The sequence below is a fragment of the Carassius gibelio genome, chromosome A9, assembly GCF_023724105.1.
Source record: "Carassius gibelio isolate Cgi1373 ecotype wild population from Czech Republic chromosome A9, carGib1.2-hapl.c, whole genome shotgun sequence".
NCBI lineage: Eukaryota > Metazoa > Chordata > Actinopteri > Cypriniformes > Cyprinidae > Carassius > Carassius gibelio.
The window spans coordinates 13,500,445-13,644,623 of NC_068379.1; the positions used below are offsets into that span (position 1 = coordinate 13,500,445).

Below are 144,179 nucleotides of genomic sequence, written 5' to 3' on the forward strand. Positions count from 1 at the left end.
GCCTTCCTAAGGACAAAAGTGTGAGGTCTGATGCTGAAGGACTAGTCCAGAGATGAAAGAGGCTTGTCCTGTGAAGTAAGTTTCTGAGGAGATTCAGCACCCCTGAATAATACACGTCCAAGAAGCGCATCATCAGGTGAGGACGAGCGCAAAATCCGCTTGGAAAGTGGTCAGCATCTTCATTCTTACTTCTTGGAGATCTTCATCCAGCAAAATAAGATGAGGGGAAAAAATCAGGCAGAAGTGCGCTTATTAGATCTTGAGCTTGATGGAATGCAGTCAAACCTCACGAACTACTAAAATGCCAGAACTTTAAAAAGAGATTGGGGTTGGAATGTAAATAATTCAGTCGTTCTTTTGAAGCGCAAACCTGTAGACCTGAGCGCCATGTGCTGAATCTGTGCGCGCGCGCCCTTCGGTGAGTGCTGCAGATCTCATCCCGATCCAAACAGGTAGACGTCTAGAAGGCATTTCGTCCTCTCGTGACGCTTTTTTCTGCCTTCAGCTGGGGACCTTTTTCTCGTGGTGTAAGAAACTCAGAGCTCATCACCCACTCAGTGACGTCGCCCGGAGCTTGAGTCAGGAACCTTGTCACACAGGAGAAAACGGTTCGGATCTACAGTTTCTAAAGGATCAATACCGGGTAACATTATGAATGTCCAGTGCTGCTAAACTTTATAGAACAGGCTGATAGATAGATAGCTAGATAGCTAGATAGCTAGATAGATAGATAGATAGATAGATAGATAGATAGATAGATAGATAGATAGATATATTCATTTACTACTGTAGCATAAAGATCTTAAGTGAAAAAAAAAATATTTCTTGACATAAATGTCCTGCCAATATCGATTAAAGAATTATTTATTGATTATAAACAGCTACAACAACAAAATGAAAGAAATTTGGAATATATGCTTGATTTATGACAATATGACCATCTCTGAGAAATTCTACAAACATGTTTAATTCAGTTATACAGCCCAGACAGAGTGAGTAATGGTGACACACTTTATTAAAGTATTAGGTTACTCGTGCTCAGGTACCTAGTATCTTCCCCAACTTACTCCTTAAGGGACTTAGTCTTGCTTCTTCAGAATTCAATATTTCATTAAATAGTTCAGGATTTATTTAGTTGTACAAAGACAATCCAAAAATTCTCAAATTCAGCTTGTGCTTTTGCATTCCAGCACCCCATTGTTTAAATAATGATTCCTGAGCATATCAAATCATCAAAACACAGTCACATTCAGCCTGCAGTGTGTTTAAAACAAAGCCATGAATCTCACACATTTGGCATGTAATAGCGTTCCTCTCATCTATCATCTGCAAAGATCTGCATTATCACCCTCATTAACTGTCCTCCCAATGTTATTTGTGGCTCTCAAGACAGTTCTTCATTGTGATGTTGTCTTCATTCGCCGTACACGCTCTACCTCATCTATCCGATGGCCAGGGGGTCCCGGATTAAAATCCAAGACCTCCCTGCTCTTTTGAAGTCATTCAGGATTCAGGATTCAGACACAGTGATGTACTGCATCACATACAGGTACAATCAAAGATAGAAGCTCTGAATCTGTATTCATATCTCATTTGAGATAGCCGGGATCAGAAAGAGGATGTGATAGGCTGTTTATCTGTTATCTCAGGGTCAGGTCTTTTTGATTTTCACTCTTGTTTTCCCTCCAGCTTCAAAGCGGCAAATATGGAACACTTTTGTCTGAACTGCAGGTGTTTTGAAGTTCCATTTATCATTACATAAAAGAGGGAAGAAAACCTGCCTGTCTTGTGAGATAGTTTAATTGCAAGAAACAGCAACCAATTCTGGTCTGAAGGCAAATCAATTTACTGAAAGCATATGGCAGTCTGTAAAAAATAATAATAATTAGTTTATCAAATAAAATCAGCATCTAATCACACTAAGACAGGTTTGTTCTTGTTGTTCCCGTAGTAGTTACAGTATATGAAATGAAGAGGCTTCTTTATATTAAAGAAAGTTATCTATAAGAAAAGAAAGTAAATCTATGTATATCTACTGCATATTTGGAAACATGGCTTTGACGAAACAGACTGCCCTCTTTCTCCCTTTCTCTTTTTATGTGTGTGCGTGTTTTGTTTGGGAGGAGCGATTCTTCATACTTGGCTTAAACTTTATGGACAATAAAGATCCCATTTCAAAGTACAGCAGGGTGTTGAGCCTGGGGTCTTGGCTGAGCGTTCCTGGGAACAGCCCTCTGAAGACCAGGAGAATATCTTCAGCTGACACACAGCACGGAAAAATACCCATGCAGAAACCGTCCACCATACAGAGAGTGTGATAATACCATCTCTCATTTATTCAGGGCTAAATTTATATTTGATCAGGTAAAACCGAGCCATCACTTTTCCTACTAATATGGAGATCCATTATTTAGAAAACACTGTTAATTATGATCTCCCCCCTTTTCCCTATTGTTTAACATTCTGACGTCAAACAGGGAGTGAGACAACTCCCTGTTACGTTAGCATCCACTGCGATTAGAAATCCCATTTGCACACAATATTTTTTAAGCATAGTTAAAAATGACGTCCAAATCAAAACCACATGACACATATGTGCCATAACCTTTATAAACAGGCCACAGTCAATTCTGGAATCCCCATGAGAAGTCAAGTTCATGAAATTCCTTCACCACTGGCAGTAGATTGTGTGTTATAAAATGTCAATATTGCCACACGCTTCTGTGTGTCTGTGAACAGGCTTTTCAGTATGAAGAAAGGACAGTGTCAAGTCATGCGATGATCTAAACAACAGAGGATGGGAGGGGATTCAGCAGATGTGCTGTTTCCTGGAACTCGTATCAGATGAGTAAGTTTTTGTCTCTTCAGAACATGAGGGCAGAATAAAACATGTATAATCACAACGCACCGTATAATAATCTGTTTTGTGCATTCTAATTTATTCCAATAAAAAAAAAACTGTTGCTCACCACAAGATTTGAGCCATCATTGAATCAGTGCTTGCTCTGTAAGACTTTTTGCAGACTTTGCAGTAATTCATTCCAGAAGGAGTTGCAACTTCCAAATGGGTCACTTTTAATACTCTGTAATGGCATGAACTTTGGCCCAATGGAGGGTGTTAGTTTTAGGGAAGATGTCTTCAGCTCTACTGGGCGCCATTTAGCATATGAGTACAGTTTGGACAGTCGCATTGGCCAGGTTAATTTAACAATTTCTCAAGTACACTGATGATTAATTTAATATTGCTTCACCAGACAACATGGACGATTTACGATTTTGTGGGATTTTCTGCATTGAAATTATATGATAGATTTATATTAAAACATCTGGAGGAACAAAACATAATGCTGGATGAAAAAAAAAAATGTAGTTGTTGCATGGTCAAAAGCCATGTTTTCTATTGAGATACACATTTGCAAGGAGACGAGCCACAGAGGTAATGGGCCACACACTGATTACTGGTGTGATAAACTCTCTGTAAGTCAGAATCGTCAACTTTTTCTGTCATGCTGCATAAATGGCTTTACATCCAGTTTTCTTTCCTTATGTTTACATCTTATATACGGGAGAAGGAAAAGGAAAATCAGCAATAAGAGAAGCTATTTATAAACTATTTTAACAATTTGAACTTCTCACTAGTGATAGATAGTATTGTGCTGAAACACATTTATTGAATAGGCACATGGTTTTATGAAGCAAAAATCGTACAGCTGGAAATGATTTTCATTAAGCCATTAATTTTAGGGGGAGACTTTTGGACTCTAAATGTGTGAGCATATAGCACCCCCAAGTGTTTAGATTTTGTTTTGTAGGCAGATAGTATGGACGTATGGCTACAGTTTCAGAGACTAAATGGGTGTGCTAAAGAATGAATTATGCTAATTTAGTAAAGTTCAATTCAAGTGGATTTTGACATGATACTATCAAAAAAAATAAAAAAAAAAATAAAAAAAACCATTTGCATGCCAACTGTTAAATACTTCCAGGAGCAATAATAATCAAATTTAACCAAGGAACACCTGTTGAAAGAAAATGTCAACTCTCATACACATGCCTTTATCCTAGCAGCTTGACATTAATATGTCTGATGACAGATCATGACTGTCAGATGGCTTCTGCAAAGTCGTTCTCCTGTCTGCAGTACAAAATCCAAAGCAGAAATTAAAGTGTCTTTAATGACAAAATCTCTTCCTCTGTAGAAAATGGCAAACGCAATACTTATATCAAGCAAATTCAGTTTAACATGCCCTGTCAAAGTTCCACAGAAAACCCAAGAGTAGAAAAGCCAACATGTCCTGACAGAGACTTGATAGGTTTAATCTGGGACTAGGCTGATCATGTTTTCCACTCAAATCAGCGGAACTAGGTTCTGTGATTTCCAAAGGAAAGGGCTTCCACTGTGATGTGAGGTAATCATGCAAATATGCTTGATAACATCTAACCACACCCTTGATCTAGAACAAAGAGCTTAGAGAGGGAAACGTTCCCTTTGGGGCTTTTGCGGCCCATAAAGAAATTGTTTCCACTCAGTGTGTTTGTGTCTGATGTGTCAGAGAGATTTTGATGGGTCTTCTACAATTTCATTCACGTTAAGTTACTGCAGAGTTCACGCGTCAAATCATATATATTTGAAGGAGAATTATTTATTGGAATGACTGATTCTGTATAGAAATTTATTTAATATTTCCTATCTATCTATCTATCTATCTATCTATCTATCTATCTATCTATCTATCTATCTATCTATCTATCTATCTATCTATCTATAAATAACTAAGCCTACAAATAAATAAATAAAAATACACTGATGTACAGACAATCAATGAACTACAGAGGTCAGTGATTATTTAAAAAATTAGAAAAGCACAAGCAAAGATTCAACAAACAAACAAATAAATAAATTCCCAGGAAATACAAATAAATCCATAATTCTATTACACAATTACTGTGTGTCTTATGAAAATAAGTAAAATAAGTAAACATTATCGATTCCGAGCTCATGACAGAATGTATATAAAAAGATTCTGTTTAAGTTAACTTACCAGTTTTAATTTTCATTGGCTTTTTCAAAGTGACCGCTTAACTCCAAGGATCAAACGTTATAACGAAGAGACATCAGGTTTAAATGGCATTAGATGGCATAGCTACAGCAAAAACTACTGGGCATACGCACCTCAATGAAGCGTAGCCTACTTTTTCTTACACTGTAGCCTACTTCAGTAATTACTATTTTTGCATTATTGTAAGGGGTAGGTTTATGGATGGTAGGTGTAGACGTTAATAAAATGCAATCTAATAGGTACAAAATTCTATTAATTGTTAGCTTCCCTTTTTTGCTGTATTGCTTCTAGCCACAACCACATTGGATTTCAAACTGAAAGGGATGCCCCGACTGTTTGTAATGACGTTTGATTTTGTGGGCGGGGCACTCGAGTCTTCTGGGAGGAGTGACAGCCACCGACACGTACGAGTGCCTCAATATTTTAGAGGAAGGTGATACTGTTACAGGTTAAGGAATACGTCCAATTCATTTCCGCTAGCTATCGAAACGCTTTCTTAATGTGCGCTACTCTGTTCAGAAGGTCGCGCTTAAAAGAGGTGTGCACAGCACTAGTCGGAGTACAATGAGGTTTCCTATGTTGATCAGCCTGTTAAGGCCGATCGGCCCGGTTATTATCGGGATCTCGCTGGGATTTACTCTGAGTTTGCTGAGTGTGAGCTGGGTAGAGGAGAGCTGTGATATTAATTCTATAACAGATGAAGGAATCATTTTATCCCAGGATGGAAGTTTGAAAGGAGCCCGGAGACCCAACTCTATTTCCACTGGGAATGATGATGGTGAGGAGGAGGAGGATTTCCAGCCGAGAATAATCCCATATAAACCAGTTGAACAGTCACAGCCAAAGAAAATTTTCAGGTAGACAAACCAAGAAGACTGCTTCTTCTGTCTTTTATTATGTGGTTCCCGTCAAAAAAAAAAAAAACCTTTTCTGATTTTATACTAGGGTATATCTAGTCGAGTTGATTCCATGACTGTATATGTATTTGCTTGTAATAGTTTTGGCCTTCCTGTGTTTATTTATTTATTTTATTTAAAAAAAAAAAAAGTTTTGTGCGTATATACCAGACAAGACAAAAAGACAATCAAAACCTCCTTTGGTAAAATATTCTTAAATTCTAAATAAAATCTAAAATATCCCATATTTACAGAATGGAATATGGATTGAGTTAAACTTATAATTACAGTTATTATTTTTATGAATTATAGCCGTGTATAGGAAGTCATGAATAACAGCTTGTCTGTCTGTGCGACTAGGCTACATTCCCAACGATTAACTAAAAAACACAAAACAACCACACAAAAACTCACCTGGTCTTATTGTTGTTTACCTTTACTGAAATTGGTTGTTTTCCTGAATTTCAAGGTTAATACAAGGTTGTATACAGCCATGCCTATGATGTTGGTTTAATCAAAATCGAAGCACATTGCATTTTGCAACTGCCCTAAAATGTTACATTATTATTTTTCTTTCTTAATGACATTTTGACAAGATAAGTGACTTAAGTAGTTGAAGATCAGTATTTTTCAGCAAATGGAAATATAAACCTTACTTTACTTGCTTCTCATAGTGAAGACAAAACAAAAAATACTACTGGAGCTTTGAGTTTAATTTTTACTTTTAGTAACATGACTGCATATTTGCCTTTCCTATTCAAAGATTTTTTCAACAAGGTTTTCAGTATGGGAGGCCGTTTCAGCAAAAAAACGTTCCAGCGTTACTCGTCCTAATTATATTTTTACTAGTAACAATTCAATTAAAGAGCTCTATAATTTAATTTTTACTAGTGACAATTACAATTATAGAGCTCTATAATTCAATTTTTACTAGTAACAATTATGATTGTAGAGCTCTCTAATTGAATTATAGAGCTCTGCAATTGTATTCTTACTAGTAACAACTGAATTAAAGAGCTCTATAATTCAATTTTTACTAGTAACAATTCCAATTAGAGAGCTCTACAATTCATTTATTACTAGTAAGAATACAATTGCAGAGCTCTGTAATTCAGTTGTTACTAGTAATAATCCAATTGCAGAGCTCTGCAATTCCACTAGAGAGCTCTCTAATTCAATTGTTACTAGTAAAAACTGAATTATAGAGCTCTCTAATTGTAATTGTTACTAGTAAAAACTGAATTAGAGATCTCTTTAATTCAATTCTTACTAGTAACAATTCCAATTACAGAGCTCTATAATTGTATTATTACTAGTAGAAACTCCTATTCATGAGATGCAAAACAGATTGCAGATATCCCGCCTACAACAGTGCGTTTCAAAATAAAAGCCCTGTAGCGTGGTTCTAAAGTATCCTGAAATATTTTACAGACTTAGGTAACATTAATCATGTTCACATTAAAGCAAAATTAAGATGATGCCTGAGATGAATATTTACAGTGTTTAGAATTGATATGCAATAATAGAATGATTGTGTTTGTTGTTAAGTAAAATAGAAAACATTAGGCCAAATAGTCTTAAACTTTTTTATAAATTGTGACTCGGGGTTAAATCTAGCCTAAAGTTTTTTTCAAGTTTTTTTTTTTTTCTTCTTCTTTTTTTCTCCAGGTTTGCAATATTGTTTTATATTTTGCCTTCAAATAAGCTTATGCCTGTTGTGGTTGCATGTGTTTGTTGTTAAGTAAAATGAACAAGAGAACACTGAGGAATTCTGACTGTGCATTTAACTCTTTTGTATATATAAATATATATATATTATCGTTAGTCTCATATCATAATTGATAAAAGTTATATTTCAATGTTTTTGGTAAACAAGAAACATTTTTTTTTTAGAAATCACATTGTTATTTTTTATTGATATTATAACAGTACATTCAACCAGATGTGTGAACAAGTATGCAAAAAGAAAAAGATCCATCATCAATTGCCTAACCAATAAAAGTGACTTAGGCAGAATATGCCATGACTTTCTCTTACATATAAAATGCAAACATAACAAAACTTGTTTTACTCTCCTAAATGTAACCAAGATGTGTAACTTGTGAACCCTAACCAAGTTGTTTCTTATTAATGTCTAACCTTAACCACTGTTTTCCTTTTCTACCCTTAATCAAAGTTCCACTTAGGTGCTGTGCAAACATAACCAAAGTTTTTTTATTCTCCTAAATATAACCAAGATGTGTAATTTGTCCTGACGGCAGTAATGGAATGGGACTGTAGGCAGTCCAGAGAGCCATTCTTTCAGGAAGGTCTGGTCAACATCTGATATGGGCACACATGGGCCAGTCTTGTTGATCTCGGGTTTACACGGATCAGTTTTGGATTTTAACCATGATCCGATGGTTCTGGGGGCAAAGCAAAGTGTTGAACAGAAAAGATTCTTACACACAGGTAGTTTACGTCTATCTGCCAGTTGCAGGTGGTATAATAGGGATGTTGTTCTCCAAGATGCAACAACACCTTTCTTCTGTTTTATGGGCACGTTTTGGACTAGAGTCTGGATATACAGCTTGTGTGTCTCCCAGAAAGGCATGGACCAGAAATTGTTGAAGATATCTGTTCCATGCTCTTCAGTCAGTTTCTCTGACTTTAAGCAGTGATGTGATGTGCAGGGTGGGCCCATGGTCTTTGGTGGTCTCTCCTGTCCCATTGGATTCTTCTAATTCTCCCCCTTAAGACGCTTCTCCTTTATCAGCTCTCTCGTCCACATATCTGGCCTTGGGTGCCTATGACGTTGAACAGCAGAAGTTTCAAGTACATCTCCTGCATCTCCTTCACTGACAGCTCCTTGAGCTGTGTCTGTATCACTACCATTATCTGGGCTGTCATCTTTCTCAGGTGTATAGTCCTCATCCAAGACAGTGTCATCGATTTCACTATTTGACGATAAATCAGGATCTGATTCTGCTCTGGAGGCTTTACTGGCCGTTTCCTCTTATATCTGTTGCCCCATGTCTACGCCATTACCTTCTTTCTCAGATCTGCTCTCATCTAAATCCTCCAACTCCACTACATGGGTATCAACTTTATTTCCTGACATTAAAACAGAAAATGGAGTGCTGTTGAGTATTTTAACTCAGTAAATCATGTTAAATTCATAGGTCCACTGCAAAAAAAAAAAAAAAAAAAAAAAAAAATCTTACCAAATACTTCTTATGTCTAGTCAAAATGTCTAATTTATATATATATAAAAAAAACTATTTTACTTTTTTTATTTTACTATTTTTACTTTTATTTGCATTTAAAATAAAAAGTAAATGCTTGAAAAATTACTTCACTTTATTTTTTACAGCATCTTTGCATATCTGAACCCATTCCAGCAGTGACTGTATGATTTTGAGATACATCCTTTCAGACTGAGGACATTTGAGGGACTCAAACCCAAATATTTAAAAATTAAACAAAATTTTAAAAGATTCCAACATTCACTGATGCTTCAGAAGGAAACAAGATGCATTAAGAGCTGGGGGGTGAAAACTTTTGGAATTTGAAGATCAAGGTAAATTGTACTTAATTTGTGTACCGGGAAACATACAAGTATCTTCTGTTGCTTACGAAGGGCAGAACTAAATGGAAAACAATTATATTTCAACAAAATAAGAAAAATTTGGCCATCTTCATTGTGTTCAAAAGTTTTCACCCCCCAGCTCTTAATGCATCTTGTTTCCTTCTGGAGCATCAGTGAATGTTTGAATCTTTTTAAATAGTTGTGTTCGAGTCCCTCAAATGTCCTCAGTGTGATAAGGTGTATCTCAGAATCATACAGTCACTGCTGGAAAGGGTTAAAATATGAAAAGATGCTGGAAAACTGAAGAATCTGCAGGACTTTAAAGATTTTTCTGAAGAACGCTGCTCAGTTTAACTGTTCAGAACAAACAAGGGACTCATGCACAACCATCACAAAACAGAAACACAGCCGAGGATCATCAGGTAACAGAACACAGTATTAAAAACCAAGGGTTCCCAAACTTTTGAGTGGGAAAAGTTTTTTTAACAATTTCAGCAATTCTTTTGTCTTGTGGACTAAATGTTAATATCTTTTATGTACAATATCTTACTCAGGACAGTACTAAATAAAAAATAACATGCATTTAGTATGATCTCTCTTATTTTTTGAAAATTACTCATATTTTCACAGATTCTGCAAGGGGGGCCCAAACTTTCGATCCCCACTGTAAATGCATAAAAACTATCATATTGTATTATTTGTCTGATGATGTTCAATTATCAATCAATCCATCCATAACCAAGAGAATTACTAGACGATTTTCATTATCATTATTATTACTATCATCATTATCATAGATTTTGGCCTTTATCATAGACCTTTCAGTGTCCCACATCAAAAAAAATTAAATGTTGGGTTTAATTAAAAATATTATGTCACCAGGTTCAACACAATTTGTTTAACTAATCTCAAAAAACAATAATTCAGTTCATTTTACAAAAGATGTTAAAGTTAACTTAAATTAACAAACCTTAGTAGAATCAACAAACAACAATTCAGTTCATTGTACATGAAAATTGTGATTAATGATGACAAAGAAAAATTACTGATTCCACTTCAGAAACACCACCCCCTGCAATAAGGATTTAGTAAGACTTTAACACCGAATCAGTAAACTAGAGTGCAGTCGCCCAATACAATTCAACACCAACATTGCTTCTTAATTAAGGTTCGTCAAACAGACCACAAACACACGTTTGAAATGCAATGTTACATCTCCAACAACTTATTTGTGTGATTTGTTCTAAATTACATTAGAACAAGTTCATTAACTCAACTGTTATCTGTTATTACTCAGGTACCTATCTAATGGTGCTACACTTCTGCAAGAGGGTGACAGAACAACAATTACCCATAATACACTGCAAAATCCTCAGCCAATGAGATTCAAGTCTGTATTGGTTTTATTAATCTGTTTCTTTTATGCAACAGTTATGTTGGCTGAACAAATAATTTTTAAGTAAAGCTGACAATACACACTTTTTTGTTGAATGAACTAGACTAAATTAAGTTCACATTGTTAAAGTAAATTGGCAAAAGTGAAAGTAATTTTTTTTGAGTGTAGGAAGCACCAGATTGTTTTTAGACAACTTGCACTAAGAGCACTAATATGTCTATAATTTCTTTTATGAATGTGTTATCTGCATTTTCTCTTTTTATTTTGTTAGGAGACGTCCTGGGGATTTAAAATGGTATTGTGTTTGAATTTAATGTTTTGGCTACAAATCGCAGATATTGCAGACTGCTCAGCCCTGCCTCTCCACCGTGTACTTCGTCCATGTCAGCTGGGGGCGCCAAAATTTCCCGCCTGCCTGTTTATATACCCCAGTTGAATATGCATAAGGCACGATTAGCATAATGATATGTCACCGATTACAGAGCTCTGTAATGCAATTGTTACTAGTAAGAATTGCTATTGTAGAGCTCTGTAATTCAATTTGAACTAGTAAGATTGCAATTACAGAGCTCTCTAATTCTAATTGTTACTAGTAAGAACTGAATTATGGAGCTCTGTAACTTAATTCTTACTAGTAACAATTCAATTAGAGAGCTCTGTAATTTAATTATAGAGCTCTATAATCAAATTGTTACTAGTAACAATGGAATTAGAGAGCTCTATAATTAAATTATTACTAGTAAGAATTGCAATTAGAGAGCTCTGCAATTGAATTCTTACTAGTAATAATTTGATTATAGAGCTCTATAAATGAATTACAGAGCTCTCTAATTGAATTGTTACTAGTAACAATTATGATTAGAGAGCTCTGTAATTCAATTGTTACTAGTAACAATTACGATTAGAGAGCTCTCTAATTCAATTGTTACTAGTAACAATTCAATTAGAGAGCTCTGTAATTCAATTATAGAGCTCTGCAATTACACATATCTTTAATGTGTATTTTTACTAGTAATAAATCAATTGAAGAGCTCTGTAATTCAATTGTTACTAGTAAGAATTCAATTAGAGAGCTCTATAATGGTAATTGTTACTAGTAAGAATTCAATTAGAGAGCTCTATAATTGTAATTGTTACTAGTAAGAATTCAATTAGAGAGCTCTATAATTGTAATTGTTACTAGTAAGAATCCAATTAGAGAGCTCTATAATCATAATTGTTACTAGTAACAATTGAATTACAGAGCTCTATAATTGTAATTGTTACTAGTAACAATTCAATTAGAGAGCTCTATAATCCGAATTGTTACTAGTAACAATTGAATTGCAGAGCTCTATAATTAAAAATGAATGGAAGTCAATGGAGACATATGACTAGTAATAAATGAATTGTAGAGCTCTCTAAATGGAATTGTTACTAGTAACAATTGAATTAGAGAGCTCTATAATCATAATTGTTACTAGTAAAAATTCAATTAGAGAGCTCTATAATTGTAATTGTTACTAGTAAGAATTCAATTAGAGAGCTCTATAATTGTAATTGTTACTAGTAAGAATTCAATTAGAGAGCTCTATAATCATAATTGTTACTAGTAACAATTGAATTATAGAGCTCTATAATTTTAATTGTTACTAGTAGAAATTAAATTATAGAGCTCTTTAATTGAATTGTTACTAGTAAAAATATAATTACGACGAGTAACGCTGGGACGTTTTTATGCTGAAAGGGCCTCCCATATTTTCAGTGACTATTTGTATTTCAACATTGTTTCATAGATGAAACAGGCCTGTGGAAGGCTTATACTTTTTTCTTTCCCACAATCTCCTTCTTTTAATATGTCCCATTGGGAACTCTTTAATCATTCAGTGTCAAGTCAAGTCTAATTTATTGTCAATGCTTCCACCACATGTACAGCACATACAAACAGAGAATTGAAATTACATTACTCTCAGCCCCTTTGTGCATACAGATGACACTAACAGTAGAGCATACACATATATATAATAAATATAATATAAATATAAAATAAAACTATACAAATAAGAGCATGTATATTTTTTAAAAATTAAAATAAAGTTAAGTAAAGCAGCACAGGGCACATGGCAGATAGAGTGCAAACCAGCGAAGTAAACAAACAGTTCAAATAAAATGATTGTAGTGCAAAAGAGCTTATTCAGTCTGATTAAAGTGACAAAGAGCTCAGAGAGCAGTTCTTTATTTAAACTGACTGAAGAGGTAGTTGAATAAGGTAATGAGCAGTCCAATGCTGCACAAAGTGTCTGGTGCAGGTCACAGTTTGTTAGTGGGAGGGGGGGTGGAAGGACCTGGGGATGTGGGAGCTGTTATGACACCATTGTAGATGACCTAATGGTGTCAAGTCTATCAAACATTCAAATATGTAAAGTCAGTAATCATAACTTCAGTTTCACTAGTCAGCTAAAAACCTCATAATCATGAAAAGTTTTCAATTAAGTTTTTGCAACAGCACACCCAAATACAGTAACAGCAATAATGTGCATATGAGGATTTAAATCTTGAAAATATAAAGTAAATAAATTAGGTGTCATCAGCGCAGATACCACGATCCACTTACTATACATAATCCATTGCGATTTTTTTGCTATTAAATAAACTTACGTTTCGCCAGATTGCCCTTCATTCAAGATTTTACCCATTTGCCCGCGCTCATAACATTAGTTATTTTATCACACTTTCTGATATTTAACAAAATATTTCAATATGCATTTTGTCCTCTTGAAAAATTACACGCATGCGCAGTATCATCAGCTCCTTGGTTCCCAAATCAGATGCGTTAGACAGAAATGGTTCACGGTTCAGTGTACTGGTGATCCGAAAACCAATGCAACCGGTTCTTGACTGGAGAACGAGAACCGCTCCAGCAGTAGGCGCGTACGTTCGTTATCTGGCTCTGCTCTGTGTTCATCTTTAGTTCTCTCTTCACAGCAGTTCAGTCAGTGTACTGTTTGAGTAAATTAATTACTCTGGGATATTGGTTTATTTGGCTCCAAGGGAGTGTCAGCCACGTTAAAAAAGTTTAAAGTTTAAAGGGGGGGGGGGGGGGTGAAATGCTGCTTCATGCATACTGAGTTTTTTACACTGTTAAAGAGTTGGATTCCCATGCTAAACATGGACAAAGTTTCAAAAATTAAGTTGTACGTTTGAAGGAGTATTTTTGTTCCAAAAGAGAGCGGAATTTCCTTATATGGGTCCTAAGGGCACTTCTCCCGGAAGAGCACGCGTGCGCCCGTAGAACAGAGCAGAGACGTTCACTGACCAGAGCGATAGAGCGCAATGTCACAAAAGAAGTGTGTTTTTGGTTGCCAGGGCAAGACAACCCTGCACAGATTACCAAAAAAAAAAAAAAAAAACGCATTAAGGGACCAGTGGATGGAGTTTATTTTTACAGAGCATCAACGGAGTTGTGCAAGTGTTTGTGTTTGTTCCCTGCATTTCGAAGATGCTTGTTTTACAAACAAGGCCCAGTTTGACGCCAGATTTGCATATTGTTTATTTCTTAAGGATGATGCAGTCCCAATGAAAAAGGGTCACGATCTTGTGTTAAAACCACAGGCGGTGAGTAAAACTGCTTGTTGTTAACTTAGCTATCGGCGCGTACATCAAGTAAATGCGATGTTGGCATCAAACTGCACTTCCCACATGTACACCTTTAAAGAAAAAAAAAAAGACGACATAAAGTGGAACTTAGTCATTTTCCAAAACCGCTAAGCAAATATATACAGTTTCAAGACATACTACATAGAGACGTCCTGCTGTAGTCGTTACTGCTGCTGCTCTTGTTCAATTTCAGCCTCAGGATCTGATTCTGGATAGTAAATATACAGCTGAATCTGACTGTTACCCATGGTTTGTTTCGGATGATGTTTTTTTCCTCACGGTAATGTCTTAGCTTCCAGACGCTCTCAACGCAAAAGCCTACTTGCTCTCGTGATTCTTTAGCTCCGCCCACACGTTGCGCCTCCAGCCGCTCGTGTTTTTCCGAAAAAAAAAAAAAAAAAAGTACAGACTGTCTTTCTCTTATAAATATAATAAAACTAAAGACTTTTTGGTTGCACTTTATTTTACAGTACGTGTACTAACATGTACTTATAGTGTACTTACAGTGTATTTATCTAAGAAAGTTCTGGTAACACAAGGTAACTACATGGGGTAGGGTTAGGTTTAGGGGTAGGTTCAGGGTTAGTACCTAGTTATTACATAGTTATTGAAATTACTATAATAAGTACATAGTATGTACATGAGGAACAGGACAGTAAAATAAAGTGCTTCCGACTTTTTGGAGATATGAAGGATGCAGTACTAATCTATAGGTACTCAAGATTAACAGGAGATTGAGTGAAAATTAGCATTTCACCCCCCCCCCCCCCCCCCCCCCCAGTAAGTCATTTGTGGATTAATGCTTATTGGAGATACAAACCATTTCAAATGATTCATTTCAATTTGGTGAACTGGTTCAACTGGTTCAACCGGACATCAGTACTGGAGACTCCACAGTCTCATCCCTGATGGCATTGCCTGTGATGCAGAGGGCTTTAAGGTGTCCTGGAGGGAGGGGAGAAAGACACCAATGATCTTCTCAGCTGCTCTTACTATGTTTTGAAGAGTCTTCCGGCAGGACGCATTGCAAGCACCATACCACACAGTGATGCAGCTCTACGGTTCCTCTGTAGAAAATGCTGCGCTTTCTTGGCCAGTGCTACTGTGTTATCAGTCCAGGAGAGGTCCTCTGTTATTTGCACACTCACAAACTGCTCACTCTCTCCACAGTCACAGCATTGATGGTCAGAGGAACATGTTGATTGTGTACTCTCCTGAAGTCAACAACAATCTCTCAACACACATCCTTGGGGGGCCCAGTGTGATGATGCTGGATGTGTGGCTGCCGACCCGTACTGCCTGAGATCTTCTAGTCAGAAAGTCCAACAACTAGTTGCACAGCAATGTGTTGAGCCCCAGCTGGACCAGTTTATGAATGACCTGTTGAGGGATGAATATGTTGAATGCTGAACTGAAGTCTATGAGAGGCATTCTGATGTATGAGTCATTTTTTTTGTCTAGATGTGTGAGTGCTAAGTGGACGGCAGTGGCGATGGCATCATCAGTCAAGTGGTTGGACCGATGTAAACTGGAAGGGGTCCAGGGAGGTGGGGAGGGCAGACTTGATATGGTGCATGACTAACCGTTCAAAGCACTTCATGAAAATAGGAGTAAGTGCAACTGGACGGTAGTCATTGAATCAGCATGTGGAGACAACAGCGAGTTGATTAAAAAAGCCTGTGAAGACATCAGTACATTCCACTGCATAGTCTCTCAGTACACGCTCCGGAAAGGATGTCAGGACCTGGAGAAAGCAAAGAAGGCATTCAACTCGTTCAGCAGGGAGATGACCGTTACTGTCTTTTAGCCTCTCTGATGCAATGGGATAGGTTGGCTCTAGCTGTCCTCAGGTCCACCTCATCTCCAGCTTTGAAGGCATTGTTCCGAGCCTTAAGGTGTCTGTAGACCTCCCCTGTCATCCACAGATTATGGTTGGCCCGGACAGTGATGGTCTTTGTGGCTGTTACATCATCAATACATTTGAGTACTCTGAGTACTCTTGGAGGTCTGTGGTGTTAGTGTATGTGGCAGCCTGCTTAAACATATTCCAATCAGTGGTCTTGAAAAGCCTCTGATGACCCTTCCGGCAACACTTGTATCTGTTTGTGAACTGGTTTGGCGACTTTAACGAGCGGTAGGTATGCAGGCATTAGCATGACAGTGATGTGGTCTGAGGCATCTATGTGGGGGAGGGGGAGGTCCTTGTAAGCTCCTCTCTGGGTGGTGTAAACAAAGTCCAGAGTGTTGTAACCATGTCTTGGAAAGTTAATGTGTTGGTATATTTTTGGGAACACACTCTTTATGTCAGCGTGGTTGAAATCCCCAGCTAAGATAAGAAAAGTATCAGGGCGGCCTGTCCGCTGCTCACTGATGTGCTGGTACAGTTCATTTAGTGCCTCGTTCCTCGTTCCTATTCCTGTTATTGTGCACCCAACACTTACAATGCCCAGATGTAAATTAGGAAGGTTACAGACTACAGTTAACTAATCCCATAACTTGAAATGGCCAGTTGTCTTTAATTACTTACTTAACTTTATTGTCCTTAAAAGGCAATTCTTTATGTAGACAGCAGTATACATGCACTTACAGCAGCACCACTACACACATAAAACACACATTTATAATAAGTCATTGAAAACCTAATTGCAGTAGGTACAAAGGAATATTTATATCTGTTTGATTTGCACAAATCGAGTTTAAATCTTTGGCCAGAAGGAAGCAGTTGAAATTCATTACACAATGGATGGGTGACATCAGAAAGGACTAACTGGCCCTTCTTAGTCACCTTAAATTCAGGGCCTCTGCTGGCCAAATGGGTGCCCTAAGCAGGATTGTATTTTTGTGCCTCCCTTCCGCAAATTTGACGATGAAAAAAAAAACAAAACACCTACTATAGGGGTGAAAATAGAACTTTAAATATATAAAAAAGTAAAAGAATAAATTGTATTACAATTGTAGCTCTCTCGTTTCAAGCATTCAGAAATCATGCAAAAAGAAATCAAGCAGTTTTACTATGATAAAACCATGGTTTATTTTTGTAAGGCTTGTGATATGCAAATTTTTTTGTTGAAGAAATTATAAAGGCTGTGTCATCTATAGCAAAAAGGTGGCCAAAAATGAAAGATTAAATGTATATTTGAATTAAATGTTTGGTCAGTAGCCTTAACAAGGATTTGATTGTCCTGTAAGTGTAACAGCAGCAATTACATGGCATTTGGCTCCCTTTGCAGGCATTTGTAATAACATGTACATCAGTTGTTTATTTTGTATTTGCCTACATGATGCATTTTAACAGTTATTATTAACCAATCATTATTGCCTCATAGTTTTTTTTTTATATAATTGAAGTCATTTTAAATACTGTTGATGGCTTAGGTCTGTTTTTATAGCAACAACAACAACAACAACAAAACATTACAGTATATTATTTGAAGTAACAAAACCATGGTTAATTTGCAGTTACCATGGCTACAAGAATTATGATTTGTGGGTCTATTGTTAAAACCATGGGAAATTTTCGTAAGGAAACCTGAAAATAACAATAAAAAATAAATAAAAACTTTCACAGGAATGTGCCTGAAAGTGATAAACGGGCCTCGTTTTTACCTAAATGATTTATAATTTATTTTAATATATATTAAGGTGTGCATTGTAGCTGACACCTAAATTAACACATTACAATTGTTTTATGACTGCAAGTCTTTCTCCTCAAATGCTATTGAGCTTCAAATTTTCGTTTGAGCCCATGTGAAAAGACAGTCCCTAAATTTGATACTCTCGAACGTCCAACGTCAAGCCAACTTTATGCCTGTCCTTTACCCGGGCATAGATGTCCATCCATCAATTATGAACATTCAGCCACAAACACGAGGTGCGAGCGTAGACAGTAAAAGAAATGTACACAGTGACATCATTGGATTCAACAGAGACATATGAAGTCAATTAGAAGCACGCACTTCCTGGGGGTCGAGCGAACTGCGCAAACTCAAACTGAGCTTGATGACGTAGATGTCATGTGAGCAACCTGTCTTGTAAGTCTTCTAATCGCTGTGCCAAGAGAAATCTGAATCACCCACCAAATCTTGCAGACGTTGTTGAATAATTTTGTCCCATTGCTTTTATGCACTCTCTATGGGCTTCTCCCTTTACTTCATGCCTCCACGTTCCCCCGATGGCCTCGTAGACAGTAAAAGATTGCCTGCGAGCTTCTCTTCATGTCCATACGGTATTTTTTCTACTGTTTGACAGAGAGTCGCAGGTTATGACGCAAACTTTAGCCAATTTTTACAAAAACTGCTTCTAGGGGGCCACAACGTAAGATACAAGATAATGGGGCCTTTTATACATTTTCGTGTTTCTTTAGAAATAATGAATGGACAAATGGAGCCATTAAACGCCTCCGATGTATGAAGTTATTTTCTGTCAAAGTGACGCCAAAATGAATGGGAGTCAATGGAATGCTAACAGCAGGTGGGGGTCTGCTAGCCAATGGCGGCACCCAATAAAATATGAAACCCTGCCCCCCTGGGTGCGAGCGGTGTCAGTTTGTGTTTTTTTTTTTTTTTGATCAACTGGGATGGTGCCCCCTCTTGGAGTTGGTGCCCTACGCAGACTGCGTACTCTGCGTATATGGAGCGGTTGTACTGCTTATATTCATAAATTTGTGTGATCAGTTAGGCTCACATTGACCTCATACTAAACTCCTTTTCCAGGCACTGGTTCACAAAGCTGTATCCTGATTGTATCCTGATTGTTGTTTTCGGGCTCATACCCAGAATTTCTGCCTACAAAAAACTTAAATTATATAATAATAGTTATTTCTTGTTTCTTATAATTGCAAATGCATACTGTATCTCAAAATTGCATCTCTATATCTCACATAATTATTGCTTATTTATTGTAATGGCAACTTTGTGTTCAATTTGTTTTTTAATATTATGTATTAACTTTTTATAGTTTTTTATTGTCATTTTAATTGAGCATTTATTTTTTTATTAGATTACATTTTTTTAGTAATTTTGTTATATGCCTTTGTTATTTCTTTATCAATATTTCTATAGATTTAATGTCAGGTTTAATTTTAACAGTTACAGCAACATTTCTAATTTTTTAGTTTTTCCATCAAATATATATTTATTTTTTAATTAATATAATTGTAAGATTTTTTGTTTTAGTTTTAGATATAATAAAATCTTTACAAATATACATTGTGGCTTTTTTTTTTTTTTTTTAATCCGAGAATTCATTTATTTTTTTTGTGTGGTTAAACATTGCATTGAATTACAACCTGAATTGCACAATCATGAGTTGTAAATTGTGATGTAAGTTGTAAAATGTATCTGTTTGTTTTCTCAGGGCGAAATACATCAGCACAGAGCTGGGAATCCGAGAGCGGCTTTTTGTGGGAATAATTACCTCCAAAAACACCATCAACACTCTAGGTGTGGCTGTCAACCGCACCATCAGCCATCATCTGGACAACGTTGTGTTCTTCACCGGTACGCGAAGCCGCAAGATACCCCACGGGATGGTTGTGGTCACCCACGGTGATGAACGCCTCATCTGGAACATGTTCCAGACCATCAAGTACATTCTAGAACATTATATCACAGAGTACGACTGGTTCTACCTCGCCCAGGATGACACGTACACTCAGGCGAATCGAATCAAGGCTCTGGTGGAACACTTGAGTATAGACCGGGTGCTGTACATGGGCAGTCCAGAAGTGTTCATCGGAGGTGAGATGCAGGGGCGGTATTGCTACGGGGGTTTTGGATTCCTGCTGTCCCGAAGTCTTCTGCTAAGGCTCCAGCCCTTCCTGGAGAACTGCAGGAATGACATCTTCAGTGCGAGACATGACGAGTGGCTCGGGCGATGCATCATTGACTATGCTGATACCAGCTGCGTGGAAGCATTTGAGGTGAGAAGTTTTGCATTCAGTAGACTTTTACAAATATGTAAATCATTTCTCTCAGCCTTGGGAAAACCCTTTATATTTCATGAAATCTATATCTGGCCAAAAACGGACACATGATACAATAAGATTTTTGTTTATGTTTTTGAAAGAAGTCTCTTATCCTCCCCCAAAATCCCTTTTTTAGATAAAAAAATACAGTAAAAACGTAATGTTGTCAGATATTGTTATGAATTAAAACAACTGGTTTCTAATTAAAAATATTAAAAACAAACAAAACAATGTATTCCTGTGATGCCAAAGGTGAATTTTCAGCAGCCATTACTCCAGTCTTCAGTGTTACTTGATCCTTCAGAGATCATTCTCATATGCTCTTGGTGCTCAAGAAGCATTTCTTTTTATTATTGATGTTGAATATTCTTCGTGCTGCTTAATATTCTTCAATGAATAAAAAGTTGAAAAGAACAGCATTTATTTGAAATAGAAAACTTTTGGTAACATTATAAATGTCTTTAATGTCAGTTTGATAAATAAAAATATATATATATATTTTTTTTTTATTTTTTTTTTTATTTTTTTTACATGCTAGAGTAGCTCCAGACCTGTTACCCTCTCTTAATCATCCTGACACTGTGTAAAATGCTGTGTTACGCTTCAGACCCAGTGACTGATGGTTAAAATACTTCAACATCTTTAGCTCATGTGGGCAATATAAGGTCAAGGTCATCCTGCATAATTTTTGACCCTTTCCCCTTCCTTTCCATCATTTCTTGTTGTTTTAAATTTCCAATCTATAAAAGTTTGACAGCTTGAATGTTTACATGTGCAATTATAATCAAGGTACCGCTGTTGATCTCCAAAAATACATGACGATGCGTAATCAAAAATATTAAAAATAATAAATACACACCACGCATCACCTCTGTTTTTCAGAGCGAGTATGCATCACTGAGGGCAATTGTAGTGCGATTAAAATGTTTACATGCTGGAAGCTGAGCTACAGTTGCATTATCCAGCTCTGTTGGTCACACTTCATTAAAACCTGCCTGGTACAATTTCCCTCTGACTAAAGCATTTAGATGACATTATAAAAACACTTTTTTTGTGTGTCACTATGATCAACATTTAAAGGGCATTTAAACTCAATGACATATTTATTGCCACATCATACTGCAATAATTAAGAGAGGGGGTAATGATGCTTTTTTATGAGGAGTCTAATTCTATCATGAGTATTATCAGTTTTAGTTGCACACATAATCATAAATATGGATGGTAGATAAATGTCTGCGTTTGTGAGATGCTAGAACTTGGTGTTGTTGGAAATTTCTTTTGTGTAGAAAAAAAAAATACTTGGGATATTTTCAACTTCACATTATTTGAATGAGCTGTCGTGTCTGTTTTCCATCTCTGTGGCCTTGACTGAAAGAAAGTCAGAATCCCTGTGGTAAACCTGCGGTGTTTGATGACAGACAGCTTTATATGAGGTATTATTCTTGATGAAACTAAATCTCACTGTTTTTCAGCTCCCCAGCATGCATATACAACAAACAAAACAAGAGTCAGGTGTCTAATATGCTGCCGTTCTCAGCAATTAAAGGGAAGATCTCCAGTCTGCTGCTTTAGTCTGTCAGTCAGCACTCTATTCTTTCAAGTTTCACCTCTGTTCAGCTCTTTACGCTCACTGCCAGTAACTGCTGGAATTAAATTCAAGACACATTCTAGTTCCTCTTCCCACCATCTTGAAGTACAGAACCAGTTTAGAATGTTTTTTCAATGGCCTTTCTCACCTGAAATACCTTTTACATTTTGCAGTCTGTCTCTTTTGACTCCAGCAGACAGAGGTTGGATCTCAAAGCTTTCAGTTCTCCTGTCTTTCTCTCTCTGGGTTAGAGGTGATGTAAGTCAGCAGCTTTGTTTGTGCATCCACCGGTCCCTGTTTGCCCAGATCCTGTCTGGGAATTCAGCAGTGCGTACTGCATAACCAAGAAAAAGTCTAAAATATACAGCTTTTTTTTTTTTAAGGCAAGAATTCATAGTCCATAATTTTTTTATTAGACAAGTATAGACTTCCCTAAGCATCTCTCACTCTAGCTTTGTCCTTTCCACTTGACCAGACAATTTAAAAATAATCATTAAATGCCAGACAAGTAGGCCTACTACTTATTTTCGATGTATGCTATCTTTTTTTATATCTATATGCTGACATTCACTTGTACATTTTATGCATCCTTTTTTTTCGGGCTTGTTTATGTGACTGAGATTTTAGTTTAGAATGTTTATTTTACAAGAATTATAAAGGACTACAGGGAATGTGAAGCATGACATAGATTGTTTTTTTTTTTTTCATGTGCTTTTGGGAATCATCTATTCTCATATTTTTAGGTATTTTGTAATACAGTTTTAATTACATCTATGGGAATATTTATGGTTTCTAAATGCAGCAAATTTAGGCATTATTGTTGTTGATGTTATCTTAGAGAAAACATTTCTGTATGAGTGGTTCATTTTAGTTTTCCTTCCAATATTTACAACGAATACCTTAAATTATAGGTACTAAGATATTGTTATGTATGCAAGATATTGATGCATAGTTTTTTATTTTATTTTAAATCCTCCACAAAAATATCAATATAGATTTTTAATGCAGGAAATTATTTGGTGTATTCAGTTCAAGTCTGGTTTAACTGTACAAATATAGTGCTGACATTTGCCCAGGAATGGACTAAATGCCTTTAATACAGTCCTTAGACCGCACACTTTCTCTCTCTCCCTTCTTTTTTTTTTTGTGGTTTAAGTAGTCTTTCATTTAGCTCGTATAAACACCTGCTAAAAGTTGTACCGGCCTATGGAAACTAGAATGTTTAGAAGAGAACTTGACCAAAGTTACTGACTCATACCAACTTATACAATGTTTTTAATTAATTATTCACAAATAAGCATAAGAATTTAAGACAATAATTTAACAATAAAACTTTAGTGTTTGTCTGCTTTGTGACCATGCTATTGAGCTTCGTCGCCTATGGTCCAGACAGAATCACAGCTCAAAATTTAGTCATATGTCACACTTTTGTTTGGATGTCCACCGGTTAATCTCTTATTGAAACGGATACTGAGACCTCTATTAATACATCAGAAGAGCATTAGATGTCTAGATGACAGTGTGGAGCTACTTGGGGGATGGAGTCAGCGGATCAGACACACTAAAAATAATGTACTGTCTCCATTTTGTCATTGCATCCAGTTATAAATCCATCTCTGCCTTTGTCATTAAAGCATCTCCCGTCTCTCAACACATCATTGAAGTGTGTCCTATATTATATTTAATGGCGCAGTACATAGCATTTACTTTGCTTGAACATCACTTGTTGCAACCTGGAGCCAGCATTGAGAAGAGATCAAAAATCTCAGTTAAACATTCATTTCCAAAGGAATGCTGATGCAGATAAGCCAGCACTTATTTTTGTGCTATGAATGATAATTGATCAATTCTATACTGTTTTGTCTGAATAAATAAAAAAAAGAATCATCATCATCATCATTTTAAATGGTACAAGTGAATTTAGGCAGAGTTGTCGAAAATTACATTTAAAGCTGCAGTAGGGAACTTTTGACGCTCTAGCGGTTAATAAACAGAACTGCTTGCGTCTTGCGGAAGAACATTGTAGCCGGATCTACTTCTCTCTGTTTATGTCTATGAAGAATCACAAAGGTACTGGGTTACTCCGCCGCGGAACCCCCGAAGCAATCTAAAATAGTCCGAATATAAACACTTATTATAGGTGCACCCTAGTGATTCAGGACAAGCTAAAAACACAGTTTGGAAAATGGATTCATGGTGTACTCGCTTATTATGTTCATTTTTCTACATTTTGAACACAAACAAAGTTACGGACCGCAGCTCTGATTGGTTGTTTCTTACCGGGAGCGGATGGATTTCTGCAAATGGCAATAGGACCACTGGGAGGAGCCAGAGGAGCTTGATTTGTTTCACAGATTATCTGTCTCATATTCTACTGTCAGGACATAACGACAGGTTTAACAAATATGTAAAAAATATATTTTTACAAAAGTTCCCTACTGCAGCTTTAATAGTGTTTTTAAATCATTAGTGTTTTTAAATTGGACTCCACCTAAAAATGAAAATTCTGTCATTTACTCACCCTCAAGCTGTTCCAAACCTGTATGTTTGTCAGTGGTTCCTGTCAACAGTTTGGTTACCAACATTCTTCAAAATAGCTGCCTTTGTGTTCAATATAATAAGGACAAAAAAAAAAAAGGGTTTGGAACACCTTGAAAATGAGTAAATGATTTAAATGATTTTTGGGTTCACCTTAAGTGAGCATTTTATCCCATACAGTGAGCACATTATGACTGCAAAGGTCATCCGAATGTAAAAAATAGTGGCAATGAGCATGTTCAAACAAATTAAATGAAGACATTTCACTTCACTAACATTTTTTTTTTCTTTCCTCAGGGGCAGAAGTATTATTATTATGAAATGGGAAAAAATCCTGACCCCAGTAAGGAAGATAATGTGCAGTTTAACAATGCATTGACCGTCCACCCAGTGTCTGATCCTGAGCAGATGTACAGACTTCACAAACACTTTACTGAGATCCAGCTGCAGAAGACATATGAGGAGATCGAAAAACTGCAGGTACCCTTATACTCAACCTGTTCTGATTAACACCCATGCCAAACTGAGAAGAAATAGTTATTTCCCTTGACCTTTTGAGTACAGTGATTCATTATGGGCTTTTTGTAAAGGGTGTGTAAAATTGCTAGCACTTTCCTTTCTGCTTTTTCAAAGTGGTCCGTTAATGTGCAGCATAACAAATTTTCAAATGGCGGTAATAACCTGCTCATCAATTATCTTAAAATGCTTAATCGTATCCCACGCCTTGCTCTACTTCTTTAACAGGCGGAAATAAAAAATGTGAGTGTGGTGGCTTTCGAGGGCAACCGTAGTGCATTGTGGCCAGTTGGAATCAATCCACCCTTTGAGCCAAAGACACGTTTCGAGGTCCTACGGTGGGATTACTTCACCGAGGATCAGGTGTACTCCTGCATCGATGGTTCTCCGAAATGCGAGCTCCATGGAATCGATAAGCTGGACGTAGCTGATGTCATTGAGACGGCGATGGGAGAGCTGAACAAGAAGTACAAGCCTGTTCTGCACCTGAAGAAGCAGAAGTTTATTAATGGATACCGACGCTTTGACCCCACTAGAGGGATGGAGTACACCCTGGACCTCCAGCTGGAGGTGGTTAACCAGAAAGGACACAGTCGCTCTATCACCAAGAGGGTCCACCTGGTGAGGCCTCTCAGTCGTATTGAGATCATCCCCATGCCTTATGTTACAGAAGCAACTCGAGTCCATATCATCCTCCCCGTCACTCTTCAAGACCGAGAGCGCGTTCGCCGGTTTTTGGACGTGTATGCCACAAACGCTTTTGAAACCAGTGAGAATGCCATCTTGACCTTTCTCTTTATCTACACTCCATTTGAGGCCCAACAAGTCAACCAGAATGACATCTTCGCCAGCGTCAAAGCGCAGATCAGTGCTTATGAGCACCGGTATCCTACGGTCAAAGTCCCCTGGATCAGCGTTAAAAGCGGAAGTCCCTCACAAATCAAATTTATGGACCTCATCTCCAAGAAGCACCCGGTTGACACGTTGTTCTTCATCGCCACTGTGGAAACCAGCATCAACTCCGAGTTCCTCAATCGCTGTCGGATGAACTCCATCAACAACTGGCAGGTGTTTTTTCCCATCCATTTCCAATTCTACAATCCCCACATTTCTTATCATAACCAGTCTCTTCCCAATACGATGGATTTGGTCAAAGAGTCCGGCCACTTTGATCGCAGTTCCTTCACAGAAGCATGTTTCTACAACTCGGACTACATGATGACCCGGACCCGCATGTCTTCAGATGTCCAGGAGAATGAGGAGATCCTAGAGAACCTGGATATATATGATATATTCGTCAGATACTCTGGCCTCCATGTTTTCCGAGCAGTCGAGCCGGCCCTGAATCAGAAATACAGTTACCAGCCATGTAATCCTCATCTTAGTGAAGATATCTACCAGAGGTGTGTGCAGAGCACCCTGGACAGCCTTGGGTCACGCTCTCAGCTCGCCATGTTGCTGTTTGAACAGGAACAGGGCAACAGTACTTAAAACCAAACCCTGAAGATTGAGAAAGGACTGAGAGGACATAAATTACTTTTGTACTGTACTTTGGGCTGATGCTTTACTAATAGTCGTTCTGTGGCGTCACAGTGCTAAACAATCAAAAATGCTGTCGGAAAGAAAGAGTAAAAACTTAAGTCTGTTTAAAAATGACATGAGGGGATTTATCATTTACTGTCATTCTCTTTGGAGCAGATTGGTTTTATGTTGGCTCTTAAACCATGCAGCTGTTAGCTGTTGAAATGATCACTACCGTAACATATCTAGATCGCCGTGGCTTCAAAAATATGCTGTCCTTTTCGTAACACTTTTGTCTTGTCATCACAGACACTTTTGCTCAAGCTGATTTTTTTTAAAGGAGTTTTAATGATTGTTTAATGTAAAATGGTTTTTTTTTTTTTTGTAGAATGAAGAAACCGTATCTAGATTCTAACAATAATGGTAGAGGGTTTATTTTTGTTGAAATGTTTTTAAATGCTTCAGTCAGTTCAATTCTTCAGTCGAATCCTATGCTGATTTTAAGAAGGTAAAATCAATGTCTTATTGACCATTAGTGCCATAAAACAAAGAAATGTCAAGACAGTTTTTTGAAAGTTTCAAACACTATTTTGCCCAAAGCATTTTAGCCAGCATGTCTCCATACTCTATGTAATTCATGCTTAAATTCTAACAAGAGAACACGGATGCAAATATCTGCATTTTAATGCATATAAATATTTGTACCATTGAAACCACCTCAAAAAGATTTTTCTGATGATTCAAAGTAAACTTGCACTAATACTTTCATTGCTAGACTGTCTTGTATATCATAATGCTGCACAATACGCCATTTACAGCATTTCATTCTGTTCAAGAAAGATTGTAGGGTGCACTGCACGGTTATAGTTAGTTCCTGTGCTGTCTACCAGAGGTGAGTGCAATACTGTTCAGATGGTGCAGTGTATTGAGTCTTGTGAAAAATGTGTTTTCATGACAATATGTTGTGTCATAAAATTCAGATTTGTTCTTGCAAAGGGAGTGTATTAAGCCTTGTTCTATTTTTGTGGGTCTCCTTTTTATCCCTATTTCTTGGTACATGTGTTTACTGTATTGACTTAGTGTTGTGTTGAAATTTTCTTGTTATTTTATATTTAAGCAATCATAGACTTTATGCAGTACACTGACAACATTTTACACAAGTGACTTGTGTTACACAATATCATGATGCTGGATGTCAAATTATTTTGCGTACAAAGGCTGTGAAATAGGTTTTACAATGTACGTTTTAAAATGACACATGCACAACATGAATTGATGCATCAGAAAATGAGCACAGATTGAAGCCGCTACTGGCCTTTAGGGGTCAGCAAAGGAGCGTGGGATTCCCTGCTTCTCAGATAATGTAGACTTTCACAAGACTATTTTTTCTTTCAACCTTTGTTGTTGTTTTTTCACTATATATTTCTTTATAAATCTATTGTATTTTGTTTTAATATTATTGTACAAAATGTTTAATAAATATTTTATTTTAGGGCTCAGATAAACATGACAACTGTCTCTTTTCTCTAATACTTTCATGAGGCCATTTCTTAATAATGTGTGTATTTCATTTGATATTTACTTTTAGGTCATATTTTGACCAAAAGCAACCGTTAAATGCATATATTTTTCTGTGACCTTTACTGCAGCCTAAATCAAGGTTACAAACCCAATCGAATAGGTTCCAGATTTCAGCATCAGTCTTAATGAGATGCTGTAAAATTTCACCTCTATTTATATGTCCTCTCTTTTAGAGCCCTTAACCACATATGCTGCCTTTGGGCACACGGTGAACCCATATAAGCACCAGGCAGCTGATGTCAGCAGTATATAATTATATATGACTCATTTTTACATCACAGGTTTTATTCCGTTCAAATTTTTCCCCAGCAGCTCACTTTTTAAAAATGTACATCCAACAATCACTAGCATTTTTGTCACTCCAGACACTGTGATACATCATGATCAATGGGATGCTGGTCTTCAGCACAAAATTAGACTAAAATATATGAAACCCATCAGCAGTAAAAGATTTGATGTCTAACAGGAACAGTTTTTTTTTCTTTTTTCTATAGGTGGCAGACATAATACCACGTTTCATTAGTATGTACAGTAATGTGTCTTTTTAGTTACCATATACGGATACTGTAAGGATGTGTCTGTTTATACCCACTTGTCCCAAAGTACTACATATTTACCATGTGTATATATATTAGTAAGTACAGTAAAGTATGTAATTAGTGACCGTTCTTACCCACACTTGTCTGTATGTACAAACAATTTACCATGCATGTACGACTGTTAAGTACAGCCATGTTTCTTATTTGCTACCATGTACATACATTTCAGGTAAGTACCGTAAAACATAGTGCTACCAAAATGTCTGTTGTTTAAACTGTAAAGGTGTCTCCAGTATCCCTTTAGCCTTATGGTTAATTATTACAGAAGTTATTTTAACAACATTTCACATTTTTGCTTGTTTTTATAAACTAAGGGACGTGTCAACATAATTGTATATGGTAAATGACTGATACTGTCAAAAGAGTAACTTGTATTGAACCCAGCACATTCCTTTAAGATGTCCAGCATCCTCAGTGGAATAATAAGGCATCAAAAAGAACACCGTCTTATGTGCTTATATCTCAGTGAACCGAACCAAAGTGATTCATTTATCAAGATTTTATTATTGGACTGCAGTACGTGCCATTGTTACAGTTATAAAAACAGAAACCACGGTCATAACAGCAGACCTTTGTACAAACTGTATTATGTGTTCTCTGAGGTCTGGTATACAGTCCATTAGGTTCTGGGGCATAATGGGTAATTAGTCTGATTAGTCTTGATGCCTTTAATCGTGTGGAAATCTCAACAGTCTGTTTGCGCTATATGCTGCTTCAGTGCCTTGTTTTATGGCCCCCTCTTGGAGCTAAATGGTGGTCTGGCTGGCGAAAGCGGGTGGAAAAGAACAGCATTTCAAAGTTAAAGCAGCGTGGCACAGCTTTAAAAACGCACACATAGAGCTTAACGCTGCCACAAATGGACCTGAATGGAATTGATGTCTGAAGAATTCAAAGTAATTTAACACAGGTGATGCATTGAAAGTTATTGATCCAAGAAAAGAAAAGTGTAAATGTTAAATCTTTACTTAACTGAATTTAAAAATAGAATGCTTTCTGGAAGAAACACTTTAAGAAAATGTGAGTGATTCTGAATCCACTCACGCACAAGCGCTACATGGAGGAAATGGACGTTGTCCCAAACAAGAAGTTTCTCCGGTTGTTCCTGCTGTGCTTCCACTGTTCCTCTCTTTCCCCTTTCCACTTCCTACAGTCTCTTCTATTTCTCTCTCCATAATTTTTCACCTGTATTACTCCAAGAAGATGATGTAATTTGCATGAAATCATGAATAGATACAATCTATTTAGGAGAACAGAACAGAACAGTGTTAATTGCTAAAAACAGAACAGTTTTTTTAACACCTGTTTGGATAAATGTCTAATTGGTGTGGAAGCCTTTACATCCTCTTTCTGATGCAGATCTGCCTGCTGGATTGTAAAAAATCGTTGCTATTTGCTAAGTGGCAAGGACTATGAAATAAGTCTTTTTTTTTAAAAGACCTGTGAGTCGTGCACACGCAATTGCATTTCAACATTTGGAGCAATTCCTTCTGCACAGGTAAGATAGGCCATAAATGCATGAATATACAACTGTACAAGTGCATGAGGTTGACAGATAATGCCAAATAAAATCTGAGTGATTTGTTCCAGTGCAATTCTTGGACATGCACTGACATGTCAGCTCTTCTGCTTTGACTGCTGACAGCACAGTTATGACAGTAAACTGCATTATTATGCATAACCGGCTCAGTGTGCCATCAAGACCCGGACTGGAAACTTTTAAAAATGCCACTTTGATACAATTTTATAAATATTAAAACCTATATCAGCCATGATTACTTTTATATGGAATTTCTATATGCTGCATGTTTTTGACACCCAAATATGAGATCCATTCCGGAAAATATGAAAATAACAATGCAAAATCTCCTTTGCAAATTGGATCTAATCTATAGAGGATACACAGCTCTGTCATTTATAAGAAAATCATGTAGTTTGTGAATGTAGAAAAACAAAATAAGCCCAGAAAATGTGTAAAAATGCTGCTGCAATTAATTATAAACAACCTAAAATTGGCTGTTTTTAACTGAACTTTAAGTCAAGAACAAACACATACTTTGTTGAAACAACACATTATTACTTATTCTGACGTAAAAGTTTAAGAGTTGCGATAAATAATCACAGCAGCCGTTTGTTAAAGTGTACTAAATGTGCAGGAGAAAATTATGATGACCGTGATTTTACCAAGTACAGCATGTTCCTGGATCAACATCCTTGTTGATCGTGGAACAACATTCCAATTAACCTGAATCTGAATTGAGGGATAACTTTTTAGGAAATATCAGTTTTAGGCTTACGATCAGGGTTAGGAGCTTCTACTCCCTTGTTAATCAGGTATCATTTCGCACTGATTTTAGGGATAAATTATGGGTAGGGATAGGTTTATGGGTAGGGATTGGATTTAGTCTATATTTTTGGACAATAATGTTGATCCAGATTCATCAAAAGATGTTGATCCAGGAACATGTCTTACTCGGCAAAATCACAGCGACCGAAAATTACACAGCACATTTAGCACAATAACTATGATTAAATATATATGTGTTTTATGTAATATAACAATAAAATCTTACATGATATTAAATTACAACACCCAACCTAATAAAAAAGAAAATCAGACAATTATACAGGAACTGCACAATTTAAAAAAAAAAAAAAAAGAAAAAAGAATATATAATAAAAAATAAATAAGTAGAAAATTTAGAGGTGCTACACTGTTGACTTACAGTACTATTAGCCATATTTGTAACCGCAATTCAATTCCAGCATAATAGGACTGTAGCTAAAAAGGAAAACATTTTCGTCTTTGAATTGTCATTGAATGTCAGTTCCTGCTGAATTTCACGCACAAAGAAGCCGGTTGTTTCTGATTGAAATGCTTTGCACATCTGGCCTTTTGTCAAAGAAACCGCTAGACATTTCACAGCTAAGAACCCTGAGAAAATCTCATCGACCGACTTTTAAACATGTAGCCATACGCCGCGGTGCATCAGATTACTCATACTTTGCGAGTGTGCTGAGCAAACCTAGTTTATCATTCTCTCTGGGACCGGTGCACTCGGTCTCATTCAAAAGTGAAACTTGGAACATAAGGTCTGTTTTATTAAACACTTTTGGGAGGTCTGGGAGACTGGATCCATCAGCTGATGGATGGATGAAACAAACCTTTTCCATATGGCTACCGCAATGGCTTCTTCTGGCGCTGGTGGGCTTTACTGTACACATCATTTGGCTCTCCGTTGGGAAATAACCTCACAAGAAGATGATGTTGTTACTGCTAATGACACCCATTACCACTCACACATTACATCTCTATAAATAACATTACAAAATTTGTGGATTATTTAATATACTTTAAGTTAAATTAATCATAAACCATCTGAGAGGAAAACATTTACCAGACATATCCAGAAGAGATGGATATATATTACTTTTCTGAAACACAAACTATTCTACACCATCCCCATGATTTCAGTGAAAGAGTATACCAGAGTAAAGTTATTTCTCTTACGCTCTGGATCCTTAAGGGCTGATAAGCCACGATTCAAATACATCATTTACATTTGTAGGTTAATCTGAATTATAATATTTCACAAGATGAGAACTGACCGAATAAAATTCTAACAGCTGACAAAATATAAAGAATGCAATGCTTCAAAAAGGACCTGGAGTATGAGGCAGCTCTAGATATCATGCAGTCTATGCCTTGATATTGTAGAGGCCCAGTACCAACGTATCCAGTGTAGAATCGTAGAGTTGCCACTGATGTCACTTCCTGAAAGGGGTGGGGGGTGGGTAATGAGGAAAAGATTTCATATAGTCTCCTGCTGGACCGCAATGTCCGATCCATGCCAGCGTTCGGTTAGAAGCGAGGGTTTAGAGTTCGGCTTTGGCTGTAGCTTTAACTGGTGACAGCGAGAGAGGTTAGCGCTGAGATTTGAGGGCCTTTCATTGAGCCCACCTTCAGCACTGAGAGAACTCTTTCTGTAGATGTCAATAGCAATTGACCCACCTGACGGGTCTTCCTAGCAGGCAAAGTCCTCGAAGACTCGGTGATGGGTATGGTGGTGGTGATTTGGGAGGATGGTGTTAGCATAAGCTCCCTCCGAGTGGCTCCGGCTCATCTCGCCAGAATCCTGACAGGAACAGAGAATGTCAGACAGGATTCTGCAAGAATACTTCGACTCCTACATCGTACACACTGTTAGGTTGTGAATAAAATCCCTAATGCTGTGACTCATTGTTTAATCTGTGTTGTCATAAAATGAAAATCTACTCGAGGCTGAGTGTTACAGTGGTTTATCATGGTTAAACTCCTTTAACCATGGTAAACTCACTGGTATGCACCACCTTGAATGGCTTATTGTATCTATAAAATGGTGGCAACAGTACCATGATTAAAGACACCACATTTTGAACCAATAGTGGCATAATATAAAGTCTTCCTCCATGTAGTATTTTAGTTTGTAGTTTTCTAACTAGGTCTGTGAATCTACGGGGTGTGCAAGGAACATTTCAGGAAAAAAAAAAAGTATATACACTACTGTTCTAAATTTGGGGCCAGAAACAGTTTTTTGTAAAGAAATTAATACTTTTAGATTGCTACAAAACTGTCAAATAAATGCTTTTCTTTATACTTTCTTTTAATTTATCAAAAGATCCTGGAAAAAGTCTTAAAAATATTAAGCTGTTTTCAACATTGTCAACAATTAGATATGTTTCTTAAGCACCAAACCAGCATATTAGAATGATTTCTTAAGGATCGTGTGACATGAACAAATATTCTTATTTGTTCTCTAACAATGAATTATTATTTTATTCAGAAAAAAAAATGTATTTAGTACTGTAACATACAGTATATTGGCTACTTTACACTGGCTTCAGCATGATTCAGATTTTAAAGCTGTAACACGCAACTTAATAATGACTGAACAATCTTGGGTCAAGACCCACTGGCCATGCGTTCAATCAAATTAGTTTTGAGCACACTACGTTTCTCATGAATAAAGTGTGCTCTGCCAACATCTATGTTCTTCTTCCATGAACAGAAGATCGGATTGCATTAAGAACAAGGGATGTTTGATTCAATCCCAGACTAAGCAGACAGCCTGGCATCCCAGTCATGACTCAATATCCTGCTGCTGATGTTATATTTCCCTCCGGGCTTTGTTCCTATTCACAGAGTTGATCTGTGCTGCATCCTAACAGTAATGCTCCAGAGATTAGCATGTGGCTTACCTTAGCTTTCATTTCATCCATCTTTACTGTGGCGACTGTGCTGGCCTGTTGCTGCTGCTGGGTTTGCTTTTTGTCATCTCTTTGTGACCCAAGCAAACGCTCCAACCTGTGTTTGATCACCTAGGAAAGAGAGGGGGAGTCAGGGTGAAGAGGGAAGCGGGGAAAGTAGGACAAATGAGGGCTATAAACAGTTTAGCAGCATCAGCATTTCTGCTGCTCAGCTCAGAGGTCCAGTCTTATTTGCTCTTTTGGGAAATACTGCTCACAATGTAAAAACATTGCAGGAGAAGAGCTATTGGTTAAAATGACTGGAGGTGGAATGGGAAAACGGGGCCAAAACAATACATGCTTCGCTTACCTCATATACATAATCCAAAATCTCCAAGATGGTCAGAACACTGGCTCCTATAAAAAGACCCATCTGCCCACCAATGTCCCCTGAAATTAAAAAGTAAGAACGAGTAAGCACAATTTGCTATATTTTTTTTTCAACATTAATTGTCATTTGCGACACATATTCTTTAATATGCCATATTTTTGACTCAAATGTAAAAAAAAAAAAAAAATTTTTTTTGTTAACTGAAATAAAGCTTAAATATTAGATGAAAAAAACATAAAGTTTATGCATTACAATTATTAAAGCTAAAGACAAAAAAAACTAATAAAAATTATAAAAGCACTTGATAAAATTCTATAATAAAATCAAAATGAGAACGTAAAAATATACAATAAAAGCTTATAACTTTTCTTATTTCTTATTTAAATGGTATGTAAATAGTACTAAAATAACAAGGGACTGAAACAAGATTTTGGGTGATCCAATAGCTTTTAGATAGTTTGGCTATTGTGTTTTGAAGTCAGAAGAAAAAGTTGTTATAATTTTATGAAATTATACAAAATTACACAAACATGTTTCTTCTTTGGAAAAATGTGCTCTAATGAATTGTTCACAATAACACCAAATGCATAAAGAAAGTAAAGAGAGTTAAATTTTATCTTGGTTTTAACTCAGAAATGCTCAAGTTTGGGTGTACTGAAAATTACCTGAAGATAAAATGAAGTGGTAAAATGAGGCTTATGAGACCCACCTAATAAACCTGCAACGTCATATGCTTTTTTCTGTTCTATTGTTTCATAATTTAGAGCTTCAAAGAAAATGTCCAAAACAAGGAAGTTGTCCCTAAAACAAAAGGACAATAAAACATGTATGGGTAAATCCTACAGAATCAGTACAGTATTACATCTGTTCCAAACTATATTGAATGTGGAAAGGTTGCCACACCTGATGTAGTCTTCAGACTTGTCATATTTTCTAGATAGGTAGCGTGCCGAGCCTTTGCTGGGGATTTTAACCATGGACAGCTCTTTACCATAACGCGTCAGGTTACAGGGAGTTTCACAGGAGCATGTGTCACCTGAACTTGTCTGTAGCAGTGCTGTGAAGAGGACACACACACACACGCTAGTTAAGAGTAGCAGACAGATGTATGTGTGTGTGAGAGAGAGAGCAGGTGCTCCAGCCCACACCTGCACATCCATTCTTCATTCATCAAACTAATGTGGAGAGATAACATCAGTGCTAAATGATCATCCATAAGATGTTTGAAACACACTCAGCATGATGTTCAGATTGAATTTGATTTCTGAAGGGCATTCAGAGAGCACACACACTCTCACATGCAAACACTCATGCTTATAAATCTGGCCGAGTGTACACAGAATACACCACATATTTAACATCAATTCCCACTTTTTAGAACAAAATTTTGTAAACATGCGACAACACTACTTACTGTCTTTGATATACATTATTACATGCAGATGATGCAGCTCTTTGGGAAGCTACTTTGAAATTTATCAGGCCTCTCATAATTTCAAGTTTTTAAACAAGTCTCGCACACTACATACTACTAGCATCTAACTACACTGAAGTTATTTGGGTGAGAAATAGCTTGTTAAATAGCCTATATATTTATATTTAGAAATGAAGCTGTATGTCTCTATAATCATATTTCATACAGTATATATAGAGTATGTTATAACTACCATTCAAATGTTTGTGGTCTGAAATATATTTTAATGTTTCTGAAATAATCTCTTATGCTCACCAAAACACCAAATAAAAAATATAACTACTACTACTACTAATAATAATATCAACACTGTGATATATAATTGCAAATAATATTTTCTATTTTAATATATTTTAAGAAGAAATGTATTCCTGTGATGGCAAAACTAAACTTTCAGCAGCTATCTCTCCAGTCTTGCTGATTTAGTGCTCAAGAAACATCTCTTATTATTATGAATGCTGAAAACAGATGTGCTGCATAATATATTTTTTAATAATCCTTTTTTTTTTCTCCCAGCAGTGAATCTGTGAATTGTTTTTAAGTTATATGTGAATCTCAATGCTTTTAGATTAAATTTTAAGCGAACATGTTTGTTGTTGTTGTTATGTGTGTGATCGAGAAACTAGCCTATCATAGTAGAGATTTCAGTTTGAATATTTGAATAAGTCAATCCAGTGAATGCTAGTACAGTCCATTCTTTCAAGATATATCTGGATTTAGTTCAACCACCCATTAAATGGGGTCGGGTTCCTTTTGACTGCGGAGGTAATTAAATTTCTGGCTTATTAGATAAGGACTATCACAATTGTACCAATACATCTCTCATCATCAACTTTTCATGAGCCGCTCCATTTAGGAGTGTCATAAAATCAGTGAAACAAGACAGCAGGTGATAACACCTTGAGGGTATCAGAGGGTAATGCACTGCAGGGATCTGCAGTTTAATACTGCTATGTAAAGGATGTCAAAGCGGCTGGAGAACATTATATTTCATGGACTGACTGAGTAATCCTGTGTCTCCCACCCCAGACCACACACAGAATCATCTGTTTATCTGGGATTAAGCTATTTGTGCCCACTACCTCCAGAGATATTACACTCCAGGATGTTAGCAAAAATGAAAAACGCTTGCTTACCAAGTGCTTTGTCCACACATTTGATATTGCTGGGAGTACAGATATCGGCATCTCCTGAGAAACAAAATACATAATGACTCTGATCAATCATGAGCAAAATGATTGCTGTTATTTCACCACCAGCCAAGGAAGAAAAAGTGTGAGCGGCAGAGAAAAAGACAGCGTTTCTCTTTTTTTGTCATTCATCCTAAAATGATGGAAGGCAGTGTGTGACTGAGGGAGATGGGTTCGCTTTCACCACGCCTCCCTCATGATCATCAGTCTAAGCCTAATTGCACCCAAAATGGAATGATCCAAACCCTCCCCAAAGGCACATTTATGAAGTCTTAAAAACCCAACACCCATTGACACACAATACCTCAGGAGGTCCAACTCGCCACCCGAATCCATCAAAAGAGCAACCAGTTCGAGGAAATACATATGGCACCTAAGAGAAAATGGCCTTTGAGTTAATGCATTTGGAACAGTCTCTCTTTACAATTTTCATTATGGGAGATTGATTAAGGAACATTAAAGGAGAAAAGCAGAGAAGCAGAGCTTCCATTAGAGCCCGGCCACCAACAGTCACACGCTCTCTGAAAAGCCACACTGATAACAACTCAGGTGTGGTGGAGTTAATTAGAAAAGAGGCTTCTGGGGACAGAGAAAGTCCCTCAGTCTCTACGTCGTTGGTTTTCTAAAGAGGAAATAGTTTATCAGGTGCTTCAAGTGGAATGTAACATCCGTATTCATCATTGCTGGCGGATTGCGATCATCTAAATTTTCCCTCCAATCGCCAAATGAACCACCCGAGCTCCTGGTATTGTGTGACTAGACAGTAAGTTAATTTAGAGCCTTGCATTAAGCTTTCGGCTCCACTGCCTGGAGCAAATTACATGAGAAGAGTTTATTCATTTAGTATTTTAGCAATTAGCAGAATACATTAGCGTGCTGATTACGTTGAGTGGGAAATGAATGCATCGGTGTAGCGTTACCCGGCATGTGCACCATCCTGCATTTGCACACACGCTGAACCTCAAGAGTCTCGCAGCGCAGGCGGCAGGCGCTGATACTGTAGGTATCATAACCCGGGATCATCTGCTCACTGGTGGAGCGGCAGTTCCCCCAAGGCTGGGGCAGGTAGGTCAACTACACACAGAGTGGGAGAACAGTGAAGAGAACAAGGGAGATAAAGTGAGAGGGAAACAGACAGAGACAGATTGTAAGAGCAGAAGAGACAGAAATAAAGAGAGAATTCATACATGCAAATTAAGTATGCAAATAAGCAGCGTTCTCAAGCTACGCCATAATTTTAAAGAGCATAAAGCTGAGGTGACTGATTAAAGAGCAAAATTTGAGTTGTGTGTGGCTTGATTTTCAGAAAGAAAGCTTAATGAGTGGCCTGCCTTTGAAACAAAAATATTGCATTCATCGCTCATTTTTAAGCATGAGACTGTTTGTGAAACCATAGACAGATCTGAATTTTAAGAATATGTTACCCTACTTTTAAATATATTGTAGTCAACATTTGAAGTGGATCAAATGTTGACTACATCAAAGTTGTCCTAAAATCTAAAACCAAAATGAGTTCTTCTCTTAGGACAACTCTGATTGACTTTTTTGATCCACTTCAAATGCTGACTACTGTATATAGACAACAATATTTTGCATTTGTAGTTCATAAGTATTTTCCAATGTACTTTCCTATAGTCAACTATAGGCTTGCATTCAGATCTGCCTCCATCCTCCAACTAATGGAAAGGTCCAAGTCTCCACCATATATTCCTTGTTTTATGATAATCTGTTTCACAAAAAAAATATATCTTTCAACGCAACTAAGTAGAACATTTTTGTTATGTTTCAGGACTATAGGTATAGTATAGCAATTCAATATGCTCCATTCTCCTGCTCAAAAAGCAAAAAAAAAAAAAAAAAAAAAAAAAAACTAACTTGATGTCATATAGCAAAGATATAGTGTTTAGATTACTAGCCAGCAGATGGATGTAGAAATACTGTAATATACACATTTATATTATAACTTCACAAGCATTGTGACCCTTCACCTGCCAGTCACTTTCTAAACTCTGAATATGTTTCACACATAAAATCCTTTTCCACTAATTGCTTTCTAACTGGCCCCTATTTTTTATTTTAATTTTTTCACTTCAGTATAACAAGGCACAGCGAGTTTTCTCTGGGATTCTGTAAGGCAAGAACTGTCTAAAACAAAAAATCTACTTTTGTTGGAACAACATGACGGTAAGTAAATGACAGAACACTAGGCCATTATATAAAAAGTTAGGATGGTAGTTGGATGGTCTGGTTTTACTGTAGGTGGTACTTAAACTGAAAAGTTTGAGAATGATTCAAGGGAAGGGTTATACCCTTTGTTCTTGACAGGATACAAATGTCTGAAATCCCGGAGAGACTCCAAAGCCCAGCTGATGGATGTAGGGCGGCTCGTCCTGACTGTGGATCTGCACACGGATTCCAGCCTCTAAAGATGTTTCATCTGCAAAAAAAGATGAGCAAGGCAGAGAGAGGGTAAGCAGAAAGAGCAATTTCAATGATAATACAAAGACGAGCCTCATATATCCCTCCATCAATACAAATGGGAAAAAAAACATCACAAATTAACCTTGGATTTAAATGTTTATCTTAACAGATTGTGCAGACACACATCTGAGAACCAGACAATATAGAATGACTTTGCTACTTTCAGACCATAAATCATCTCTGTGTTGCATTATAACTCACTTGTCTCTTTCCAGATAGGTAGATATTCATCCTGCTGGATATCCAACATGATCTCCAGCCCGTTTCCCATCCCTCCTTGCTTCGTCTTCCTGGAGGTTGTTTTGTTCCCGTTGAAAGTATAGCATTTCCCATATCTTGTGTAGACCTGTGAAAAAAACACCCATGACTAATTAAAGAAGTAATATTCTGGTATCGAGGAGGCCATAACAACAAACAAGCTACAATCTTTGAAAACCATAAAGTGAAGTGACATTCAGCCAAGTATGGTGACCCATACTCAGAATTTGTGCTCTGCATTTAACCCATCCGAAATGCACACACACAGAGCAGTGAACACACACACACTGTGAGCACACACCCGGAGCAGTGGGCAGCCATTTATGCTGCGGCGCCCGGGGAGCAGTTAGGGGTTCGATGCCTTGCTCAAGGGCACCTAAGTCGTGGTATTGAAGGTGGAGAGAGAACTGTACATGCACTACCCCCACCCACAATTCCATCCGGCCCGAGACTAGAACCCACAACCCTTCGATTGGGAGTCCGACTCTCTAACCATTAGGCCACGACTTCCCCACAAAATAACCTTTGTTCGTCGTGGTATTGAAGGTGGAGAGAGAACTGTACATGCACTACCCCCACCCACAATTCCATCCGGCCCGAGACTAGAACCCACAACCCTTCGATTGGGAGTCCGACTCTCTAACCATTAGGCCACGACTTCCCCACAAAATAACCTTTGTTCGTCGTGGTATTGAAGGTGGAGAGAGAACTGTACATGCACTACCCCCACCCACAATTCCATCCGGCCCGAGACTAGAACCCACAACCCTTCGATTGGGAGTCCGACTCTCTAACCATTAGGCCACGACTTCCCCACAAAATAACCTTTGTTTTTTAAAGATTTAATACTTTAATGAACCTTTGGATCTCTCAAAGGGATGCCTTTTAAGACGCTTATGATTAATCGGGGAAAAGGTCACTTTAAACTTCAAAAGTTCTGAGGCATTAAAATCTTCACAGAAGATAGTTTTTCAACTCACATGAAAAACCAAAAGAGACGCTGATTAAAAATGGTACAATTTATCATTCTGTCAGTGGGCATTTGCATTTGGTGGCATAACAAACAATGTTTTCTCTGTCTCATTCCTGTCATATTCATTTTGCATTATCATGCAATGCGTTTATTCCTCAAACAAGAGGAAAATGAATACTCCACATCCCCAGAAACATATCCACTTCTACAATTAAGTCATCCCATCATATTAATTGATCCATATGGGTAATATTGATAAGAGAAGATGAAATCAAAGGCAATAGCTTCTGGAACGGGATTTAATATCCTTACCACAGCCACTTAAAATAAATAAAATAAAATAATATAAAAAAGTCCCTGTCTTTCTTAAAGCAAAAGTGATAAAATACTATTATTCAGGAACACTGCAGCCTGACTCAGCAATGACATAAAAAAATGACATAAAAAAAATGAAGACAAAACCACTGACAAATAAATGTCAGGAGGGAATGTATCAACAAAACACAGATGGATGAAAAAGAACTCTAAATTGGTGTCAAGTGACTCAAAACACAGAAGAGGAAACATATTCTTGAAAGATGTATAAATTGATGCTTTCACTTCAGTCTGGGGTGCTCAACTCTTTCTGACCTTTTGTTCACAACATTTTTGGTTCCAGTCTTTCGCTAACATGCCAAATCAAATCACTACCACAAATAAAAACAAAGCTCGATTTGTTGGATCGCCTGAAAACACAGACAAAAATAAATGTAAGAAAGACATTGGCAATTCTGAAAAGCCCAGAATATAGCTGGGCTCCAGCACATGTTGTGTTTTGGATGCTGGTCCCAATAACTGTCTCCATCAGTCTGGTTAAAGAGATAATTCCTTCCAAATATGACAATTTTGTCGTCATTTATTAAGCCTCATATCATTCCAGACCTCTATGTCTTTCTTTCATGAAATGTTTAGCAGAATGGCTGAGCTGTACTTGTTTAGACAGTAAAGGTCGGTGGTGACCAGTGACCACTGCTGTCAAGCTCCAAACAATGTTGTTATTGTTATATAAAACTCAAACTATAAAAAAGATGTTTAGTTAATTAAATAGAGCTGAATTAAAGATGTGTATTTAACTTAACTCAGTAGATTTAAGCTTAAGTACTGAAATTGCAGGAGTAAAAATAAAACTTAATAGAAGTATAAAAAAAAAAATTAAAAAGCATAACAAAATTTCCAAAAAGTATGAAAATATAACAATAAAAGCTAATTGAAAATATTAATAAATACTGTAATAGTATATAAAAAACATACAATAGCTTTGTGAAAAAAACAGGTTTAATTTAAGTTGTTCACTAAAAGTCTTGCTTGGTAGCACCAATCACTTTCACTGTATTGAAAAGAGCAGCTTAGAGATTCTGCTAAACCAATAAGTTTCCCTTGTAAACACTAAACACCATATTTATCATGACCCGCCACCTTCTAGAAACTCCCTTGTAAAAACCAGTCGACAAATAAACCCATGCTGGAATAAGATGATCTTTTCCTCAGGCAGACTGACATTAAAATTTGTTATAAATCAACCAAATTTCTCCAGCAGCGAGGCTTGTTCTGATGAGAAGGGACCTTTAGGGGCCACACTTGTATGTAACACGTCTGTTCATTTAGCAGACTGTGTATGGAGTCTGATCCGTACTGAATCAAAGCAGGGCTCTCTGAGCAATACGGGCATGCAATAATTGCCAGCTGCAGCTGTGGACGCTGCACACTGTACAGCTGTAATTAAGGCTGGAGACAGCCAGTGTTTTCACAAGCAGACGCTGGTCAAACAGGATAAAGGAACACAGATATAAACATCATTTTATATAATCAGAGTGCAATCAGACAGTGCACAAACATTACCTCCACTCTACTGTATTGTACATATAAAACACACACAAAAATGTGCATGCGTCAAATGCAACATGGCAAAGTAATAATCAATTCCAATATCTTGTATAAACATATGAGAGAATATGTAAAAAAGGTCATATTAGTTACTCATATTAGTCAGCATCAAAGCCAATTTTTCAGCAAGATGGTGTGTAAACGGCCTTTTTTAACCTACAAAAGCTAACCTGAATTTAATGAATTTGCTGAAATTGTAGAGGAGAGGATCATATTTTAACACAATATGTGCTTACCTTTGAAACCCCTTCACAGTGGACCACTACCACACAAGCTTTCAGCCACAAATATTGTTGGAGAAACACCTGACTGCAAAACATTTGCATAATTCTTCCCTTTCCACTAACACCACAACTTAATTGGATTTAATGTCTGGCTATTTACTGTCCTCTGTTTCTTTACCCTTTCCACTCAGTTGGATGTGTCTTTACTGTCTTTTCTCTTTTCAGCAAGAAGATGAAATAAAACCTAAAGCCTCTCACATTTGTGGCAGGCATCAGGCAGATTCAACTGCTCCCTGTTCTTGATTTATCCAGGGAAGCTACATGAGAACTTCAGTTTTTTTAACATGCAGGATGCGAGTTGGTGAGTATAAAAGTGAGTTTAAATTCAGCACTGGTTTATGAAGGATTTGAGCTAACTGCCTCATAAGAAATTTGTAAGGATCAGAGTGGCCAGAGTGTAAAATTGATCAGTAATTCCCTGGTCCTAGTACATTGTGGTGCTGTCAAATATGGCGCTTTGACTAACAGGATCGTGACTCAAGCATCAGCCCAAGATATATATCTGAAAGGTAGCTATTGCTGACTCAATTACACTGTTAAATTAGCAAAATTTGAACCCTAGTGTGTTTCCCAAAAGCATGGTTAGCCAACTATGGTCACAATTTCTGTCATTATCAACATAGAAGTTCAACGATTTGGTGTTCCCTAAATTCATAGTTCCATCGAACCGCAAACAGCATCTCAAATTTGTGTGGTTGGAATTTCAGCTCTTGACCTGTGGTTAAAAGCATTGTTTCTTATTAGTTCAGCATGGAATGAAACAGATCATGCTCTAGAGCAAAAGCAAGTGAACATGTAATACAGCCTTTACACGATTTTAATGTAAGTGTACTGTATCTCTTTTAATTTGCCAACAGAATAAAACTGAATGTCCATGTCTGAAAGTGCTCTAGTATCCTGGAGAATGACATGAATGAATTATACAGATTATTGCTCCACACCCTGTAACTATATTGTGTATTATTACTCTGTACTATGGTAGATAAACAGAGAGTTACATTGCTGTATATTAACAGCACCTGTTAATTTATTTAATAGTTACACTGACACACACATAAATATGTTTTTTCCAACATATAAATAGAAAAAGAAAGCAGAAGTGACGTCTCTCATATTTACCAAAACATAACAAAATGAGCACCAAAAATATGCAACTTCCAAAAGCCAATGGTTTTATTTGAATACAAGTGCAATGTATTCTCCGATTGCTACAACAGATCATATAAGGCTGCTTTAAAAATTAGGTGTCTTAGTGAGCAGTCACATTAATAATGCAGAAAACTGGACTCACAACTGATTTTGACATTAACATGTAGCTGAGTTAATAATCAATCAAGCTTAAAAATACGTAACAAACACAAACGTTGCATGAAATAGTCTTATTACTGAAAATTATATCTTAAAATACTGCCTCTTAATGCAGCTTGCTAGGATTTTAGAACAGCACTACATTTTCTGTACCTAACACAGCAAAATCTTCAGAGTAAATGGTGGAGACTTTTAAACAGTCAGACTAAACAGTTGAGCCAGAAAGTGCCATGCAGCGTTACGCTCCATTAGTTCCGCTCTCGTGGGCAGCCGCTCAACTCTGCATCTATGATGTCTCTTTGGCAGGCTATCAAGCACTTTACATTTATTGTATCAATTCTTAACTTCATTAAACAACTGACTGACAGTGTCTTTTCCTAAGCAGCTTATCCCTCATGCACACTATGCAGAAAAAATGGGCCACGTCTCGAGGACTCATCGACACCGCTTTACACGTGTTCCGAGAGGATTATCACAGTTCTTCATCTTTAGGCATCAATCTGAGCTAGAAATGCTCAGAGATCCGACACAATCTGACACTCGCATGGGACGTATCAGCACAAAAGCATGTCCCTCTCCTGTGAGAAGAGCCCCTCTATTGTGACTGTTCATAAACTGAAAAAAAACATCAAGTAATCACAGTAAAGAGGACTATCAGGAAGCATGGGAGTGTGATAAGAATATAATGGGGAAATCCCTTCAAGATAGCATCAAAGCTTTCCATTACAGTGCTATGAACTGAGGATATTGGCAGAAACATTGTACAGCATATCCTTACATGGATATTTCAGGTTTCAAACAAGTTAAGCTCTGTCCATCACCCGAGGCAATCATTTTCACTGTTCTCTTAATTTGTCACTGAAATGTACCATGTGTTAGGCTGATGTTTTTAATTTATGGCAAAAAACCTTACACAAGGCGGAAATTCAAAAACTGAATTTGAAAAAATGGTCTCAGTCGCCCATAATTTAACCATTGAATATTATACTGTTAACACATATGTCCTCTGTTTCTGTGTACTCAGTGCTGCTGCAAGTATTTTGAGACCTGATGATCAACTCTCTGCCTGAGGCTGGTCAGATAAACCCTGACTATTTTACTTGAACTTTGATAACCTGGACTGGAGCTCAGCTGAGCGGGGAAATTTGCAGCTGTGCAGCATTTTTTTATTTTTATTAACCATGCGCCATGAGGACCACTTTTGGATTAATTTGTCCCCTTTTCTTTACAAATAAGCAAACACCTTGCCAGTACAATTAGTCTAACTGTCCCCCGTGTTTTTGAGAGACACTTTGTTTCCTTCAGCTTTAATTAAGGTACCTTTCTTATTATGAGCCTCCATTTCCCCTGTCTTCAGTTTCTCTTCACTAAGAAGCAGCATCTCACCAAGATTCAGTCAAACACTGTGATCAGCTGAAAAGGTAAGCAAAACAACTTCCTTGAGTTCTATCAGCATGACACAATCTCCTCATTAAAAGGGTAAAAAAAAACACTTGTGGATTTATGTGTTTTTACAGCCTCTGGAATCAGGCTGCATGGGAAATACTATACAAAGAGGTCTATGCTGTTTTAAAAGTGCTTTGAGTACAACACGCGTGTCACAGAAGAATGAATGTAGCACTGCTCATGTAAATAAGACATGCAACATTTATTAATAAATTAAAACACAAAAAGGTATTTGGAATCTTAAAGGTACAAATCAAAACAGGCTGAACACAACAGCCATGTTATCAAATGAAATGTAAATCTTGAAAGTCTGACTTGATGTGACAAAGTTTGAAAACCTCATAAAATAAGAATAGCAGCCTGTCCATCCAGAGCTTTCACAAGTCCACTATGGGAAGAACGCCTGCATTTCTCTCTCTCCTCTAAATGGAGAGATGTATCTAGAACTGCTGGTGTGCTATTAGGGATGTGGAGCGGGGCCATCCTCGCAGATGTTCAGCATGTGGACTCCACGCTTGCCAAATTGGGATCACGAGACGGCAAGGTTCTCCAGCGAGGCCAGTCTGTCTCCCCAGCATCAAGAACAAGTAGATGGTCAATATTCTTCCTCCATAAAGAGCAACTAATAAGCTTAGCTCTCTCAAATACACGACTGCAAAAGTTTCACACTGCTGACTTGCAGCTGCTTGATTTGCAAGTTTTTCTGGCAAACATGCCTTTAATAGTGTTTTTTTTTTTTTCTCCCCCATCCCCTGCTGAAAGAGTGACAGATGTTGTTTGGATGCATTGTATGGTAAAAATACAGGATTTTACATCAGAGCTGTAGCAGACAAAATGGAAGCAGAACAGACATCTAAAATATGTTTTTTTCTGCCTTAGAGTGATTAATTACTCCATTTCTGGGTTAGGTATTTATGTATTTTTTTGCTTTGAATTAAATTATTTTGATTTTTTATTAAGCTAGCATGCATTAAATTGATCAAAAGGGACAGTCAAGACATTTATAACATTACAAAATATTTTTATTTCAATTTCTTTTTAACTTTCTTTTCATCAGAGAATCAAAAAAAAAAAAAAAAAAAAATCCATTAAAGTATTAAGCTGCACAACTGTTTCCGACATTGATGATAATAAATGTTACTTTAGCAGCGAATCAGCATATTGGAATGATTTCTGAAGGATCACGTGACACTGAAGACTACAGTAATGATGGTAAAAATTCAGCTTTACCATCACTAAAAATATTTATTAAAATAGAAAACAGTTATTTTAAATTATATTATTTTCCAGTATTACTGTTTTTTGCTGTACATTTAATTAAATAAATGCAGCCTTGGTAAGAATATGTGTATGTTAGTTTGTTAGGTACAGCCTTTCTTTACTGGGACAATAGACTATAACTATTGATGGCTTGGCTTACACACTTTTTGTCCGATCAAATGCTGTCATGATTGTTGAGAAAACCTGTTTAATAAAAAAGTAAATTGTGAGATGAATGTACAATGAGAAATAACAATTACATAAATAAAGATATAAAGACATCATTGTGAGATGTAAAGTCACAAATACAAGCTGTTGGTTATTTTAAAATGTTTTTATAAAAAAGTAGTGTGTTTTGGTGTCGACAAAAATGAAGGTAAATACCAATCTCCTCTCTTTTACCAGTGTAAAGACTGTCTATGTGTTATTAACATGCGTCAAGAGCGCTGAACTATTTCTAGATGAGAGGGTGTCAAATAACGTGTATCTGAAAAAAAAAAATTGCCTGTTGCTTGGCATTTGCATTCGGCGCAAACATCATTTGAATTTTTCATTTTCTAAAGGTTCTTTATAATTTTGCATATGCAGTTGCAATGACACATTCATTTCTTGCTGGTTAGTGCTGGTTAGTGCTGGTGCTGGTACAAGTGACGCAGTTTCCCTCTCTTATGACCTAAACAACTCCATCTTTGGAATATTTATTTCTTTATTTATTCAAAGACGGACATGAGAGGGAAGTTAATTGATTGATTCACCTTATGAGGCCCAGATGACACCGAGCAACATGCTTCAGTATCTGCCCTTTCATCTGGACTGAATGAAATTAAGATTTATTTTTAATTCATCTGATGCACCACTCAAATACAAAATGTTAATGAAGATGTGAACTCCGAGCAGGGTGAGAGCCAGAGTCATGTGTCATGCTGGATTCCAGAGTTTGATGTTGTTTTGATTATTTTTTCAATCAAATCTCAAGGTCGTGAAACAGGGGACCAGAGAAATGGAAATGTATTCGCTGCTATCCACCACAGCAGCTGACAGATTTTCACTCTACCTAGTTGCACAGCTGAACCTAATCACAGCAGAATACAAAATATTGCGTTTCATCACTGAATGCATTAACAATTGCCGATTGCACACATCATATATGTAAACAGTGAGGTGGTGCTGGTGGTGAGATGAGAAAAATACTGTGAATTAATGCTTTGAGATTGCAATCTTGATACACAGGGCCATTACATGTAAATAACAAGGGCATACATTTGTAAGTCGGGGATTTTGCAATTTTAAATAGTAAATTTAAACTGTATCAATTAGTCCTTGCTGATTTTTGAATACCATTAATCTATTTTGACTGGCCAATAAACAAAGGACAGAGGTCCAGATATCCATAAAAAATTGATTTAGAATGGGAGACAAAATAAATTACCAAGCTGTCATACAGATGCGAGCTCATCTCTCTCTCAGTGTCTGTCTCTATCTCTTGATGTGGACATACTGTCCTGTAAAAAGGAAGCTGTCAAAATTTTATGTGACTGCTTGTTGCCTGAGATGAAAGAACAGAATTGATCATGGTCTAAAGGTCTAGTATAGCATTAAATCCAGGATGTGTCCTTAAAGGTATAGTTCAACCAAAAATGAAAATTCGATGTTTATCTGCTTACCCCCAGGACATCCAAGATGTAGATGACTTTGTTTTATCAGTAGAAGACAAACAAAGAATTTTAACTTAAACCGTTTTAGTCTGCTAGTCTTAAAATGTAAGGGAATAGGAATCACGGCAAAAAAAATGAATAAATTAATAAATAAATTAATTAAATTAAATAAAAAAAAGCAGATCACAGACTTATAAGCGCATTACCACCACCTGTCTCTCAAATGGACCATTGACACTCTATCTACAATCTCAATTGGGAGTGTAAATGGTCCAACGCTTCAGACAAGTTCAGGCATTGAAGTGCATCAGGGGTAAAAAAAAAAAAAGAAAAAAAAAAAAAAAATTCCTATATAAATACCAGGGACGTAGATGACGTTGGGGTCGCCTGTTCAGTTTCTTGCACAGACTGATTGTTTTGTGTGTTTACACATCAATGTATCATCACGAGCCGCAGGGCTTAATTTGGTTTATTAGTTTGTGTATTTTTTTTTTTTTTTTTTGTATTGTATGTTTTAGCTGTGATTTCCGTTCACTTCCATTATAAGACTGACAGACTAAAACTGTTTAAGTTAAAAATCTCAGTCCGTAATCTACATCTTCAATGCCCTGGGGGTAGGCAGATAAACATCACATTTTCATTTTTGAGTGAGCTATCCCTTTAAGTTCACCTGGCAAGTTTTAACATTTCATATTAACTGGTAATCAGTGTTTGGTAATCTTTTTTTTTCTTTCTTTTTTTTATATACTATAGTAATATTTATATTTTATAGTATTTATTGATATATTGAATTTGTTTTTATTTTAGATTAAGTTTTTTTTTCAAGTTAAGTTTTTCATAATAATTGTATTTTGTTTCAGATTTATTTATTTATATAAATAATTAATGAATTAAATAAATAAATAAATAAATTAATTAATAAATAAATCTGACCAGCCAATCGCACATACAGTAAGAAAGGTATTTGCGAAAGCAGTCTGAAAACAGATATTATTGACAATTTGTTTGGTGATGTTAGTGGTGCAGAAACAGGACACACACAAAGTGCACATTTTAGAGGGTATGCACCTCTACTGATGCTTTGTGTGTGTGTTTTGTTGTTGGGGTTGATCAATGAGGTTAGATTCCCTGAGTTGCTCTTTGTCTGGTGGTAATGCTTTGTGCAGAGGTGGCAACCCCAGGCTTGCTCCCACCCAAGAGGGTAAAGTCAGACATCTGAAACTGATGTCCAGGAGTCTGGGATGCCTGTGTAAGAACAAAACAATTCTCAAGCAGCCATGTCCACCTCCTCCAGTCCACAACCAGCAGCCACCCTACAGTTTTCTTGATGGGTCATTTTTAAACACAGCAGTGAGGCTGATGTTATTTCATTCATTATTCCCACACTTCTAAGGTTTTAGCTATAAATCTTAAACCTTATAACTGTTTCTTTATCCGTCGTTTATCTTAATTAGAATATATATATAATCTCCAGTATTTTTTTTTCTGGTTTAAAATGAAAAATAATAGATAGGTAGACTGCAAGATTCAAATTCACTAAATATGTGTAATGAAAAACGACATTTTATGCTCAAAATATAAACAGATGAAATATTTTTCTTTCTTTTAAAAGCATATTGTCATAAATCAATTATGGTCTGCACAATAAGCTAAACCTTGCACCTTTTATTGTAAAAACCATAGAAAGACTTGCATCAGTCTTGCTCAAAATTTAAATGAAGTTTGACCCTTCCAGGGAAATCTCTACAAGAAAATTAATTTACAAAAGAGGTGGAAGAAGCGTGTGCCAGTTTCTTTCCTCTTTTGTACGTCTTGAAGTTCTCTGTAGGATTTCAAAGAATGTGAATACCAAATTGGATCAAAGATATTGGACAGCCTGAAACTTCATGGCTCCTTTTTCTTCTGTAGACACCGTGAAGGCTAACACCGTGAATATCAGCCATGAATCTCATTATCATTTCAGAACATACAGAACAACATTATCCAAAGCCATTGATGAAGTTGATTCATTAAAGCAGTTTGTATTTTGAATGTAACTGATTGCGATCTACCGTTAACGAGGGAAATTTCCTTCCCAGCCCACACAGAATGTACACAGTATCCGTTTTAGTGCGCTGCTCATTTCTCAATGACCTATAACCCCATACATTAGCTCTGAGTGTATACTCCATAAACAGAACAACAAACTCAGACTTGACCCTTTCAAAATTCCAGGTTAATTAAGACCCAGTCTGTCATACAGTAATAAAAAAAAAAAAAAAAAAAAAAATATATATATATATATATATATATATATATATATATATATATATATATATATATATATATATATATATATATATATATATATATATATATATATATATATATATATATAAAAAGAAAGTCCTCCAGTCAGAGGGAAAAATTTTGCAACAATACAGCTTAATTTCCCATGAGACCTTGGGCATAGCAAGTATTTAACAATTGGAGGGACAAGCCCACACAGTGTAAGCAAAAGGTAAGGTCTTTTTTAGCCCAACATCACTTGAGAGACATCTCAGTATTTTACTGCCAGATTGCACTTTTCATGACACTTGACCATAAAAAAAAGTCTTTGGTACAACACAAACCATGTACCAACTCTGATCTAAAATGGCCCTTTTGTGTTGGGGCACAGAATAAAAACAACAACAAAAAAAAAACAATCTGTTCTGCCATATAAAAGATGCACAGTGTGCAAATATGCTAATGCATGTGTGGAATCACCGCCATTGTACACTGGACCACCCCTATGTGGTCAGGGTAAATATAGCCTTTATGTGGGGAAAATGCATTGCGGGTTTGGTGAAACGGGATCTTTGCGAATGCATAAACTATTCAGCAAGTTTTGCACCTCAAGCAAGAGCTTTGCAATCAGAGCCTGATTGAGATTTAGTGTTGAGGGAATAGACTCCACCGGAGCAAGCCTGGGTGCTTTTGTACGCAACATATATATATATATATACAGTATTGTTCAAAATAATAGCAGTACAATGTGACTAACCAGAATAATCAAGGTTTTTAGTATATTTTTTATTGCTACGTGGCAAACAAGTTACCAGTAGGTTCAGTAGATTGTCAGAAAACAAACAAGACCCAGCATTCATGATATGCACTCTCTTAAGGCTGTGCAATTGGGCAATTAGTTGAAAGGGGTGTGTTCAAAAAAATAGCAGTGTCTACCTTTGACTGTACAAACTCAAAAATATTTTGTACAAACATTTTTTTTTTTTCTGGGATTTAGCAATCCTGTGAATCACTAAACTAATATTTAGTTGTATGACCACAGTTTTTTAAAACTGCTTGACATCTGTGTGGCATGGAGTCAACCAACTTGTGGCACCTCTCAGCTGTTATTCCAATCCATGATTCTTTAACAACATTCCACAATTCATTCACATTTCTTGGTTTTGCTTCAGAAACAGCATTTTTGATATCACCCCACAAGTTCTCAATTGGATTAAGGTCTGGAGATTGGGCTGGCCACTCCATAACATTAATTTTGTTGGTTTGGAACCAAGACTTTGCTGTTTACTGGTGTGTTTTGGGTCATTGTCTTGTTGAAACAACCATTTCAAGGGCATGTCCTCTTCAGCATAGGGCAACATGACCTCTTCAAGTATTTTAACATATGCAAACTGATCCATGATCCCTGGTATGCGATAAATAGGCCCAACACCCTAGTAAGAGAAACATGCCCATATCATGATGCTTGCACCTCCATACTTCACTGTCTTCACTGTGTACTGTGGCTTGAATTCAGAGTTTGGGAGTCGTCTCACAAACTGCCTGTGGCCCTTGGACCCAAAAAGAACAATTTTACTCTCATCAGTCCACAAAATGTTCCTCCATTTCTCTTTAGGCCAGTTGATGTGTTCTTTGGCAAATTGTAACCTCTTCTGCACATGCCTTTTTTTTTAACAGAGGGACTTTGCGGGGGATTCTTGAAAATAGATTAGCTTCACACAGACGTCTTCTAACTGTCACAGTACTTACAGGTAACTCCAGACTGTCTTTGATCATCCTGGAGGTGATCATTGGCTGAGCCTTTGCCATTCTGGTTATTCTTCTATCCATTTTGATGGTTGTCTTCCGTTTTCTTCCACGTCTCTCTGGTTTTGCTCTCCATTTTAAGGCATTGGAGATCATTTTAGCTGAACAGCCTATCATTTTTTGCACCTCTTTATAGGTTTTCCCCTCTCTAATCAACTTTTTAATCAAAGTACGCTGTTCTTCTGAACAATGTGTTGAACGACCCATTTTCCTCAGCTTTCAAATGCATGTTCAACAAGTGTTGGCTTCATCCTTAAATAGGGGCCACCTGATTCACACCTGTTTCTTCACAAAATTGATGACCTCAGTGATTGAATGCCACACTGCTATTTTTTTGAACACACCCCTTTCAACTAATTAAACTAATTGCCCAATTGCACAGCCTTAAGAGCGTGCATATCATGAATGCTGGGTCTCATTTGTTTTCTGAGAATCTACTGAACCTACTGGTAACTTGTTTGCCACGTAGCAATAAAAAAATGTACGAAAAACCTTGATTATTCTGGTTAGTCAAATTGTACTGCTATTATTTTGAACAATACTGTATATATATATATATATATATATATATATATATATATATATATATATATATACAGTACAGACCAAAAGTTTGGGCACACCTTCTCATCAAACAGTTTTCTTTATTTTCATAACTATGAAAATTGTAGATACACACTGAAGGCATCAAAACTATGAATTAACACATGTGGAATAATATACATAACAAAAAAGTGGTAAACAACTGAAAATATGTCATATTGTAGGTTCTTCAAAGTAGCCACCTTTTGCTTTGATTACTGCTTTGCACACTCTTGGCATTCTCTTGATGAGCTTCAAGATGTAGTCACCTGAAATGGTCTTCCAACAGTCTTGAAGGAGTTCCCCGAGAGATGCTTACCACTTGTTGGCCCTTTTGCCTTCTGTCTGCGGTCCAGCTCACCCCTAAACCATCTTGATTGGGTTCAGGTCCGGTGACTGTGGAGGCCAGGTCATCTGGCGCAGCACCCCATCTCTCTCCTTTTTTGTCAAATAGCCCTTGATGCCTTCAGTGTGACTCTAAAATTTTCTTTGAATGAGAAGGTGTGTCCAAACTTTTGGTCTGTACTGTATATATATATATATATATATATATAACAAATATTTGAGTATGATTTATATGGTGGATTGTATTTTTCCCTTAAAGGGTTAGTTCACCCAAAAATGAAAATTATGTCATTAATAACTCATATGCTGTTCCAAACATGTAATACCTCCCTTTATCTTCGGAACACAGTTTAAGATATTTTAGATTTATTTTTATATTTTATATTTAAATATTTTATATTTATTTAATTTTTATTTTAGTGTACTGTTTGAGTGCATGCATTACTCCGGGATATTGGTTTGTTTGAAATCTTAGGGAGTGTCAGCCACATAAAAAAAAAAGTTAACATAAGTCATTTGTGGATTAATGCGTATTAGAGATGCGAACCGTTTAAAACGATTCAGTTCGATTTTGTGAACTGAATGATTCTTTCGCGAACCGGATATCCAGACTGCTTTGATTTGAACTCTAATCTCAGAACAGACACGGAAGAGAAGATATTGATATTTGCTGCCATGCCATGGCAAGTCCTATGCTTCCTTCTCCTAAAAAAAATTATATTAAATACATTAATTTGAATCACCACTATATTCAGGGGCGTTGCACAAGATCCCGGGCCCTATGCATAGGCACTCCTGATTGAGTTTCCTTAAACCCCACCTTTCGGTAACATACTGTGTTCTGATTGGTCAAGTGACATAGTCAGGTTTGATTGGTTGTTCCGCACACAACTTCATGGTAAACAATGGGTTAGCATCTGTTTGGGGTGAATTATGTCTTATTCCTCTCACCACGAAGCAAACAGTAAAATAAAAAACATGAACAGTCTCGCTGCTTTTTCTTCTGTGTGTGTGTGTGTATTCAAGCCGCGCGCTTCAGTTTGAATCTGATGCGTGGTAATGCGTGGTCACATTATATATAATGAAGGGCGACATGAAAAACAGACATTGCGTTGTTTTCATATGGATTACTTTATAACAGAATATCAGTTTTCGGCAGCACTTGTTTAGTTTTAAAGTAGACATGTCAAGACATAGGTATAGATATTTCTCTCATGTCTCTTCGTTGAGTATTCACGGAGTTAGACTTCATTTTAATGACGTGTTTGTAAATGAAGATCAGCGTAGTCAAAGGCTGCAGACAGCACTCATGCGACGCTCGGGAGAAAACAAACACATAACTTCATAATCATACTTCACGTTGTGATTCGGAGATGCTCGTTGGTCCACATAAAGTTGGTAATGAACCCTCTTTTATGGCCAAACGCTTTGAAAATCCCGCCTTGAACTCACCGAGATTAGAAAAGCAGTCATCAGTGAAATGTTGTGAACACAACAAAAGGGATTTGTTGTACTGCTCTGGTATTGTGGTAAAAATGAATTTTAGCCATTGGTTCTTCTGATCTTCATTCTTTGGCAGTGAAAATAAAACAAAGTTGCCTTCACAATTAAAAACACACTGTCTCCTCAACATGATGCTATCACACCAACCAGAGCGTCTGTGTGGGGGGGTGGGGCAGGTCAGAGTTTTGTTTCTCCCAACACGGTAGGCGGAGATTATTATGCAAAGTGTTCTAGTGACGTAAATAGAGATGGGCAAAAGCTTTGAAAATCTATAACGACTCGTTTCTGCGATTCAGAGTCGACTCCTTACTTTAGAAGCCAATTGTCACAGTGTGTCTGGTCTGTGTATCCCTGGGTGTCCACTAGAGGTCTCAATTCCCCTTTTCGTCAATGTTCATTGTTTTCAGCTGTTTCCACTTTCATTGTTTGCACCTGTCTATAAATACCTGGTTTGTTTCTGTCTTTGTTACGGAGTCCTTGTTTAAAGGGGGGGTGAAATGCTATTTCATGCATACTGAATTTTTTTACACTGTTAAAGAGTTGGATTCCCATGCTAAACATCGACAAAGTTTAAAAAATTAAGTTGTACGTTTGAAGGAGTATTTTTGTTCCAAAAAAACCTCTTCCGGTTTGTCACAAGTTTTGGAAAGTTTTTTTTCGAGTATGGCTCTGTGTGACGTTATAGATGGAGCGGAATTTCCTTATATGGGTCCTGAGTGCACGTCTGCCGGAAGAGTACGCGCTCCCGTATAGCAGAGCAATGACAGCAGAGGAATTCAGTGATCAGAGCGAGAGCGTCGCGAAATGTCACAAAAGAAGTGTGTTTTTGGTTGCCAGGGCAAGACAACCCTGCACAGATGACCAAAAGAGAAACAGCATTAAGGGACCAGTGGATGGAGTTTATTTTTACAGAGCATCAACGGAGATGTGCAAGTGTTTTTGTTTGTTCCCTGCATTTCGGATTGCACAACGTTTATTTCTTAAGGATAATGCAGTCCCAACTAAAAAGGGTCACGATCGTGTGTTGGAACCACATGCGATGAGTAAAACTGCTTCAAATATCTCTGTGTTGTTAACTAAGCTATCAGCGTGTAAGTACATCAAGTAAACAACATGCGATGTTGTCATCAAACTGCACTTTCCACATGTACAGCTTAAAAAAAAAAAAAAAAAAAGACGACATAAAGTGGAACTTAGTCATTTTCCAAAACCGCTAAGCAAATATATACAGTTTCAGTACATACCACGTAGAGACGTCGTTTGCTGATGCTGCACTTGTTAAATTTCAGCCTCTGGATCTGTGTCACAGCTTCCACATGCTCTCAACTCAAAAGCCTACTGGCGCTCGTGATTCTTTAGCTCCACCCACACGTCACGCCTCTAGGCGCTCGTGTTTTTCCGGGAAAAATCGGTACAGACTATCTTTCTCTCATAAATATAATAAAAATAAAGACTTTTTGGAGTTATGAAGGATGCAGTACTACTCTATAGGTACTCAAGATTAACAGGATATTGAGTGAAAACGAGCATTTCACCCCCCTTTAATGTCGATGTTTCCTGCTATCCGTAGTCTGACCCTTGTAGTGTACTCTTGTCTTTTTTCTCGTTTGTTTGGATATACTGGTTTTGACCCTGCCTGGACTGTTTACCCCTTTGGATTTGCCCTTAAATAAACTGCATACCTGCATTTGGATCTCTCCTTGTTTTCTGAATCGCCGTACGTGACACCAATAACTTTATAAATCGTGTACTTTTTGGTTTAATTACTTTGCACATTGTTTACACTGATGGACAGCTACATCATACACTGTAATACAGGTAATTTTTGATTTCCCATCTGTGTGGCTCTTTAATTCCAAAACAAAACAAGTCTCTGTCTTTAAGAGTGATTCATTTGAATTATTCACTCAACCGATATGTTCATCAACACTAATTCATTCAGAAAGAAAATAACTGACTCTTTAAAAGTGAGTCATCTGAATCATTCACTGAACTGATTTAATTCATTCAGAAATACATCTACAGTAGGTTGCTCGTAAACACACTGTGGCTGATTATTATAGAAAAAAAAATATTTTCTTTAGTGGAGCACAGAAAGTAATTTTCTAAATTTTCAATTTTCTATAACTTTTTGTTTGAAATGTTCTTCAAAAGCCATATCACAATGGCAAATACAACAGCATTCTTGCTCTTAAATCGCTTACATTTTTAATTATTTAAATAATTAAAAAATATGTCTCAGACTATTTCTCTTTTAAAAAAGAAAGGCAAAAAATATTTTACTTTCAGTCTGGCTTTTATGATAAGTCAGACTGAAGTGATACGATCTGCTAAATGTAAATGTAGAGTAAAGAAAGCAAAAAATCCCATAACTAATCTTGCTCAAACTGTACAATGACAGAATCTTAAATGCGTTCTACTGTGAGAAGAAAATGAACCAATGGTCTTGGGAAGAGGGTCATTTAGGGTGTTATGCTCAGATTTGTAATCCATCTTCACTAGAAGAGCATCTGGTTAGATAGAACACCGAGCCGAATGCAATATTGGCCCTTCAGGAGAAATATTGTTTTACTCAGAGCGGCTAGAGCTCTTTGTTTGATGCATTTATTTCATGAAGAGTGTTTAACTCCTCTGGGCCTTGCGTTGCTCCTGTAGAACAGAACGGTCAATTATGAAGGCCCCGGCCTAGTGCATTTTTTATTAATGCACTGAATCAAATATCATACTAAATTGATCACGAGATTGGGTCAAAAACAAACAGTGTTCCATTCACAGAGCTGATTGAAGAATTCATTGTGGGGATTGAGATCTGTGGTGTGTGAAAGATATGTATACAAGCCAAAATTCATGCAGTTCACAGAGCAAAGCTTAGCTGCTCCAAATCTTTGCTTTTCATGCAGTCTGTTCTCTGATGGTGGCTTTTCTATTCTGTTGACAAACAGCATATAAAGGGGAAGATTTCATGCAATTCACCCACTCAGTATGGATCTTATGGAGGACAGCAGGGATTAAAGCAATATCTTGCATACAATACAAAATACGTAAGATATTTTACAAAATTAAAAAAAAAATTCCCTCAAACAGTTGCGACTGGTGGAAACTTATAGTTAGGATGCCACATCTAACAATTTTAGCATACATCCCACTATGATTAATCCCAGTATAACAAAAGGAAAAGCATTAAGGCTTGAACATTTTTAATAAAGATAACTGTTTTACCAAGGTAAAGATTGAGGATAATTCCCACAAAACGATATTTCAAAAACTGTGAGGAAAAATACCAATGATGCAATACCACACAGGACCACACGGAGATGCCAAAAGACCTACCTGTCGCCTTAACCTTACTGTATATAAATATATACAGATCCATTCAGAATTATTAAACAGAGGTTAAACAAAATGGGGGTTGGGGGATTACACAAAAAGCTTTCAAAGAGAGCAATTTGTTTATTTGCACATTTATAATAGCAGACTTGCACATCTAATAATATATGATACAAGTTTGTCACTGTAATCGTCTTTACCTCCATTACAATTGCCAGCCATCTAAACTTTACTGATGTGATACTGACTTGCTTTATTTTAGACTATACAGACTAGTCCTGACTTCATATTTCTTATTAATAGAGATATGTTTGTTCCCGCCAATTGTTGACATGTTAGTGCTAGCTATTGCAGTGCCTGCAGTTATTTATTTATTATTATTATTTTTTTTTTATCATTCCCTGCGTCCCAATATTCATTAATTCCCTGCGTCCAATAGTCATAATATCTATACTGAACAGTATGTGAGATTAAAATAAGTGCGTCCCAAAGCAATGTTGTAAAGAGTATAACAGAAGTTCCAGGATGTTCTAATATTTCAGGTCTATTTTTGAAGGCTAATATTGGCCACACTCAATTGAACTTTGGTGAAGGATTCGGTTCAGAACTACAAATATGAATAAAAAATGTAAAAGAATTGGCACATGGTAACTGTGCAGAGAGGTATAGATAAAGGGGTTTGAGTTACTAATAACCAACATTTAACCTGGTAAACATATTTATTTGATGTTATCTATGCTATATTTCATTGTAGAGTATGTTAACAGTGACAAGATGGTAATTGTTTATTATTATTATTATTTATAATGGACTTGTGACGGTGGAAGTTGAATGAAGATTAATGTTTAATACTGTGTAATACTGAGCCTTATACTGTACAGTGCATTCCTTGTTATTAAGTGCACACAAAAAGTATGACTTTTTTTTTTACGTATATCATTAGGATGTAACTACCTTGAAACCAAAAAACGGTGTGTCTCTTTTGATAATTGATGATAATAGTGCTCTGTTCTTGTGTAAGTTCTTCTTGGCTAAAGTAGTGGAGCATGACTAGTAATCAGTATAGCTCACATCGCCCTCTGTTGGTAAAAGTAATTAATAATTTTGAACGTGCTATAAAACAGGGACATTTTCAGGGACAGCTCCAGGCGGTGGACAGGACACCAAAAACCAGGACTGTCCCGAGAAAACGGGGACATCTGGTCACCCTACCAAAAAGAGGCCGTACTCTACATGACTCGACGCTGATTGGACTATAGAACCAGAGGCAGAACAAACAGTCTAGAATGCTTTGGCGGTGACCCTAATGAAGAAACCGCCCCTGCACTCAAAAATCTTTTACTTATGAAGAACTTGGGATACACTTTTACTTGAGCAATGGGATGTTCTTCTATGACTGTGGAAAAACATGCAAACCGACAGTGAATGAAAAAAGTATAGGAAATATCAAATAATTTGAATATGTATTAAATGTTTATTTCTTTTTTTGCTGTGTTCCTTTCAGCTGTTTTTGAACACAAGAACATATCATACAATGTCCTAAGAAACACTTCTGACCTGGGTTAGGTGAACCTGATCAGGGCTTCCTAAATACCTATTAGTCAACTACTTGTCGAGACAATCCATAGACTGGTCGATTTTGATATTATGTAGGTTTTATACATCCCAAGCACTGGGTACATTAAGAAGCTTAAACAAATCTTAAACCCTGAAATACCTGCTTGTATGTTTAGTTATTGGCAGATAATGGATAATGTCTTAATCTATGTGTAATACACAGCATGCTGTTAGCGATTACATTAATCAATATGTTCTCACAGGACATTCTAATCCCTAAATATCCAGTGGGGCATTCTTTTATCCTCCTTTTATTCTTTTATTTAGTTTGCTCCTTACCACCATGTGCTGAGTGGCAATAGAGTGGACGTCTCACTCCCATCAGCTGTAAAGAGGGATTAAGTGATAGATTTAAAGCCCTAGCCTCTAAGACCAGCCAGAGGATCTGGAGCGAAACAAAACAAGATCAGTTTTGTACTGAGAGTCCACTCACATTTATGAAAACAACATAAAACCAAATACAAATGGTGAGGGGTTAAAAAATAAATAAATAATAATAATTCAGCTAACAGCTTTGTGTGGTAAAAAATAAATAAATAAATAAATAAATAAATAAAAAAGTTCTGTCTGAAATGTAATTTAATATGACTGAATCATCCTGACTAAAATAAGTTACACAGACAAAAATAATTTTATTGATTAAGTCAAGTGGAAATAGATTCTTAAGGTAGCGATTGCACCAATCTTACAGTATATCAAACTGGCAGATGAAAGCCATCTGTTATACTTAACGTTGATATTTTCCCAATTGTGAATATGTAAAATGATTCACTGGGTGGGGAACTACTCCACTGTACCTGAATACATGACAGTCTGGTGGAGGATGGGAATAAGAAAAACATCTGGCTTTAATTCCTATAATAACTAACATCTGTATCTACTGTACAACAGTTACTACATGCAAACTATACCATTTAAAAAATTATAATATAATATAATATAATATAATATAATATAATATAATATAATGCTACTGTTAAAATATGTGTAACATGGACACTGCAACATCGCTTATATTGTAAACAACATTAATGCATAATTCAAAACAATATATATATATATATATATATATATATATATATATATATATATATATATATATATATATATATATATATATATATATATGTATATATTCAAAAGTAATACAGAGCTTGTAATAGTCAAGGTATAAAAGGGTTATTGTACATCTATAGCACAACTTCTCAACAGCTGTGATTTTATATATAGACTAGTCTCCATAAACCTGTAATGTGGAGTATTTCTCAAGGAAAACATGAGGCGAGTGGGCATATTGTTAAGGAGAAAAAAGGCAAAATGTGTCTAAAAATGTAATTTCTCTGAGTGTTCTCGGTAATGGACATGGGATGATGAAAAGGAAGGTTTTTCCGAGATGGATGTGGTTGAATTGGGCATTACACCCCACTCAGTTTGCATCTGTAATCCTCTTAGGAGCACTTATGCCACATTAGCCCTGTTTCAGCCCTGGAAACCCAGCTCACCAGCACCTCCATTTCCCTTCTATTTTAAGAGACCAAAAATGGGCACAAAAATAAAAGAGCATATGTGACGTTGAATTATTTCTCCAGCCGAACATGTGAGTGTACAGGTGCTGCGTGTGACTCAAAACAGAACTACCAGCAGATCTGAGGAAAAGGATGCCATTTAATTGAATCAAAAAGTGCAAAGCCTCTGCGGATCGCATTCAAAACTTCTCAGAGCCTGCAAATTTGCAAGCAAGTCACGACCCCGGTGAGCCCTAAGTGCAATTCTACGTCAAATCTTGCTTGCCTGCTTGTGTGTCTCTCTGTCACAGGCAATCCAAATTCCACCATCAGCTGGGTGGCAGAAAACACGATCCCTGACAACTTTTCACATCAGGGATTAAGCAAGAGGGGTTTACACTGGCCTTGCCAAAATCAGGGATAACATTTTTTGATTCAGCAATTTAAACTAATTTCAAGGCTGGCTCCGCAGCAATTTTCTGGATCAATGAAATGTCATAGTTGGCTTGGTCACTAGCTCTTATCGCAGGTGGCTGCAAGAGAGTGTGCCTATGCTAATAACTGACGCTTGGATGGTGAAGTGCGGTGTATTTAGCGCAGCACAAATTGTCCTGATTTGAAACAGCAGACGTTTTTATAAATGATGCTGGAAAAAATATTGCTTGAGAGTTTATTCCAGCAAATAGCTTGAGTTGTTTTCACCAAAACATGTTAAAAAGGGATCCAGCTGCGGTCTGATTTTCTGTTCCTTTGATTGCCGTTTTGAAAATAATTACATATTGACATTACAAAGAAAGTACAAGAAACCAGCAGAGGAAAAAATGGGGAAAAACTAAAAAGATTTATTGAAATTATTGTCATATTATCATTGCTATTTCAATTCATATTTAATGGCATTCCCAGTACCAAATATGTACCTGATTATTGTAGTTTTTGAGCTCACATTCTATAAAAATATAGCTACTTACTACTTTTCTATTAAAGATATACTTATATGCTTTTCTATTACTTAAGTCGAGCAGTCTTTAAAAAAAAAAAAAAAAAAAAAAAAAAAAAGTGGAAAAAAAGTCAGATTTTCAGGTAGCATACACCAGAGGAATATACGGTACTTGTTTTTTAAGATCTTGATTGAAGTAACGAAACATATACTTGATTATTGTTCAGTCCTTATGCCATGCAATCGGACTGAATAACAAAAACAGTTGCACTGTTAGACCATCAGTTTTATATACACTGCTGTTGCTCCGTTATAACCCTTAGTAAATTATCGTCTTGTGTAGTCAGAATGCGCTTGTTCCTAATTAAAACGTTCCATTAGTTCATTGTGACCCTTGTTGTGTTTCATATACCAACTTTTAAGTCAGTGTTGGGTGTTTTTGTGAAACATAAATAGCAGAACATAAATATTTTATATTTTTATTTCCTACTTTCATGAAAATGCAAGTTAATGTTTGGACTAAGATTGACTAACTTTGCTCATACAGTTTTTATAATATATATATATATATATATATATATATATATATATATATATATATATATATATATATATATATATACAGGTGCTGGTCATATAATTAGAATATCATCAAAAAGTTTATTTCACTAATTCAATTCAAAAAATGAAACTTGTATATTATTCATTACAGACAAACTGATATATTTCAAAAAATGTTTATTTCTTTTAATTTTGATGTTTATAACTGACAACTAAGGAAAACCCTAAATTCAGTATCTCAGAAAATTAGAATATTGTGAATAGGCTCGATACTGAAGACACCTGGTGCCACACTCTAATCAGCTAATTAACTCAAAACATTTGCAAAACCTTTAAATGGTCTCTCAGTCTAGTTCTGTAGGCTACACAATCATGGGGAAATCTACTGACTTGAGAGTAGTCCAAAAGATGACCATTGACACCTTGCACAGGGAGGACAAGACACAAAAGGTCATTGCAAAATAGGCTGGCTGTTCACAGAGCTCTGTGTCCAAGCACATTAACAGAGAGGCGAAGGGAAGGAAAAGATGTGGTAGAAAAAAAGTCTACAAGCAATAGTGATAACTGCACCCTGAAGAGGATTGTGAAACAGAACCTATTCAAAAATGTGGGGGAGATTCACAAAGAGTGGACTGCAGCTGGAGTCAGTGCTTCAAGAACCACTACGCACAGACATATGCAATACATGGGTTTCAGCTGTTGCATTCCTTTTGTCAAGCGACTCTTGAACAATAGACAACGTCAGAAGCGTCTCGCTTCAAAAAGGACTGGACTGCTGCTGAGTGGTCCAAAGTTATGTTCTCCGATGAAAGAACATTTTGCATTTCCTTTGGATATCAGGGTCCCAGAGTCTGGAGGAAGTGATCCACGTTGCTTGAGGTCCAGTGTAAAGTTTCCACAGTCAGTGATGGTTTGGGGTGACATGCGATCTGCTGGTGTTGGTCCACTGTGTTTTCTGAGGTCCAAGGTCAACGCAGCCGTATACCAGTGCCAAAGCTACCAGTACCTGGTTTAAGGACCATGGTTTCCCTGTTCTTAATTGGCCAACAAACTCGCCTGACCTTAAAATCTCTGGGGAACTGTGAAGAGGAAGATGCGATATGCCAAACCCAACAATGCTGAAGGCCACTATCAAAGCAACACTGGGCTCTCATAACACCTGAGCATAACACCGACTCTATGCCACGCCGCATTGCTGCAGTAATTCAGGCAAAAGGAGCCCCAACTAAGTATTGAGTGCTGTACATGCTCATAGTTTTCATTTTTATACTCTTGAGGTGGCCAATATTTAAAAAAAAATCCTTTCTTTATATTGGGATTTTCCTTAATTGTCAGTTATAATCATCAAAATTAAAATAAATAAACATTACTGTGTGTAATGAATGAATATAATATACAAGTTTTGCTTTTTGAATAGTCTGGCACACACTGCTGCCGCTCTTTGATGTAGCACAAGCCACCTCAGGCTACCTCATAAACTGAACTATGTAAATAACAATAACTTCATTTCAGTAAATTCACTTCAGATAACACTTTGTATGGCAGGCATGAGACTGACTATATTTTTTTTTAAAAGGGCAGTCAGACTCTTTGGTTAATGTTATGGCAAAGAGCCTTGAGGCTGTAAAATAAATAAATATCTACAAATCATTTCAGTCGAGTGGCTTCGGGGTGGCACAGCTGAGGACAGTGTTATAACATTCTCAATTTACTGGAGCTGCTGGCGACTTCATTACTTTGAACATGAATAACTCAAATGTGAGTCAGAATCCTCAAAGTGATTGCATTCTGTGAATATGTTAAAAAATAGATATCACTATTGTAATTCAGTAAATGTGTTATTTTAGACACGTCCAGTGTTCAGTGCTTATGCTTGTTTCCCTTTCTAGAATTTAATAATAAGAACAGATCCTTTTAAGGTTCTTAGTATGTAGACATACAATTTGTTGATCTGCTTAATTACAAAATGTAAAAAAAAGTAAAGTACGAAACTAAAATAGTATTTATCCTGTTAAATACACTCCAATAATTTTTGTTTTAATTACAACTTCAGAAACTTTTTTTATTTTATTTAACAGTTTATCAGTATTTGTTGAGATCATTATTAATAAAGATTCAAAAATGTTAGAAACTTTGATGATTGTTAACTATTTCATGTTAACTACAATGTAAAATAATAATAAATCAAATATGTTTGTTTGTTTTTTCAAAGTTCTACAGGTCCTTCTCAAAAAATTTGCATATTGTGATAAAAGTTCATTATTTTCAATAATGTAATGATGAAAATTCAACTTTCATATATTTTTGATTCATTGCACACCAACTGAAATATTTCAGGTCTTTTATTGTTTTAATACTGATGAGTTTGGCATACAGCTCATGAAAACCCAAAATTCCTATCTCAAAAAATTAGCATATCATGAAAAGGTTCTTTAAACGAGCTATTAACCTAATCATCTGAATCAACTAATTAACTCTAAACACCTGCAAAAGATTCCTGAGGCTTTTAAAAACTCCCAGCCTGGTTCATTACTCAAAACCGGAATCATGGTTAAGACTGCCGACCTGACTGCTGTCCAGAAGGCCATCATTGACACCCTCAAGCAAGAGGGTAAGACACAGAAAGAAATTTCTGAACGAATAGGCTGTTCCCAGAGTGCTGTATCAAGGCACCTCTCAGTGGGAAGTCTGTGGGAAGGAAAAAGTGTGGCAAAAAACGCTGCACAGCGAGAAGAGGTGGCTGGACCCTTAAGGAAGATTGTGGAAAAGGACCGATTCCAGACCTTGGGGGACCTGCGGAAGCAGTGGACTGAGTCTGGAGTAGAAACATCCAGAGCCACCGTGCACAGGCGTGTGCAGGAAATGGGCTACAGAGAAGAAGCACTGGACTGTTGCTCAGTGGTCCAAAGTACTTTTTTCGGATGAAAGCAAATTTTGCATGTCATTCGGAAATCAAGGTGCCAGAGTCTGGAGGAAGACTGGGGAGAAGGAAATGACAAAATGCCTGAAGTCCAGTGTCAAGTACCCACAGTCAGTGATGGTCTGGGGTGCCATGTCAGCTGCTGGTGTTGGTCCACTGTGTTTTATCAAGGGCAGGGTCAATGCAGCTAGCTATCAGGAGATTTTGGAGCACAACATGCTTCCATCTGCTGAAAAGCTTTATGGAGATGAAGATTTCGTTTTTCAGCACAACCTGGCACCTGCTCACAGTGCCAAAACCACTGGTAAATGGTTTACTGACCATGGTATTTCTGTGCTCAATTGTTCTGCCGACTCTCCTGACCTGAACCCCATAGAGAATCTGTGGGATATTGTGAAGAGAAAGTTGAGAGACGCAAGACCCAACACTCTGGATGAGCTTAAGGCCGCTATCGAAACATCCTGGGCCTCCATAACACCTCAGCAGTGCCACAGGCTGATCGACTCCATGCCACGCCGCATTGAAGCAGTCATTTCTGCAAAAGGATTCCTGACCAAGTATTGAGTGCATAACTGAACATAATTATTTGAAGGTTGACTTTTTTTGTATTAAAAACACTTTCTTTTATTGGTCGGATGAAATATGCTAATTTTTTGAGATAGGAATTTTGGCTTTTCATGAGCTGTATGCCAAAATCATCAGTATTAAAACAATAAAAGACCTGAAATATTTCAGTTGGTGTGCAATGAATCTAAAATATATGAAAGCTTAATTTTTATCATTACATTATGGAAAATAATGAACTTGTAGTACATTGATATGTGTGACCTCACCAATTGTACGTGATTACGTGACCTCCCTAACAAGCCCCGTCTCTCCCCCTCACTCTGGAGGTGGTGTGATGTGTACGTGCGGTCAATAAACCCACAGATTATAAAGCAGTGCTCTTTGCCAGTTAATTTATAACACACGAGTCAACAGAACTTTTATCAAAATATGCTAATTTCTTGAGAAGGACCTATATATAGAACAGATGACTGGATTTGGTTTCACAGGACAATAATATTTTAGTCTTTCTACTTCAAAACCTACAATTACCTGTCATTTCTTTGCTATTGATTGTGAAATTTACTTGAAATAGTAGTGAAAATTCTTTCTATGCCATTTTTCTTTACCATGTATTGTAATTAATAAAAAAGTGTTACTTTTATACTGTATGTAATACATGTACACTAATGGCAAGAGTCCTTTTTTTCCCCCAAATCCAAGTCTTCCTGTGTTAAAAAGCATCATTATGTCCATCATGACATGGTGGCAAATGTTGGTGCAGATGGGGGGGGGGGGGGGGGGGGGGGGCAGATAAAGACTGGTGGAGGAAGGAGAGGTTAATCCCTCTGTTTAATCTGTAAGGGTATGGGAAGCTCTTATCTCACTCTTTCTGGTGCCGACACACACTTTCTGCTCAGCGAGGCTGACTGGCCGAGATCACTCATGCCAACAGTCATGATAGTCCCTCCACCTCAGCCAGGCCGCAGACCCCGGGATGAACAACCTCACCGCTGATGCTATCAGCTGCCCTGTGGGCTAAAAGCATGGTGTTTCTTCCTCGGGCTGTTTGTTTTTCAGTAGGAATGATGAGGCACTTGCTCTGTGAGACTCACCATCAGCTCACACATGGGCTCCAACAGACAGAAATCAGAGTGGGAAAATAATCCAGCTGCCACTGGATAACAGGCTGAGACTGAACTGTACAGCTTGTCAATTCAAAGTGTCCAGACTGTCACTTTCAGCTCATCCATTTAAAGCTGCTGTGTGGCCTCTAATGAACCTTCCTGCTCAAAGTGTTAATGGTAATGCCAACAAAAAGTGTTTGGACATTTTTTCTTTGGCTTTTGTTCTGGGAGAGGAAACTGAGGATATATCCATCTCCCCTTTGAGATAAAAACAAAGTTTACAGTATGTAGGAAAAGAAAATCTCAGTGGGTGGAAAAATGAGGCTTGATTCACTGTGTACCTGTTCATTTGTTTTCATATAGAGCAGGCATCCACGCTGACTTTAACCTTACAACTCTGATTTGTGGATGAGCACGAAATATAAAAGTAGATATGAAAGAGAGAGGGGGGGGGGGGGGGGGGTTGGAAAAAAAGGAGAATTGGTTTGCTCATAAGGTTAATGCTTTGGATGGCACAATGAAGATATGTCACATCAGCTTTCTTTGAAAATGTCTACACCATCCTCTTATTACCAAGGACAATGAGCATATAATTTTCAAAACCTTGACTGAAAAACTGACTTTAAAGACCTCTAACTGGAAAGCTCTCAGAATATAGTAATGTACTGTAAGATTACACAATTTCAGAATGTCCAATTATTAGCACATGGGTATCTCTCAATTAATGCATTTCTGAAAAATCAGCTACAAAGAATTCGAAACATTGCATTTTTCCATCAACTGTGATATGCTTTTCACGTTCAGAGAGCTTCCATGTGCAGAAATCAGAAAAATCCACCTCAACTTTGAAGAAACTTGTGAATTGTGAATTCTGAGTTTATCCACAAAGAAACTATTTCCATTCAGAATTTATTTTAGACAAAATCAAGATTTGCATATGGAAACCCAGCAAACGTAACAGAAATATTGAGGAAAATAATGAGGACTTCCAAGCAAACCACCTGCTTTGTGAAAATGCAAATAGCAAGCAAATCATGTTTGGATTTGGTTGAGTGCTAATGAATTTTGCTAATGAATTACTGTCTATGCTTAGTAGTTCAATATAAGATGGTTCCTAGTTAAGGCGAAATGGCATAGTATTAATTCCAAATTGGAAATGTTCCCTGAATTAGTTTTCACAGGAAAAATAAAAACGGCCACCTAAGTCATGTAAGAACTCTCACATCAAGTGGAAAAATAAAGACCATATAGCATTTCAAGGATCATTTAACAATTCTCCTGCTAAATAACGAAACATTAATGTAACTATTATTGTGCATATGCTTGACAATCCACATTCCACATGTGTTATTTACATGCTGTTTACACACAGTTTCCCCAGTTGTTCTTTCAAACTTCATGCCAGTAAGTCAAATTCTTCTGTATTCTTGAAGAGTCCTAGGCAATTTATAGTGGTTAACACACCCACAAAGGCTAATGGCTGACATATTAAGTGATCATAAGCTTTTAATGGCCATTAAGTCTCAAACACTTGGAGAGATCATCTATTTAAAACGAGCAGCTGAAAATAGCCTGAGCAGCTGTCATCTTGCCAATCTGAGAGACGGCTAAGGACCTCCAGCACCAGCTCTCTGCAGTTTTGAACACTTTTCTAAATGAATACCAATCTGTAACAGCATCATTTCTTGTTTAAAATGAAAGGCACTAGTGAGCCATTAGCTTAACATCGGTTAACAAGGCTTAGGTCTATATTTGAAATAGTTTTTGACAGGAGTTGTCGAAGTTTAGTAGAACGTGACAAACAATGCATGCTCTCAGACTAAAACAGATGGTAAAATGAGAATCATTTGTGCTAAACGGTGAGTTGAGATTCATGTTGGCAGTGAACATGTACTGCCAGCTGAGCACTTGTTCCTGTCTCCTCCTGTGACAGAGAACACTCCCTGCATCTCAAAGGGCTTCAGATGAAGAGACTCGAACTGATCACACGCCCACATGGTGTAAGTTCAGCACCCCCTGCTGAGAGCTCTGTGGATTACTGTCTCTCATTGGTTGTCTTTGAGATCTCTGCTAGTTTGTGATGTTGTATGTTTCATTTAGTACTGGAAATACTTGCCCTTATAGATCTAGAACTACAAGTTAAGCGGTTTTCCCTACAAGGCTTATTATGGGTGTAATTACTTATTTTGACATTTTCAATTCTTTACATTACATTTACGATTGCAATGCATTGTGAAGTCTAAAACAAGGTCAAGATTTCTTCTGATAACGTTTGCTTACTTAAGAACGATTCATGTATACTTCATGTATCCCAAAAATATGCTGGAGACAAATGTAACAAACTGGCAAAACAAATCACATGATAGTTGATGAAATAGTACACTATAGTGTTCAAAAGTCAGTCGGTAAGATTTAATATATATTTTTTTTAATGGCTATGAAAGAAGACTCATATGTTTTAGCAAGGCTTAATTTATTTGATCAAAGACACAGTATAAGCAGTCATACTTACCATTTAAAAGCAACTGTTGTCTTATTTTAATAGATTTTAAAATATAATTTATTCCTGTGATGGCAAAGCTGAATTTTCAGCATATAATTCCTCCAGTCTTCAGTGTCACATGATCATTTTGAAATAATTCTAATATGCTGAATAATTTCTTCTTATCATTATCATTTAGAATTATCAAACACAGTCATGTAGCACAGGATTTCTGTGGAGACTGTGAAACTTTTTCACCCCAGAATTCTTTCATGAACAGAATCCTCAAAAGCACAGCATTTATTTGAAATATAAATTTATCTGTAACATTCTAAATATCTTAAATGTCACTGCTGGATGAAATGACTATTAAAAAAAATATATATATAAAAAATAAAAAGTTTCACTGAAAAAAAAAAAAAAAAGAATATATATATATATATATATATATATATATATATATATATATATATATATATATATATATATATATATATAAATAAATAAATAAATAAATAAATAAATATATATATATATATATATATATATATATATATATATATATATATATATATATATATATATATATATATATATATATATATTACTGCGGTCAAGGTCTCTTAAAGCACATAGAGTATTCTTCAAATATTCCAGAATATGCATAGGAAAATGCAATATCCACCACAAGTGCAAGAGGAGCAATTAACTTACTTTGATCAAATGGATGCATGCAAAAATCTGAACTCAGCAGCATGAATTTCCTTTACTTAAAGTGTAATTACACACTGGGTATTATTATAGTTTTCATAACCGATTATTTAATTCTATAATCAATGCATTGTTACAGCCCTAATAGCAAGATTGACTGTGCAACAGGGCAAATAAGCATTTTTCTGACTCATTGGCCATTAGTATCTGTCAGGGAGACCTGCTCAGGACCCGACAGACAGTCAGACGCTCTGGGTTGTTGAAGCTTTACAGACACCCATCCAAGAAGCACATCTTGTGACTTTCAGCTGTCAATATGCTTACTTTCCTGGATCAATTCATCTCCTTTTTCTTGGCCACTTCACACATTTCATCAAGCCTCATTTTAAATGCCAGTGGTTTCATTGATTTCCAATAGGGTGACTCATGTCTCTTGGCCAGAGTCAGGCCAGGGAAATTTTAACATTCACTCCTAACACACTCCATTGCACTCAGATATGCCACAACTGTACACAGCCCAAGTGAGAGAGTGTTAAATGTGTTTAATACGACCGTTACATGCCGTCTGATATAAAAATATCCCACTTTAGTGTGAAGGAGGTTCAAACTTCTTGGTGTTCCTATATCTTTTTCTGTCAATGAAACATTGCCCTTCAACCTCCCGAAGCTGTCGAGATGGAGTGGGCACCATAAGACATGTGGAGTGTAGGGTCAATCTCTTGACGAGTGCTCGACATGGAAGCGCACCCAACAGCACTCAGAGCGAAGGCTCTGACCGGGGGACATACTTGGATGTCATATCGTATCACATCACGGAAAGTAGGAGAAGGTCAGTCAGTGTGCGAGAGCCTCAATGTAAGTCTCCGAGCTAATGGGGGGAAGGGGCTCTGCGACTGGACTAAGCCAAAACAATCAGTTCCTTGATGATTAGAGAGTGTGAAAATAGCCCTCAGATCACACCCTGAGTCCATCAGACCCTTAGCGGCAAGACCGCTAGCAGACAGACATAGCTGCCCACACCATTAGTGTAATTGTCAGATTGAAAGCTTTACCTTAATTGGCCGGCTGGCTACTAATCTCCAAGAGAGTCATCAGAGCTGCTGATTAATGTGTCATGGGCAAATGTCGCCATGGACGATGAACATGGGAAACATGGTCTTGATGCGGTCGCTATGGTAACTCACAAATGTGAATATGGTTAATCTCATTGTCTGGTCCTTCTGTACTGAAGATGGTCATTTTCATGGCTCATTTGTGTAATGCTCATTGTCATTGTCATGTCCGTACATGAAGTCTTACAGTTGATCAACTGATTTTTTTTTTTTTTTTTAAGTGGTACAATTTTTAAAAAGTGAATCAGGGCTGTGCTTATATAATCATATACTGATACACACGACCATTTTAAAGTCATTATTATTATTATTATTATTATTATTATTATTATTAGCAAAGATGCATTCGAGTAAAAGTGTTAATGTAACAGATTATTTCGGTTTCAAATAAATGCCATTATTTTGAATTTTCTTTCTCTCAAAGAATGTTTGAAAAGAAATGTATCATGGTTTCCAAATAAATTTATTTATTTTTTTAATTAAAAAATACATTAAGCAGCATGAATGTTTTCAACATTGATAATAATACAATATATTTTTTTAGCACCAAATCGGCATATTAAAATTAAAAATACAATTAATCAGTAAATTAATATAAAATCATGACCCTGAAGACTTGATGATACTTGCAGTAATGGCTGCTGAAAATTCAGCTTCACATTACATTTTAAAATAAATTAAAAGATAATTATATATTTTTTTAACTTTCCAAACTTCTGTAATGCACTCTAATGTACTCTGTATCCATTTACAGTTCAATGTACTGTATTGAACTGAACTAAACAGGAACTTTCAGAAAATGTTATTACAGTACGACTGGCTTGATACTGCAGTTGACCTTTGCAGAAAGGGTTGAGTTCTAGTAATTCAGCAGCCTCTGCCATGATAAGGCCTCTGTTTATCACATGGTGGACAGTTACGGCCGATCCTCATTTGACACAACGGTTCCCTCTTTATTACAGCTGTACTCACCTCTCTGAGCTCTGAGAGGTGTCTTGTACAAAACAGTCATTGACTGGCACCTCTCCTTAGAAGTGTATCACACTCTTGATGAATATGGTGAACAGCTGTAGTACTAGAGATACATTGGCAACATTTATACTTTCATACAAAATTTAAAATTAAATTTAATGTTGATATAACAGACAAAATATGGATTCAATTATGTTAATTACACTGATAATTTTTTTTTACTTTAGCTATAGTTCACCCAGTAATGAAAATTACCACAACTTACTCACCCTCAGCATCCTAGCTGTATATGACTTTCTTCTTGAATCCATTTTAAGTTATATTAAAAAATGTCATGGCTGTTCCAAGTTTTATAATGGCAGTCAATGGGTGTTATTCATTTTTGGGTGAACTATCCCTTTAAATGAAGCAATGTCTAAGTGAACAATTAGTATCATTATTTTTTTTAAACAGCGTATTTAAAAAAAAACAAAAAAGACATAAAAGTAATCCACACAGGAATAACAGATGTGATTGGTTCTCACAATACAACAATACAACGATCAGTGTGTCACGGTTTACGCTGCCGGAAGGAACACGGAGCCGAGGATAGATGAAATAAGGCTTTTAATATATACCATTCATGGAGCACAGCGATACACACGTAAGTGAGTGAGTTAGTCACAAGTGAGGAGACCCGACAAAACAGAACTGAAAGGACAAGGCTTATGTACAAAAGGATAATGGGGAAACACAGGTGGATGGAATAACTAAATTAACAGGGACATGGAACACATGAGGAAGATAATAGACACACCTGGGAACTAATCAAACTCAACACCGAAGACACAAACTAGGTCACGGGCAAAAACACACTAAATGAGTCCAGGTGTGACAGTACTCCCCCCTCCCGGCAGGTGCGTCCTCGCACCGTAGAAACAAGCGAGGGAGGCGTGGGTGGGAACTTGGGAGGAGGTTCCGGTGGAGGACGGACTCCCAGGAGGGGGCCAGCAGACAGGGACCACAGAAGGAGGAGCCAGGGAGGAGACGACGGAGGAAGGAGCCAGGGAGGAGACAGGAGCAGGAGGAGCCAGATGGTCCACCAGAGACCAGCCAGGACGGAGATCCAAGGTGGAGTCGACGGCGGGAGGAGCCATGGTGAAGGAGGGGTCGACGACACCAGGGGGCCGACAGGCGGAGACTGCACCGGTGGGTGAGGAGCCCAAGATGGAGCAGCACAGCCGCAGAGCCAGGGTGACGTCGAGGATCCGGAGGGCCTAGGTGGAGCAGAAGGCTCAGGCGACCAAGGCGGAGGCGGGGTCCTGGCAGACCGATGTGGAGCCGGAGTGACCGAGGATGGAGGTGGAACTGGAGGGAAGGAGGAGCCTGACAGAGCCGGAGGGATGAAGTGACGAGGTGGAACCAGAGGAGTGGAGTCCCGAGGCGGCGGATGGTCGACGACTGACCAAGTTGGAGCCGGAGGGACGAGGGAGCCCGGTGGAGCAGGTGGGATGACAGGCCACGGTGGAGACGAGGGAGCTAAGAGCCAAGGCGGAGCCGCTGGGTCGAAGGACCGAGGAGGAGTCCAGGGCTCGGAGGCTGGAGGCGGAGACAGGGCCTTAACGCGCCAAGGCAGAGCTGGAGACTGGCAGTCCAGTGGCGAACCATCGCGCCCCGATGGTGCGGACTGAGGGTGAGCTGCGGGACTGACTGGCACCAGCAGGGATGACGAGGAACTGGCTGGTCTAGGAGGAGGAGAGAGGAGAAGGATGGGAGGAAGGACAGGAGGATCAGGACTGGACGGAACCAGCGGAGACACAGAAGATTCAGGGCTGGGCGGAACCAGCGGAGACACAGAAGATTCAGGGCTGGGCAGAACCAGCGGAGACACAGAAGATTCAGGGCTGGGCGGAACCAGCGGAGACACAGAAGATTCAGAGCTGGGCGGAACCAGCGGAGACACAGAAGATTCAGAGCTGGGCGGAACCAGCGGAGACACAGAAGATTCAGAGCTGGGCGGAACCAGCGGAGAAACAGGAAACTCAGTGCTGGGCGGAACCAGCGGAGACACAGAAAACTCAGGGCTGGGCGGAACCAGCGGAGAAACAGGAAACTCAGGGCTGGGCGGAACCAGCGGAGATACAGGAAACTCAGGGCTGGGCAGAACCAGCGGAGAAACAGAAGATTCAGAGCTGGGCGGAACCAGCGGAGACACAGAAGATTCAGAGCTGGGCGGAACCAGCGGAGACACAGAAGATTCAGAGCTGGGCGGAACCAGCGGAGAAACAGGAAACTCAGTGCTGGGCGGAACCAGCGGAGACACAGAAAACTCAGGGCTGGGCGGAACCAGCGGAGAAACAGGAAACTCAGTGCTGGGCGGAACCAGCGGAGAAACAGGAAACTCAGGGCTGGGCGGAACCAGCGGAGAAACAGGAAACTCAGGGCTGGGCGGAACCAGCGGAGACACAGGAAACTCAGGGCTGGGCGGAACCAGCGGAGAAACAGGAAACTCAGGGCTGGGCGGAACCAGCGGAGACACAGAAAATTCATGGCTGGATGGAACCAGCGGAAATGGAGCAGAGGAAATGACTGGAGGAGGTAGGAGTGGGAGACTGAGAGGGTATACAGGGGAATCAGGGCTGGACGGAACCAGCGGGGAAACAGGAAAATTAGGGATTACCTCCATAGACCAGTCCATCAGATCCAGAACTTGCTCCATATGACCTTCAGAGACTGTATACAGCTCACCCTCAGTCGCAGGAGTGTGGGCAGGGCTTTCCTCCACGCCCTCGATCTCCACGAGGACTCCCACGATGCACGGTGTTGCTGGCTCACACACCTGGTCAGTCGCGCTCTCGAGTTCCGGCTCCCTGTCGGTGAATGGCTCGGGCTCTGCGGCTGCGGTGGGCTCTGGCTCCGTGTAGCGAGATGGTGGCTGGCTGGTCTCTGGGTCGGGAGTGGGACTGGCGAGATCCTCAATGGGGCAGACGGTGAAAGGTGAGCCACTTCTCGCCAGAGTCCACTCCACGAATGCGGCGAAATGCTCCCGAGGACCATCTTCGGGCGACAACGCTCTGCACTTGGAGTTCAGGCTGGTGTTGTAGAAGGTGCAGAGCGCGTCGTCCAGGTAGCTGGTGGCATTAGCTAATAGAAGAAACTGTCTGGTATGGTCCTCGAGAGAACGTCCTTCCTGCTTCAGCAGGAGGATGAGGAATTCGGGGCGATAGAGGGGATCCATAGAGACTACGAAAAGAAAAGACTGTGAAAAAACGAAAGCAAAACGGAGGGAAAGACACGCGGTTTTAAACTTTCTTTTTTAGGTCGGGTCTTCTGTCACGGTTTACGCTGCCGGAAGGAAAACGGAGCCGAGGATAGATGAAATAAGGCTTTTAATATATACCATTCATGGAGCACAGCGATAGACACACGTAAGTGAGTGAGTTAGTCACAAGTGAGGAGACCCGACAAAACAGAACTGAAAGGACAAGGCTTATGTACAAAAGGATAATTGGGGAAACACAGGTGGATGGAATAACTAAATTAACAGGGACATGGAACACATGAGGAAGATAATAGACACACCTGGGAACTAATCAAACTCAACACCGAAGACACAAACTGGGTCACGGGCAAAAACACACTAAATGAGTCCAGGTGTGACACAGTGTTTATATGTAAAAACCTAAATTAAATCAGTTGATCTTATAAAATGATTGTGTCTCATCAGAAGTCTTGGATTGAACGGCTGGATTCATATGGATTACATTTACAATGTCATGAGTAAGTGATGATAGAATTTTACATTTTCACCTAACCCTTTAAATATTTGAGAGAAAGAAAAAAAAAATATCTATATAAATTCACCACTACATTAAATGTAAAAAAAAAAAAAAAATTAGCAACATTTACAATGTCATGATTAAATGCTGATAGAATTTTACATTTTCACCTAACCCTTTAAATATTTGAGAGAAAGAAAAAAAATATCTGTATAAATTCACCACTACATTAAATGTAAAAAAATAAATAAAAATAAAAAAAAATAAAAAAAATAAATAACAACCATAGTAATGAAATATACACAATATTTACCATCAAAGCAGATAAACTCTTGATCAAATTATACATGGCTTGAAAAACAACAACAATTACTCACTTCTTGAGACACAATTGGTCTAGAGGGGGTAAAATGGGCGACTCAGCACAGAGATGTATGTCCACCATCATGCAATGGCATTAACAGCACCTTGCTCTTGTCTGCAGAAAATGAGCAATCCTAACACAACGTTAGCTAACCCAGCACTCTGTGAGCATTTCGAGGCTGGATGGAAAGCACGCTTTCTCTCAGAGTCAGCTGGTTCATGCTATGAAATGTTTTGGGAATAATTTTGTGAAAGGTAAAGACTATGAGTTGATGATGTGGAGGAATGAGCGCTCCTGCTGCACGCTGATAAATTATTATTGATTTTACAACCATAAACAGCAGACAGCAGGATCAGAGACAGTACACTAGCACAGGAGCTTCTCATTATGTGTCCCTTGACAATTGGAAGATAAAATATAGATTGAACACATGCTTTCATACAAAAGAAATGCTCTCTTGAGGAGAACATTTTTAAAAACATATTATACTCTATATCACGCATGAAGATATTATTACTATTCTCTCATTCAATTTGTCCCTCCATTGAAAGTCCATGAAACCAAAAAGTAAAAACACTGTGAAAGTAATCCACATGAGGGGTTTAATTCACATAAACAGAGAACAAACCTCATTAGTTCTTATGCGTCAAGAACAAGCACATTTGAGTTTCCATTTAGCATATTTGATATGCTTTTTCTATGTGTGTCAGTAAATATTTATGTGAATAAAAGCCTAGATTTGTTTATGATATAAAGCAATTGTATATTTTCAGAAGACTTGGATTAAACCGCAAGCTTCATATGGATTACTTTTATGACATTTTATTTAAAGCCTCAAAATATTGTTTTCTGTGGATTTTCAATGGATGAAAAAAATAAGATGTGATGCTAAACTAAAGTTGTGTTCGTTTAGAATGAGGGAGAGTAAATCATGACAGAATTTCCATTTTCATTTAATTTAACAACATTTGGTCATGTTATGCAAGAACCAATAAGGTATGATTTTGAGGTTTACGTCACCATATTTGATGAGGTCTGTGCATGCAAGCGTTTATTGCTGTTTGAATTTGATTTAAGATTGAACAACAGCATCCCAATCTGTTCATCATAGAAAGTGATCATGTCATATTTAGAATATACCTCAATGAATTACATTTAGAAAATACCAGAACGAATGGATAATTTTCACACTATCTTTGTCTTTGTTTTTTTTTTTTTGTTTTTTTTGTTTTACGGCTTGATAGCATTGAACCCATTTAATTTCACATTATGGACAAACTAATATCTAATAATGTCAATCACATCTCTTTTAAATGTATTTATATAATGTAGTTTACTGTGCAATTTTTGACAAGAGGAAAGTATTTAGAGATGGAAAGCAGATGGTTAAAATAATTTTGACAAGATAAACAGTACCTTGCTTAAATTAGACATACTTCACTACGGCAAAGGATTTTACATATATCACCATCAACGGAACATTGGTGTTAAGGAAAAAAGGCTAAACCCTCTCTAAAATCATTAAGCTGTTGAAATGTTTAGGGATGTCCTATATGTGATCGTCACTTAAATTGAAAATACTAATAGTAAAAGACACGAAAGAATCCTCTTAGGTTTAATTTAAGAAAGAGAGATTATTTATATGTTCTGATGAAGCAGCTGGTCACTGTTATAACGGGGGGTTGGGGACCCAGCGATGCCGTTTGTGGGTGTACTCTCAAGGCATTTCAATGGCTCTCTCGCTGTTCACAGATCCCTTGGCCGAACACAGCAGCCAGTGGAAGCAAATGTTAATTAGCGCTTGTCAGCAGAGCCTTGCCTTTAAAAGGGGCCGTGGAAAAGGTCAATGTATTACATTATTATTTCTTCTGCTTTGTGACACAGGAACTTTCCTCCCAAGTTTACAAGTTAGTAATGATCTGCTGAGCCACACCAGAACTTCGCTGTCCAATTAGCTAAACCCACAAAGCCATATGGCACCTGGCTATTAAAGTGTTATAGAAGTCCTTTAGATGATCTCTGCATGTTGTGAGTCTTCACTTATGTTTAATTTTAGAAATTTGGCAACACAACAGTTCTCCAAGATCAAATGGACAATTTATCTTCTACTTTTAGATGATCTTTGGAAGTCTGAAAATCAAAAGTGTGGCGTCTCAAAATCAGCCTCGGTAATTCCAATGTGTTTGCATGTGTGTGTGTGATACTCTCATCTCCATCAAGATAGATCGTCCCAGCTGCATTAGAGTCACAACGTAATTAGATCCATAAGAAACAGGTGTTCAAAATCAGCACAGTACTGAACAGATTGAGGGGAAAGTGTGCGCTTAATGTATTTATTGGTTTTGCCAAGCAGTCAGGGTCTCAGCGCTTCCAAGTCGCTAGATTAACAAGATTTCATAGCTGTCAAATGGGTTTCATGCGAGTCTCACGTTACCAAATCTCTCCATTTTGAATTCATAACAACATTTTATCATTTTAAATCCTCTGCCATGTTTGGTGATAGCAGAAATGAACAGTTGCTACTGCGAGAGCTGCATCCCTGAGCATGATGGCATACGCTGCAGAAAAATCCTCATCCAGGTCTAGTCTTTACTCGGGAGCAGGTCATTAATCAGGTATCACTCTCGTTCAATACCAGGCGAATGGGAGGTCAAAGATTACACAGTATTATTGTCTCCACCTTCATCATCAAGACAACTGTTACGCCTCACCAAAGAGTGGGAAATATTCCTCTAATGTTTCAAAATCATCTTGGGTAAAGAGTCAAAGGCTCAGGCAACACTGAGGGCCGGTGGATGTAGAGTCATGCTGACAGAGGCAGAGGTGGGGGTGGTGGTTTATTACCATGTCAATGGCAGCCAAAACAGCCATGCTTTATATTCAGCGAGTCCACTCGAATCTGGCACAGATCTCCTCCACTCTCCCTGTAGCTGGTCTGCACACTGGCCCAATCACAGGCCATATATTCACAAACACAGCTAGACTGTTGAAAATGACATTTCTAATCTGCAGCCTCAAGCCAGGTGGGATGATCTACAGCAGTCTACATCAAGGCATATGAAACATAAATCTGACTGGCTCGTAACTTATGAACATTATAATACAGAGGATTATGTTACTCATCTGGTGGAGCATCTCTGCCTGGCAGAGAAACGTCTCACCATTTGCCTCACAAAGTTTTCAGAAAACCATTTTTCTCTGGAGTTGTGTGGAACACAGGGAAGACTGGGGATAGTTGTTACACGAGGTTGTCACAAGATCTATATCTCAGTAAGTGTTTTAGACTTTTTCAGTAGTTTTTTAATGTCTATATAGTTTTTATTAGAATTATGTTTGTTTAGGTAAACTATAAGGACCCTGTTCTGTATATCACATAATATAAGGCATTCATTCATTGATTAAAAAAAATATATCAAAATTAAACTAAAACATATATAATCAAATGTATATTTGATTGATTCATTTAATTGATTGATTAATTGGAAAAACATTAAGATCATGAAAGTGAATCCTACGGATGAATGTCAGTCTTCAAAAAATATGCCTCGTCATTTAATGATAATGATTTAATCATATAATATTTTCTTAAATATATGTATGCATCTGAGGAGGCGTGAAATGGCCTGTAATAATATCTTACACACTTTGGGTCAATTAATTTCACTTTCATTTCACTTTCTTGACAGGGTTCAAGCTTATGAATTTATTTTAATCTGAAATGTTTAACGAACCTTGTAAGCTTTAATTTAATAATTACATACGTGCATGAATGAACAACAAGGCACATAAATTGGATGCTTTCATGGACCAAACCAGCTCATTTGCTTTAAAGTGCATGAGAGTTCGTCTTGTCTAGAAAGCTTTATCTTAATCTTGGTTTAGTTTTAGTTTTTGCATAACTCAAATAAATTGTTCAATGCTGCATCATGTCGTTAGCTCATCTGGCTCACATCATTTCCTCATCCCGTTCCCGCTCTTTAGTTCATCATCTTTTCCTGTCATCTCCACACTGAAAATACAAGGTAAAAGAGACTCACTATTTAAGGCTCTACACCTTTAAGCATGCTGGATTCCTTTTCGGCCAGTTAGTCATCAGAGGGAGCAGATGGCTAATTTGAGGCACTTGCTGCGTGTGTGGTAGAGGATGTCATGGCTCACGTGTACACACTAAGATCAAGAGGGCGACGTTTTAGGTTCATGCTGTTACATGGAGCCTAGGCATACTTGAACACGAAAGTCATTTACAGTGTCACAGTGAGTACTGCCTCTAAACACACATCCTGCATTAGGGCGTAAAGATGCAGCTGCTGTAGACTTCTCCTCACCCCGGAGGGAGCAGCACTGCTCCGCCACTCACCCGACACAACACATCTAGCACCTCATCATCGACGGTTTCTGTGAATGTGGACATCCTTTGATGAGATATTAGAATGTGTTTCGTTTAATGAAGTAAATCTCTCAATACAAACGGGACTAAAAAGGTCCCACTAATGGTAGCCTCAGGAATGGCCAGTCTATTTCTAAAGAGTATTTCTAAATGAACATATATATTAATATCTATTAATCAATATCAATAACTAATAAAATATTGAAGTTAATGCCATTCATCTAGACAATTATTTGTATGTACTATTTATGAGTGTGTGAATGTATGCATTTTATTTTTATGTATTTAATTGCCACTAAATACTCTTAAAACTAAAGTTTTAAAGATATGCACTGCTGTTCGAAAGTTAGATTTCTGCTCTTTTTTTGGTAAATTATCACTTTTATTCAGCAAGGATGCATTAAATTGATTAAAAAGTGTTAGACATAAGTGTTTAGATTAACAGAGCAAAGATAATGTAAAATGTAAATCTAAATTTTTATTTACATATAGATTTAAAATAGAATTTATGCTGTCAAAAATAAAAATGAAGACTTTATTATAGCATTATAGTTATATTTAAGACTAAATAAATCACAAAGCCTAACACTAGCTCAGCATCCTTACTTATCAAACAAGCTGCACACCTGCCATGACTGCATGCTCTGTCAGCTGCTTACAAAACTGCTTCAGCCACCCCAGAAAGATCCGCCTTGACCAGAATCCACAGCATCCAATATAAAGCAGAGATGACATCAAATCAGAAAGCAACTGTGGTAAAATGGCTATCAGGTTGTTGAGGCAGACATACTAGCTCAAGGTTGGAAGTGTGTGGAGGTTGTGCTGTGATCAGTTCTACCCTACCAGTAAAGATCAGGCGTGTTTGTGATGTGCTCTTTATCTGTCTCACAGGCCGGCTTTTCTTAAATTACCTCATTATGTTCATGACAATATCAAATGCGCCCAGGAGGCCCATGTTCTGTACTACAGATGATGTCGGCAACTTGCTTATGCATAGTCACACACTCCCGCCTGCTGTGCATTACAGCCGATAAGCCAGACGGGTCACAGGGCCAGTAACCGACAGCACGCAATACAAGAATCACTTCCATTTACATGATCCCTCTTTTAATTTACAAGAGTGTGTTCATAAGGCAGGACATCCCAAGGGTAGAACGGTTATATTGCTGTATTAAACGTCACACCTTTTGGGGAAATTCTAATCGTAAATATGCACATATATTCATGATTGAACAGTATCAAACAGGGCCCAATGATACAGGGCCTATGCTAAACATCATACAGTGTATTATAAAAAAAAAAATTGTAATATAAGAGTCTAACAGGAAAATAGGTAGCACATTGCTTTGGAAGTTAATTTCCCCAACTATTATCTCATCTATGAAAAAGGGATTCAAAGTTTTGCTTATGGTCTTTGAGTCAATTCAAAAGCTCAAACTGTGAAAGCAACCTCTGAGAGTTAAGGCAAGATTAAAAAAAAAATATCAATACAGAAGTCATTGATTTTTTTTCTGGTGAAAAATTGGCTCCATTATTTCTTCTGTTGTTCAAGCATATCGTGTTAGCAGTTCTTTTATGCCTTAAGAGGTGAATAACATAAATAATTTTGACCTATGAAAACGCAAAGAGATCATCCAACAAACAGAGAGGACGGCTAATAATTACAGGCCGCAGTGGTCCAGACAACAGCTCACCAAAACCAGATCAGCCAGCGATGATAACTACCTCAACCACTTATGAAATGATTAGCCTTTCCATGACCCACATCCAGCATCACAATCCAGGGGATTCTGGGGGATTAATAACATATTTGCATAATTAGAGACAGAACTGTCGAAAAATTCCAAAACATGGTGTATATTGTATATCAGATGCATATAAAGGTAAGAGAGCATGCAATGTGCATCTTTGCAGCTTAAATACATATTGATCATCATAAACAAGTTATGTCCTTGATTATTGAGGTTTAGAATTTATTCTAATAATTAACTTCTTTGTAATTCGCTAAATTAGCAAATGTCTCTATTTCCTAACAACACACTGGCTGATGCATCATCATCCTGCACATGCTTAACATCTAAATATGTTACCCAATCATTCACTTTAAGCTTTATATTACATAAATGTTAAGTATAGTTCAATTACTATTATCTGTAAATTGCATTAACTATTTGAAAAAAATAGTTTCAGCTATATATTTTTGTTGGCTAGATGGCTTTGTATGCTTGAACACTATAGCAAGGAAAGTAGATTGGTTAAACCGCAAACCTTTGCTCGCTGTGTCAATACTATTAAATTCAAAAGGTCAGATGCTCCTTGAGGATCTGAGGTCTTTAATCAAACGCATTTAAGATCTGAGAACTTCAAATATTAGCACCAGTGAAAACCAATGCAATCTTTGACCACAGAATGGTCAAATCATATTTCCCTGTATTATGACAAAACACATCCAACAGCTAATAATTGGCAGTTCCACGTGTATTATGATTATGAAACCAGACCACCCACCAACACCTATAAGAGGTATCATTCTCACATTGGCAATCTATCAGTCTATTTCACACTACATATATCATTAGAAAACACCCACTGCCAGGTCGTATGCATAATCATGAACAAATACATCAAAACAAGAACAGAACAAATGAAGCATAAAGATTGTTTGCTCTAAGGCTTTCCCCCCACTCTTTTTTTTCTCACCCATTTGAGAGAAATATTTCATATATTTCATCTGTTTTAGGTTGGGAGCAACTTTTTATGACGGATGTCTGAAGAATAGCTTTGAGAATTCTTGCTTTTATTAAGGACTTGTGAAGGCTCCTGTATCTTGTGTTCCACAGAATTCTCTGTAAGCATGTATAATACCAATAGCACAAGAACACTGAACCAGAAATCACAAAACTGTTCAAGGTTGATACCACAAATATGATAATATATTTTTTTTTTCTTTTTTTACATTTACACACACACACACACACACACACACACACACACACACACACACACACAGCAAGGTCAAAGCGAGCCAAAATGTCAATTGGCTTTTCAAACTACCTTATAAAGCTATGAGCAGAATAATCTCATTCATACAAATACTGGTAGATATTCATTCGTAAATGCACAGATTTACAGATGATTTTTGTACTTCTGAAATGCACAATATCAATACATTTGCAGCATCTAACACTTTAAAATATGTACAAATGTTTATGAAACCTCTGGGAATTAGTCAGAAGTGAAATAGTGGGAATGTTTGCCAGTGACCCAGTTTACTCAAAAAGACCATATTTATTTATAAATGAAATCCAGTGGGACTAATAAAAGTGATGTGATTTACACTCTTCGTATGGCTGAAATATTATGCTCAAAACCAGGGGTCACCAAACTCGGTCCTGGAGAGCCGGTGTCCTGCAGAGTTTAACTTTAACCCTAATCGAACCAGCTCATCAAGTCTTACTAGTTGTACTTGAAACTTCCAGGCAAGTGTGTTGAGGCAAGTTGGAGCTAAACTCTGCAGGACATCGGCCCTTCAGGACCCGAGTTTGGGGACCCCTGCTCAAAACAAATGAAATTCAATTAACATGTTATGTATTTGTGCATCTCAAAACCCTTAAAGAACTGAAACTCTTAAAATTAGAAAAATGTTAACTGCATTAAATAAATTGGACTTTTAATTAACATTATTCACTATATGTACCATAAATTCATCCTATTAATTGTATTAATTCCCTGTTCTCAAAGGATTCATAAACATTTACAAGTTTCTAACGTTGTATTTGTGTAAAGTGCCCAAATTGTAGATGCTATCTATGCACATCTTGTTGGTTTTGTTGTCTGACTGAACTTTTGAAAATGCATGCATGTTAGAAACTCACCACATACAAACACTTATGAATACATTAGGTCATGTTGCAATACTGTAAATAAGAAACTCTTTGTTTTTGTGAAAAGCAGCAGTCACAAAGCACGTTTTTCACTGCTAACCACAGTACAGTTACCAATAACAACCATCTTACTGGAAAGCAGCACATTCAGTGTTTAAGAGAACTCTTTTGTTGCCATCTTTCTGCTGTTGAGAGACTATATTAGTTCTTGTCACCAGTCTTTGGAGACCTCTGTGATTTTATACATGACAGTAGCAGAAAAGATGTTTCACAGTGTAAACTACCTTTTGTTTTTCTTTTGAAGGTCTTCATTTCTACTCTTGATTCCAAGGACCATAAAAACTCAACAAATAAAAATAGCATTGCAGTGAGACCTCTTTACTGCTATGAAATGCCAATACTGCTGCTTTCAGCTGTAGAACACTGTCATAAAATAGACACATCAGAACAAACTCCTCTATCCTTTAAGACACTGACATCCTCATGTGCAACCTGATACCTAAAACACAATCAACATCAATGATGCAATATCTAAACTGAAAATTAGAGACTAAAATTATACAGCTGATGACTCCATGGTAAGTATGTTTTACAGCAAAAGACATGTTTTTAGGATACTGGGTTTATAATTGACCCTCCACTGACAGGGACACCTAAGTCGTGGTATTGCTGGCCCGAGACTCAAACCCACAACCCTTAGGTTAGGAGTCAAGCTCTCTAACCACTAGGCCACAACTTAATTTTATGTTGAAATCACTGCAGTATTAAGAAAGGAGGCACTTACACAAATACAAATCTTTATTAAGATCTGGATGTTTTAGACATGCTAATCATGTGCTCAATATTATAATGATGAAGTAGTTAAACAAATAAGCACTTCTGTCTAAACCTTCCGGTTCAGTTAATGTCTTCCTTTAAAAAGTAAATTCAACTTCTGTTGTTTATACAGTATAGTGAGCTATTGATTTGATATTGATTTTAGAGGTTAGGGAATCCGGTGCTTATTTTCTGGTATCCTTAGGCAACATTTGATGTTTTAGTTTATTTATTTTATTTATTTTTTTTGATTAATTTAGATATGTATACTGGATCAAACAAACAGACAAACAAACAATTTTTTTTTTTTTTTTATTATTTATTTTTGTTTAATTTAGAGTATACTGGGTCAAACAAAAGAACTGGACCAGAGCATGCAGGAAAAATGGGTTGACAAAGAAAGAGGAAATATTTTTTTTTAGCCATTATAACCCTGGGTCAAAGGCTGAGGCTGCTGTTGCATGTGCTGAATGGTGCAGGTGAACAGGTTCCTGACTCATTGTTTGACAGCACAGTTGAAAGTGGCGTCTGAGTAAATACATCAGAAGCTGTAGTTAAAGTCGCCTGCTGCCTGTGTGCAGTGACTGACAGCATGGTGACAAGATACAAATGTGAGCCTTCATCACTCTGGGCACACACATAAACACTCACCACCCCCGGGTTGCACTTTGAATTGCTAATTCATTTTCCAGAAAAAAAAAAAAAACAACAACAAAAAAACCTTGAAATGAGGAGAGAGAGAGCCATCACTTTACATGCCTCCCATCTCCAGAATTCCAACGATGTCATCAGTTTGGGTTGTTTTTTGCTGTCCTGCTGCTGGCGGATAGACTGGACAGTCTTCCATTTGCAGTGGCTTTGATAAGCCTCAGTGTGGCACAGTCGGGGACGCGAGAGGGGAAATGATCAGTTAGAGATGCTGAAGCTGGGTGCACTGCAGAGAGACTTTGATTGACTTTCCACCAGCGATAAACTGTGTTTGGCCTGAACATTGATGCTTCACAACACTGCTTGAGGAAAACCAGGGGAGTCTGATGATGAGAGAAATTATTTATAAGAGAAGAAGTACTTTTGTTTTCTCCTTAATGTGGGCCCTCCCCATTCAATATAAATGTGGAAATACAAACCAAGCCCCTGCTAGGATCTGAAATTTAGCTCTCTTTCTCTTATCTTGCTTTCCTTCATGGGAATTTCAGTCTTGGAAACAACATGTAACAGCATTTGCAACCTATTCAACTTTAGTAATGCAAGGAAATAAATAATGACCAAAAACAACAACCACAAGCAGACACATCCATCTATTTCAGTGTGGTATATTCAGTATTTCTGAATACAGGAGTACAGGAGTGGAACTACTAAACATACATCTTAAAGATTTATTTTAATTACACACTTGTACTCACAATAGTTTTCAGTTCATTTTCCCACTTTCACTCTTCATTGTGTAAGAAGTTCTTCACTATCCTTTTCTTCAATAATAAGTCATTTTAGCACAATAAATTTCATTTTGGACTTTGGAGCGCATGTAAGAATCATTTTCATAAGTTTAAAGAATAAGCCTAGCCTTTTATCAAATAAAAGGCTATTATGTGCAAATGTAACAGGGCTACAAAACATGTTCAGTGCATGATTTAATTGGGATAACTTAGCCGGGTCAAATTATCTCATTCTATAAGGGCTCATGGGCTCAAGCCGTAATGTTGGTTGAGTTACACTGGGAAATCTGATTCATTTTAGTGAGATTTTGTTAGTTTTGAGTTATCTAAAGTTCCCATTTGGATACTTGTGTATGTAATGTTTCCAATCATCAGGCTCACGACACTATATCATTAAAATGCAGGTATCTGCTTCAGTATCAGCGAGTAACAGTCACTACTTATCAGTGCAGCCTGGTAATGGTATCAGTGCAACCAGGTTTAAATTACAACCAGGCGATTGCAGGTTTGATAGAAATTCACTGCATGCAGGAAGAGCAATCTGCACTTCTGTACTTGACTGCTTTCTGCTTTGCCATAAACGTTAACATACGCCAAAACAGATTTTATAATTGATGTGATACCTATGCGGGTGCGTTCTATAACAGATGGGTTTCACCAGGTCTGAAATCGGTGGGATTAGAGACAGAGAGCAGCCTCATGCTTTATGGAGAGATCTTTGTGTTCCGGCCAGAGCTCTGTCTAGGGACTTGTGCCTTGGCTAGTGGGGGTAACAGATGGGTTTCCCCATCTGATGCATGTACATGCAGCACTGGCTCGTATAATTCCATTCATCTTTTAAACAAGTTTGGTGAAAAATCAATTTCAGGCAACTCAATAACAAAATGCATGGGTCAGGAAATGAAGATATGACGTGGCTGTTAATTTGCTGAAAGGCCTTTTTTCAGCACATGAATAGCATGCGCATGAACTTCAGCAATTCATCATTACAAGGGTTTATCTTTCTGCATTTATGGACTTTGTGGTTTAACAAACAAGCTTCTCCATATGGAACATTTCAAGCTGTGCCTGAGAGCCTCTCAGTAAGAGATTTTCATCTGCTTGCCAGGTGTCCAACACATCTCCCACACTTGTCATCTATTGTGAGTCCATCTTGTGCTCCAGAACATGGAATGTTAATGCATAATGATCAAAAAAAAAAAAAAGTGTTAAGCATTGTGTGAAACACATTGATCTTTAGTTCTAATTTGTAAGGAACTGAAATGTTCAGACAACTGTACGATGGCAAAGTTTCACTTTTCATCATACTGATTACAGTTCTCCAGTGCATTTGGCCATTTTCTTTGGAAATAGCCAAAGTACAGCATGGGAAATATGTTGTATAGAAAACATTATCTTGTACCTTCAAGATCACATGCAGCCCTGTAGAGCTCACATATGAACTATGGATAGACATAAGGGTAAAAGCCACCGAGGTACCCTGTGATTAAGCAAAACTTGACATTAAAGTGCCTCTGACAGGCTTTTAAGCATTTTAAGCAACTCCAGGCATGGTTTGAGAACCTACAGAGAATGTGAAATGATCAGGCCTCCACACACTCCATAATCTCCATGACTCTCCACGCTAAAGCTGATAAATGGTATTAGATTTCCCTTTAATACACAAGGCTAGGACCGAGCCAACCTCTGATGTTTGGACACATCTCTATTCCCCAGACGCAGTGTCTGGGTGACATGAGGAATGTACCTCAAACTCTGATGGGAACACACCAATCCAGTAGATATATAACAGGCCTGACTTGATCAACCGATACTGCACTCAGATCTCAGTGCACCCAATCCACATCCAATCCACATCCAATTTCTATTTATCTGTTTTTTACCAAACTTTGTTCTGTCCCTTACAATCTAAGACACTTTCGCTATTTATCCCCCCCCCCCCCCTCAAGTTGCTACAAATAGGCAGGTTGGCTTGCACTGCTCTATTATAACTCAACAAGCATACACCCTTTTAGTGTGGATTCACGGGAAGCCACAACATTCATGTAGCCTCTCGCAAGTCCACTAACAGGTGAGTTGATAGAATTCAAAGCAGGTTCCAATCGAGCTCGGAGTCAGTTGAGACACTGCTTAACATTCAAATCATGAGACTTCTGGCTAGTTTTAAAAAAGAAATGTCAGGTCATTATAGATTGCAATTTTTGCCTGAGTAAAATGAATACATGAAATCTTTATTACCCACCAGACATCGAGCAGGGTGGAGCGACAGCTTCAGAATAACTCGGATTCTATTCTCTCCCGCCTTCCCTGGGCACATCAGAGAAAGTTTTCCCCTTTTTTTCCACTCATGCTTCTTTCACAAGTTCTCGGGCCTGTCATGTCAGGGTCAGTCTCTAATCACGCAAGGGCTTGATCAAAGCACCAGGAGTGAGCAAAGGAACACAGAGCCTAATTTCTCTGAGGGCAGGAATTAATACCGCTCCCCTGTCAGCGCAGAAATCTCAGCCCACCCTCTCCCACTGATTCCAGCCTCTCACTAGGCCTGACGGCTCCCACACCTGTTGTAATCAGTATGATCAAGTATATACAGAGAATCCCAAATATACTCTCAGCAGACAGATGATAAAGCCGATAACGGATAGAGGTTAGCCAGAGTCTCTGAGCAAACTGATTAAAAAGCTTCTAAAGTTTGGGACTCTCTGGAATGCTTCCTTCGAATCATGACATCAAAATGTTACAAAGCACACTCTTTTATCTTGTCTTGAGAGCAAGGATGATCATCATCATTGAGAAAGATTCATGAAAACAGCCAGGCATGACTCAAGACTGGGACAAACAGAGATGTTAATCTGTCAAGTAAAGTAACTCGCTGTAAAATATTAGGCAAAACTGGACACTGAACTGAAGGCAAATCCCGTTCATGGCAAAGAATGTAAACAGCAGAGAAAATTCAAATAAAAAATGAAAGCAAAAAAATACTTTAAGGAAGGGTCAAATGCAGAATTTAAATACTTTTTTAATTTATAATGTGTGCAATTGATATAAACACGAACTACTAATTCAAATTATTATATTATATTATATTATATTATATTATATTATATTATATTATATTATATTAACACCATAAAATAATAATTTTAATTATTATTCCAATTATTATTATAATAATACAATAATTCACTTGTGTGATTAATTATTAAAAATGTGTGTTTTATGTTTTTTTATTTTTTGGGGGGGCTTTAAATTACACCCAAATGTAATTATAATAAATAATTTATTTTTTGAAGCTATATTATGCAGACCCCCCCCCCCCCCCCCCATATAATTATATTTTTAATTCTATTTTTGGCTGAGCACCAACATTTAGATTTGGTGGGATGTGCATTCTTCTACTACTCAACTCAACTAAATGGAAAGATAAAGTACTGAAGGGCAGTATTGGCCTATGAAACTCTCAGAAAAAAATAAAAATAAAAATAAAAACACAATTATGGGTTTTCTGCTAATGAGAAAAAATTGAAATATGCCTTGCTTGGTTAAATCAAACTACTTCAAATCTTGTTTGCAACATAATTTATGCCTATAGTATCCTTTCCCAGCACACCCTAGACTGTCGATTCAAGTTATCAAGTTCAAGGTAAAGATCTGATAGCGCTGAGCCAATCTCATTTCCACCATTACTCTCCTTTTATGCCCCATGGTGAGTCTTCTCAATACAGCCTCTTTGGGGGGCTAGCATGACACAAAAACCACTAGAGACTTGGGTGGACTGACATTCACTTCATCTAGCAAAACATCACTAATTTGACCAGTTGTTGATAGTGTGAAAGAAGCATTGCGTCTACAGTATCCACTCATCTGAGTGTCGACTGCTTTATGAGGCTCTGTGCCCTAATGATGGGCAGGTTATTTGATTCTTGTGATTGTATGCCCTGCTGTCAACAAGCCCCTTGACTTCTTTCGTTTGCTGCTCCGTTGAGCAGGGACACTTATCTGCACAAAATGAAATCAAGGGTAATTGCATGTTCATGCCACAGAAAATGCCAACTACTAGACAGCAGGAGGCTCGGCTCCTGCCTTTCGCCAAATTATCCTGCTAAAAGCCTGCTTCCAACTTGCTCTGTTAAACATCCTGTAAATTTTCCTGGCTCTGTATGTACAATTTAATACATATCGTTCTCTCAGTCAGTCTCTCCCTACCTTTCCCTATATCTGTCGTATGTACCTGCCAGGGGCATTTTCTTTGAGCAGAGATGCAGTGCCTTCTCCGAAAATATTTGGATGAGAAAACAATCAACAGTGCAGAATTAAATCAACACAAACACAGTGAAATTTGTGATGAAATCATGTGTAAATCACTCATTTTTCTAAAGTGATACAGTACAGCAGCGACATCAGCATATCTTTTGCATTTGCCTGACTTACTGTATGCTCTCATAGACATTTTACATGTGATGAACAGTAAATATAAGTGGGGATAGATAGATAGATAGATAGATAGATAGATAGATAGATAGATAGATAGATAGATAGATAGATAGATAGATAGAAAATAAAAGCAAAAATACATATTTTCCAGTTCACATGGAATTTTTGAGTCACATATAACAGTGATAAACATTGAAAGACACTAATAACACTACACATGCAAAATGTCTAATAAATAATTTATAAACACAGAAAAAACTTCAGAGTCATCAACCTTGTGGACATCCCTATATGTACAAGAAGATGTTTCGATCCAGTGTTAAGTTAAAGACGCTGAATGTTTAATTCATTGTGAGCTTTTCAAACCAAAGTTCATGGGCTCTTACATATTCCAAGCAGGCAGACTGACATGGTCCCACTCTAGCTCCGTGGTTCACACCTCTTGTCTGTACACCCTCACACTTCCATTTTAATGAAATGCTAATCCCAAGCAAGTTATTCCACTATTTGGTCTGGGAATGCTTTTATTTATGCAACATCCAAGTACATGTTCTGTCTACAGAGATCAAGCCACACTCCAAGAGCTGCATTCATAAAAAAAGATAAAGAGAAAGAAAGCAGAAAGCGAGAGAGTGAAAGAGAGAAAGGTGACCTCGTCGTGAGCTTCATTACACCTGCTGTGTTGCTGTCTTTTCATGTATAATCTAAATCTTTCCACTCAGTTTCACTGACTCGTTTCTATGTGGATTCATTATGTGTTCATGTAAAGGCAGCCTGGAACATGCAATATTTTCTGTCTAAGAAATTTGCTGTGGCCTTGAGGTGAATAAATGCCTGCCATCAGCCACAGGTTCATCTCAATTACAGTTTAAACTAGATTTAAAAGTTTCTATACAAACTTTAAGTTGTCTTGTTAAAAGCCTAGCTAGTCAGTTTGAAGTAGTTTGAAAGTTAAAATCGTTTTTTTAAGATTAAAGTTTGAAGATTTTCATTGCAATACAGTCTATTAGGAAAAAAAAGCTAAGTATAAAACATATTTTAAGGGTACCTGGGGTGGTTGCTCAGCTGTTTCTACTATGAATAGCATGTTGCTAACATGTTTTAGCATGATTAGCACATTACTAAGATTATGCTAGCATGATTAGCATGCTGCTAGCACAATTAGCATGATTAACATGTTACTATGTTGTTAACATGATTCTAGCATATATGCAAGTTGCTAGAATTTTGTTAAACATGTTTAACAAGTTGCTAGCTTGTTTCTAGCATGCTTATCATGTTACTAACATGATGCTAGCATTTTACTGACATATATGCAAGTTGTTAGAATTTTTTTACATGTTTAACAAGTTGATAACATTTTTCTAGCATGGTTAGCGTGTTACTAGCATGGGGTTATCATGTTTCTAGCATGATGCTAGCATGTTTAACAAAATGCTAGTGTTTCTAGCATGATTCTAGCATGACAAGCATGTTACTGGCATTATTCTAGCATGATTAACATGTTTCTAGCATGATAAGAACTTACTTGCTTGTTACTTGCATGTTGTTTATCATGTTACTAGCATGCTTTTGTCAAGTCTCTATGCTAATCCAGCTAAAACCAGTTGATTCACACACAAAAAAAACAAAAAAAAAAAAACTAAAAACCAGCTAAGACCAGTCTGGCCTGCTAAAAAAGTGGCCAAAACCACTTTAAAACCAGTTTGGGAGACAGGCCAAAGCAGCCAATCAGCTTAGGCTGGTTTTAGAGGTTTATTGTATTTTTTTATTTTTATCATGGAGTTTAATTTTAAGCTTTGCCATAGTAATAGACAGCTAAAATACACCATATGTCTTATTGTATAAAAGTTTTCACACCCTCAATGAACTATGATCTATGAGATTTTAGGTAGATTTGATAGTCTGGTTTACGAAAACCATAAGCCAGATCAGTTAGAAAAGATATAGCAACCCGAATCAGATCAGTCTAAAGGTCTGACCCGAGTTTGGTGGTTGTACTGTAGCTTTAAAGTGCCCTTATTATGATGGGCACGGTCATGGTCATGGTCACGGTTACACATGTTAATTTGTCTTTTTTTTCTCGCGGTTAAACTGAATGTATGTTTGTCTCCTAAAGGAAACGGCATTGTGTAGTAAAGACTAGCATAATTATTTTGAGGCTGTTGAAGTGGTAACTGTTAAAAGTATGTTTTACATGTAATATTTCAGACTTGTCCAGCTCCTGTCTTCATTGTCCTCGCGCCGAGAGTTAAAGACACAGAAGCTGTTTGTGTGAGGAGTCACAGACCTGTGTGAGGATGAAGAGGAGGTGTTCTTTTGAAGAGAGGGACAGACGGTTTAAGGAGAGTAAACTTCAAAATAACATCAAGTTATCTTTATTTTTACTAAGACTAAAATAATGTTTTTTTGTTTTTTTTTTAGATGTTGAAATCCAGAGACAAGATAACTTCATTCTTTTGAGACTGGTGTAAGTTATTTTTATTTTATTTTAGAAAATTAATGTTTCTGTTGTGTCCTGCCTGTTAACTTCACATTTTGATGCAAAAACAGTGTGATTATATATATATATATATATATATATATATATATATATATATATATATATGTTAATATTTTATTGAAACCATCGATGTCCCTCTTTGCAGAACTCAAACCAACTGGAGTTAAGGACACACAAGTCTGCTTGTGTGAGGAGGAGGTTTTCTCAGCTTCTTCTGAAGAGAGGGAAAGATCGTATAAGGCAAGTAAACTTCATAATTTCATGTTATCAGTTGTTGTTGTGTTTTACTAAGAGTAAAATAATGTTTGTTTTTTGTTTTTGTAGATTTTAAAAGCAAGACATTGGAGAGCATCATTCCTTTGAGATTTTATGTAAGTTATTTTTAGAAAATAAATGTTTCTGTTGTCTCCTGCCAGTTTACTTCACATTTTGATGCAACAACAGTGTGATTACGTGCTCATTTCATTTAAACCATTGATGTCTGTGTTTTTCATTGCAGAACTCAAACCAACTTTGGAGTTGTCTGATTTGGAGAGTCATTACTCTTGGTCTTCGCTCTTAGAGGTAAAGTTCACACAAAAAATCATTTACTTGCCCTCAAGTCATTCCAAACCTATAAGACTTTTGTCTGTCTTTACAACATAAATTAATATATTTTTAGTTTTCTCATAATATTTGTTAATCCATTTATAGTTTAGATAATCAGTATTTTCAAGCCTCATCAATATAGAGTTATTGTAGAAGTAAATTCTGATATTTATATATGAATAAATCTTAAATTATATGATAGCAAACATGTATGTTCAAAATAAAATACTGGTCTCCCAGACCAGCAATGGAGGACACAAAAAGAGAATATTAAATATATTCATATGTTTTCCAAAAAATGAGCAGAGTTTGTATGAGTCTGGAAGAAACATGGGGAGAGTAAATTAGGACCATTTTAATTATTTGGTGAACTAACGGTTTGAAGAGCAGCCCTCCATGTACATGAATATTGTGAGGTATGTGAATGTCATGTCTGTTTTAATGTTTCAGTAAAGAAGCTTTCTGAAAGCAATATTTATTCAAAAAATATTGCATGTCCTCACACTAGTGCTGCCATTATAGCATTCTGGAGCGCTGTGGTGGACTGAGACATTAAACAACCACACAAGTGTTGAAACTTTAAAACAGATTATTTACCTATCCTTACGGATGTGAATACACCTCTACCTGAAAATGGATAGTTTAATTAAATGTTTAATTTTTTCATATGTGTTTTTCTTAGGCCACTGATGAAGAACAGGCGATGACTGGGATGAATCCTGGTCAGAGAGGAGAATCTTCTTTCCCCTAAACTGATGCAGCGGTGGTTTTAAAGAAGGACGCTGCCCTGGATGATGTAGAAGATGTCACATGCTGTGCAGATGGGGTTTCTTCATGATTACATCAGTTATGCTAAAGAGATCATGAAAATTGACAGTGATGCATGATCTGTATTCATGGACTATGAAACAAACTGTAAGTGTATAATTTGTTAAAAAAAAAAAAAAAAGTTAAATGCTTTTTCTGTGTTGTTTAGTAGAAGAGTTTACACTCTTGTCATTCATACACCTGCTCACATTCTTTCACACACACACATGCGTCTGTTAAATGTTATAATATCAAATTTAGTGTTGTGATTTATTTGTGTACTGTCATGCCAGAATAGTTGGAAAAAACCTAACTAATTGTAAATTTATTGTATAAGTGTTTTTTTTTGTATATTTTTATACAATATATACAATTGAACAAAGTCCAATTTGATCTTAAGTTATATTCATCAAATGTTCAATGCTTTGTTTATGAACTCTGTAGCTGTTAATGCCATCCTTTTCTGCATTTCTTTTAACGTGTTATTTTTTTACTTTTCTCGTTTTTAATAAATATTTTCCTTTTGATAATTATTATTTGTGTGTAAAAGTGATATTTAAAATGAACAACCTTTGTAGGTTTAATGCCTAGCTCAATTTGGGTTAATTTTAACGTAGAAATGCATTGTTTTCCCACATCCTTACATTCAATTGGTGGCTGCACTCTGCGAGTTTATTTTCTGCCAGCAGGAGGCGCTAAGCGGGAGAGGTAGGTTTCTCCGGTAACGGCTGCAGAGCGGCTCTGAGCTCACAAACGCTGCCTTATCAAGCACATGCGAAATGATATCGAACATTTTCTAAATACAGTAGTTTTCCTTCTGAAATACAGTGATAAAAAACACCCGCTCTGGTTTTTGAAACCCTGCAATATAGTCATTTTAAACCATAAAAATGGCAACCCAGCAGGCTGGGTTAAATATGATAACCCAACTGGTTGGGTTAAAATAACCCAGCGCTGGGTTCGTCCCTTTTTGACCCAGCGCTGGGTTGTCAAAATAACCCAAATTGGGTTGTTTTCAACCCAGCAGTTTTTAGAGTGTATGTACTCTGTACTTTATCATGCAAAATACGTATTTAGTTGTGTGTGTTGTGTTCGCTTAAATTTATTTTATTTTATTTTTTATCTTGCATGGATCTTATCTTGTCTTTGGGGACTCCCAAAACCAAAATATGAACTTTTTATTACCCATAATAGGGGTATTTGAAAATTCTAGGAGGATATACATTTTTTAAATTTGGTCTCTGGAGAAGAAGAAGAAGAGTGCAGCCTGTAATGTAGCTTGCTACTTAAGGAATGTCTTTCAACTACAGTTTATAAATTATAAGCGTTTAGTTTCAATGGTCAATCCTCAGCATACTCCCGACTGTTCGGCTCACGAATATGACGTTTGTACTATAATATCACCTTCAGAAAACACACATTAACTCTCTACTTGGCAAATGGGATTCTCGGCTTTATTCAAGATGCTTATGAATATAAGCAAAATGTTAACATGTCTTACAACGTCTCCATTTTCCCAAAAACAGGGCATGAAGGTCAAAAAGAATGAAAAGAGTGGCAAAAAATTGCAATGTGATTTGTGACTGAACAGCTGTGACATTTATTCCTGGTCTTAACGGATCCTTCCTGAGGTGCTGCATTAGCTGTTCCGTAATCCCATCGAGAATGTCAAGGGCAACTGTAACTGTAGTTCTATCCCTCATTAAAAGATGTATTTACTCTAAATTATGCCCTAATCTTTCGCTGCATAACAAAACGGATGAAAATACAAAGAAGGAATTAAACATAATTTAGTTTTGTAGTTCTCATTGACATTTTGCTATTTTGGAAATGAGTTTTGGGAAATATGCTACATGGACGAGGGCAACTTCTGTTCTGAAAAATTTATGTGGCCACAAATGCAAAATCCACTAAAATGAAAGTAGCATCAGAGCTCCATCCAAAAGGAGCACCAAACAAAAATCTCAGAACTTTCAGGAGAGGTGTTACGAAGCTTATTTGAAATGAATTAACGAAGACTAAACTTCTTTTGTTTCAAATGATTTCCTATTTTAAAATGAACAGGTGTGCTCTGCATGAAATATTTACCAAATAGAAATCAATTCATTTGTTCTGCTTCCTGCTACAGGAAGCGAGAACAAATTCCTCATACAATTCTGTGGCGTGTCACGCAATTGTTTGCATTTACATTTTATATCAAGCTCATAAATGGAGCTTGTTCTGCTGGGGACATGACACGATATTAACAGCCCTGCATCTCTCTCCCTGCATCTCCCGGGACACAAGTGTTAATCGGAGCCATCAGGTCCTTTCCTGCTGGATCAATGTCAGCACAAATTTCAGATTGCTTTCCTGATGCACGCCAACTTATCTGTGATTCAGCTTTAATAGGTTATTGAACGGCACAAGCATTTAGGGAGCAGGGCCGTATTTCAAGTTATTGACAATCAAATCCACACAACTTTCTCATTACCATACATTTGGACAAACAGAAATTATCTTTAGGGGCACAGTCAGGTGAAAGGACAACACTATGATTGAAAGAGGTCACAACCTGGGTTATAGGAAAATAAATGACTAATATCCAGAATGACAACACCTTCTATATTTTTTTTACCAAATTTCTATATATATTGGAACATTCAAAACAAAGAAAGTTTATGATGTAAAATAAGAAATATAAAAAAAATAAATAAATAAAAAAACACCAATTCACTCATCTTAACAAATTAAAATACTTCATAAGTATTCATATATATATATATATATATATATATATATATATATATATATATATATATATATATATATATATATATATATATATATATATATATATATATATATATATATATATATATATATATATACATCATCTTTCAAAAGTGACAGTAAAGACATTTGCTAAAATAAAATAATAGATGATCTTCTTTTAAACTTTTTATCAGTTTCCCCAAAAATATTAAGCAGCATACAATATTTAAAATAAGTTTTCTGCACTGACCATAAGAAGGAATGTTTCATGGCTGCTGACAATTCAGCCTTTCCATTACAGGAATAAATTACATTTTTTTAATATATTCAGACAAAAAAAAGTTATCTTAAATTGTAATAAAATATCACAGCATGAGAAAATAAATAAAAAAATATTTTGAAAGTTACATTTGAAATTATTAAAAGTACTGTAGTAGTATTAAAATAGACAAATATGAAATTTAAATATTTACACTAGTGATCTCAGACTTTGGGACTCTGTGTTTATAGAAATATGTGTCTAAAATGTCCAGCAGAGTCTAGTTGAACATTGAACACTGAAATGTGTTCCCTCTTTTGGTTATGAACGTGTCAAAAAACATAGGTGTCCCTTTACTGGGTCCCAGCTGCTGCCAGCAGTTCTTATACTGTATATGTCCACCATGGCCTTGAATCACACAGAGCAAAGATCAACAGACTTCACAGAGGTGCTGAACTAACGGTACTATCTTGGAGCTGAGGGAGAATGTGGGAAACCTTTTTTAAAAGAAGACTGAGCAACATACATAAGCTGTCTGGGAGCAAAAATGTATTCAAATAAAAGCTATTCAGTAACAAAAAAAGCAAAATTTTCTTCCTGCCCTTCAAGCTTGGTTGAATGCTAAAAGAGGAAAATGGGACAGGATAGGTACCCGCATTTACATGTTTTGGCTGGTTCTGTGACCACAAACAGCTTTAGCCTACAGCATGTGTATGACTACAGCTTACTGTAACAAACAGCCTCAGTTATTAGTGCTCCAAAGGTGTCAGAAAAATTTAACTCAGTATGTCTCCACCCTGATTATCAACACTGAAATCCTGCCGGCTGCTGCGAACTCACCCAAATTTCTCCTGAAGGTGCTTTACATGACCAGTCATTTTAACAACCGAATTCAAGTTAGCATCCATTTATTCTGCTAGAATTACAACACAATTATGATCATTTCCAATCTAGAGTCATGCAATTTTCATACTGTGGGCCAGAACACAGCAGAAGAAATAGATGCTGCATCACTTTCACTGTGCAGCATGATACAAAGTAACGTTGTTTTTTCTAGTGGCTTCATTAAAGTCTAATGTGTTTTTCAGGACACTTCATAACCAAAATGTACTTGGATGGGAAAATAAGAGGTGGTGAATCAAGCAGAGCTTGATGAATTGTATGACATTTCCATGCATCTGAAGGTTGAGTGGTTTGTCAACATTGGTGAAACCTTGAGATGAATGACTGGCAGATTCACTACGCATCTCGCTGTGAACATCATTGTCTGCTAGGAGGGAAACACATAGGGAGGTTTGTAGACATATAGTCTATGTACAATTTGTTGTATTCAAATGGTTGAGTCTCTTTAATCGTGGGAAGTAATCATTTTGGGCATGTTTACATGCGCCTAGGGCAGGGATAGGCAACTCCGGTCCTAGAGGGCCACTATCCTGCAGAGTTTAGCTCCAACCCTAATGAAACACACCTGAACAAGGCAATCAGTGTTTTTGTGATTACTAGATAGATACAGGCAGGTGAGTTTTTGTGAGGGCTGAAGCTAAACTCTGCAGGATAGTGGCCCTCCAGGACCAGAGTTGCCTATCCCTGGCCTAGGGCCTTTAAAGATAGTTAGTTGTCCAAAGTGGCCCATTCTGAGCTCCTCGTTAAGATTCGCTTGTTGCCAGGTAAATCAAGCAGGACCATTTTCAGTATCAATTTACCCTATGCAATGTCGATTATTAGCTCTAACGAAAAAACATACTGATTAAGATTACTTTTATTTTCAGCGAGCAGCTAAATCCAGCTAAATTTACAATAACCCACACCAAACGTGTTTGCATTTTAAGCTAAGGGCCCCAAAAACTTTCATAAGACCCATCAATTATCAGACAGAAACAACTGACCAATAAAAGTCCATAAAGAATTAAATGAATGCAAATTAACTAAAAGTGTTAATCCACAAAGTATTTCCATTTCACTGCTACTCGAAGAAGAAAAGCAAAATGCCACTCCCCTCTGGAAGCTTGTGTTCAACACAAGCCTGCCTGCTATCTATGCTGAGAGAGGGAGGTTGAAGAGGTGCTGCATTCTGCATTCATCTCCTAAGGGAAGGATTAAAGCAAACGGGTTGCTTAAAAAACAGATGAACATATTCACTTTGTTTGAATAGGAAGGTTTAGATTCATTGTGCAAGCACAAGAAAATACTCACCGTTTGTTTTAATGCAAGATTTGGATTCATTGTATAAAGGCTATGTGGTGTTTTTTTTATAAACAGTTGATTGTGTGCTTACAGTTTTATAGCAGTTTGAACATTTTATTTACTTTCATTATAATGAAGAAGACCAGAGTGTAACAGCAGCAGTTATTTCACTAACACAAGGTGTTCTGGGAATAATCAAAAATTGTATGAGAAAGTACACTCTTCTTCGTAATGTGTTTAATTGTACAAACAAACCCCAGAGATCAGCAAAAGGCAGTTCCAAGTGTGTGACATTCGACATAATTCAGAGCACAGGGTAATCGTCCAACCATGCAGACATGCCAGCCCTTCATGCTCCGCTAGACATAGACAGCAGAAAAGAAAACACTGAGTGACATTTATGTTCTTTAATTTTTCTCTGTAATGTTGCCTTAGCCTCTCCAAACTGACATTTCCAAGCGCTAAGTAGAACAAAGATTTTCACTTGTAAGATTAATTTGATATTTAAGCATATGCTGCTTTTTTCACACAGTAATTAAAACTGTGGCAGCGGAGACAGAGAAACGCACATCCATTACCCGGAGCAGTCCGTTCACAAGGTCTGATGAATTTTTAACATGCATTTGTAGGTGGTTATATTTATGGATTTTAGTTTTAGACAAGCCCCTACATGAGCATGATGGTACAATAAAACAACAATATTAAAAATAAATAAATAAATAATTAAAAATAAATAAAAACATCTCAGTTTGGTCATCCACAAGATGAACAAGATCATGTTCCATGAAGATATTTAGTAAACTTCCTACCATAAATATATCAAAACCTAATTTTTGAGTAGTAATATGCATTGCTAAGAACTTAATTTGGACAACTTTAAAGGTGATTTTTCACCCTCAGATTCCAGATATTCAAATAGCTGTATATCAGCCAAATATTGTCATATCATAACAGACCATACATCAATAGAAAGCTTATTTATTTTTATGATGTATACATCTAATTTTCAAGAAATTTACCCTTATGACTGGTTTTGGGGTACCAGGGTCATATCAAAAAAATTTAAAAATGTAGTTTGTTCCTGTGATGGCAAAGCTGAATATTCAAGAGAAATAACTCTAGCCTTTAGTATCACATCGTTCGACTGAACTGAAAAATAAATAAATAAAAAATAAACAAAATAGCATATATATATATATATATATATATATATATATATATATATATACTAAATTGAAACATATTATAATACATAATAAAATATCTTACTATGTAAAGGATGCTGACATTTAGACTTTTAGAGAGGCTGAGATGAAAGACAGGGATCTAAACCTCTCCTAGACGGGGCCAAGCAACAGCTATGATTTGTGACGATATACAAGACGTGTAGCTCAGAAACTAGCTGCATAATATCGTTGTGCACCCCGATTAAAATCCAGTCAGATACTAAAGACAGACGATTGCTGTGCTCCTCTTCAGGGCTTATCACTTTCTTATTGTCTCTAAGCTACGGGGAAGAGGAAGTTCTGAATGAAAAATAAGCTCGAACAGAATTTCTTGCGGCATATGTAAACAGCGTGCCATTTAGTATATCTATCTTTATGCATTAGCTTATTTTATTGGTAAGCATGCATGTAGCTCAATGCAAAAGTGCAAACGTATTCATACGGATGGGTTTCTCCTCATTATCAAACATAGCAGACTTCCCGCCAAAACCAGAGGAACAAGATAATTAGTCATGCTGGGCTAGGGCCTGGGAAGCAATCTGACAGAAGAATATATTGATTTAGGAGGGAGGGTGAAGCAAACAGCCAAAGTTAGGGGTTACTATCAATCTTCTCCTCCAAGTCTATCAGTATATGATGAAGCATGTATGTGCGCTTGCTCACATACACTCATTCCAACAGCTCGCCGGACAGCTTGTCAGAAAGAGACAAATGTAAGTGGGAACTAATGTCTATGTGGAATCTAGAGGGAGTTTACAGCCTCCAAACATTAGGGCCCTACTTTTTTTCACCAAGTTTTAAGCTATCCCTTGAGCTGTAGACTTTTCGGATGTAGTCAGCTGGCTAAATCAGAGGATAATGAGAGGAATGGTAACGGGGAAATATCCCTGCTAGTGAAACGCCGCCTCTGCATTCATAATAAACACCGATCAGTCTCAGGTGTTGGTTGTCTTATGGAATGTTGCTGCTGATGTGTTTAGCGTAAAGAGCGCTGATCTATTTTCCAGGGATTCAAATAGCCACACTGTGACTGGTTGTGTGTGTATTTGTGTACTCTCTGTCTGTCCTTGTTTCCTTTGCACAAACATAAACACACACAACATTCCCCACATCCCCTAAAAGCAGGAATGGCTTGAGGATAAGTATGTTTACAGCTATGCCACTCACATGCAATTGCGTCTCCGTGCATCAGCAGGCATGCTGAAGGAGAGATAAACTGTCATGCAGGCAGCTGAAGGCTGAGACTTTGAGCAGAAGATTTTAATGTATTGGTAGTTCAGCAGTTCAATAATCTGTGAAGACCTGTGATGGTGTAACTGGGTGGCTAATTGACGGGTTGTTTGGACAGAGCTGCGTGTATGCGGTCACTTTCACACTCCCTCAGTCTTGTGTTTCTTTCGGGAAGATGGAATGAGTGGGGGTAACATAGAGAAGAGCCAGACGTTAAGCCCGCAGGGGGACCTGATGTCACTCACACAGCACAGAGCTCTCGGGCAGCTCTCGGAGAGAAAGACATCCTACCGCAGGAGTGGAGAGTGCCAGCTCCTCACTAACACAATGTGAAACACCTGTTACTGCCAAAAGCCCTCACATGTCTCGTACCTCAAGCAGGCTCGACACAACTCCATCTCAGAATTTTTGGCTGCTTCTGGAGCCATTGTACTCGTACTTCACTTTTGCACAACACCTGAACAATATATTTTTTTGATGCTTTAGTGAGATGAGAACATGACGCAAGCTGGATTCAAACCCACGTTTCCACGTGGCTCAATGTGTCTGAAGCAAAGAGGTCTATAATTCTAGAAAAATCTATCTGTTAGCAGGCAGCAATAACAATTGCATGTTTGCCACCAAAAAACACAAAAAAAAAAACACAAGCATGCTATTTAAAAATCTGTAAAACTCAGATGAGGCAGCAAGAAAAAGTAAATTCCCCTGAAGGTACTCGTGCTGCGTCCAAAAATGCTATGGTAATGCCCCCAGTGTGACCACGCTCTGAATCACGTTTAATTAGTCAAATAGAAGTGTGAGACATCATGGGTGGGTGACATCATCGACCAGGAAACTTAAAAGCATGTGCAGTGGAGCTGGCTTCAACTTATATCATTCAGCAAGCGCTCTTTGTGTGTATACATTACCAGTCAGTCTTGTGATTCTTATTTGGTGTTGCTTGTCCACAATAAGCTCCACTATGTCTAAAGGAATAAGGGCGATAGCATATCACGTTTCAGATTGTGTGCTCCTCCCTGCTCGCAATACATTATGAGCGGGGATAAACACAGTCTGTGTGTTGTCTGCTTGGGAGCGAAGCATGCGAAGTTGGCTCTCAAGGGTGCCGAATGACCGCATTGTGAGCGGCTTCCTCTGTATAGGCTTTACTCACTGAAGGCTCTCTTTGAGGATGGAGCATTCACCACCATTTCCTACGATACTGCACTCGTGGGGTTCACAAGTGGATCTGGCAGGGGGATAGGAGACGGGTGAGTCCTTTTCTTCTTCCTCACCCGCTAGATCTCGTGCCCCCTTCCTGGGATCGGAAGCCCGCTCTGTTTCAACCTCCCGGACAGAGGGCTCGATGATAGACCTCTCTTCCTCCAAGGTGGTCGATGTGGAAAGGGTCAAGGTTGTGCTGCATTCGCCCCAGTATGAGGAACTTTTGGAGGTGGTGACACATGTGGTAGCCAAATTAAACATCGATTGGCCCGATGAGAATCAGTCTGAGCCACAGAAGAGTAAATAAGATGAGCGTTTTCTGCAGGCCAGGCCACCACCTCCACACTGGAGCCTGCCTTTTTTCCCCAATCGCCATGCTGCGGTTTCAAGATCATGGGCTTGGCCATTCTCTGCCCCCCTCTTCATTCCTGCTTCAGATTACTATGGCAATGTGGGGGGATTGAATGAGTGCAGTTACAGAGCATTCCTCGGGTGGAACAGTTGCTTGCGAGCTATCTGTCCCCTGGCATGGCATCATCTCTGATGGCTCCAATGCTGCCCAGCAAGCTGCTGTGTACAACATTAGCGCTGGTGGGCAAGGGGTATGCAGCAGCGGGTCAGTTTGGTGCATGTCTGCACACTATGGTGGGGTTATAGGTGCACCAGGCCAACCTGTTGATGGATTTTGATGAGGGCACCGATTAAGCTGCCCCTATTACACCAGAGGTCAGACTTGAGAGACTGATTCCCTTAGTAGACTCTTTAGCAGTGTGGAAACTACTGCCAAATGTGTCTCAGTGGATCCTGCACATGATAGAAAAAGGCTATTGTATTTGTAACAAGGTTCAATGATCAAAGAGGAAGGAGACCGGGATCGGCGTTCTGAGGCTCGTGGGTATTTATTGAATAAATGAAAAGAAACAGAAAATAAAGTCGCGCCACATGCGCACACGTTTAAACGTCGCTTTTCACTCTATGTGACTGCTGTCTGTTTCGAGGCTTCTCCAGCTCACCTCCGCTCAGATTCCCCACAAGTCCTCAGCTCTCTCGCTCTTCTCCGGATGTCGTGCGGCTTAAATACCGGTTCCCCACGCCAATCACTGCAATAAGACCCAGCTGTTAATAGTTTCTCACCTGAACCACTTACCACCGCTCGTCTCTTCATTCGCTCTCCCGTTGCAGACTTCGCTAAACCATGCCTCCGCCACCACATACCCCACCGCCCGACTCAGGCCGGGGAGCCATCCGGCCTGCAGCCCCCCCCCCCCCCCATTCCTGGAGAGGAAGTTGGCCACAGCCATCTGCCTGTGAATCACCTTGAACTTAAATGGCTGTAAAGCTAGATACCAACGGGTGATTCACGCATTGGTGTCCTTCATGCAGTGGAGCCACTGGAGGGGTGCGTGGTCCGAGCAGAGGGTGAACTCCCGTCCCAGGAGGTAATAGCGAAGGGTGAGAACCACCCACCTGATGGCCAAACACTCCTTCTCTATGGTGCTGTACTTAGTCTCTCTCTTCGAGAGCTTCCGACTAATGTACAGCACCGGGCGGTCGTCCCCCTCCACCTCCTGGGACAGGACCGTGCCCAGCCCCCTGTCCGATGCGTCCGTCTGCAAGAAAAAGGGGAGAGAAAAATTAGGAGAGTGCAGGAGCGGCCCGACACACAGGGCAGCCTTAACTCGGGTAAAGGCCTGTTGGCACTGCTCCGTCCACTGGACCGTGTCCGGTACCTCCTTTCTAGTGAGGTCAGTCACCGGGCTGGTGAGGTCCGAATAACGAGGAATAAACATCCTGTAATATCCCGCCAGCCCCAAGAACTGCCTCACCTCCTTTTTGGTCTTGGGCCTGGGGCAGGTTGCAATTACTGCCGTCTTATCGATTTGGGGACGCACCTGCCCGTGGCCTAAGTGGAAGCCCAGATACTTTACCTCCACCCGCCCAACTGCACACTTCTTTGGGTTGGTCGTCAGCCCCGCCCGTCTCAGCGCCCTGAGGACCGCCCTCACATGCTCCATATGCCGCGGCCAGTCCCCACTATAGATGATTATATCATCCAGGTAGGCCACAGCATATGCAGCAGGGGGCCGCAGCACTCGATCCATGAGGTGCTGAAACGTAGCTGGGGCCCCGAACAAGCCGAAAGGAAGTGTAACAAATTGGTGTAATCCGAATGGCGTGGTGAAGGCTGTCTTTTCTTTGGACATGGGAGATAAGGGGATCTGCCAATATCCCTTTGTTAAGTCCAATGTCGAGTAAAAGCGAGCCATGCCTAACCGATCTAGCAACTTGTCAATTCGAGGCATTGGATAAGAATCAAATTTAGATACTGCATTCACCCTGCGATAGTCTACACAAAACCGCACCGAGCCGTCCGTTTTAGGTACCAAAACTATCGGGCTCGCCCAATCACTGTGTGACTCCTCGATTACTCCCATCCCCAGCATGGCCTCTAATTCAGTCTGAACCACTTTTTTCTTGTGTTCAGGTAACCTATATGGCTGGCTGCGAACTACGACACCCGGCTTTGTCTCAATGTGGTGCTGAATCAGGTCAGTACAACCAGGTAGGGGCGAAAACACGTCCGCAAATTCTACCTGCAAACGCGCAATGTCAGTGAGCTGCGAGGGCGAGAGGTGATCTCCCCCTAAGGCCATGTAGGGAGTTTTGCTCGCAGGTCAAGGACGTGTTGAATTTCATTTTTGCTATCCGAGCGTCCGTCCTCCCAAGTTTCTTTCAGAACGTCCAACACCCCCCGGGGCTGACGTCTGTAAAGAAGCTCGAAGGGGGAAAACTCCGTGGAGGAATGGGGGACCTCGCGCACAGCGAATAAGAGGGGTTCTAGCCAACGGTCCCGATTTCTCGCGTCTTCTTGTACGAACTTCTGGATCATGGTTTTTAATGTGCGATTAAACCGTTCGACCAGGCCGTCCATTTGTGGGTGATAGACGCTGGTACGCACCGCTTTAATGCCCAACAATTCGCTTAATTTGCGTGACATAAACGTGGTGCCCTGGTCCGTGAGAATGTCCTTTGAGATTCCCACATGGGAGATTAAGCGAAACAGGGCGTGCACCACACTCTTCGCAGAGATGTTGCAGAGCGCCACTGCTTCAGGATATCGTGTCGCGTAATCCACTAAGACCAAAACGAAACTATGTCCCCGTGCCGATCGTTCTAACGGGCCGATGAGGTCCATACCAATTCGTTCGAAGGGGACCTGCACTAGCGGAATAGGGCACAATGGCCTTTTGGGGTGGCCGGTGGGTTTACCAGCTGACATTCCCGACACAACGCGCACCACCTGCGCACGTTCTCGTGAATGCCCGGCCAAAAGAATCAGGTCGTTAGATGATTTAGTGTCGCCGTTACTCCTAAGTGCCCTGCCATAGGATTACAGTGCGGCGTTTGGAAAAGCATTTCCCGACGGCTCCGAGGTACTAACAATTGGGTTGTATCTTCTTTTGTCTGAGCATCGCGGGTCACTCGATACAACCGATCCTTGATAATGGCAAAATACGGAGGGGCTTGCGGGCGCTCAGAATGGAGGACCTGCCCATCGATAGAACGGACCTGCTCGAACGCATGTTTGAGTGTCTCGTCTTGGGATTTTTCCAGGGGAACCACCGCGTTGATGATGGACTCGGCGTCGCTGCCTCCGGCCAACAGTCACTTGTGGCACGAGTCCAGGAGCTGCTGTGCCAATACAAAGGGCCGGCCTGCTTCGCTCAGCTCCAGCGACCGGAAGCGTTGCCTGTGTTGTTCAGGGCTGAGGCCGACCCTCTGGAGGATGGCTCTTCTCAGGTCGGCATAGACCAGGAGGTTCGGGATGGGCAGTTGTTGTGCCGCCTTCTGGGCCTCCCCCGACAGCAGTGGGATCACCCGGACGGGCCAGCTGTCCATCGTCCACCCACATGCCTCGGCCGTCCTCTCAAGTAGGTCCAGGAACGCCTCTGGGTCATCTGTGGGCCCCATTTTCGCGAGCGGCATGTGGGGGACGGGGCCGGCGCTGGGGGAGGCCACTCCCATCCGACCCTCCTGGGCCAGCAAGCTCCGGAACAGCCATAGCGGGCTGTGGTAATGGAATAGGAAGTGAACACTCTCTTGAGAAAGGACGCCATCAAGGTGGTCCCTCTTCATGAGAGAGAATCAGGGTTCTACAGCCAGTACTTCATAGTTTCAAAGAAGGATGGGGGGGTTTGTTTTTGATTCAGAGGTTAGAACTGAAGTTCAAGATGCTCACTATCAAACAAGTCGCGTCTCAGATCAGGTCCGAGGACTGGTTTGTCACGAGAGATTTAAAAGATGCATACTTCCATGTCTCCATCCTTACCACTCACAGGAAGTTCAAGAGGTTCGCTTTATTTTAGCTATTTTAGGTTGAGCCTAAATGCCAAGAAAAGTGTAGTTCTCAATTACAGAAGAACACTGATCTGGGCGTGTCCCCTGCTCAGGTCAAATCGATCCTCACAGCAGTTAAAAAAGGGATGTAGTGATACCTTTTGGCCTGCTGTTCTCCCCGATGGGAAACTTGCTTCACACGATCAAGGTCACGCAGAAATGTATTTGTGCCTTAGATGTGTGGAAAGAGACTTAGTTCTTATACCAAGCTCCAGGTGTTGGACATTCAACACGTTCAGAATTAATCAACTTTTCATAAACTACAGAATAGGCGCGAGCCGTAAGCAACACGCCTCGCATAGGGAGGGCTTATATGCTCCGAGAACGGACACTGCACTAGTGATACAAAACACAAAGGGCTGTTAAGAGCAATACTTTTAATATAGCCTAGACAAATTATTATTAGTCTGGGTTGCTGTACGCTTTTAATGGTTGCCGTATTCTCAAGTACTTAACAAGTAAATTAAGTGCATTTATCATGTGTAAAATTACTTATTAACATGGAGGATAAAAGCAGCAGTTTTTTTTTTTTTCTTTACACCAACAATTTACCACTAATAACAGAATTCATATCTGGCACATTGCCTTTGTCTTGTTGTCACTCAATTTAAAGGTGGGAATAAAGTCTCTAAAAATTTTAAAAATTGTCAACATCTTGAGTTGTTATATCATTTGTGAGCAAAGTCATTAGTCCTATGTGATAACATTAGAATTTTCCATAAAAAGAAAATCCTCTCTGAATCAGAATGACAACATGTGCTGTGTTCAACATTAATGATAGGAAATGTTTCTTGAGCAGCAAATCAGCATATTAGAATGATTTGTAAAGAATTATGTGACAATAAGTCATGAATCCTGAAAATGTAGCTTTGTATCACAAGAATAAATTATATTTTAAAATATATTAAAATACAAAACAGTTCCTTTAAATTATAAAGTATTAAAAAAATTACTGTATTTTTGGTCAAAAAAATAAAAAAATAAAATAAAAATTGAATCTACCAAATCTACCACAATCTTTTTAATTATTACAATAAAAGTATTGTAGTCATAAACAAATACATTTAAATGTCTGTCAATAGAGAAAGAAAGATGATTTTTGCTTCAAGATGGTGGAGGCTATTTACGACATCTACCAACACATCTACCAACACAAGCTAACTGGCTAAACCTTGACCACTTGGTCTGGAGCATAGTCACAGCACTAACCAAAGGACAGAAAAATAACTTTTGAAGAAATGTACGCAATAATGAAGCAGCAAAGCTGCAAAATCCTCAAGACAAGACACCTGACATTTTGATTTCAGAAGTTGCTTTTTTTATTAAAGGCATGAAACCATACTGCAAGAGCCATTCACTCACACATCTAATTCTTTTAAATCTTTTAAAGCATGTGGCTCTCAACACTCTTTTTTTCAAACTGAAATGCTATAGTGGAGTCGGACCTATAATAATGTGTGTCCTCACCCTGGGCTTTGGATCAACCTTGGTCAGTGTCACTCAGTTATCCGTAGGAATATATGCACAAGGGATCTGTCCTTGCTTAAAACAAAATCGGAAAATGCATCTGCAAACAGAGCAAGCGGGAGAGCAAACACACAGAGTGGAGCAAGCAAAAAGAACCAAAGACCTCAGTGTATGTGATGGACTGAGCTAAACCACTCACAATCCCCTTCACCACCAGGAGCTGACAGTTAGGTGGAAAGGAAAACTGAAGCATAGCTATTTATTTATATTCAATTATGTTTAAACATGTTATTATGACATCTATTGTGAGCAATTATCATGAGTCATTAACAGCTGAGTGTTTTAATTATACCTCATGTCAAGGGTAACAGAAAATAAATAATGCTGCAAATCACACACATACACATACAAATATACAAAACGATTTTCTATTATAATAAGGACTTCTATTGTTTTGTTATGTTTTGTTTTGTTTTGCAGTAAACTAATAATACTTTTTATCCCTTAAACTTAAACCTAACTTTGAGAGAAATTTTTATTTTTCCATTTTTATAATTTTATAATTTTATTAAGACCTTATTTTGTACTTTTACTGTTTTTGCTGGGACATTTGGTTTTCATTTGACAAATGTCATTTACATTTAATCAGAATTACTGTACCTTCATGTAAGCACAAATCAAAAGAATGTTAATCAATATACAGGATTTATTTGACCTCATCTAGTTTGCTGATTTATTATATTTAGCACATGAGCACACTCTGTACATTATGAAAACTGGTAAAAGAAGCTTTTCACAAAAGCTAAAAGAGTGAATATTGCTATATTAATTCCAAATTAATGTTTTTTATAAATAAAAAAAAAAAGCATTGTAGTGGATGACGCAGCAAGGTATGCGCAGTACACCTCTGAGATATGCTAGTTTCGCGAGTTTAATTTTAGGAGCAAAGGAAGCAAAGTTTCCTTACTTTAGCAAAGGAAAACCAGTCTCCTCTTGGTTTATATCGAAATCCTCCAACATTTTTATTTAAAAATCCTTGTTTTGTAGTTCTAATTCATGACTGGCGTTTTGTTCTCTCTCCGCATTCGTCACGAATCACACAACGCCGGCGTACTACGTCATCAGCTGGAACTGCTTCAGTGTATGACAGTCAGCATAAGCGAGAGAAAAGTGTTTATTACATTTGAAATATGGATATTTTTCTTACAAAAACTCATGGGGTATGTGTTAGAATGCGCACACTTTATTTGACAACTTATGGACTGTTCAACTGTAAAACACACTAACTGCAATAATGGTAATAATGATAATAACAATTCTTTACATTACATTTATGTAACTCCGACTGGATTCATCTTAAAGAATAACATCATACACCTAGGATGCTTTGAGTGTTAGTGAAAAACAGTCTAATTTTCCTTTTTGTGTGGAATGCGGTCACATAATTCATTTACATCTATGAGGCAAAATGGAAATGCTATTTTTTATTAACATTAGCATAAATCAAAGACCATAAATTAAGCATTAATTTGTGCTATGCAACAAGAGAATACATGCACACCCAATTTGAAACGTTTTAGACATTTTTTTGATGATAAAACAGTGGGATGATCTATGATGCAGACATTCGAAAATACCTCTGTTCTTTTGATATAACGATTTTTGCAGTGTTTCTGAATGGGAAGAGCTCTATGACATTGGGCGTGAGAATGACAAATGAACAGCTAATATTATGAGTGCAACTGCTGAAACCAAGTAGTAGCAATGCCAGGGATGTGATTGATCGAAAATATTCCGCTTTCCCTGCTGATGCAGTCATTAGATAAACGCAGCATCTGGAATAGGCTGTGTTCTTTTCCTCAGGCTAGTAATCCGCACGCACCCAGAGGCCAGCACGCTCAGCTAAGGTCATCTCTTTATGCTAAACACTAAGTTCAGCTAAAGTCAACACTTTATGTTAAAAAATATCAGTCTGTCCGCTGTCAATACAAAGCTTCCTGGATAGTCACAGTAAACCTGTTCCATCTTACATATGCAATCTAGTCACACTGGAAAGGATAAAGTGTTGTAAAGAGATGCTTCTCAAAAATCGCTCCTTGTTTTTCTGCCAGGGTTGCGCAGCCCGTGGGATGGAGGAAGTGTCCCGTCATGCGTGGAGACAGCAAGATGCCTGTAACTAATCTAACTGACAGCCTCTCAGACACAGATCACAGGGCTGATGGGAGAGAACGATGGAGCAGGGAACTTTCCAAGCAGATTAATTCATAAAGAAGTCCATCCGTGGCACGCGAGAGGCTCGTGCTTACATGGGATAGCCATCTTGAGAAACAAATACTTAAAAGAATAGTTCTCTGAATTGGAAAATATTTACACTTCCTCATTGTTCCAAACCTGTATACCTTTCTTTCTGCAGTAATACAGAAATGGAGAAATTTTAGATAACGTACTGCTGTTTTTTTCATGAAGTTACAAAGAACTGAGGCACTGATGGAAATGATGCAAAATCACCATAAGAAGTATAAAGTAATCCATATAAATAGTGCATTATGTAACCATTGCTTGATTAATTTTCTCGGACAAAAGTCAACAGGAATCCACACAACATGAATTTCACCATGAAAATTTAGCAACACGTTCAAGTTGGTCATCGCTATACTACTGACAGTAGACACTGGATCTTTTTTGCCCATGCAGTTTCACTCATGTGATTGCACCTTAACCTTTTGAAATCATATTATAACTTTCTATAAGGAGTTTTAAAGGATACTTCACCCAAAAATTTAATTTGCTTTTAATTAACTCACCCTCAGGCCATCCAAGATGAGGGTGACTTTTTTCTTCAGTAGAACAGTAAAGATGATTTTTAGCTGAAACCATGGTCTGGAAGCTTTGCATTACATATAATAAAGTGGCAAATAATGTTCATTTTCTTGCACATACCAATCGTTTGACTTCAATACTGTATCATCAGGAGCCATGGATATTAATTTTGTGATTTTTTTTTTTGTTTGCTTTTGTTGACTGTCAGTATTGACTTGCACTTTATGAATCACCAAGAACTATGGTTTCAGCTAAAAATATTCTTTACTGTTCTACTGACTAAAAAAGTCAACTCCATCTTGGAAGGCCTGAGGGTGAGTAAATTAACAGCAATATTTCATTTGTGGGTGATCTCTTAAGTTTATATTTAGTGATGAGACTTCCCTCCAAAAGCTGTTAACTGCTGCTAATGAAACAGTGGATCACAAGATCCAAATCTTACTTGGTTTGTAAAGGAATCACTCAGACCACATCAGATGATTCAATGTAGAGATATCCCTCAAAAGAAGGATTTGTTTATGAATCAGACATGTTACTTCTCTCATTATCTCCAAGTAAAAGAGACGAATGGCAGATTAATTTAATTCAAAAACAACTTAAATTTAGGTCTGTTCATTTATCACAAAAACACCTATTTGGCTCCAGAAGAATCTAAAGTCATACTTTTATAGTGTTCTTGTATTCTTTTTGAAGCCTGCATGCTCCAGTCCCAGTTCAATGTTGTTACACTGAAATATTTTTTTTTTTTTGAATTTCTTCAACAGGTTTCCAAAGAAGGAAGTAAGTCACACAGGTTTGGAACGACATGGGAGTGAGTAAATTATCTTTTAATGTTTGATGCAGATAACAGGTGCCCCTTGAATTCATCTTTGAATTCTTCAACAAATAGCAAGCACAAACAACTGTGAGGAAAACACTTCACATTTACTGTAACTGTCACAACTTTTAACGCTTTTCTCGTCTCAGCTTTGCTTTTATCTTTCTGCAGAAGCGTGATATTTTTCCTTCCGTGGCCAACAGGGAGAGAGACTATACAGAAGGGGTGAAAGAATGCAGCAGTGGAAGAGAGAAGCAGAGAGAGTCTCAGCTCTGTGTTCTAATTTCTTGTATCACATGAATGGTACTTATGATCAAACATATGTATCTACAGAGAGACCTTGAGTAGAACAGAAGACTAAAACTCAACAGCACATCAAAGGTTACTCCATGTAATCATATCCATCTCTGGAAGATATGTATGTCCAGCACATCCTATTAAGACTTGAAAAATGTTCCTTGCCATTACTAAAGCAATATTCATTCATCCATCAGTACACATAACATCAATAAATATGGCATGATGGACACATATAAGACCTGGCGGAGTGGACTTGGTTGGCTTATGGAATTTGTTTTATTCATTTTAACCAATTTAGCTAATGCAAAAATCATGTATGATTTCAGACTCTAAATATTTAATTCCAACAGTGACAGGAATGAAATATAACACTGAGAAAACTTCCCTCTTGGCATAGGTGGTGTACAGTCAGTGAGAGTTTCTACAAAGCAGTATTGTTGCCATGCTCTCTTTCAGTGGCCGGCACTGATAGCAGAGTCAAACAACTGAAAAGTAAATATAAAAATGCAACCCGGTCTTCTCCCTTGAGGAGAACAGCTGAATTCCCTGCAGTTGTCTGTACATTATAAGAAATCATGAGTACAGAGAAACAGGAACTCTCCTGTGAACACAATGAGGGTAGCAAGCCAGGTCTGTGCCCTGTTTACAAAGACTATGTCCAAATGAATAGTCACTACAGGGGAAACCAGAGAAGAAAACATATCTATCCACCTCACCACTGACAGAAACTGTTTCTCTTGTAATGATAAATTGAATTTATTTGCAACACCTGCAGACTCCTCGGTTTCATCTGAAAACAGAACATTCACTTCTAAAGTGCAAATAAACTCACTATTCCAGCAATTGATACAGGATTTAGGACATTCATTGCTCTTTACAATGCCACCATGTTCTTGATTCTAATAATAAATAGCCCTAAGGCATTTTCTTTGTCTGTAAAATTAACTTTCTGTACCAAAAGTTAGCAAGCCGATATCAGAAACTTTCCTTGAACTTACCACTGTAAAGTCTTCAGCTGAGCAGTTCTGCCCACTGAAGTTGCAGTTCTTCAGCATCTCTTGCAGCTGGTGACCAGTCCGGTTGAAGATGTCCTGCATGTCCGGTGCTGGATACTCCAAATCGGTGGGCTTGTGGCCGTCCTTGTTTTTGGGGGGCAAGCCGGTCAGGTTGGCCAGGTGGTAGATGTCGGCATCAGTGAGAGCAGAAAAGCGGAAACGGTTGATGTTGCAGATGGTCACGGCGGGGAACATCATCTCCGGGGTGGCCTCCTCGTTCAGCGCAGTGACATGAGGATGCTCCAGGTAGGAGATGGCACACTTTGCCGCCTGGTATAGAAAGAGAGCCAGGGACACCAGGAGTGCAAGAGCCCAGAGGGTCTGTCTGACACCCAGCCGTCCCGACACAAAGATGTGGTTAATCCCATGGAGTGAGCAGGCACTGGCGAAGCCGGCCAGATCCTTGGCTGGGGGGCTGCAGCTCTCTTCGATCAGGCTCTCCTTGTCCCCTTCCTGGATGCCTTTCTGCTTCTCATCCTCCTCTGCAAATTTGATTTTGCAAACAAATTCGATCGGCATGTGGGCAGCCAGGTCTGCGTTTGGGATGCTTGGATAACAGCTTGGAGCTCCAGTATCCTCTAAGTCCCGTTGCTCTGAGAAACAAGATCTCAACTCCAGAAAGAAAAGAAGGGGAAAAAAAGGCATGCAGAGCGAGAGTGAGAGCGGTCGCTGCTGTCGCGTGCAGTGGAGGGAACTGCTTCTGTCTCTCAGTTCCAGCTCTCCAGTGCTGATGCTCCTGGTTCTGTGTTCAGACTGCTCATCTGAGCACTTGTTCGGCACGCTTACAAAGTCCTGCTTACCGGCTGTGATACTCCTAGGGAAACAAAAAAACAACAAAAATACACAACAAATCTCTTCTTTGCTTTATAGCCACGGATGAAAATGCAGCATTTTGGTTCACGCTAAAAAAGACTGGTAGGGCTTTTTAATAATTCATGAGAAAGCAACACTGGGATTATTTCCTTTTCACTGGCACAAGCAGCGGCAACTTAAACACCCCACGCTCTCTGTCCTCTCGCTTTCTCTCTCAGTCTCCTGCGCTCTCTCTCTCTCCCTCTCTTTCTCTCTCTCTCTCTGTCTCTCTCTCTCACACACACACATGCGTACGTTTACACTCGCACCCCCTTGCTCTCTCTCTCACTTAATCCACTTGTTCGAGATGCCTTCTTACCCCTTGACCACAATAAATTTCCGTCAAAGGCTGCTTCGCTGAACATCCCAGACTAGATGTAAATGTCGATGGGGGGATCAGTGGATTTTAGTGTCAGCCCCCCACTCATCCCTCCCCCAATTTAGTCCCATTAGACATCCTAATTGCAACAATAATGAGCCATAAGGAGTGAGCGTAAACAGCCCACAACTCTGAATGATCAATCTTCAAGCAAAAAAAAAAAAAAAAAAGAAGAAATAGAGAAAGAAAGGATATTGATCACGCAGAAGCATCAGTCAAAGATTAAGGAAAGCAGTACAACGGTTCTTTCTTATCAGGAATTAATGGTAGCATTACCAGGCTCCAGCACGAATATAAATTAGTGCCTGTCTCCCAATCTAGGTTTGGATGACACCAAAGACACAGAAATAACATATTGATCTTGACCCTGCTTTCACACTTATTAGCTTCTTTTATAGGCGAGCACTCTCATGCTGTTAACTGCCTTTTGCTATTGCCAAACAAAATTATGCAAAATGCATCTCCCTAATGCATAGGATTCTTTAATAAACGTAGCTTTACAGGTCAAATCACTGTAAAATGAATCATTTTGGAGAAGAGCAGTATTTTAAGATTAATCGAAAGCCTTGAAAAATTCAAGACGCAAACAGACTTTGGGTTATTTTAAAAGCTCTCTTTTACATTTAGGGGAGCATTATTAAATATAACCAAAAAGTTACAGTTTTATACGCTATGCAAGTATGCATCACTCAAACATCACATCCCAATACTGCTGATTTTGAAATAAATAATTAAATGGTGACATATCATGAAAATCTGATTTTACAGTTTTTAAGTGCTATAATCGTTAAAAAGATTAACCCAGTAACTTTGTTTTGGTAAGCCTTTTTCTGCAAGCTGAGAAAATTAGCGTGTCAGATTTTCTTATGTTGAGGGAACGACATGTTTTTCTCGTGGCCACGAGTTTAATGTGTAAACAAACCTGCATGACCATAGCAACCCGGGATAATCAAAGATGGATTCATTCATATTTTATCTTGAATTAATTCTTATATTAACCATATGCTTTGGCTACCAGGCTGTATTACATGCTATTGTCAGCATTCAAATGAAGTTTATCGTAAATAAATATTACATAAAGTGCATAATAAAATATAAAAACTTTTATTATCCATCCTACAGTCTTGTAAGTCCATTAACTGATAGTCTTTCCCCTTAATATGTGTGCATTATTATTATTATTATTAGCCTATTATTATTAGTTATTTTTTTTTATATTGTTTATATTCTTTTTTTTTTTGCTTCAATTTCGATCTCTTTACTTAACATACTAATACTTTTTACAAATACTTTTGTAAATAATAGCGTACTGTAAATGCTCAACATTAACATAAAATGTCATAATGTAAATGCATAAATTTTATATGTATAAATAATATAATAATTTCGTTATTCAAAATAAAATACGAATGAATCCATCTCTGATAATCCCGGGTTGCTATGGTCACGCAGGTTTGTTTACACATTAAACTCGTGGCCACAAGAAAAACATGTCGTTCCCTTAACATAAGAAGTCGTGGCCACGAGAAATGGATGTTGTTCCCTCAACATAGCATCTCGAGGCCATGACATAAGGATTTCGTTACCTCGACAAAATGATCTCGTGGCTACGACATAACATGACGTTCCCACAAATTAATATCTCGTAGCCGTGACATATTATCATGCCCCAAGAGTTATTATGTTGTCGCCACGACAAAACTAAGTAAACCGAACAAGTCATCTTACAGGCACCATAGTCTTTGCATTCACTGGAGCCTTTATTTAGATTTTCAGCCCCAGAGGAGACAACAGAGCAGTGGATTTATTGATTTATTTACTGTATATTGCTGCTGCCACACAGATCTAAAAACTTCGCATAACACATAACAGACTGTTTTTGTAAGTCGTGTGTTTTTAACATAAATGTGTGTGTGAATGAGAACTTAGTCTAGTACTCACAGCTGTTTTCTGCACTGAGAAAACTCTATATTAGAAGCTTAAACTAATATGGTTTAAAACGGATGATTCCAGCACGATAAACATGATAATCAGAACCAAAACAGATGTATTTAGCAGGTCTGAGCTGTAATGACGCAACTCTATTCTGGAAAAGGGGACGGGGAGAAGCAGCTCATTTGCATTTCAAGAGACAGGCACGAAAAACAGTGTGTTTCTGCTTTATTCAAAATAGGCATTTTCAAAATTATATAATAATGATCTGTGGGGTATTTTGAACTGAGACTTTATCGACACACTATGGGGACACCAGAGACTTATATAATGTAAAAAGAGGCATAATGTCAACTTTAAAATACGCAGTTTATGTGAATGAGACTTTTCTTTTTCTTTCAGAATTTGTGGTTGCCACAGTCAGTGTCAAACTCCATCTGACTGGATAATGGAATCAATCATTAAAGTCCCCATTAAATAATAATAATAAAAAAAAGGTTTTAAAGTTAAATATTTTTTTTAGGTGTTAGTATCAATATGTTTAGTCTTAAGGTTATCTACAGGGCAGTGTGCTCCAAAACAGTGACAAAATACGCATTTTGTCACTGAAGATATTAGAAGATATAAGTATTCAAAGCTTGCAGTTCGTCGCTTCCGCCAAAAGGCTCACTGATTTTTTTTGATGTCACATTTAGAAGATATAAGTATTCAAAGCTTGCAGTTCGTCGCTTCCGCCAAAAGGCTCACTGATTTTTTTTGATGTCACATTTTACTTCATCTTCCCATCAAATCCCAATCAAATGCTGTGGCTGTCAAATGCAGCTTTACCAAGCTCAATGGCTTTGCCCAAGCAGACATAAAACAAAACGCTATTTGCTATTTTAAAAAGGGGTCAGGGCTGCCAGATATGTCCCGTCCTCTCTTCCTATTTCAGTTGAAATTACGTCACCACATGGAATAATATAATAATGCTGCGTGCAGTGATGGAGTACTCGAGTCCGACTCGAGTCACTATTCTTTGGACTTGAGTCCGACTCGAGACTCCATTCTCTAAACTCGTGACTCGACTTGGACTCGTGGACTGATGACTCATACTTGGACTCGGACTCGAGGATATATATAAAATCGGACTTAAGCATTCATCACGTTGTTTTTGACTAAAAATGTTATAAAAAATGTTTCGTGCCCAAGACCGGCCGCGATCTATTCTTTTCCCTCACAGACACTGCTATCGCTCGCTCTCTTTGCTTGACAACACACTCACTGACGTCACTCACTTTACTTTTTTTCCAAAGCGCTCGGGCACTTGCGGGAAAGGGTGAAGCTGATTGGTTAGTTCTTGTCACATGACCCGCGGTGCACTTGCGGCATTCTGAAAAGTTGAGATGTTTTTAACTCGTTGCGGTGCGGACGCGCCTGGATGCTGCCATTATGAGCGCGCATACGCTTCCGTGCATACCGCGCGCCTACAGTACATTAGAAATAATGAACTTGAGCGTGCAAAAGATGCGATATTTGAACGGGCCTTATCGTTAAACGTCGCTTTCTGACCAGGCGCATGCTGTCACACACACACACACACACACAGACACATGTTTGTTTTTTTGTGAAAAGTGGGGACATCCCATAGGCGTAATGGTTTTTATACTGTAGAAACTGTATATTCTATCGCCATTCACCAACCCTACCCCTAACCCTAACCCTCAGAGGAAACTTTGTGCATTTTTACTTTCTCAAAAAAACTCATTCTGTATGAATTATAAGCGTTTTGAAAAATGGGGACATGGGTTATGTCCTCATAAGTCACCCTCTCCTTGTAATACCTGTGTCATACCCATGTCATTATACAGAGTTGTGTCCTGATATGTCACAAAAACATGCCCGCATTCACTTGAACACATACAAACCCACTCACGCTAAATCACTCGGTCACTCACACACAAACGCTCTCTCTCTCTCTCTCTCTCTCTCTCTCTCTCTCACACACTCATTGTAATATGCACGTTTCTTTTTTTTCGCCGAGTGTATTTCTGTAATACAGTGTTAAAGGATTAGTTCACACAAAAATAAAAATTTCCTAAGAATTTACTCCTCCTAATGCCATCCAGGATATCCATGGCGTTTTTTCTTAAATTACGTATTTTAAGGAAAACATTTCAGGATGTTTCTTCATATAATGGACTTCAATGCCTACCAACTCAGTTGGTTGCTATTGTTTCCTCAAAAAAAAAAAAAAAAAAAAAATCCAATATGGGACTTGAGACTCGACTCGGAGTCGAACTCTGATAATGGTGACTTGACTTGGACTCGACTCGGACTCTTCTTTGGTGACTCGGACTTGGACTCGGACTCGAACACTAAGACTTGAGACTCGACTCGGACTCGACAGTTGGTGATTCGACTACAACACTGGCTGCGTGTTTCAAAACACTTCAGGGGAACTTTAAATATTGTTAATTTCAGATACCTGAGCCTGCTAAGATCACATAGACATTCATGTATATAGACAATACACCTAAAAAACATGCTGTCATTATTTCCATCATTTACACAAGTAAGAAAGTCATGCAAGTTTGAAATGACACAAGTTTGAGTAAATGATGACAGATTTTGGGTCAAACTGTCCCTTTAAGGCTTATCTACATGGATGCTTCCTTTGATATCATCTGTGAGTGAAGTAGACAAGCATGATATCTCTGTATAGTAAGTTTCCCTATTATATTCACAGTGTATAATTCTCTGTAAATGGAGATCTGTATTTAGACTATATGAACGTGCTCAAGGGCACCCTTACTGTAAAATAAATATATAAAAAATAAGATTACCTCACCTCACATTTACCCCTGGGTGTGATTGTGAAGGAACTTTAATATCTGTTACTCTGACAAATGCAAATGTGTTTTTCTGATTGAAATGAAATTGCTCAGAGTCATCAGTTAATTAAAAGAGACTTTATTGGGACAATAAAGACAATAAATATGGGACAATAAAGCATTTACTTCTGGTGTGTCATGGCCCTACAGCCCAAATGCATATAATATATGTTAAGCATGAGCATGTGCATTAATTAAATGTGTCATTTCCTCTTAACACCAACATCTATGCAATCCAGGATTGTTGTAAAGCAGTATAAAGCTGTTTTTAAGCTACATTTCTCTGCAGTTTTCTTGTTTTTCAGCTTCCATGCCAGGTCAATTTTTCTCAGAAGTGTTGGTTGGTCCTTTTTATTTTTAGCTCCAGTTCTATTGATAGATTTACTTTTTAAAACAACTGCTCACTGACGATATGTTTTAAAGAGTTTTTCATACTCTTAACATTCCTAGAACTGGCACTAGAATGACCCCTGCCTCTGACTTCTGACACAGTGTTTTTTTTTTATTTTTTTTATGTATACTTGTCTGTGCAACACTTCGTACAACAGTCTTATGGTGAGTCTCTAGAGCTTTCTGAAGCCTCTGGGATTCCCTTTCCCCTCTGAGCAGCAGTTTTCTCCCAAGCCATTAAAACATAATTTATGCACCTATCAGCCTCCTAAAGCTCCAGTGAGTCAAACGTGGGGCATACAAAGCACATTTAACATAATGGCATATTACATATTCCTCACAGCATATGCATAACCAAACAAGGTTTTCCAAGTTAACCTCATGTTTGGGCTAAATTTCAGAATTTGTTGTCTTTAAAAAGTCTTTCCCAGAGGAGACTGTATTCAGTCACATGTTGCAAGCAAAATGGGACTTCATCATGTTGTTCTGATGGATGCACTGTGGGGGTAGGGAGGACAGGATGAGGAATGAATTCTAACCTTGTTCCAGTGATATGAGACAGAAACATGCTCAGAGGACACATCTGTCATATGGCATAGGGAAGCTCCTAAACTGAGCTATGCTGCTTTTGCTACAAACATAGACATGTGTCTGATGTGGCAGAGAGAAGTGTTCACTTCACAGAAAGATTTGCAGTTATTAATTAATGACTTTGGAAACGTACAGTTAGTAGGATTTAATTGTAGGGTTTACCACTGACCAATAACATTACCAATGGATATTATCACAAAATATGGAGTGAATAAAGCCACATTCTGCTGTACTGTACATGCCATTTATTTATGAACATTTGTAAATATTTTCATAGTAAAAGTTCCTTGAGCATTGTTATTCTGCACCAGGATCCAAAGGTGAAATATTTTCAGATTATACCATGTGCAGTAAATTCGGAACCATTGAGGGAGAGAATATGATTCTCCTGTGAGGGGCTAAATGAGCTGGTTTTATGTGTATGCATATTATATTTTTACCTGCTTATAACCCAAAATATGTCAAAACTGCGGCAAATATGCTGAAGTACCGAACCGTAAAGGGTAAAATATATATTTTTTAATTTATTTATTATTATTTTTTTTATGTTGTTGTTTTTAAATACAAAACATATAAATTTACTAAAGCTAAAAATGAAAATATTAAAATAAAAGCTAATCAAAAAAAAAAAAAAAAAAAAAAAAACACTTAAAAAATACTAAAATAACACCAGATGAATCTCTGATGGTATTAATACAATATTTACCATATTCTTTGAGAGGCTGACCTTTTGTCTGCCACCCTGGTGAAATGCTAAATTAATTAATGAATAAACAAATGAACAAACCACTGACAGATTGAACCCTACTTCAGAATGACAAAGCATGTCACACAATCAGTCAAGAATAATGTTCCAGAATGTCTAGAAAGGACGTTCTGGTGCAAGATAGAAAACAATATTTGCCAAACAAGTTTGCATCCTTCCTACACCAAAAATAAAAATAAATAAACAAATAAATAACCAACTTTGGTACTCTCCAGTCATCAAAGACGTGTGCATTTTTGGATATGTTGGTTTGGCGGTTCCATTAAGTTTAATCAAATATAATCAGAGCGAAAGCAAAAACAGCTGGATATTTCTAATACACCTTTTTCACAAAAGTGGTGATGGTTGTTGTGCTAGAGCTGGTGCTTGGATGGTGTAAGGCATGAATGTTTTAGGGGGCGACATGGAGCTGATTTTTCCATCCCAGAACTGCCTTTTAACTGCTAAACACACAGAACACTGGATCAGTGAAAAAGGGACAGATGATCACTGCAGCCTTTGTGTAGCAGTAAGTGAACCTAATGATTGTTTTATGTGCAAGCAGACAGACCTTAAACTATACTTTTATTTTATGTTCAGATGCATTTGCTTCCAACTACTTTTGATGTACTGAAGCGGATGTCAGAGTTTTGAGAGGCACATCAGTTCACTTCAGCCATGCTCAGATTCTGCTCTGGTGCTGTAACCTTGCATGATCTTCTGAGGTTTCAATGCATAATAAGAGCTTTCATTGACAGGCTGAACCTGTTTTCACATCAAGTATGTCGAAACTCACTTTGTATCATGTGTAAATGTATTGCCCTAAAAAGCAGACAGAGCTTTCTGTAGACAGACAAACGGACTCGCTCTGCAAACTTCAGAGGAATGGTCAAGGTTCATTTCCCCCCCTCCTGAGGCCCTTCTGACCCTAAGAACAATGTTTTATTGAAGTGTATATAAAAAGATCTCACTATATAAAAATGTGATTAGTGTTTCATGTCCAGCAGATGGTCCAGAACAACTCGATTTGGTTCTTTCACACTTTCCGGCTCTTTTGATTTGTGACGGCGGGAGGTGAAAGGTCATCAAATGGCTAACCCTTTAAGTTTTGACTGAGCAAAACCAAATTATCCTGCCCGCAACAATTAATAACATAATGGCTTCTTTGCTTTGACCTACAATACAATGTGATCACATCTGAGTTATATTTTCCACAAGGATACAGCAAGAGCAAAGCAAATTTGTGAGTAACCTTTCTTCCTCTGCCTTCCAATAGTAGGAATTATTTCCCACCCTTTGTTTCATTTCATTTCACTTTGTCCTTGCAAACCACAAATGGGAAAGAAAGGCACTCTCAACTGGAACAAAAGCTAAATGTCACAGGCTAATTTTTTTTCTTTATTTCTTTCTTTATTTTTTTTACAACTCACATCAGCCTGTAAATGATAAATGCATTTCTCTTTCTTAAAATAAAGTCGTTTCTATCCTAGATTCACTGGAAGTCATTGTGGCCCAGTGTGAACTGAAGTGGTTTTGCCCTGCATCCCTCTGGGAGCAAGGCCAGGGTCCTTTGTTTGTGTTCCTTCACTTCACCTCCCCGCGGCAGTAATATCAATCTTTCTCCAACCAGGCAGGACAGCACAAAGACAACACACAACAACAGGTTATGCAAAGATTATTTTTTTAAAGCAGACGCGTTGTATTCTGTCAATAATATGTTGACAAAACTACTAAAGAAAAGTATGCATATATTTGTATGAAACCAAAGATGTGAGTATTTTACTCAAGACATCAACAGACACAATTTAAGTACCTTAAAAAGCTAATTTGACATCACTTCTTCTGGTTCAGTTAACTATCTGATTGTGTTTGATGTCTTAATGCATAGTGTTTATGTGTGTCGGGGGGTGGGGGGGTGTCATTATCGGACAGCTGCTATGTTGCTGTCAATGTCTGGACAGATGGATTCGCAGACCACAGCCTGGGAGGGACAATCAACAGCAAAAACAGCATCCACTTTCAAGTCTCAGAGTGTTGGAGCCACTGTCCACACATATAGTAGGCATGATACCTAAAACCTGTTTTGAAACCTAATGACAATATACACAGTGTAGCAAAATTTGGTTGTCGACTCATCTTATATCTTTCCATATAGTACATAAAAAAAAAAAAAAAAAGCCTACAATAATAATAACATCTTTAATTGGTTTTAACAGTAAAAGACTGTAAAATGCTAAAGTCAAAACCTGTTGATTGGTTAATAATAAGTTTCCATACTATTCATGGTTTTGAGTCACGTGACTGGTTTGAAGACCTGATGGGCAAAACATCCATAGAACTGCAGCACCAGATTGTACATTTTCTATTTATTCCACTCCAAAAATATTTAGATCATCTCTCAAAAGAATAAAACAAAGATATGTGAACAAAATTAAAATGTATTTTTTGGGTCATTGAAAATCCATGTGACACACCCGTTTCAATATTTCAATCACTAAAAACAGCGGTACATTCTAAAACATTTAATGTGAACAAACATAAAGTGCCTTTAAAACAATTATATTAAAAGATGAAACTGGTACACACCTTATTGATTATTCATGCTTCATACAGGCAACCAAATGAGCCCAGAGCATGAACACAATGTGTTAGATAGTTAGGCGCCTTTTTAAAATGGTTTTCTATGGGAAAACATGTAGTATGCATCATTAATATGGTGTATACTGAATTTGGTCTTTGAATATCACTGTCTTACTGTACATTACTACTCAATGCAAACTTCATAAAAATAACTGCTGGTCAGTGGAGGAAAGCCTTGTTTTACCCTCCATGTGGACATTCCTATAAGGGTGTGATGTCACGTGAAAACTATCTATGGTTTTACAGATTTAACAAAAGTTTACAGTAAATCAAAAATACAACATTTTTCATAACTGATATAGTGTTAATATGCCAACCTACTGAAGTACTATATCTGTTTTGTGTCATTGTTATAGATTGACAATCACCACAATCAGTTGGTGATCAGAAAGTCATATGATGAAGCACATCACAATCAGTGTCACAACAATATTTATGCAATAATGCAAAAAAACAAAAAAAAAAAACAAAAAAAAAACAACATTAGATTCAAGATAAATGTACATAAGTGATAAGAAAATAAAACTAAGAAAGAAACATATGTATTTCCTGTAAAATTACATTAAATGTAAGGTTATGCCCATTACAGTTATTCCCGGATATTTTTTTTTTACTTGTATTATAGTCATAGTCAACGTTTTGATTGATAACTTCATCTGCAAGAGTCAACAACAGATCTTTTACTATACCATCCTCACCCATAGCTTGTGATGCAAAAAACAAGAAAAAGGCGCCTTAATTTGAAAGACCAAAGAAATCGAGTTTGAAAGGTGATGTTGCCCATCTGAGTGACATGCCCACAACCGTAACCCTTAAAAAATGAGAAGTGGAGGGAGGAAATACATGAATAAACAAATAAATACTCATATATATAAATAAATAAATACATAAACAAATGAACAAATAAATAAATAAATACACAAATAAATAAATTTATAAATAAATAAATTAATTAATACATATATATTTATTTTCTGCATTAATTTTATGTTTAAATATTTAATTATGAATTTAACGATTTATTTATATATTTCAAAAATTCATTTAATTATTTAATTTTGAATAATTTGGCCCTCCATATCCATCCATCCATCTATCTTTTTACTTGTGTCTATGAAAAGAAATGTACTGTGAATAGAATGTAATAAGATTTGTATTGATGTGGAATAAATCAGTCAATCAATCATCTTAGGTGGCAGACTAATTTGAAAAGGTTACTTATGTTTTGGAACATGTACATTTGGAACATCACTGTGATATCTTAAAATGCCATCTCCGTGGGCAGCTCACAGCGTTCTGGAACAGAGCAATGGAAACTAAGCTTAGTTTGAGCAATCTCTCAATCGCTGCACAGAGAGCAGCTGCTGAATGTCCTAGTGGAAATACAGGGTTGATCAGATGGTACTGCCCTGTCTAAAATGCCAGATGCTATAAAGAGCTGTTTTTTGAAAAGTATATCTTTGAGTGGAGATGTATGGATGTAGAGCTTTGAGGCAAGAAAAAAATCCACAACCTTAGATCCTGATGTAAGACTTTATACTGGATTAAATACATGTCATGTTGGTAGGTGCTACCAGTCAATTGCATGCAAATTATTTAAGACGTTGTGAATAGATCAGTGAATTTCAAACGCGTGTTGATATCACATGCACACCTTAGTCTAAGTGGAATGTACAATGGCTACCTTTTGATAGCAAAACAAGAAGAGTGTGCACATTTTAAGGATCCTCTGATATTCTCAGTGATTAAAGATGACATGCCAATGAAACACTGTCTGGTGGGACTGACCTGCCTCGAGATATTAGGACTTGAATAAATCATGTAATGTTGCTGAATCATCTATGTCCAAATCAATCTTGCCAGATCAATAAGTCTGTCTCAACTCATGATATCTTAGAGACAGGAGAATAGGCACCTGGAGCACATTAACAAGAGTGGTTGGTAATATGGCCAAATGCACTACGCCACTTTAATTAGATCAAGTTAGTTTACGCAAGTTTATGAAAAGATTTATTTCACTATATGGTCACTGTCTGTTCAACTCGACTCGACTCGACTCGACTCGAAAAGAAAATGTGGCAGTTCCTCAGCCTCAGTAGTGAATTTAACATATATTAGTTGGCTAAGAGAGGGTGGTGTTATATGTGGCACATACAGTAACTGCTTGTTTTTTCAATGAAAATGAGACAATGACTGCTATTGTTCTAAAAACGCACACATGGGAAAGAAATTGTCTTTCATTGACAGAAAAACAGTTTACACCATTCAAAGTCAGCTCATTGTGTAAATAAATGTATTACAATTCTAGGTGGATTGTTAAGATAAGCGATACAGTAAAAGGGGCAGTAGGTAAATATATTGAATTTACTTAATGATTTATAGGTCATTCTTAGAAAAAAAACAAACATAAGAAAAATCAGATGTTAAGTCAAATGCTAAGTGAAATGCTTTGGCTTTTTCATGAAGGTTTTTCAAAACACACACATAACACACATACACTTTTATATATGAAGGACATCTAATGTCAAATATATACCATTTCAGAAGAAACTGTCTATGAGAAAAAGAAAAAAAAAAAAGTTGGAAAATAATTTATATATATATTTTTATTTTATTTTAGATAAAATGACTCCATATGGTAGATACTGCTTTGGTTTTCAAAACAACAGCCCTAAAGTGATTTATTCCTGATGAACATTTGAAGAATAGCCTAGCCACTCTTTTCAATGCAATTGAAGTGAATGAAGACTGAGGCAGTCGAACCACTAAACTTAAATACACCATAACTATATCACAAAAGGCCCATACAATTGTGCTCTATACTGCAAATCTCCTAAAGAAACACAATAGCTTTGTAGGGAAAATTCACTGGCTCTCCTTTGAATGTTTAGTGACAAATTATTTTGAGTTTGACTTTAATAAATCAATTCAGTTCACAAAACCACTCTGATTAATTTGAGAATTGAGACTCACTAACTCAATCTGGTTTTAACAGTTAACAGCTCACTAGAGTGCAACATGTTCAGTGAACAACAGAGGGTTTTAGAAGACTTGAATTATGATGCTTGTAAGTAGAGTAGGATTTACTACTTTTCTTTTATTTTTATGTTGCCTTTATGTCCATTTTTGAACCTTAAAGCTCCAGTCCTCATTGGTAATTGCATGGAAAATAGTGATTTTATCCCAAATTTATCCTGTGAAAAAGTCATAAAGGTTCGAAACAACAAGAGGGTGATTAAATGACAACAATTATTATAATTCTTTTTTGGGGGGGGATGAAAAAGGTGTCATCAGTAATGCTTTTTTTTTTTTTTTTTTTTATAAATAAATTAACCACCAAAACCCTGATTCTGAATTAACACATGCCTTCCGGCAGCTGCTTGCTTTAATTAGATGAGCGGACTATATAATATCATATGACCTTTACCACCATCAGCGCTTTAGCCTCCAGATTGGGATATTTAGTTGTCGCTGTGGACAATTAACTTTCTGGTACTACCTGCTGTGTCAGATAATAGTCCTTAATTAGCACAGGAGCAGGGAATGCAGAAAGAGGTCTCTCCTTGTCTTTCCGACTGCAGCAGGGGATGCTAGAGTGGAGGAGAGTCAATCGTGTCCACTCTATTGCTTACTCACTCACCCACCCACCCAGCAGGGAACTTTCTGCTCAGATCCAGTGCTTTCAGCAGGGTGGGGATGTTGATGCATTCAAAGGGGCGGAGATGATGGTCCTGAACTTCCAGGGCTGCCCCTGTCTCTGTCTTTCAGAAACGTACAAAGAAATATTGAATGCGCTGCTGGAGTGTGAAAGATTTCTCTGAAACCTCACAGTGGCTTACAAAACGCTTGGACCTGAATAGAATTTGAGTACATGAAACGACAGGGGTGAACCATCCAAGAAACAGCAGGGACTGTAACCCCATATATACAGCAGTCTAGCATCAAGATTGGGTTTTATACTCACTTTTCAAAGTTTTACGCAATTGCATATCACTTTATTTCCAGCCAGCATGTTTATATCCACACTGCTTTTTAAAAATAGCTTTCATGGCCCCTTCAGGCGTGTTGTGAATGCACCAGGCGGTGAACCCCTGATGAACAGATCAGTGGGCCTGGCCCTCAGATGGAGCAACAATCATGATTATTCATCTATCAAATAGACTTGGGATGACATCTGTCACCAATCCTCTTTTTTCTTCCTCTTTCCTTTCTATTTACCAGCCTTATTAATCTAAAAGCACAAAGGAAAAGAAAATGTAGAGTGTGTCAGTCCAAAGTACACACTAATAATCATAAACCAATGGTTATTTCTTTCACAATCCCAAACCAAAGTTAATGGCATGGCCATCACAAAGAGACCGTTCACAGTATCAACTATCTGAAGTACTGAAAAACTCAAGCATGCTCAGATTTGGAGACCTGAATGTCATATCCACAAAAAAAACAAAAAAAAAAAAAACAAACAAAAAAAAAACAAGAAGAAGAAGAACAACAACAACAAAAAACACTGAATAATTTCTGCCAGTCATCAATTATCTGGAAGTCGTCCTCGTTGTACAAAAGCCATTTAATCACATTTAATCTGCAGTATGCATGTATAACAGGAGGTTAACATAATATCACTGAGCCATCTTCGTGGTTCAATAGTGCTAAATGACTCAACTAATGAAAGTCAGTCTGCTTCACTAACACCTTCTGACCCCCCCCCCCCCCCCCCCTTTTTTTTTTTGCAAAACAAGGCATTCTTGAAAATCAAATTTTATCTTGGCCCAGTGTTTTTTTTTTCATGGCTGTTCACTTGCCATGTCTCATGCTTGAGAGATTATTATTTTTTTCTCCAGATCACTTACAGCAGGTACAATAGCCGAATTTAATAAATCTCTTCTGCATGGACTCCCTCCTGTGCAATGGGCTTGAAAAACGGAAGGAAACGCTCGGGCTGAATGAGTGTGTTCTTGGATTTAAATGTGATGTGGGCGTTCAGCAGTCTTAAGTGGTTCAGAGGGGGCTGGGGGGTGGTAAGGGGGTGATGGGGCACTGGTGTTTATGCTGCTTAGCAAAGTAAACTATCTACAAACTGCACTTTTGGTGAATATTCGTAGTGTGATATTATTCCCAAGGTGTTACACTGGTGCATGTTCAATAATTTAAAGTTATGAGTGCAACAATTCAACTCCGGAATCAAGCTGAATAGCATAAGGCAAGACAGAATATATCAAGAACAGATTTCCAAGAAAATATCTGATAGTTGCAAAATAGGGAAACGGTTCAGAATGTCCACGAAAAAATGTACAATTCTTTTCAAGGACTAAATCACAATGTGATTGCTGTGTAAGGTAGGTGCTAATTGTTACGTTCTGGAACTTTCAGTTTCCTTTTTTGGTCTTTTTCCTGTTCTTGTGTAGTTAATTGTGTAGTTAATTGATTGATCCTCACCTGTCTCCAGTTCCCTCATTACCTCCTGTGTTCTCAAATACCCTGTCTGTTCAGTTCTTCCTCGTCCGTGATTATTGTAAGTTAAGGTATTGATGTTAATGTGTTTTAAATAGTCTGTCATTCTCCTTCGATATTCAGTAAACTCCTCATTTTGATCAAGATCCTCCTCAAGCTCTTTATTCCAACGTTAGCGTACACCCCCACTGTAACAGAATCACGGACCCAAACAGTGTAGTTTATTTAGCGGCATTTTTTCTTTCTTTTGTTTTTGTTTTCCTCCCTCTCCCGGAATGGATATTCCAGCAGTCCGACTCCTATGCCTGGAGCAACTGGACCGTTCACTGGAGAACCATACCAGGGACTTTCTAGATCTGGCGTGCCTTACCCACTTCCCCGACCGCTCCCTTTCAAATTTCATTTACACCGGCCTGAGCGATCGGTCCCCGAGAGGATTTCACGCTTTCGTGGAGTGGGTGCTGGAGAAAAATGGATCACCAAAGTGGTGGAGAGCGTCCCAGGTCTGCTACTCTCGCGGGCAGAAATAACTGGGAATGGCGCTCGCGGCAAACCGTTGCATCCTGAAACACTGGCAGTGTTGGCAGACTGGCCTCCAGAGGGCACTGAGGTGAGGCGGGCACAGTATAATGAGGTGGACACCGCTGTACCCCAGTGGGGGCTACTCTCTGGGTCACTGCGCCTCTGGCGTCAGGACCTCTTTGTCGAGTACTTCCTAGCTTCAATAATTGCACGAAGATCTGACTTGGCTTTGGAAGTCCCCGACTCAGAGCGTCGCTGAGACCCTCGGCCCCGTTGTGGGGGAACATGAGTGGCGACACTCTGCTTTTGAGCCTCGCGGTATGAGGAGCCAGATAACCCACGAGAGAGGGAGGAAACTCTGGAATGCTGCTGCCTGTTTACGTGCCTCCTGGAACCTGTCGATGACAGTATTGACTGTGTCGACGAACAGGCCCGAGGACTGAAGCGGGGCATAGACCGCCCAATCGCATGAGCGGTCTCTTTGGTGGCACAGAGGGAGAGATCAGCAGTCCGTCTAAGCTCTGGTCTGGTCTATTATAAAGTGAACTTTAAGTGAGGAGATGGGGTGGAGAAGGGATGCTGATAAACCGTCAATGGATAGAGGTAAGTCAGCGATATTTATACTATGGGATTGATTACTTGATTATGGTTCACCTGTGTTGATTAGGCTAAGTATCTGACGCACTCCTCCCGAATCTTATTAGTAATAACATTTCACTAGTTCACGCTTATATATAATTAGCTGAGGTATGGTATGCGTATTTGGCGTGCTGTCCGGGGAAGGGCTCTGAGCTCGGGAATGGCCCGAACCTAGAGTACCCCCCAAAAAGGCAAATGTACAAAAGGACAGCCGCCAGTTTAAAGAATGCCCCCCCAAAAAGCAGAGTACTGGTGGGGGCTGATTTGGTTTCTGAGAAGTCATCTCGTTGGCAGGCTGGAAGAGCCTACGTACTCTGGAGGGAGTGACTTGGGCGTTGGGAGAGTAGGCCCTACCGGCAGCAGCTAGTGAGTTACATGGTTGTTGGTGCCCGGTCGCTAGGGCTTGAGTTGCCTCGACCGGAATAGGTCACGGTGTCGGCGTACGGGCCCTACTGGCTGATAGCCCCTGCTCTTCAGTGGGTGAAGGGCCTAACTCTGACCGAGAGGGCCCATGAAGCCTCCGACAGGAGATTGAGACTCAGGATGATAGACGTCTGGGTCCTCTCGGTTTGGCAGATAAAAAGCTTTGGGCTGGCCGACAAGGAGGACTCTGGCGACATCCGAAAGGAGATCCCGACTCACGGCATCGGATGGATGAGAATCACTTGCGGCCGGCAAGCATAGGCCTGTCCGGGAGACTCTCGCCAGACGTCTGAAGGGAGCACACGCAACAGACGGGTAAGCCTCGGCGGACGGGGAGAGTTGGAAAGGAAAACCCGACTGGGAGGACTCTCGCGGCATCCGATGGGGCCTCTAACTCAGAACATCGAATGGGTAAGCCTCGCCAGATGGGGTTAAAAGATGTGAGAGTAGCTGAGGGTAACTGAGAGTTTTTTTTTTTTTTGCAGGATTTGGCGAGAGGACGAGACTCGTAGCGTCGGACGGTTAAGCCTTGCTTACCGTCAAATGGAAAGGTAAGTTGCGTGGCCGAGAGACTGTTACCGACGTCCAAAGGGAGCACACACATCGAACGGGTAAGCCTCGCCGACCGTAGAGTGGAAACGTAAAGCAAGTCTGTCCAGGAGGCTCTCGCCAGCGTCCGAAGGGAGCACACACATCGAACGGGTAAGCCTCGCTGATCATAGAAAAGGAAAAGGTAAGGTTGTCTAACCGGGAGGCTCTCGCCGGCGTCCGAAGGGAGCACACGCATCGAACGGGTAAGCCTCTCCGGATGGCGGACAGAAAAGGTAACGATAGGTGGCCAGGAGGCTCTTGCCAGCGTCCAGCGGGGACTTCCTGTTCCCCAAAACTGGGTAAGCCTCGCAGGCCGTAGGATGGAAAAGGTAAGTTTGTGTGGTCGTTAGGCTGTCGTCTGCGTTTTATGGGAGTTTGCTACTCCCGGCAAGAGACGGGTAAGCCTTGGTGACCGTAGGAAGGAGGGAGGGTTTATTTGTGTGTTTGGTACTTGCGGCATCGAACAGCTTGCTTGTAGGTTTGTAATCTAAACCACGTTGTAAGGTCGTGGTTGGCTGGCCAGGAAGCTCTCGCCAGCGTCTGATGGGAGCACTCGCATCGAACGGGTGAGCCTCGCTGGCCAAAGATGGAAAAGGTCAGGTTGTCTAGCTGGGAGGCTCGGACAGACGTCCGATAGGAGCTTGGCTCCAGGAATCGAACGGGTAAACCTCTCTGGCTGAAGGATGGAAAAGGTTGTCCAGCCGGGAGGCTCTTACCTTTTGTCTGACAGGAGCTTAGCTCCCGGATCAAACGGGGAAGCCTTGCTGGCCGCAGAATGGAAAAAGTGAGGTTGTCTGGCCGGGAGGCTCTCGTCAGCATCCGATGGGAGCTCAAGCTCTTGGCATCGAAGAGAGAAGCCTTGCCGGCCATAGGATTGAAAAAGGTAAGGTTATCTGGCCGGGAGGCTATGGCCAGCATCCGGTGTATTTTTATTTATTATTTATTTATTTATTTATTTATTTATTTATTTATTTATTTATTTATTTATTTTTATTTATTATTATTATTATTATTATTATTATTATTTATTAAAATTTGCGACACCAGATGGGTAGTCTCTCCAGCCATCGGAGGGAAAATTGTGATTGTTTTATCTGCGAAGCACCCGTTAGTGTTCGGCAAAAGCGTAACTTGCGGTATTGGATGGGTACATCTTGCCATCGGAGGGAAAATTTGTTTTGGCTGCGATGTACTCATTGGTGTTCGATAGGTAAATGTCGTTTTTTTTTTTTTTTCTTTGGGTTAATCTGCCTTTTTAATCGGGTAAGCTTGATTGTCATACGAGTAAGCTTTGCTGATAGTTGGACGGAGAAGGCAAAGGTTGGTTCAACAGGGAGCCCTCTTGCAGCACCTGGCAGGGAGTTCGATACTAAGGATGATTTGTTTGTCTACGAGGGTAGACACTGTGAGGCTTACTTGAATAATTGTTTAGCAAATCCAATGAGCTGCTTCCGATAATGAGTCCGAAAAATCTTGGTGCAGTCATAGTATCCGAAATTAAGCATGCAAAAATAAATTGGATTTCCTGTGCCAGTGTACCCCAAATAGGTGCCATGTATCGGCGATGTGGCCTTGTCAGCACGTGAGATCGATGGTACATATCGACGATGTAATCGTATGGGTGGAGTAAGAGAAATATTATTTATACTTATCTGAGCTTACTATTTGCCATTTTAAACATGCAGGTGCACGAAAAGAGCCTATGGAATCACCAATAATCGAAAAATATACTTTTGGACGTACTGATACACTGGCATTAAGTATAAAATACTATATTTAAATACTGCTAGTTCATGTAGTCGGCACTACTGTCATTTTGCCACCTACAGGCTCACATCATCCTTTGAGAGCACGGGCAAGCGGGAAATGCAGTGCTGAGATGGGATAACGGAGCGGTTGGATAGCCGAATTATGGTAGGCCGCCTAATGCTTATTATAAAAAAAGTTGGTTGGAGAATGGGCCTAATATCATCTTGCCTATTGTCGATACATGATGCTATCACCGCAACCTCGGTTGCTTGGCATGCCTTTAGGCGGAGGTGACGTGTTTTTTTTTTTTTTATATATATATTTAGGTATAGGAAAGGCTCTTGCGGGAGCAGACGCTGCTACGGCAGTGTGGAGGTATAGGAAAGGCTCCTGCGGGAGCAGACACTGCGCGGCAGTGAGGAGGTATAGGAAGGCTCCTGCGGGAGCAGACACTGCGCGGCAGTGAGGAGGTATAGGAAAGGCTCCTGCGGGAGCAGACACTGCTGCGGCAGTGGGGAGAACGGGAAATGCTCCTGCGGGAGCAGACACTGCTGCAGCAGTGGGGAGATACAGGAAAGGCTCCTGCGGGAGCAGACACTGCTGCGTCAGTGGGGAGAACGGGAAAGGCTACTTGCTTCGGCTGCTGTATATGTTGGCTGTGGGAAGAGTAAAAAGGGTTAGTAACAGTTGATGGGGCAAGCTAAAAATGAATGGGTAGCCTACTGTGTTACCAGCTTAGCAATTTGTTGCCTGATTTGACAATTCCTCAAGCCTTGTCCACCTTATTATGTTCCTGTTGGAAAAGTATCTTTCCTCTCATTTGGCCTCCGGGCTCTTTAGACGGTCTCCCGAGCGGATACGTTTGAAACGCTGTTTTCATGTTGTATTATGGACTGTGGAAACAGAGGCTTTTGGAAACGATTGAGCATGTTTAGTCTTGTAAGACGTTGTACTGAAAGACATGATTATAGCAGTAACGTTAACCCCTTACCAGACACCCACCATTTTTGGCATGGAGACAGAAATTACATACCCAAAATAAAGATGTTTCTGTTCATGATTCTTTCTGACTAGATCCATGATCAACATTTGTCCACGAGCCAACACTTTGACATTTACCGTTCAGGAATAGGAATAGGTTTCCTGACATGATGGAAAATTATAACTGGAATGATGTTTTATCAAAATATTGGTCAAATATAAAAGCCAAAGTCTTTAGACTTCCATTGATGCACGGTTTATCCAGATCAAGTAAGAGAGTGATGTTTAACGTGCTTTGAAAGTGAAACGATAGTAGACTGGGGCCGTTGGCGATGCTTGCAGGAAATGGGTTAACAGCAGTTATGTGCTATTCGCTTCCAAGTGGTTTCTAAAGATATTTACTTGCCAGTTTTTCCGTATTACGTATTAAAAGGCGACAGTAATTTTACTCACACATGCTATCCTGCATCAAAACACGAGGACAGATGCGTTTTAGATTCATTTTGAGTGATCACGCCAGTGAATGGTGAAATAGGTCCATAAATGATTTGGTCCTACCAGAAGACTTGCATGGAAATTAAAATTTAAAATTAAATTAAGCATTTAGCAGACACTTTTATCTGGACTTTTACAAGGATTTTTTTATTTATTTATTTTTTTTCATGGAACTTATGTCTGTATCATTTCGATGAGGTTTAAACGTGCGTGGTAAGGCGAATGTAATAATAATAATAATAATGCATTTTATTTGTAATGCGCTTTTCTTAAACCCAAAGCGCTACAGTAATAAATAAAAAATAGAACAAAACACCAAAAGCAATACAACAATTCATTAAAGAAAGACTTGAATAAATGTGACTTAATCAACTTTTTAAAATCACCCAACATAGGTGCAAATCTGACGTGTAGAAGAAGTACATTCCATAGCTTAGGGGCTTTATATGAAAAGGCTCTTTCCTCCATGGTCTTTAGCTCAAATTATGGCTGGTGAAGTGAAAGAGAGAGCGAAGAGAGCGTGATGGAATATAAGGACTGATGAGTTCACAAAGATACTCAGGTGCAGTCCCATGAAGTGCCTAGTATGTTAAGATAGAAATTTTAAAATCAATTCTCACGTTTACGGGAAGCCCGTGTAATTGTGAAAGAACCGGTGTAATGTGTTCGCGAGGAGAAGTACAAGCGTGCGGCAGAATACTGAAGCTTGCTCAACGATTTAGCTGGAAGGCCTGAGAACGAGGCATTACAATAATCTAACCTAATGCCTTTGGCTTCGTGGTTAAAAAGTGGCATCATCATCCGACGGAACGGTGTATCTGTAGTCCAAATATATGCGGGATCCACACCCCGGATCAGCGGGTGGCGGTAATGCACCTTTACGTTGGTTTGCCAAAACCGCCATAAAACGCTACTAGAAGAAGACGGAACTACGTCAAGACGTAGTTTAACAAAACTTTAGCCGCAAAACTGCTTTTAGATGCAACACTTTGAATGCAAACTGCCGTAAAGATCCAATGAAGAAAAAGAAAAACCTGTTTTTTAGCGTCTTCGCCTGGAAATGTATTAGTCTGCGCCGCTAGAGGAAGCGGCCTCAAACTGCCACTCGGCCGGAACGCCGTGGTGAAAGGCTGAGCCGTGGTTGGATTCTTTCTGCTGCAATCCAGCGCTCGACGAGAGCTCGGTCTCGGGCGGCACGATCGTATATCGAGCAAGACGAGCTCGGAGTTGCACGGTCTATTGGCCACGATGTGTGGCTTGGCGAGGATAGCAGCTGTCGCGATGACGCTTAATGCTGCTCGACGGCCGTGTTTGGCTGGGTAGAAATGATCTCGGGTCCGGCAAAAGCAGCAGGTCTTATAAATCCCCTGTTTAGCGCTCTTCGTTGGTACGAAAATTGGGTCTGTGATAAGGTGACTGACGAAGCGAACCAGCATGCTGATAAACCGTCAATGGATAGAGGTAAGTCAGCGATATTTATACTGTGGGATTGATTACTTGATTGTGGTCCACCTGTGATGATTAGGCTAAGTATCTGACGCGCTCCTCCCGAATCTTCATTGATAATTACATAATGTAGCGCAGGCAGGGAGGAACACACAATCTATAGTGCGATCTGGAATCTCCCTTCAAATGTCGTGTCTTTGCTTTACTTTTTGCGATTTTGTTGTTTATTGGACAGACAACAGTAAATAAGAATCACAAGACAGACTTTAGACATCCACACACAGAGCGCTTGCTGAAAGACTTTATAGCTTCCTGGTCGCTACGTCATCCCGCCTGTGACGTCACGCCCTTCCATTGGACAGATTGCACACGATATTAAAAGTTGATCTTGCCAAAGCGTTTCCCCAAAGCGCTCGGCGCAACTCGAGTTCCTGAAGAGGAACTTTATTTTTACTGATTTAAGTGCAAAATATTGTCTTTTATAAACTGGCACAACAAACTGTACATGTAGCCCAGAACATAGAACAACATCTCCTACATATGCCTCTGTTCCACAATATCAAGATTTTCCTTGCAGACTTTCATCGTGTCAAGACAATGAACAAGGTACATGTGACCCTCTACTAACCAGACACCCTACCTCCTGCGGTCACAGAAGAGAATGGCGCACTGAGTTGGTAACAAAACACAGCAAAAAAAAAAAAAAAAAAAAACTGTCCTGACACGCTCTGGAGAGGCTAACAGCCAGTTTGCAATTAGACATCAGAGACAGTAGCATATAAAAGGCAAGTCAGGAGCATTTTAGCAAGGCTGGCTTCAACATTACACCAATTTATTTTATTCCTTCCACTGAAAGACTGTATTCATTTTTGCTCTGTTTTGCAGGATGGAAACACTGTAATTGTGGATTATTTTACCAATCACTCTCTTTGATGGCTTCATGAAAACAACCCACTCTCTCACCTCCCACTCAACTGAAATGCTTTCAGGCCTTTGAGAGTTTAACAAAATGTTTGAGGAAGTAGATTTTGAAATGTACTTTGATATTAATTGAGAGAGTGCTTTTTCCTTTTCTTCGATATTGATTACTGTGGTTTAAATGACCAGTTGATTTTAAATGTTCATTCATTCTGGTGAAACCTGAATGCATTACACATTTAATGGTCTTCATTTCTGCAGTTTATTGAGAAGTGACCGGACTAGTGTTTTTGCTTATTACTTTATCATATCACTCTTTATATATATATATATATATATATATATATATATATATATATATATATATATGCAAAATACACATTATTTTCCATCATCAAAAATCAGTGGGAATGTCAAAATCATCTACACTCTTTATTTTCTGTGCTCTTAATAAGCAGCTGTTTTGGCTTTCCTTTATCAGAACATACTGACAGAACATGAAAGATAAATGTTCCTGATTTTACCTAGAGCATAAAGCCTGCCCATAATTCAGAGCCCATTGCTTAAAGCCAATCGTACGAGTGGAGAGAATACTAATTTCTCTTAGTACCGCAGTAGAGCTTTGATGTTTGTGCTGTCCTTGTGCTTGGAGAGTATGCACTAGGCCTTTGCTTGAAGTCACTGGATACACACATGAAAATACCAATCAACAAATATAAATGATTAGGTCATTAAAAGGAAGAACATGTCATCACTTTCTCTCTCTTTGTTCAAGGCTGGGTGTTCACAGTGTTAATTGCTCGTCTTTTATAATCAGCAGGGTTCATTTACCAGAACTTACACTCTACAATTGTGCTATTGTCCCTCTAGTTAAAATGACTATTAACAACAGACATATTCTGGTACTGTCTCAAAATAACAACTTGAATTGAACATGTTTATACAAAATATAGCTGGGACATGTAGTGGGACAGAAAAAAATATAATTGACTCACTCATATGTCGTTACAACACATGTGGGTTTCTTTTAGTCTTAAATTAATACAAAATATTCATCTTAAAACAACCTAATTTTCTTGTCCTTTTGGAGGCTCGGACTGCCATCCATTTCTTATTGTATGGTAAAAAAAGAGAGAATGTGTTCAATATAAGAAAAAACGGAAAATGTATTTCAAATGAATTGAGGGTATGTAAAATGACAAAATCTGATTTTTTTAATTTTTTTTTTATTTATAAGATTTAGGATTAGGGTTATAATAGTAGTAATACATTTTATCTATAGGCACCTTTCATAACACTAAAGGACACCTTAGAAGTGTAATGAATATACTGTCCTCACATAATGAATGCTATGCTATTTCAAAATGCTATTTTCCTTAAAATCTATATCAAGAGGGGAAAAATAAGCCTAAAAAAAGAAAAATCTTATTTTCTCTGAAAATGTCATTATGGTCCTACTGTTGTCTATCGATTGCAGTGACAGGGACCTTCAATATGAACAAAACCTTCAATATGAACAAAACTTGAGTTTGGGGAGAAAACCATTGAATTGCATCATGGCAGTGATATGAATGGAGCTCTGATTTGACCCTCCATGTCCATAGGACTCCAATCAGCCTCCATATCGTTAGACAGTAGGTACAGGCCCCATTACACTACAGGAGAGTCAGTCACTATAGATATCCTTCTCCACAATAGAGACCTGAAGGTTCTTTAACTCCAGAGTGAACAGGTGGAGTGGAAGAAAGGAAAAGACCACAATATGGAACACACATGAAATAGGACATGAACATGGCTCACAAGCCTCCTAATCTGCCAGTGTACAGAACTAAAAAAAGATTTCCTTGCAATGCATGTAATTTTATGCTTTTAAGACGTCAATATTGAATTTAATCAGAAACCTCACAAGGCACAAACTTAGAGGGTTGCCTTTTTATTGTCACATAATAAAGCCACTGACAAATTCATGTGAGAAACAGAAAATACAGTGGCAGATATAAAAAACGTCTTGAATTATAATGTTTATAGACTGGCCTTGCATGGTGTTTAAAATGTACACATAATTCAACATGTCCACATGAATCCAGCTATTTATACTAATACTGTAATTAGGCAAAACAATCAAAACAAATCAAACAAACAAATCAAAATCAAACTGTTGATGAAAGAAACCTTAAAAACTAAATTGAACACAAATGTCACAAAATTCTAAACCCTCAGACAAACTCAAAATCATTCTGTGGTGGTGATGACACACTGTTTTTTTTTTTTGTTTTTTTTGTTTTTTAAATCAACTGTATATTTTTTGTTGTAATACGTAATAATACATATTTCTTTGTGTGAGAAAGATTAAAGATTAATATAAACCGAAACAACAAACTGTATGGATATCATGATACAATGATACAATTATCAATACAACAAATCTTAAAGTACAGTACAGTTCTCACAGTACTAAACATGACATTTGGGGTGTTGCTTGTCCAATCAGATTAGAAGTCCAGAACCACCTTTTGTATAACATAATTTTACAGTCTATAGTCTGTCCTGTATTATAGGAAAAGTTCTATTAAATGTAGAGGGGAAAAAAAAAATCACTTTCCGATTGCTTCCCTTGCCCAACATCCAGACTGCACTGGACATGTGCTCTAGCTTTCACCTTTCTGAGCTGCTGACACATTAAAGTCCTCACTCACTTCACCTCTGTATTGTCAAACAGGACGTGCCCATCAAATTTCCATTCCTCTTTACATTAGTACAGTAAGACCTGAAGGAGGAACAGAGGGTCAGAACCTAAATACCTATCTCCGAGTCGCCCTGCGTTCTCATTATCACATAAAAGAACCATAATGAAGGTGTGACCTTGGCAGTGTTTTTGTGAAAGCTGCGATTCAACAGTCAAGGTCTTAGGGGCAAGATAAGCCGCAGTGCATTTTAATCCCTCCTCTGCTGAGTGGGGCATCTGGTTAAATTACTGCCTTTTCACATCGTTTCTTTGTAGCAGGGATTTCTGTTTCGTAACTGCTTTTTTCACTGTAGATCCCCCTACCCAACACCTAAGATCCATCTATTGTGTTATCATATTGAAGCAGAATTAAGCTCCAATCCCAGGCATCCACGCAACACCAGAGAAGCATATTCCCAGGAACATCGTGAAAGACCTGCTATTCTGGGCGAAGGAAGGATTATAAAAGTTTTCAAATGTTTCCATCTCTACAGCCTCTGCGAAAGCTTTTCCTGGTGCTGTTATGGTTGAATATCCAAAAGCAATTAACTTTTTCTTGCTGCCCTCTTGTACCGATGCCCCTTTGAACATCATCTTAGTCCATTGCACGTTGCTTGACATTCCAGGTTTCCAAAGCAACCAGGCACTAGTTCAGCATCACAACACCAACCAAGTTCTTCAACCAGGTTAATGACCAATCACAGATAAAGGGCTTATCTATGCATAAGACATGGTGCATGTGAAGGGCGAATGCAAATAACTCTACAAAGCTCATTATTCTTTCTCATTTCAATTTCATATCACAAACTAATATACACAACGCAGTTTGGTGTAAATAAAGTCAACCCACTTTATACACTCTCATGCTAACAATAAACTCTTTGAGGTCTAGTCTTGCAGCACACTTGGGATCTTAAAAATGCGCCACTCAGTGACACAACTCTTTTTTTTTCACTTTGGTGGGGTGTCACACAGTTCACCTTCAGGCATCTGAGAAAATAACAGCCCTCTCATCCCAAACAGACCGAGAAATTTTGTATGATGCAAAATGGAGGAATAATGTGCAAGAGAATCAAATGCATCCAAACAAGAAGAAGCTGAGTGAGACTTAAGGAGGCACAGATGTCAAGTTTTGCGGCATATTTTGTATTCATACTGGCAGTGTCATAGTATTTTCCACACGGGAGTGCAGGAACACAAGGACATTAATTAAAAAAAAAAAAAAAATTTTTTTTATTTTTTGGACTACAATTCCTTCATTGTCCTAAGGGTTATTTCGTATAACAAATTGTAATATTCACCGTATTTATTTTAAATAAAAATAAAAAAGTAACATAATATGGTTATTATTTGAATGACAATATTATATTATATTATATTATATTATATTATATTATATTATATTATATTATAATAAATATTTAATTGTAATTTTATTAACAGCATTTTATATATTCACTTTAATAATAATAATATAGTTTTTATTTCTTCTTATTGTTTTTTTTTTTTTTTTTTTTTTTTACTGTAGTGGTAGTAGAAGCAGTTGTTTTTCAATATTATAGAATTACTATATAAGTTTTTACTTTATTAATATTTTAATATTCTGGTTGTTATTGCACTTAATTTGAATATTATTATTTTTTCTACCACAATTCACTTAAATCACTTAAATAATAATAATATAAATAGCTTTTGCTGTAATACTAATAAAATATTAATACCTTATTATTACTATTTTTATAAGTTAATAAAATAAAATAAAAAATAGTAAGTAATAACAATATCAATAGTAATAATACACTTATTATTGTTGCTGTTGTTAATATCACAACTTGAATATGATTAGTGTATAACTATTTCTTATATTCACTGTAATAATACTACTAGGATGACTACTATTTGTAACTTTATTTTCACTTTAGTAGTAGGAGTGGTAAAACTAGTAGTAATAATAATAGTAAAATAATAATAATATTTTTTGTTAATCTCTGTTAATAGAAAAGTCGTTGTCGTTACATCACATTCTTTTTCCATGAGACATAATTAAGGTTTCATCATGACAACTCTATTAACTAAATTTAAAATCATAATTAAAAA

General features: G+C 38.1%; 3 protein-coding genes and 1 long non-coding RNA gene across 4 annotated transcripts in view; 2 read left to right on the forward strand and 2 right to left on the reverse strand.

Moving 5' to 3' along the window:
* The window catches only part of LOC128020318 (protein Wnt-6-like), a 21,058-nt gene extending 20,496 nt beyond the window's left edge, over positions 1 to 562 (reverse strand). The window contains exon 1 of the mRNA XM_052607155.1: positions 1 to 562. This exon is cut by the window's left edge and continues 88 nt beyond it. Coding sequence (XP_052463115.1) covers positions 1 to 133 — 133 coding nt within the window. The 5' untranslated portion in view covers positions 134 to 562.
* A 4,874-nt stretch (positions 563 to 5,436) lies between these two features.
* On the forward strand, positions 5,437 to 28,191 carry LOC128019666 (chondroitin sulfate synthase 2-like). Its single transcript, XM_052605771.1, has 4 exons — positions 5,437 to 5,917; positions 19,912 to 20,476; positions 24,947 to 25,129; positions 25,394 to 28,191. The coding sequence occupies exons 1-4, from the start codon at positions 5,625 to 5,627 to the stop codon at positions 26,654 to 26,656; spliced, it is 2,304 nt and encodes a 767-aa protein (XP_052461731.1). The 5' UTR covers positions 5,437 to 5,624; the 3' UTR covers positions 26,657 to 28,191.
* A 515-nt stretch (positions 28,192 to 28,706) lies between these two features.
* Positions 28,707 to 116,756, reverse strand: LOC128019667 (acid-sensing ion channel 4-A-like). Its single transcript, XM_052605772.1, has 10 exons — positions 115,684 to 116,756; positions 39,827 to 39,971; positions 39,454 to 39,581; positions 38,065 to 38,218; positions 37,091 to 37,144; positions 35,384 to 35,537; positions 35,190 to 35,281; positions 34,460 to 34,539; positions 34,102 to 34,221; positions 28,707 to 32,999 (listed from the first exon to the last, which is right to left on the reverse strand). Exons 1-10 carry the CDS (start codon positions 116,383 to 116,385, stop codon positions 32,889 to 32,891), a joined length of 1,740 nt encoding a protein of 579 aa, XP_052461732.1. The 5' UTR covers positions 116,386 to 116,756; the 3' UTR covers positions 28,707 to 32,888.
* On the forward strand, positions 94,803 to 96,237 carry LOC128019668 (uncharacterized). Its single transcript, XR_008185232.1, has 3 exons — positions 94,803 to 95,003; positions 95,132 to 95,196; positions 95,903 to 96,237. It is a non-coding gene; the product is annotated as an uncharacterized LOC128019668 (long non-coding RNA).
* Positions 116,757 to 144,179: the final 27,423 nt, after the last annotated feature.

Coding starts and splice junctions, on each gene's coding strand:
- LOC128019666 (XM_052605771.1), top strand. CDS start 5,625: ATGAGGTTTCCTATGTTGATCAGCCTGTTAAGGCCGATCGGCCCGGTT. Junction 5,918..19,911: donor CAGCCAAAGAAAATTTTCAG/GTAGACAAACCA, acceptor TTGTTTTCTCAG/GGCGAAATACATCAGCACAG. Junction 25,130..25,393: donor AGGAGATCGAAAAACTGCAG/GTACCCTTATAC, acceptor CTTCTTTAACAG/GCGGAAATAAAAAATGTGAG.
- LOC128019667 (XM_052605772.1), bottom strand. CDS start 116,385: ATGCCTTTTTTTCCCCTTCTTTTCTTTCTGGAGTTGAGATCTTGTTTC. Junction 39,972..115,683: donor CAGCTGAAGACTTTACAGTG/GTAAGTTCAAGG, acceptor TTTTTTTCACAG/GTCTACACAAGATATGGGAA. Junction 35,538..37,090: donor ATGTGTGGACAAAGCACTTG/GTAAGCAAGCGT, acceptor TCCTCTTCACAG/CACTGCTACAGACAAGTTCA.